The following is a 123,046-nucleotide window of genomic DNA, read 5'->3' on the forward strand; positions in this document are numbered from 1 at the left end:
ACAATGACCAAAGACATAATAAATCTTCAACTTGGCACAGAAAAAATTGGCTTATTTAACATCCGATCAGAGTAGCCAATGGCAGGCTTTTTTTAAATAACAAATGATCAAGTCTTTTACTACCATGAGCCATTTATTCTAAGCCCAACTACAAAATCATTTGCATTGTATGTCATGCTCAATGGCTTTTATATGTTATCAGTTATCATTTTTCTTGTTTCCTGAATTACTTTTAATCAGCAATCCTTTGGGCAATGTTTGCTTTTGTTAAAGGTTAAAGTTCAGCCAATTCCATGTGCAGCCATCTGAAATATTTGGTTTTAAGGTTTGTGCTTTAATATTGAATGATGTCCAGATATGAAGGACCTATGATAATTTAATAAGAGAATGAATAATCATTTCTGGCCATTGTTAAGATTTTGTATATAAGGAGCAACTGTCCATTAGCTAAAGTAGGCAACCAGAGAAGCAGAATCTTGTTTCTGAGGGCACTGTAAGTACTTTTGATGATCAAAATTAATTGAAATTTTAGTCCTTTTTTTCTTTATTTCACCTATCATGAGTTAAATGTGTTCATTTAATTTATGTACTATCCTTCTAGAGCTTGGCTTATATTTTTCTTTATTGTCTGTAAATGAAATTCTTATTTACTGATAGGTGAATGTGCCTATAAATGTCATAAATATCTACTGTGAAGTTTTGTCTTTTCAGGTTATAATTTTGACAAACTATAGACCAGCCCTTTCACATCATAGAAATCATTATTATTGATATTGGGTAACATAACACTATCCACTAATTGGTATTGAATTAACAATTACCAGTAACATTGCTCAACAGGCTACTAATATAGCTCTTCAAATTAAAACAAAGGAAACAAAAGTTTGAATTCTTTGGGAAAGTTGTCTCCAATTCATTTCTTATATATCCTGCCTAAGGTCATTCCAATGAAACATTACAGTAGAAGGGAAGATAATCCTTAGAAACAGCCAGTACGATTTTGGCTTGGGTGTTTTCTATATACTTGTTGGGTCTTGTTTTATTCATCTGCAAAGTAAGGAGCATAATGCCAAAGACTTAATCATTTAAACTAAATGTAGTAATACCAATAATACTTACTTATAATAACAGCAATAATACTTATATTAACATAATTATACTGTTTGTATCAATGAGGAATATACTCTTGTTTGTCCTATTTTACAGAAAAGGAAAAGATTGTGAAAATAACTCAAATTACATGTGTGAGCACACTATTGGGCAATAGTTGGTTACTGATATTATCCTGGAATTTGATATCATATGTTTTAAGGAATTTAATCACGTCCCAAGTATTTTAGAGCCTTTCTTGTTGACTTTTGTTATTGGAATATCTAGTACCTCAAACCATATGTCGAAGAGCCTCACTTTATAAAGGCAAATTACTTGCTTAACACAAGAAATGCTTTAAAGGAACTGTCAATTTTTTTAATAATCTGACAACTATTTGGTTTGGATGTTAAAATCGTGGCTAGTCTTTATAAACTGGTTTATCCCTTCCTGAATTTCCATTATACAGAGAAGTTTTAGTTAAATCCATTTCCAGGGACACCATGATATCCAATTTCAAAACTAATTGGCTACATCCCAATATCAGAGGATTGGATTTAGGTCTTGGAGTTTCTAGTTCAGCTCCACAGAAGTCAAGAACTTTACACAGTGTACGATATTAATGAAGAACCATACAGTGTTTGCTGAAATAGTGGTAGCAACTGAAACTTCATCCTTTTCCAAGGAACACCATTTGAAACAAATGATCCAAATTTGATGAATTGTTCACCACACACAATTAAAGTATAGTTTATTCATTGCTCTTTGTTTGTTTGTTTTGATTTTTGAGACAGGGTTACTCTGTGGAACCCTTGCTGTCCTGGAACTCTCTTTGTAAAGTTGGCTTGCTCACAGAGATCCTCCTGCCTCTGCTTCCCGAAGGCATGGTCCATGTATAAAATATTTTTTATTTGTGATTTCCAAATTTACTTCTAATGCACCCTACTCACAATAAAAACTATGTTTCAGATACACTAACATAATTTTACTTTAAACAATCTTCAACAAGGCCTCTCTTCAAACGTGAGAAAAAATATTTCTCACTTGAATATTTTTATTAAACTTAATAAAGGAATATTCTAAAATTCATAGTTGGTGCTTACATTATCTAAGTAAGTTTCAATAGTATAAGTATAATCTCATGTATTAGTTATACTAAAGAATAAATGGCAATAACAACCACATGGTAAAAAAGAATGTGTAATCTCTCTATACAAAATCAAAGCTTATAATTTGAAATGACAATCAAAATATAAAAACACAAGTAGCTAGAATTTATTCCAGTTTTATCGGTGATTAGCTATAGCATGATATTTACAATCTAAGATTTTCATTCATTTATCATAAGCCTGAACTGTGTTATAACTACATATAGGATATGATTTTGAAAATGTTATGTGAAAGATGGATCATTTAAGTAAGAACATAGATTGAATCCTTTTTCCCATTTTTTACAATGATTGTTTTCTAAAACATAGATTTTTAGAGTATAAATATGAGCGAATTCAACTAGTAAAGCCCTTATGTATTTTACAAGTAATAAATACTCAATTCTCTTTTTGCAGTTAAATATACTTCTGAGGAAAGTATACAGCTACATAGTGCACTGGTCATAAGCAATATGACTTACCCAAGTAATTTCAAAGAGATAATATCTTAGTAGGAAATTGAAAGAGCAACACTTTCTTAAAATTATATTTATGCATATTCTTGGTGATATCAGCTTTCAAATTCATGCAATGATTTCAAATCAGCTAATAGTTATAAACTAGCTGTTATTAATTATTTTAGCACAGCAATAGTTCTAGTTATTTCAGGGCAGATATGACTGAGACAGAGAACATGTGAATGGCAGAGACAGCCTTTGGGAGGGAGTTCTGAGGGACAAATGCAGGTCATCGGGCTTGCTTTTATCAAGTGGGTCGCCTTTCAATTCCATGATGATAATTTTAAATGCACATTAAGTTAAAATTGATTTGAAGTCATCAAATACCCACTTACCCTTCAGTCCAAATCTTCTCACAAATCAAGTTTGATGCAAGTCTTAAACATACAGAATAATAAATCTTTGTTTCACCTAATAGACGGAAAGCTATTTGATGATTAAAATTCTATGTATAAGGATGAAAATCTAAGTTGAAAATGCTTTTCAAGAGAAAAAAATCAGGACTGAGAATATGATTCAATTAGTAAAGTACTTGCCATGCATGGTTAAGGACCCAATTTCCAGTCCCAGAACCAATAAAATAACTGAGAACAGTGATGTGTGCTAGTAATCCCAGAGATGGGAGATTTGAGACAGGTGGGTTCTTAGCTCTTTCTGACCAATGACCCAGCCTATTCAGAAATCTCCAGTGAAAGACCCTGATTCCTAAGGAAGGGCAGCTGAGGTTACCCTCTGCTCTCCTACATATACACACACACATGCACACATGCCTATGCATATACAAACATACAAATGATCACATATGTGCACACAGACAGAAAAAGAAGAAACAATCGCAGTGAAAACATTTTAAACAGTAAGATTAATTTACCTATATATTACCCAGGTTTGTTGCTCAACAGAATGTAATCAAGCCCAATCATCCCTGTACTTCTCTTAGAGGCAAAATCACCAAAACATTGAATGTTATAGAACCATAACACAGCTTATGCCTTTGTTTCAGAGCAGTACAAGATGTGGCTGTTATTAATAACAAGTGTGATATCAACATTCGGAGGTGCACATGGCCTATTTGGAAAACTGGGTCCTGGAAACCCTGAAGCAAATATGAATATTGTGAGTAACATACGGGTATTACTAGGATTAGATTCAGGATGGGTCTGAACAGTTAAAATTTATTAGAAATATCTGTTAGATGCATTTTCAAACTAATTAATACTTAAAAGATTTTCTTTTTTTAATTTTCCTCCTCAGAGTCAGATGATAACTTACTGGGGATATCCATGTCAAGAATATGAAGTTGTTACTGAAGATGGCTACATTCTGGGGGTCTACAGAATTCCTCATGGGAAGAATAATTCTGAAAATATAGGTACAAACTCCTTCGATCCCTTCATTTCTCTCTCCTTTACCTTCTTTCTTTTTCCTCTCCTATCTCTCTACCCTCCCCTCTTTGCTCTCCCCCCATTTAATTTTCCTCTAAGGATGAAATAAGTGTAGCTCACTCTACAACACAAGATTTCATTTCCAATCATCAGTAAATAGCAATCAAGTCAATGAGACGGAAAGATGACCAAGTGATCTTGATAAATTGTAGTCCTACTGTTATTTACAGACTATTCAAGTCCTCTAACCAGATGAGGAATCGGGGACAGCTTCTTTTACTATAGTGACTGAGCTGAACCAAGCACAGGAAGTTAGCCAGGTACTATTGTAGAGGGGAAAATTGGGAGACAGCCAGAGATCTATTTCCAATATAGATAAAGGTCATTTTATTTTGATGTTATTGTTAAATTTTCATAGTTTTTCATTATAGAAAAATTGTGCAGCATAATGTTATTACATACAGCCTACATTTATATAGTACTTAATTTCCTTAGACCATCATTTGAATATCTTTATTTACACACAACTGGCATATAATACAGTAAACACATTCAGCATGTACAATATGAGATGAGGATATAACTCAGTGGTGCATTTGCCTAGCATATGCAAGGGCCTGTGTTAATAAAACAAATGCAATGAATGAAAATAAAATGTATGTACCAAACAAATCACATTGTAGTTAAAAGCCACTCATATAGGTCTTGGATTCAATCCTCAGTACTCACGCGCTGGCTGCCCATAACTGCCTATAATCTCAGTTCTAGAAGATTGGGTGTCCTCTTCTGGCTTCCAAGGGCTCCTGCACATATGTGGTTCACATAAGCATGTACAGGCTTGCATAAATACACATAAACATAAATTATAAATCCTTGAAAATAAATAAAATGTACTATTTCATCAATTTTGGCATGAGACATATTTGGGAAAAGGTAATTAAGATATCAAATGCAACAACAAAGTGAACATATCGTGTCTACCCTCTATAAAGAATAAGTTTATAACATTTGAGTAATCTTCTTCCCTAGGCAAGAGACCTGTGGTGTATTTGCAGCATGGTTTGATCGCATCAGCCACAAACTGGATTGCAAATCTACCAAACAACAGCCTGGCCTTTATGCTAGCAGACGCTGGCTATGATGTGTGGCTGGGGAACAGTCGAGGAAATACATGGTCCAGGAAAAATGTATACTACTCACCAGACTCAGTTGAATTCTGGGCTTTCAGGTAAGGGAAGAGAAGAATTCAAAGTGGACATGCATTTGGGATCCACAAGTGTAGCCGTTCTCTTACTCATCACAGCCAACTGCCCTCTAGGCAGGAGGTGAAGGAAGCTGTATCATTTATTCCAACCCTTGAGTCTTCTATACGCCTCATTCCAAGGGAAGTGTTTCCTTCAAGCTTGCTGTAACCTCCATACCAAAGATCAAGAGATGCCTAAAACTGCTTTTCCAAATAAAACCAACAGCACAGCTAAAGTTAGGATGCAAGGCACTTCGCTGTTCTTAGAAAGTTGCAAAGGGAGAAGCGAATAGACTAGAGAGGCATCAGAATTGGGGCAAGGGGGAACAGCAGTCTTCATTAACATCAAAAGCTCAAATGTTGGGTACAGAAAAGTTACCAAAGGTTCCCAATACCTTCTCAAGCCCTAGGAATATAACTTGGAAATGACTGAGAAAGATAGTTGACAGAGAGGATCAGCTGACCTTGTTGAGGTGCAAGGGAGTTCTGATGGTTGTGGAAGCTGGTAGGAAGCCCATGTGTATCTGGTCTAGTGAGAAAGAGAGAGAGAGAACACAGTAGAACACTAGCATGTTGATAGGAACCAGATCTAGTGAGTGTGTTGCAGTTCATTCTGTACACAATGAGAAGCCACTACAGAGATGGGACTCATAGTAAATAAAAATGGAATGTAAACTACAAGTGCTTATTAAACCTCATTTTCCATTTCAGAAATAAAAATAATGCCCATCCATAGATACACATCTTGGTTATATTTAGATTACAGCCATTATACATGTTTGAAAATAATGACCTTTGTTTACAAGTAACTACCCCCCCCAAATACCTGGCGTTTGCTAGGGGTTTATATATAACTGGCAATAATTAAAGTATCTAGTTTTCTATTCCTCAAGTAGAAATAGAGGTTTCTCTATAAATATGATTTTTGGCTTAGATATAGTTTATTTGTGAATGGGGGCCTGAGAACCATGGTAGAGGGTGAAGGGCTTGAGTTTTACAATTATAAAATGAAAATATATTTTTGTTTGATTTATTTTTTTCTTACAGCTTTGATGAAATGGCTAAATATGACCTTCCCGCCACAATAAACTTCATTGTACAGAAAACTGGACAAGAGAAGATACACTATGTTGGTCATTCTCAGGGCACCACTATTGGTAAGTAAAATGCTGAAACTGAGCAGTTTCTATATCTACCCTGCACCATTGCCACCGCTGTAGAACTTTATAAAATGCCACAGGCCATTGCAACCCAGTGACATAAGGACAATTGATCCTCCTACCCTAGAGATGGATAAACCAGACAATAGAACAAATAAGTCAAGCAAGTGGTATCATGTCCATCAAGAAATAGGCTAATAGCGTGTCTCAGACACCAGCGCCGGCCTGGCATTCTAGGGAGGGAAAACAGCAAGTGTAACGAATGCAACGATGGAACACGTGTTCAGGGAAGTGGTGGTGCTGTTCATCATGGGGATGAGTCAGAGTAAGAGACGGGCAGAAAGAATCAGTGTGAGACGGCATTGTGGCTGCTGAAAAGAACACAGTATTCAGGGTTCCTTGGATATTGCACGGGCATATAAGTAAAGAGGAAATCACGAAGGGATTTTTAATAGAGGAGTTACATGATCCATTATATGCTCCTTCTAATTGCTGAAGGGTAGTAATGGCAGGAACTCAGAAGCAGCTGGAGAACACATACTGTAACTCATGCCAAGGATTCTGGTGAGCTGGATTACTGAGGGGTGAGGAGAGATGTGAGAATAAAGATACCCAATCAAGCAGTATAAATGTGTACACATACAGACAGACAGTCAGACAGACAGACAAACATGCCTAGATACATATGTACATGTATATGTGTGCAAATGAGATACTACCAACAAACTTTACTAAAATGTTGGATCTATGGTATATGAGGCAAAAATAGGAGTAAAGACAATGCCAGAGTTGGTGGCTTGAGCTCCTAGAACAATGAAGATTCCTTTACCCCAAGTGAGGAAGGAAGAGGTAAGAAGAGCTGTTATGTAAAGACATTAGGAGTTCAACTTGGGAAGATTGTAAGTCATCTATTAAAGAGGCAAGTAAAGATGGAGTCAGTCATAAACAGTATGCAGGTCAAGGAAGGATATTAGACTGACGCTACTCAATAGGAGTCAGTGAGCTTGCATTTAACATTCCATGAAGTCAGCTCGGACAGCCAAGAGGAGAGGTCTTAGGACAAGCCCGACTTATTCCTGTATTTAGAGCATGAGAGTTCAGTGGTTGAGAAAACAAATTCAGAGGTGATGTGCAAGGGCAGCTAGCATTCTGGAATTCAAAGACAGGAAGTGGTTACTTGTGTTTGAAAAGCTGAGTGAAATGCAGCCTCAGAGGATAGTTGTTGAAATTGCCTGGAAGTCATAGGCTTCTCTGTTGCAGCAGTTGGTGGTGGATTTTTGAAACAAGGCTGTCCTGCTAGTTTAGATTGGCTTCACTCCAGATCCTTGTGACTCAGCCTGCAGGGTACTAATAACAGCCAGTAACTGTGCTTGGCTACAAGGGGCTGTCATAACCTCAGTGACACATTTAATATAACTTAGTGGGATGTCTGTAGCCCAAGGCTATTAAATTGAGGTGCAGTTGCAATGGTCTCCCTAGAACTTACCAAGGTGAGGAAAATTGCATGGCTTGACAGCGAATTTCTCCACTCTGCTTCCCTCTTGGGTTACCATAGACTGAATATATCAATTCTTTTTCCACTAATGAAATATCTTTAAATGCTATTACCGTGCTTTTATGTATCTCAACAAACCATTGGGCCAACTTCTCAGCGTGCTTAACATGGCATCTCTAAGCAAGTCCAAGATAATCTCACACTTCCGAAAACAGAAAACCACACACATTCACACACCTTCTTCATCGATGGTCTGTTCTATTTCAGGTTTCATTGCCTTTTCTACCAATCCTACACTGGCCAAAAAAATCAAGACGTTTTATGCATTAGCTCCAGTTGCTACCGTGAAGTATACACAAAGTCCCTTGAAAAAGATTTCATTTATTCCTACATTTCTTTTCAAGGTATGTGACTAAGGTACCCAATTGTCACTGAACTTCAGACAGATCAACGTAAACAAATGTACCTTACACATTCATATCCTCAAGCTAAATTGCATATGTTTGTGCTGTCTCTCTTACTGTATTAACATAGGCGGATCCCCTCTTGCCTCTGAAATTACCGTTTACTCCTTTGGTTTTGGTTAGCTTACAGTGGGTTGTCAATGCCAGTAAGTGTTTTGCTTTTAATCAAGGATGTTTCACTGACCAAGCACTCCACACACCTGTGTCGAGGTAACAGTTCTACTCCTGCAACAGGGAATGGAGTGTTAAAAGCAGAGAAAAATAGTCAAATAAGAATCTCAGGTAGGACCAGAGGGATATTGAAGCCTTCTGTGACAACCCATCCACTACCCATCAGCCAAAAAACAAAAAAGGGAAGAGAAAAGAAAAGGAGAGAAAGAAAAGAAACAGCCCAGACAGGAAGCTATTGAAGAGAATCTTTTAAAATTGTATTAAAAATTCTGAAGTGTAGATCTTCACAGTCAATGGCAAGGGTGTGGCTGAGCGCAAAGGACTCGGTTTACTCCAAGGGGCTGGCCACTGAGAGCTTGATCATGTTCAGAGGAAAAAAAATATATATATATATCACAAGTTGGAGTTGGTAGAGGTTTTTTGTTTTTGTTTTTGTTTTTTGTGTTTGGTTCTTGTTGTTTTTGTTTGTTTTGTTTTGTTGTTGGTGGTGGTAGTGGTGGTGGTTTCGGATATTTTGGTGGAGGAGTGGATAGACCTGGGAGGAGTAGGAAGTGAATGTGATCCAGCAGCATTGTGTGAAACTTCCAGATATTTAATGAAACTATTATGTTGAGGGAAGAAAAGAAACCTGGAAGAGGAGGGGGAAAAGAAATTAGGAAAGGAGAAAAATAAAGAGAGCAGTGCCTGAGCACAGTAAACACCGTCAGACTTCGAGGTCAGTGCTCTTGGGCTGCCTAAGAGTTCTTATCCTGAGAAATGGAAATTGCATAGGACAGTAGTGTGGATTTCAACAGACCATGATATTTAGTGCATTATTGAACACACATGGGAATGAATCGATAGCACTTACGTGTTCAAATGCTTAATGCCCTGCTTCTATTTCACTCAAGCCAACCCGTGTAGACAGGCCTGCACATTTGCCCAGCCTCTTTCAGCAGAGTAGTTTAGCCTGAGGCTCCAAGTACAGTAACCTCTCTTTTCCTTCTGTATTGTCTTGTCCATTTACTTGCACTCATAATTAGCACGCACATCTAAAGCCTGGCACTGGCTGCAATCAAATGTATTTATAGAACTTTTCTGCAAAATCTAAGGCTTTAACATGACTGTGACCATTTCCTCCTGCTCTGAGTCTCTCACTTCCCACTTATTCTCAGATTTTCAGATAGCAAGAGCAGAGGAGTTGAAAGACAGAGGCATCTAGACGTTGAGTCACAGGCATGAATCAGAACTGCAGATACAACCTAGTCCTAATTAGCCTGAAACACTGATATTTCCTAACCATTCTTCCTTGAGTATAAAACTGATAAAGCAAAATTACCCAATGCTCAGTACAACTGAAGCAAACATCTAAAGATTTTCCTAGCGATATCCTTCTGAGTTCCCATTTACTCCTCCTTGTCTCAAAATTTATTATTCAGATCTCATCTGTTGCTAAGTAATTACAACACTATGCCATGTTATCTCATGATTTGGCCATAATCTTTATTAGTCCAGCTGGATCATAATTCACTGTGTCTTCAACTTCCTCTGAGAGGCAATACAGTTCTCAATTCAATAATACACCCTTTCTAGTTACAACTTCATTGAGAAAAAGAGGGGCCAAACTAGTTCAATGGGTCCAGGAGATTGCTGCCAAGTCTAACAACCTAAGTTCAATCACAGGGCACATGGAAGGAGAGAACAAAGGACCCCACAAGTTGTCCTCTGATCTCCACACAACTTCTTTGGCTCATATATTAACCCACACATGCACATAATAAATATTTTTAGATTATAATAGCATTATAAAATCATATTATAATATCATTCTCACTTTCCCTTTCCTCCTCCCAAGGAGGGATATCCCTCCTTGATCTCTTAAATTTATGGCTTCTTTTTTTCACTACTTGCTGCTACATGCACGGATGCATAATTCTATGCACATATATTCCTAGGCATAACCTACTGAGGCTGGATAATGGTACTGTATGTATATTTTCAGAGCGGACCATTCGGTATTGATAAATAATTAATGCGTGCTTTCCTGGGGAAGAGCACCTTTTGTTTTCTCAGCTTTTCTTAGTTACCCATAGTCCCTCGAGTAGGTTTGAGGTCGCATGCTCTTTCCTCTGTGCACATTAGCATGTTTATTGGTGTCATCCTTGGTCAGCTCATGTAAGGCCTGTCACATCGGTGAGACATTTTAGATGTTACTTCTGGCATTACGAGGGTACACGTCACTGCAAACTCTCAGACAAGCTGGCTTTTATAGTCACCCTCTTCCACAATGGTCCCCTGCACCTTATGTGTGGGTGTGTATTGTAGATGTATCACTTGGGACTGGGCGCTACAACTCTGCCCTCTGATTGGTTGTGGTAATAATCTCTTGTCTGTTGCAAATGGCAACTTCCTTTAAGAAGGGTAAGGGCTATATTATCTCTGGGTATAAAGGCAAAAATATTTAGAAAGTAGTTAAGAATTATGTTGGTTTAGTAAAGTGATGGTTGTAGGATCTCCTCCATGATTCATAACGTCACTCTCCCTGGGTAGCTGGATAGGCTTTCTGTATTAGAAGTGCATTCCTCTTATTGAGTAGGTCTCAAGTCCTTAATAGAGAGCAATTGGTTATCCTCAATTGTGTGCAATTTCTGCACTCTTCAGGCATCTTGCCAGGCTAATCATTGTTGTGGTTCATAGCTGTACTAGCTGGTTAGAACTGACAGTTGCTGCCTCTTTTGGAAGTTTGAATGGATTAGGCTTTCGAGTCAGTTCCAACTCAGAGGTCACTGGCTCCTTTGTCTGAATTTGCAGGTGTCTTCAGTAGCAGTGTCTGATTTTTCAATGGCGAGGGCAACCAAGGGCAATAGCAATAGTTTGCAATGTTTTGGAAGTCTCTTAAATAACCGTGATCAACAGCTTCAACAACTCAAATGAGAGATTCTCATGCCTGGTGTTGGTTTGTCAAGGGTGCTATCAATCCAGGTGAAAAATCCAAACTCATTTATTTAATTTAAACTCATTTAAATTCATTTAAACTACATATGTATATTAATACAAAAATGTACGTGTATTGTGTGGTTTTATTTTTATTTAGGTAGTTCACAATAAAATGCCTTATGACTTTTCCAGACATCCTTAATGTTATATTACCCTCCTCCTTTTTTTCTGTAATTATCCCCGCCCCTTTCTTAATTAGAGCCCCTCCTTCATCCGATAGCTTCCATCAGATCACTTGTACCCTGATAGTCCACTCTCAACTCTCCTACCCTGCCAATGGTCTATTTTTACTTTTCTGGTTTTGTAGTTACTCCAAGATATATACTCACATATCTAAATATTTAGAACTAGCTGCCTCAGAGACAGAACTTGATATATTTGTCTTTCTGGGTTTGGGTTACCTTACTCAATGGTCTATTCTAGATACAGTGACCTGGAAAGTTCATGATTTCATTTCTCTTTACAGCTCAACAGTGTTTCAAAGTGTCTATGGCCTGCATTTCCATTATCTATTTGTCAGTTGAAGGCCATTTAGATGGTTCCCATTTCCTAGCTACTGTGGAGAGAGCAGCAGTGACCAGGGCTGAGCGAGTGTTTGTGGAGTAGGACATAGAGTCCTTTGGACATGTGAATTGAGTGGTACAACCGAGTTGATTCATTTTTAGCTTGTTGAGAATTCTCCACACTGACTTCCTGAGTGGCTTCTCATGTTTGCAACCCTTTCAACTGTGTGAGGAACTCCCCTTTCACTACATTCCTCCCCAACAATTTTTTGTGTTGCTCTGTTGATCTATGCCATTCTGACTGGGGTAAGATGAAATATCAAAGCTGTTTAGATTTGCATTTTCCTAGTTGTTAGAGACAATGAACAATTTTTTTGAGATTTTTTTTTAGCCACGTTGTTGTTGTTGTTGTTTGGTTTGATGTTTGTTTGCTTTGATTATCCTTTCCTTTTTCTTCTTTGAGAGCTCTTTGTCCAGATTCTGGGCCCAGTATTTGAGTGAGTTGTGCGCTGGTGTCATTTGTTTGTTTGTTTGTTTTTAAATAATTTATATGTTATGGATATTAATTCTTTGCTAGAGGTATAACTAACAGAGATAAATTCCTATTCTGTGGCCTCCTGCTTTGCCCAGTCCGTTGCTTCTTTACCTATGCAGAAGCTTCTTAGTTTATGAGGTTCCACCTCCAAGAGTTGGCCTTAAATCTTGAACAAACAGAGCCCCACTCAGGATGTCCCTTCCTATATCTATATCAAACATGGTACTGCCTGCGCTTCCTCCTAGAAGTTTCAGTGTTTGGGGCTTCATACTTATGTGTCTGATCATTCAGCATTGATTCTTTACATGGTAATGGGCCTGAAGGATAGGGAGCTTCTAAAACAATTTACAGAACTAAGAAGTGAGCCTGCAGTTCACATCTGCAGAAGTTGCTTCAGCAGCTAGGCTGCCGCCATGTTCTGATGATGCTTCTATTTTTCAGCTTATGTTTGGCAAGAAAATGTTCCTGCCCCACACCTACTTTGATGACTTTCTTGGTACCGAAGTGTGCTCACGGGAGGTTCTAGATCTTCTCTGCAGCAACACTTTATTCATCTTCTGTGGATTTGACAAGAAAAACTTAAATGTGGTGTGTATGCATTGTGGTCTCCACTCAAGAGGTTTCCCCCAAACACCTTTGTGTTAACAGCATCCCTTAGAAAGGATACTTCAGGAGAACTAAGACGCACCTGACAAGTGTGCCCAGAGCATTGTGGTAGGCCCCAGAGAAATTATAAGCCACCCTTCATTCCAATTTCATCTCCTGCTCTCATTCAAAACTATGATTGGCCTGTGACGGCCTAGATGCCTGGCATGGTGTTTACGTTCTGTGACAGAAGGGAATGAACCTTATTGGGAAGACTCTTCTGAGGAATGATGCATAGTTGTCAAATAAATGTTGTAAATGCTTTTAATCATGCTGGCCCTTCCCATTAATTTTCTAAAACACACTTTAGAGAAGCAGTGTAACAGCTTGTCCATATCTTGATCTGCATTTTTGCTCCCTGAGTTGAAGTTTTAAGGCATATATAAGAAAGCCCAATATTATAAGGTACATTAACATATGGATTTATGTCAGCCTAATTTAAATCCTACCTTTGGAACTGATTTGAGCTCCTGTATTTATTTCTTCACGCACAAACTATCCTATTTTTATGCTGTATATTATACTATATAAACATACCTCTGCTCTTTTCTTTTCTTTTGTCTTTTTGTAGTTCTGTGGATGGAACCTAGGAATTTTAGGACTGTGCTCTACCAGTGGTATATATTTTTAATATTTTTAAATGATGTTTATTGTGAGACAGTGCCTCGTTAAATTGCCCAGCCACCTAATCTATAGCCAATGCAGGGCTTTAACCAGAAATTTTCATAATTCAGCCTTCCAAGTAACTGGAATTATAGAGCCATTCTTTCATTCCTGACTCTCATTTAATACATTTAAAGGCCTTAGAAAAATGAATTCTATTGTTTAAAATGTACAGCATTCTATTATTTAAGATAATATAGTAATTCCCGTAGTACTCACTGGGAACATAGCAGTGAAATCACAGTTGCTGTTTCTATGGAGAACAGTTTCAATTGTCTTTCTCAGCCTGGATGATCCACACTCTAGCTGAATAAATACATCGACATTTGCTCATCTCTGTCCTTTAGTTTCCATTTATGGTGGTAAGGGTCCCTTTTTCTTCTCAATTTGAGGCTGTTTCTCATTATGTGTGAGGAGTGGAGCAGAGCAGCCCATCCTTACTATACCAATAAACATTGATTCTTATCTATTATCAATAAGAGTTTTCAGAGAAAGATAATAGAAATCTGAAGATGCAGAGAATGAACAAGATTAGAGTGCTTGTCTCCTGCGTGCTGCCTACATGGAGACGTTAGCCCCTTTGATAACCTTGAGTTCATTTGACTTTGTCACATTCTAAGACCCACTACTCAACTGCCCCATGCGATCTGGAAATGGAACTAAAGGGTTTGAGCAAGGTAATCTAGGAACCAGATAGAATACCATAGCTACATGTAAGCAGTGGTTATCATATAAACATACATACCTGAGTGTATGTATAATTAGTCAAGGCATTAAAATTAGGAAACACAGCGAATCCGCATTAATGTTTAATCTCTTGCATGCTGACATTAAATGGAAAGTTGAGGATTTAGCTTCAGAAGCTACGTAAAACTTTCCAGCCTCAGACTGCTTGCCACTGATTTGTGTGAATCTGGCATTTGTCTAAATTTCTTTGTGTTTCAAACTCTTCTTTGAAAAAACTACGGAGTTAGTAAGCCGTCCACATTGCTGATCGTAGTTAAAACACGTGGTGTGCTTTTTAGATTCTGAGGTGGCATTTAACGGCACTATTTGCCCTGCCATTGAAGGTTACCCTGAAACACTGGATTGAAATCAGAAAACATGGCCCCAATTGTTTTTCAGAAACCAACTATGTCTAAGCCTATGTGTATGTGTGTGTGCTTGATTTCTAGAGTCGTTTTGATGTGTATCTAGGGCATAATCCAGCAGGGACATCTGTTCAAGACTTTCTCCACTGGGCACAGGTATCATTTCAATGTTGTTAGCATCATTTTGTGGTAATGAACTTTTACACTTAACCTAAAGTACATTATTAAGATGTTGCTGTAAGGCAATGTTTCTATATATGACAACCTACAAAAATAACCATTAACTCATGTACATAAAATATTATGAGAACACATGATTTCAGTAACAAAGAAATAATTATTTTTATGATTTTCTAGGGAAAAACAAAATATTTAAAACCAACGCTAAGTTTTTTTTTTACCACATATGTCCTAGACGGTTAGTTATTATTTCAAATAAGAAAATGTGTTTTCAATAATTATAAAAATTAAAAATGAGCTATTTGGAGAAGATTAAATTACTTTTTATGTGGTTATGAGAATATTTAGCTAATTAATTTTAATTACGCCTTACTAAATTTTTATTTCCTTTTGTACCTCTAAATTTTTATTAGCTTGTTAGATCTGGGAAATTTCAAGCCTTCAACTGGGGAAGCCCATCCCAGAACATGTTACACTACAACCAGGTATGTTTTTTTGAGCTTGAAATGGCTCATAATTTAAATGACAAAAGAGTTTGAAAAGAAGAATAGTATGACTGAGTATTCATTTTTTTAAATAATGCTAATGTCCAGTTTCTACTTATCCCACTACTGTGCTCTGGAAACATACTCTCAGAGTAATGCTGGGTCCCAAGCAAAGACTTTCTGTAAATTAACAGTATATGATCTTTCCACAGCGCTGCTGTATAATCCAGTCTCCACACAACACTCTGTTCTCCTTGAAGTATAACTGGCTGAATCAAGTCGCCAGTTATATCCATGCATAAGATTAAGCAGTTTTCTCACACATTACTCTCTCTGGACAGGCAGGCAAATGATTTCATGGGAACACTGTTCCATGTGGAAGAAAAGGTGGTATGTTTCCAGGTCAAAATTAGAAATATTTCTGAGCACCAAGGTGCCTTGTAATCCCCACATTTACTATGCTGCAAATAACTCAGATGTGGAGTTGATCTAACTGGTGCTAAATGCAAATTTGCACAATAATTCATGGACTAGGAAATTATTGACAAGCTATAAAAGGATAATATCCATAACCACATGCACAGGGCAAACTCTTGGAGTATGAGTGATTAATTGCAAGCAAGGCTTAGAGTAGTTTGTGAGCCACTCTTTTCATTAAACACCTCCAATTTTTCTTCCACTTAGTAGCTGAATAACTCTGATTTTCCTTAGTTCCTCTGGCTCAAATCTTAGAAGGATGTTTTCAGACAAGATTCTACATATAGAGAAAATCCACACACTGTGGATTTTACTAATTTGATGATTTTAAGGGCTTTTTCTTTTCAGGATACTATAAGGTCAACTCACAAAATACAGAGTTGCTTTGAATTTACTTTTCTACTGGGCTCTCATTCTGATAACCAAAGAAATAAATCCTAGATTTCCAGAGTACCAATCATCCAGTCTACCCTTCTTCCAGTCAAGTGAATAACACTTCTGAGTAATTGTTGAAATCAGTGATGTTAATTTAACAGGGATAACATCTAGGAGGCTGTTTCCTTAGTGGTATGGAAGTAAAATAAAGTGTGTTTATTATAGATATTCTTTATACTTTAACCCATGTGTGAGGGAATGTACAAAAAACCATAAATTACTGGGACAATAATATAATAAATTGTAGACTGTAAGTTGGCTCTTTCCCAAACTTCAAGGCTGTTAGATTAGTATCCTTGAAGTATTAACCTATTGAACAAAAGCACCTAATAAAATTTTGTCTAAAATACGGAAATCAAGGAGATGACCCTCTTGCTCTTTTTTCTGCCTTGTGAATCTTTATAAACCATATGTGTTAATAATGGTTTTCTTAAAAAAAAAAAAAACCTATGCCAATACTTTTTTCTCAGAATTTGAAGCAATATATAGGAAAATTACGTGAGTATACAACAGACCCATATTCTCACCTGAAATACTGTCCTGGTCACTAACCATGCTATATGGACAGCTGTTTTGTACAGTCCAGAGAATGATTTATGAAAGCTGTGCCTTCAGGTTTGAGTAAATGAGGTTATTAATGATATTGCAGAAAATCTTAAAAAGAATAAATAGAACAATGCAAGTAGAGAAAATCAGTAGAGATATAGCAAAAAACATTACCAAATCAGGTACCCAAAACATGTAGTAGTATGCGTGAGGCAGTCTGAATGAGAGGTCAACCAAGATATAACGTCATCAAGTTCGAGACTGAGAATCATCTAGCGGAAACTGATGGGAGACGGCCTATTGGAATAGCCCACTGAAGTTCTGAATCAAGAGCCTTTGTAGAGTAAAGAACCTCCTCAAGTGAGACGTTGAAGTGGAGGAGTGGGATGTGAGAAGCAGAGAGACAGATCAAATCAAGAACTTACAGCATCCCGCCGAAATGCCTGGGACAGCTCTACTCAAAGAGCCACACTCAGGTCCCTAACTGAGAGATGTCTAGGCAGAGCAGCTTGTCAGTGAGGTGAAAGAGCGTACAAAAGTTTACCAGCATAATACACACTGTGGGAATCAACGCAAAACAAGTGACTCGGAACCCAGGATTCTTTGAGGAAATCATGATTCAGAGTGGTAGAGACAATCTGCCCCAGTCAAGATCTAATCAAAACCTAGCTAAGGGGATGGGTCAGTGGTAAGAGTTTGCTATGTAAGCACCATTATCTGTAAGTTCAGTGTGTTCTATTCGGAGATGGGAGGCAGAGACAGAGCAACCAAAAGCTTGTTAGACAGCTAGCTTGGCATATCTGCTAGTGAAAGGAAGAGAGCCTGCCTGATAGACAGCAAGGACCAGCATGAAGGTTATACTCTACCATCCACATAAACATTGTGTTTTGCATGTACCCATCCCATCCACCCACGAGAATCTAGTGAAATCTCCTTCCTTCATCTGAACTGAAACATAGCTTAGAACCAACAATATTTCATCCCCTGTGAATGTGTGTTCCCTGACTTTCCTGTTTGATCTGCTGAGTCAGTCTGCATTGTAACAGAGTCCTAACGAATTGACACACCTATTAGAGATTGAGAAGCATTGGACCCAAACTAGGCTGTGCTCACTTTGCTCTATGAGTAAGGTTGACTTTGTTGACATGATCATTAGACTTTGTTTCGAACTAGCACACACTAGACAATGGTTGGAATTGTGGTTGCCTAAACTCCATTTCTTTCACCTGTCATATTTCAGAAAACGCCTCCTGAATATGATGTGTCAGCCATGACTGTGCCAGTTGCAGTGTGGAACGGTGGCAATGACATCCTGGCTGATCCCCAAGATGTCGCCATGCTGCTTCCCAAACTCTCCAACCTCCTGTTCCATAAGGAGATTCTTGCCTACAATCACCTGGACTTCATCTGGGCAATGGATGCCCCTCAAGAGGTTTACAATGAGATGATTTCCATGATGGCAGAAGACTAAAAGAATCAATTATCCACATCCATTCCAAAATCTTTTCCCCTTTCATACAGTTTTTCCAGTGTTTAAAAATGTAATACATATTACTGTAATTTTGACTTTAGAAATATATTGGCATCAGCAAAGTTCTCATGTGTCATTTGAATTTTTTGATTGAAAGAAATCTAATATTTTTATTTGGAAGCCTATATTAGAAACACTTGAGAGAATACATTTCTGAGGCAAGTAAAATTTCTCTTTGGATCATCCCAAAACTGTTTTCTAAACTCAATTTGGATTAGGAGCATGGGTCATTAAGAGTCCTGGAGCTGAATGGTGACTTTGGTTATGTGTGTCTGACAGTGATCGGATTGTTTCTGACCACTATTCACGACCACTGCCAGATCTACATGCAGAAAGAGTCACTTCCTCCTTGTGATCTCCATGAGAAATCCACCTGTTCTGAGCATGAGTCGGGAAGCAAGAGACAGCCCCGGTGTAAGTTCAGGAAGACTGGAAGGTCTGCTCTTGACATCATAACTACAGACCTAACCTGCTGTTGAGTCATCATCTAACAAAAATATTTTTAAAGTTGCTGTGTTCTGGTAACTACGAGATATACAATTCCTCCAACTGACCAAACTAAGAACTGCCATAGGTTGATGAAAATGTTTTAAAAGCCTAAAACTTAAAAAAAAAACTTCCAAAAACACATCCCAATTAGGGAGTTTGATGAACACATTCTCAACGTGGGTATGACTTCTTGTTCTAAGTAACTAACAATTTGATTTCTATTTTAATAGTAGGGTTAAATGCATGAAATATGAAATAAGCTGCTGCAGTAGGATTAAAAAAGCAGCGGAACCAGCTCCTGCTCGTTCTCACTCAGCACGGAGCTCCAGCTGTTTCTCCACCAGTTGCTTTCACACACTGTCCTCTTGGTGGGTAAAATCCAAGTTCCCGAAACTTGTAATTTAGCAATTAGATTCATATGTTAAATACTCAATCCACAATACATCCACACAATAAATTCACTGCCAGTTAATAAAGATTTAAACCACCCACCTAGACAAGATGACATTGACCTAGTCTACCTGGATCTGGATCATCCTGCTCCATTGTCTCCATCTCGATTTCTCTCACTCCTCCTCTCTCCTTTCTAGACTTTTCCAACCCCGCCTACTCTTCCTTCTCATCTAATGATTGGCTTCGCCTTATCCTGGACGTGCCTTGCTGCATAATGACATCATCTTACATCACACTTTCTGTTTAGTAAAAAAAAAAACAAACTTTTTTTCATCACATATAAGCTATGCACAACTATTACCATTAAAAATCATCTAGATGACTATATTTTCTCAAAGTTAATTAGCTGGGGTAGACTATGAGACTAAATTAGTCCTCAACTCCATCAGAAATCTGAGGATGACTAGTATTAACTAAAATGTTGAGAAGCACAAAGCATAACTTCTAAAACTTAGCCAATTTATAGAGACCGCTGGTCACCTGTACAGTCCCTCATTCCTCAAAATGTTAGAGCATCAGTCTTCAGCTTCTGGCCCAAGGTCATCTGACAGACCTTCGTAATGCAGAATTTTGAAGGGCTGAAAATTCTGGCTCAGCAAAGATTATCACCCACCTAGTCTGCATGTGTCCCTTTCTGGGCAGTACTTGTAGATGAATTGAAGCAATTCTTGCCCAGTGGCTGTCTTGCCACAATTGGAGCAACTCCATAGATGCTCAGTTTCTTCTTAGAATCCAAGAAGGGGTCCTGTCAGGAGCATACAGGTCTCTAGTCAAATTATCTTTAATAAGGAAATGTACATAAACATCATATTCTGTAGATTTCTGACGCCTTTGAAGACTATCTATGCAAAGCATTTCTGAACTGTTAGGCCTCGACTACTCTTGATCATTTCTAATTGATCTATCTCAAAAGTACCCTTTTAATTACTCAGAACCATGAGTTTCTTATCTGGCTCCTAACTTGCATTGCTAATCGTCTAAAAACAGTTTATAATCATAGTTACGGGACTGGGTCTAAGCCTTGTACTTTTAAATTTTTTTGTAACAAGTAAGTTCCATACCAAAATATAGATATGACTTTAGCTTAGTTACCAAATGAGATTATGGCTGTACAAATCAATCTAGCTAATTCCTCCTTGTTAAGTTATGACCATTTCTAAATTCCTCATAAAACAACCTTAGGATAACCACCTTTAGCCCTCTAAAGTCCAGAGAATTGGGGCGATGACTCTTCAATGGCTTCTTCAAGCTGTACGTGGGCATTGAGCTAACCTCTGGGGGGTGTTAGGGAAAAATTAAACAAATGTTGTAGCCTGATGTGTCTGCCTTGGCTGACCCAGCTGAATGTCCTTGAGATCAGGAATGCAAGCAGGTCCATTCTGCAAAATATAATTCTCAAGACAAAAGTTTAGAATCAAGATATCTTTTTGTTTGAGTCTCTTGAATTTAGTTCTTCAGGTGGTCTCCGTTCATCAAATCTGATCTATATAACTCTGGAAGCTGTCCAGGAGCCTAATAGCCCCTCTTAAAAAACACAAAGACAAAACCTTTCTCCCCAAATATCATGTTCTTTAGTCTATAACCAGAAAAACTTGTATCTTGTACTTTCTCCCAGAGGAATGATATAACAAGACTCAAAATCACACCCAGTATGAAAATTAAAACAATTTTTTAAAAGAAGTAAGCTAAATAATAGTGTAGTAGCCTGTTTAGACTTTTCTAATCTGTCATAGCAGGAAACTAACCCAAAAATTCGCATAGAGCCCATGTTAAGAGAACCTGTGTTTCCTGTTGTGGTAAATATCAAAAATAACCACAAACCCTCGCTAGCTGGCATCATCAAGCCATATATCCTTTAGTGGAGTAATTCATAAAACAAATTAAACACCTTCTATCAATTCCAATACCAATAAGAAGTAAATAACTTATCAAACCAGGACTTTAGCCCAAAATATATCAATCTGTCAAGCTCTCTACCTGGAGTGTCAAACTTTTATTTATTAATAACTCCCATAATATATGTCTGTATTCACTCTGCCTGCTGTATAGACTTCTATTTTTAATGACCTTATTAACTTGCAAATATCACCACTCTCTACTTGGAGTCAGTGACAATTTTCCCCTATTTAAGTTCTAAAACATGGGTGAAAATCTCCACATGATTCAGATAAATTCTGTACTCTCTCCTTTTAACTATAAAAACAAATTTAGTAACATTTCTATTCATACCTGTCATTAAGAAGCAGGCAACTTGTCAAACCAGGATTTTAGCCCAAAATTCCTGTGGAGCCCATGTAGAAAGAATATGAGTATCCTGTAAGACTTATTAGAGCATTAACTTTCTACTATATTTAAAGCAATTAAACCAAAGCTAAATTAAATTATTATCCAACCATTTTTTAAAGAAGCAAGCAGCTTCTAATCTCTAACTCGTATCACAGCAGGGGACCTACAGCCTGCAAACCTAGGATGCTTCTGTGTTTCTTTTGTTTAAGGTTCCTGAGCTTGAGACATCATGTGACTCAACATGGCGTTGGCCCCCTCCTACTTAGAAAATAAATCTTTCTTTCTAACTCTTAGGCCAATAATCTTAACTTTCTAGTGGTCTCTTGCCTAACACACTGGTTCTCCACCTGTTGTGGTAGGATTAAAAAAGCGGTGAAACTGGCTCCCACATGGTCTGTGGGAGCTGCTTCTCTGCCAGCCGATTTCACACAGTGTCCCCTTGGTGGGTAAAATCAAAGTTCCTGAAACTTGTAATTTAGCAACTAGATTTATATGTTAAATACTCAACCCATAATACACCCAACAATAAATTCACTGCCAATTAATAAAGATTTAAACTGCCCACTTAGACAAGATAAAATTGACCTAGTCCACCTAGATCTGGATCATCCCGCTCCTTTGTCTCCATCTTGATTTCTCTCACTCCTCCTCTTCCTCTCTCCTTCCTAGACTTTTTCTTCCTGTCTACTCTTCCTTCTCATCCAATGATAAAGCCTATCATTGATAAGGCCTCATCTTGGGCCTGCCTTTCTGCATAATGACATCATCCTACAGTAAGCAAGCCTTATTTGTTGACAGCATAATGAACAAAAGACAGAACACATTTCGCCAAAATGTTAAATTTTATTGCCTTACCATGTCCCACATCTCTGGCTAGGAATAGTGACGCTTTCTTGCGTTCAGTATGCTTCCCCCTTCTTCTTTGTTAAGGAAGATACTTGTCAGAGAGGGTCACATAGAAGCCTTTAAAATTTCAGTGAAAATCGTAGGGCCCCACCATGAAAGTGGCAGGAGGCTCTTGGTGAATAGCTAGTGACAGATATTGGGTGGTCCAATCAGTGAGGGACAAACTATGTCATCTACACCTACCAGAGAAAAGCATCCTTAGAGCCTGTGTCATTTTCTCCTCTAGCTGCCTTTTAGTCTATGTCTGCAGATATGGACACTTGTCCTTGTTCTCTGAAGACAGGTAATGGTGCTGGAGTTGCTTCCTCAACAGCCCAGCTTCAGTCTCTCATTGGCTACTCTGAATTGTGGACACACATGGCAGTGTTTGAGGGATTATTCACATAGGATTCTTTTACCCATGCCCTAGACAACATCTCGTCACGTAAAGCTCATCTGTGCCAAGCCAACATACCTCAGTCTCTGAGCCAACATAATTCAAACAAATAAAGTGTTTCTAGGTACGTGGGGACACGACTTTGGAGTCAACTTTGTACCTCTTTTGTTCCCCTAAGTGTGCAAAAGTTTAAATCTATTCAGATTTAGTACACTTTGATGATTTTCTTTATTATTTTAGTTCTCTCAGTCAATCCTGTTCTACCAGTGACTCCAGCCTCAGGATAGGTTTTTTCAAATGATATTGTCTCTTTTCCACAAAATGATACCATTATTCTGCCAAACCCCCCTTAAAGCTGCAAATCCAGTCAGAGCTCAAATGTCAACTCATTTTATCAATATTGAACTGCTTGAAATAAAATCCAAGCAAGACCTACACATATGTTTATGATCTTTATTCATAATTGTGTGCATTCCCTGAGTATTATTAACAGTTTATTCTACCTACTAGATGCTAATAGCACTCACACACCCCAAGTCATAATAACGAGTATGTGCCAAGACATTGCTAAATATTTAATAAATGCCTTGTGGTTATATCGGCATAACTGAAAGTCTAACAGAATTTTGATTCTAAGAATCAACATTTAACTTTACAGAGTAAGTTAGCTCCATAAGTGGGTAGACATAAATAATAACACTGTGACAAAAACAGTTACTTAAAATAGCATTTTCCCTTTCCCAACCCTTTTCTTCTCCAACAAGGACCTACTTCTTAATTTTTTTTTGTTGAAATGTAATAAGATTGTTTTCTGCCTTCTTTTTTGTCTCTTCAATCATTTTCCTTTGTAACTCTTCCTTGCTCGCTCTCAAATTCATGGCCTCTTTTTTTAATCGTTGTTTTACACAAACACACACACACACAAACACACACACACATACACACCTATTATATATTAGAATATAATATACTTGTATACATATATTTATGAATACCAGCTCAGTCCATATAACATTACTTGAATGTGTATGATTTCAAGACTATTTAAGGCAGGAAAAATGTCTCAGAAACAACCCTGTATGCATTTCACCACTAGAGGGCAAGGTGGATTTAGTGGTTGTGATTTTTCTCTGCAGGGGTGCAGTTACTCTGATTGACCCCATATCTTAACCTTCTTATTAAAACTTATGGAATCCACTCGATAGTTTGCTGTTGTGTGGTGTTGGAGAGATCCAAGCCTGGGAGGGGAAGAAGTCTGTTTCCTCAGCTCTGTACCTCTAATGTAGAACTCAGTTCTCTGCTTCCCCCACTCTTGTGTACTCTGGCCATACCTCTCAGCTTGGACAATGGGTGCGTGTGGGTGTGAGACTGGAAGAGCAGGTGTTTTTGGAGCGAGTAGGAATCTGCCTGGATCCACAGGACACAGAGGTCATTCGGGTCAGAAAAGGATTTCAGTACACAAAGGAAGTAACTGAGTGAGTACAGCCTGGTGTCTACAATAAACAAGTCCCGGACAAAAACCAACCTACACAGAGTGGAAAGAGAAAGAAACTATATTCGACTATAATAGATTGTGTATGTGACCCGATACCAAAAGAACATGATCACATGGTATTCTAAGCATCCTTTTTTTAAGAGTTCACAACAAGTTCAAATATAAATTCAAATCATACATTGAACAAGAAGTAACAACTAAGGTGTTTGCATGTGTTTCCATTAAGTAAACATTCATTTTCTGCCACGAGTTCCACGGGTTCATTGAGAGTCTAAAACTATAATTCTTAGGTCCAAGTTAGCAGGGTATGTCAAAAAGCAAATCTGTCTCATTAGTATTGAAGCTTTGTGTACATAAACCTACTCAATATTTTATCTTCTGTCCTTGCACCTACAATAAATCATTTGTTTCCTTTTACAATATTTCATCAATGGATTTATGGCCTAGCTTTTTAAGTTGTAAATCTGTATCATGCCTGCTTGCTATCTTACCTAAATTAACTTGTGACACATAAAGACTGGAAGGATTCCTAATTGCAGTTTTCATATTACAGAGGGCCCTGATTATACCCCTTTTTACAAAGACCTCAATAATAACTAGTATAAATTTAGAAGTTCTTATAGAATCATCATTAAGAATTAAGAAAATGTCTATTTGTCTATATAGCATCACCATAAGACACTATATCTTTGCCAATCTGCAGAAAATCTACCCAGTAGGATGGGCTAATCTGCCCAGGGCTTGTTATATCAATTTAATAATGACAGCAAGGGCATATCAATAGCAAGAATCAGTCCTGCAACAAAGACCCTTGTCTCTTTTCTCCAACACTCATTCATCCTAGTCCACCATAGACCATCTCCGAAAAATCACCTGCTAACCTTTAGCTTTCCCTAGATGGCTTCTGACAGTAGACAGAAGATCCATGCATCTCCACCATCCTGGAGCTTACGTCTAACTTAGCCTCCGTCTTGATACTATGGCCTTATGGGCCTTCTTTGAATGAGCTATAATGGGTATATACTGTCTGGATTCACAGCTTTCTGGAACCTTTGTATAAGCCTCCATGACCCTGTAACTTTTGCATTTTTTTCTTTCCTACAGTTTTATTTTATTCAGGATTCTATTGCTGTGCAAAAGACCATGACCAAAAGCAAACTGGGAAGGAAAGGGTTATTATACCTTATAAATCTCAATCACAACATATGATGAATGAAGTCAAGGCAGGAACCTGGAGGCAGAAAGAGAATCAGGGGCAAAGAGGAATGCTGCCTACTGTCTTGCTCCCCATGGCTTGCTCGGTTACCATATTAGTATAAACCAGGAAAACCTGTCTATGGATGACACTGCCCACAGTGGGCTGGGCTTACACACACCAATTATTAATGAAGAAAAAAATGACCCATTGGCTTGGCTATAGACAAATATTATGGAGGCAATTCCTCGAGTGGCATTCCACTTCCCAGATGACTCTAGCTTGCGTCAAGTTGACAACAACAACAGCAACAACAACAGAAAACAAACAAAAACACTTACAAGACTACCATCATGTAGATAGGATCCGCGAGTTTTTCTAACTCAAGATATAGTCTGGTCCCCTTGTAGCAAAACTGCGGTGGCCTCTGTGCATTTTTGGTCATGAATCAATCACAGGGTTTAAGATAAGTATTAATAAGTACAAAAACAGTCAACACAATTTCAGGTATATTATTATGTTATAATGGAAAAAGAGTAGGCAGCAATAACAAGAGAAACTACAGATATATGAATATGGAGGTTCAGTGATAGTTATAAATGATCTGTGGGTCCTCGAAAAATAAGATAGGGTAATTAGGACAATTAGGGATGAGTATGATTAAATTAATATACATATGTGCAAAAATATTGTGACGATGGTCTCAAAAGGCTTTTCATCAGTTATGAGTACTTGTTGCTCTTATAGAGACCCAAAGGACAATCCCAGCACCCACATAGCTGTCAATAAACTCTGTAACTCCAGTTCTGGGAGGTCTGATGCTGTCTTCTGGCTTTCATGGGTACTGCACATATGATGCAAGACACATGCAGGCAAGTGAAACACACATACATATAAAATAAAATAAATATATCACAATTAACCTTATTATTTTCTACAACTAATATATACTAATAAAATCACTGTATTTTAAAATATTGTTATGATGAAAATATTGAATAAGTAAAAAAAACACAAATCAATTAACTCTGAGAAGACCATATGGGATTTAATAAAATCTAGGTCTCTGCGAAGAGTTTGGCGTATGGGTTAATAGTACCCAAAAAATACTACAAAATTGAACATTTTGCTAAGATTTTAAAAATGAATTAGCAGTAGAATCAGGATTTGAATTCAATTTTACCTGATCCTGAATTCCAGTTTATTTAGTGTTCTGCCCTTAGACTAAATCAAAGCTTTAGTGCAAATGCATATCTCATATTACAGTATACCTCAGTATATTTCCTTTCTTTGCAACCAGTCTCAGCCATATGAAATGTTTACATTGCTGTTTTTGCTTCTGGTTGTGTAAAGAATCTATGAATTCATGGATCCTATTTTGCTTAGATTTCCTCTCTGCTAGATACAAACACACATGAACACTTTTATTCAACTTGAAGTACTCCATTATGTGTCTACAAAGCTGAATTTTGAATAACTCAGTAAATTACTGTTTTCTGGCCTGTGGACAAATTGCTTTTGTCAATGTGGTAGATTCTCTTAGAGAATAGAGTTAGGTAGCAAATACTTTTTAATTGATTTACACATCACAAATTATGCCCTAAATGTAATGCAATTACTTAATAATCATTTTAATAATTATTTGCGTTGTGAGTTTCTACTGTGATTTTCAAACACATGACATCTAGAAATCAGTATGAGCCCTAAATATTTGTCTTATGCCCCAAATAATTAATACATGATCGCCTTTGCTTTGTTTACATCTCACCTAAACTAGCAACAAATTACCTTAAAGAAAATCTCCAGACACAAATTGTTTCACCCAGGAATAATTCTTTATATAGATAAAATACAGGTATTTCAAAAGCAATCCCAGTAGTGATATGAACATTAAAACAAGGTATAAAACAATTCTTTAATTTGACCAATCAACCTCAAATCTCTCTAATTGTTGTCTAAGTGTGCTTTTTGCATTAGTTTTTTGTTTTGTTGTTGTTTTGTTTTTGTTTTTCGGAATCAGGACATAACACAACCTTATACCACACTGGTTTATGAGTATCTTAAGACTATATTCTTGTTTGTATTCTTTTCCTGGCTCTTACTGACTGACTTTCTCCCTCAATTTGGAGAGTGTAATCTGTCCTTGAGAATACTTCAGAGGGATCTCATTTTCTCTCTTAGCAATTCCTCTACTCCAAGAGCATCTATTCTATTAAGTTTATGCCTATATTTTCAACTCAAGAGATTTTTCTCAAAATGGCTTTGGATCAATTACTTTTACATTATTGTATCTAAAATATGTTTTAAAGGAAAGATTAATTCTGCCCATGTTTCAAATGTTTCAGTCCACAGCCACTTGGCCCCATGCACCTGAGTAGAACATCACTGCAGTGGGAGGGTGCGGCAAGGAAGCTTTGTCATCTCTGTGAGGACAGAAGCCAGAGGAGGACAGAAAAGGTCAAAGATGAGACTTGACTCTGGACCTGTTCCCACCCTCCTTCCTTTGCCAGCCAGTTCCCACCTCACAAAGTCTCCATGACCTTCTAAAATCACATCAATACCTGAAGATCAAATGCTAATAGTTAAGCCTATCAGGAAGACGGTTTATATGTAATCATGAAGAATGTATTCAATGTACCTGTGTAAGTACTAAATCCCCAATAACATGCCATGCCCCATTTCCTCCTCCCATCAACCCCATAAGAGTTGACTCAACTGCATAGATGAGAGCTAGAATGCCTGCACTAGTTTGTCACAGCATCTCCCCTGGTCAGTGTCAACAAACGAGGCTATTACATGGATTACAGGGGACTAAATTACTAAAGTAGAACTGAGTTTACCTTTCTTTTGAAAAATCTTCATAAATTGTGCTAGGATAGGATTTTACCACTAATAACTTTGGCCTTCAAGGAAGGCATTATCATTTCCTCAATTCCTACCCTCCTATCAAATATCACGGTATGCCTTCAAGAGTAATTAGTGTACAGTGAAGTAAATCTTCCTAGACTTGTTTGATTACTCTGTTGCCTTTGTCAGGATTTGTTCTCATTGACACCACTCCTAACAATTAAAAGCTCTTTCTGGGATCTTTATTGTATCCCATGAATAGAAGCGTGATTGAGTCAGAAAGGCATTTTCATCCATAATGACTGATGTCCTCAAGAGCAGGGAGGTCACTGACACAGAAGCATAGCTCTCACTGCTACACTGAAGGGAAATTTGATAATTCAAAGAATTTTAGAGTCCTGGTGGCACAGCTAAAACTTTGAGGGCTCAATGAAGAAGATTCTTGTACTGTTTATCCAGAGGACAAACCCACTCTGGCACATCAAGAAAGAGCAGGACTAGGCAAATGGGCATCCTCTCACACTGAAGCCAGACAAGGCAGCCCAGCTAAGGGAAAGGGGTTCAAACGGAGGCAAAAGAGTCAGAATCACTGCTCCCCTCCACTTGTAAGGAGACCGAATGAAGACCAAGCTGCACAGCTGTTACGCATGTGTAGGGGGCCTAGGTCTGTCCCATGGGTGCTCTTTGCTTGATATTCAGTCTTTGTGAGCCCTAATGGGTCCTGGTTAGTTGACACTGTAGGTCTTCTTGTTGTGTCTTTGAGTCCTCCAGCTCCCTGAATCCTTTTTTCCACTGTTTCATAAGACTCCTCAAAGTCTGCCTGTTGTTTGACTGTAGATCTGTGCATCAGTTTCCCTCAGCGGCTGGATGAAGCCTCTCAGAGGACAGTTATGCTAGGTCCCTGCCTGCAAGCATAGCAAAATATCATTAATAGTGTCAGTAATTGGCTCTCTATAGGTCACTTTTTTATCCTTGATAAAAATTACATTTTCACTGTTTAAAAAAAAAATCAACAGAATTTTGACTAAGTCTCATTAAACCTTTCCAATAATCTTCAAAAACTGAACAATTTTCCAGGTTATTTATACTCAAAATGTTAACTGTCCTTACTTATTCATATTGTCATCTATACCTGTAAGTAATGTGCAGTTTTCCATATGTAGCTTCCCTTTTTTATTATTCCTGGTAAAGCTGTGACTATTCAAAGATGAGTTTCAAAATCACCTGTGAGCTTTTCAAAGTCTTCTCAAAATGAGCTCAGACACAGACTCCAGGAGAGAATCCCTCCCAACCCTTGCAGATGAATTCCCATGTCAAGATGAATTCCCTCAAGATGAGATGAAACAATGTAAAATAGCGCCAAAGTTAAAAAATTAATTCGATTTGATGAGTTCCAAATATTATTTGTTTTTCTTTTATATCTTCTAAATGTTTTCCTTTGACATGGAGCTATTTCCTAAAATTAAACTGAAGTATTTTATTTTAACAGGGAAAAGAAAATTGCCTCTACTTACTAGCCAACAGAGGACCTAATACATGGGTTAAAAAGTAGAGTGAACATTGATAAGTGGCTATTAGCCCAAATGCTTGAATTACCCTAGATGCATAGAACAAATGAAACTCAAGACGGATAATCGAAATGTGAATGCTTCACTCCTTCTTTAAAAGGGGAACAAGAAAACTCTTGGCAGGGAATAGAGAGGCAAAGATTAAAACAGACACAGAAGGAACACCCATTCAGAGCCTGCCCCACATGTGGCCCATACATATACAGCCATCCAATTAGACAAGATGGATGAAGCAAAGAAGTGCAGGCAGACAGGAGCCGGATGTAGATCGCTCCTGAGAGACACAGCCAGAATACAGCAAATACAGAGGCGAATGCCAGCAGCAAACCACTGAACTGAGAAATGACCCCCGTTGAAGGAATCAGAGAAAGAACTGGAAGAGCTTGAAGGGGCTCGAGACCCCATATGTACAACAATGCCAAGCAACCAGAGCTTCCAGGGACTAAGCCACTACCTAAAGACTATACATGGACTGACCCTGGACTCTGACCTCATAGGTAGCAATGAATATCCTAGTAAGAGCGCCAGTGGAAGGGGAAGCCCTGGGTCCTGCTAAGACTGAACCCCCAGTGAACGTGATTGTTGGGGGGAGGGCGGCAATGGGGGGAGGATGGGGAGGGGAACACCCATAAAGAAGGGAAGGGGAGGGATTAGGGGGATGTTTGCCCGGAAACCGGGAAAGGGAATAACATTCGAAATGTATATAAGAAATACTCAAGTTAATAAAAAAAAAAGTAGAGTGAAAGTCTGAGGAACAGGGATGCAAAATTCTGAACGTGGTCCTTGGTCAGTCAGATTCGGATAAGAACAGATACTTAATGGACTAAGCTAAGCTAAAACTGAAGTATAATGTGCACTAGAATTCGTCATTTACGTTAAGTATGACTCACCCTTCTACATTGAAAATGCAGTTGCTGCCGAAGAAGGATGTTGGGTCAGGACTAATCTTACAATCTGATTGTAAGAAAAATTTCAAATTTCATGTTCTCTTCACCTCCATAGCCTTCTCTGTCATCACAACCAAGTGTCACACTGGATGAAGATATGCAGGTACCTCGTTACACAAGACTGGGGGAGGCAGAGAGTGGTGATCTGGCGTGGTCTGCTGCTTAGAGATGGTATAAGTAGCCTTTGCTGAAGAGAGGTGCTCTTTCTCATTTTCATAAAGCCAGTGGGGCAGGCGGATAATAAGGGGTTGTCTCTAAGTGTTAACATCTAAGATGTGTATTTAGAGCTTACAACATAATTCATATGAAAATGCTGCTCTAGATTAGAACCAACCTCAGCTTATGCTATAACCTAGAGATCTTGATCAAACAAACAAACAAACAAACAAACCCAAGTTCAGAGCCTCTGACTCAGTGTGTCTGGAGTGAAGCCCATGAGACTGCACTCCAACAAGATCCTTGTTGAACCACAAACTGCTCTGAGATACCCTGGCCTATCTGATGATCTGATGGCTACATCAGTTTTCCTCTATCTATTTAGGTCATCAGACACTGACCTGTGATGTTTATGGAGTCTAATTTGGACTGTTCCAGAAAACTATAGGAAACATACTCTGCTGTAGTCCCAGGGTTGATAAGTCCAACAAAACCAAAACCAGTTCAAACTTCCTTATCAACCGTGGCACTGGGTAATTCCTGAAGGAAGGAAGGAAGGGAAGACCCAGACACTAAGGTTTAAAAAGGCTGAACTGGAGAGCTGCCTCAGCAGTTGAGAGCACTTGTTGCTCTTCCCAAGAGCCTAATTCTGCTCCAAGCATTGATATGGTGGATAACGAAAATTGCTCCAAGGATGCTAACACCTTCTGTTAAACATACAGACATGAAGGAGGCAAGACAGCGTATATAGAGAGAAAATAAAAATAATATCTAAAAATTAATTTGTAAATAAAGGATTTAGGCAATGAGTGAGGAGGAAGAGAAGGGTGTTGGGTAGAGATGGTGCTGGTGGAGAGGAAAAGCAGTACGACTGGGTTTTTGGGTTTTTTGTTTTGTTCTGGGGACCAAACCCAGGGCCTTGCGCTTGCTAGGCAAGTGCTCTACCGCTGAGCTAAATCCCCAACCCCCTGTTTTTGTTTTGATAACCAGTCTCACCACGTTCCATGGGGGAATAGTAAGAGATTGTGGCTACCAGTAACAATACCCTGCCCCTCTTATACAGATACACACACACACACACACACACACACACACACACACACACACACACACACCAGCAAATGGAGCAGACCCAGAAGAGCAGAGAAATGGAAGCTTAAGGACACAGGCTCCCCAAAGTGACATCTTTCCCAATTCTTGTAAATTTCTAAAGTTATCTTTTCTGACTGTAGCTAAATATGTAATATTGACTCCATATAGAGAGAAAGGAGTATTAATTAATTACATCAAGTGCTGCTCTCAGCACATTGCACGCACCACCACCTTTACTGTTAGAGAAGATAGCCCACTGTAGAAAAAGCTAAACACAGTTCTTACCATCCCATGAATGGGTAGCTTGACTTTTCCAGTCACAGAATGGTCATTTGAAAAAGAGGACAGTCATTGCAACTGGGAGCATGATGTCCTTTTCAAGACATGCTCTGTTATTATTATCCAGCTCCTCCACTGATAGAGGAGGTTGGAGGATATATATATCACATATATATATATATGTGTGTGTGTGTGTGTGTGTTTATGTGTATATGTGTATACCTGTATACCTGTATATGTGTATATCTGTATATGTATATGTATACATGTGTGTATGTGTAACACATATAACATCTATATCCAAGGACCAACATGGTGGGAGAGAGAATCAAGTTCCTTTGTTTTCTGACCTCCACATGCTCATCTTTGAACATGCATGCCCATATACATAAAAACATTCATTCATACATACATATGGATACACATTTTGAAAAATAATTATTTTTATACTCTTTAATAGCCATGAGACTTGATATAACTAAAATCTGAACCTCCTTTAAGTATAATTAGATTCTCATATTTTATTCATATTCTTTTACTGCCTTTTATGTCTTTCTCAAATATATTCATGTGTTCTTTCCATGTTTATATTTCACAATAAAGTTTTCTATTATCAAGAAGCATCTAGACAGATAATATTCCCAAAGGATCTCTGAAAACAAAGTCAAATTTATTTGAAACACTTTTGTTTATGAGTGTATTGTTCCTGTGGGTCCAAAACAACCTTTATATGGCAAAGGAAGTCTCAGACTCTGAGGGTCATGAAACCTTTTGATGCAAAACTAAGCATGAAGTGAGTTAAAATAAATTCCAAATCAAGCATGTGACTGATGAAAGGTCTTCTGGTGGTGCTGACCCATGCTGCACTGCAGACTCTCACTGCAGCTTTGGTTCTGAATGCACATGTGCATTCCATACTGTGCGTGCTGCTAACCATGAGCCACCAATGAATGCACTTTGAACCACCTTAGCTCCGATCCTGAGACCACTGTACACTGTGAACTACTGTGGTTTTAATATACGTGCAAAGCTTTCCCCTCTTACAATACTGGTTTAATCAGAGAAAAAAATCATTTTCCTACTCTCAGTCTTCAGCATATAAATATCTACAAAATGTATCTTTGGCTTGTGTTGTATTAGAATGCCTGACTATTTAAAAATTTGATCTTTAGTTACTGATATGAGATCTAATTTAAATTCATATAATAAATTTTAGAATTACGACAAATTTTTCAATGACTTCTAAAGTTACACTAAATATACTTCTGTCAACATGTACATTGCATTTATATGAAGCAGTGCTGTCAGCACTGACAACTGTAAAAGAAAGTATTTATCAATTATGAATAATGTTGAAGATACTATATCCTGAAGAATCAAAGATACCATTAAGGTTTGGTTATTTATGTAGGAAGGAACAAGGGATCCATAGAATAAACCAGTGGTTTAGCAATAGCGTTTGATTTAGGTACCTTTTTTTTATTTACTTACATATGCGGGACAAGTCAAAATTTCTTCATAAAAGTGGTGTCAAATTACATAGTTTAAGAAAGCACTTTTATGGCATCTTTCCCAGGACTGCTGTTCTATCATAACACTATATCACTGCTGCTGCAACGTCTTGAACTACCCTCTGAATTTTGTCTTAAAATTATGTCTTTACAAAAAATTAATTTCCCAGTACGTTGGTTTGTCTCTACGTTATTATCTTCACATTTAGATCAGGTGACAATTAGAGATAATGGGTTGTCTGTCTCAGTATCATCTTCTTAACAGTTGTGGTTTCTTAAAGCCCTTAGAAACCTAAAGAATTATAATCCTTAAGTCGAGAACATTAGGTGTCTTCACTGCATAAAATCTAAAGCATGGGAGTGTTTAGCCAACATATGAATCTGAATCATAAAACACTCTCATATAATTAGATTTATTGTCCTACCATTGTAACACTGTATTTTACTGACTTAAAATTACACATTAAAAATATACTTATGACTTCATACTCCAAGTCCTTTATATAATAATTGGTGATATCTTAAAAATGGAATTGATTTTTCTTTTCTAGTCATGCAATACATAATGAAATATTTTATAAACATAAACACCTTGAAATCAATAAAATATCACATATTTAAGAAAGATGACCAAAATGCGAATGCTTCACTCCTTCTTTAAAAGGGGAAAAAGAATACCCTTGAGAGGGAATAGGGAGGCAAAGTTTAGAACAGAGGCAGAAGGAACACCCATTCAGAGCCTGCCCCACATGTGGCCCATACATATACAGCCACCAAACTAGATAAGATGGATGACGCAAAGAAGTGCAGGCTGACAGGAACCAGATATAGATCTCTCCTGAGAGACACAGCCAGAATACAGCAAATATAGAGGCGAATGCCAGCAGCAAACCACTGAACTGAGAATAGGTCCCCTATTGAAGGAATCAGAGAAAGAACTGGAAGAGCTTGAAGGGGCTCGAGACCCCAAAAGTACAACAATGCCAAGCAACCAGAGCTTCCAGGGACTAAGCCACTACCTAAAGACTATACATGGACTGACCCTGGACTCTGACCCCATAGGTAGCAATGAGTATCCTAGTAAGAGCACCAGTGGAAGGGGAAGCCCTGGGTCCTGCCAAGACTGAACCCCCAGTGAACTAGATTGTTGGGGGGAGGGTGGTAATAGGGGGAGGATTGGCAGAAGAACACCCATATATAAGGGGAGGGGTAGGGTTTAGGGGGATGTTGGCCTGGAAACCGGAAAGGGAATAACAATTGAAATGTAAATAAGAAATACCCAAGTTAATAAAGATGGAGAAAAAAAAAAAGACTAGTCTAAGAAAATCCCCATAGATGAGATGTTACATTTATTAACACAGGGAATAAGCTAAGTTAGTTATGAATTTTGCTTCCTTCTCAACCACAATCTTCAGCAGAACATCTTTAAAACAACAGATACATCCGTGCACCTGCATTTTCAAAAGGTATTCAACACAGAGATCTCTCCTACAACTCAGAAATATACACTTCATGGGAGGGTACACTAAGCCAATTAATCAAACCAGGATAGTTCATCAAGCATCAAATTTCTGACTCATAACTATAGATACATTGTAAGTCTCTCTCTCTCTCTCTCTCTCTCTCTCTCTCTCTCTCTCTCTCTCTCTCTGTGTGTGTGTGTGTGTGTGTGTGTGTGTGTGTGTGTGTGTGTAAAACAAGGGACCTAGATGTAAGCCATTCTAAAGGATATGTATCTTGTTTTTTTTTTCTCTCTTTTCTTTTTTTAATCCGTCTTTATTAAATTGGGTATTTCTTATTTTCATTTCAAATGTTATCCCTTTCCCTGTTTCCAGACCAGCATCCCCTTAACCCCTTCCCCTTCCCTTCTATGTGGGTGTTCCCCTCCCCACCCTCCCCCCATTACCACCCACCCCCCCCCAACAATACCAGTGAACTGGGGGTTCAGATCTTTTAATACATCTCAACACCCTGAGCACAAGCAGTTGAATAATGACTCTGACCACACTGTCTTAGCAGTATAAGCAAAGTAGAGCTTGTTCTGCTAACTTTCCGTTGCTCTAGTCAAATGCCTAAGTGATCCTTAAGACCCTTGAGAAAACATCTATCCCTCTAGTATGTTAAGGAATGGAGGAGAATTAAATTAAATATAGACCCTCCAATTTCATTTAGTATAAAAGGGAAACATGAAAACAGAGATGACTGTTCAATGAAGTAAATGATAAATGAAATGATTAGGAAAAAAAAGACAAATTGTGAGGGATATTTGCATATCACAGGTATTTCTGCACACACAAAAATGGGTTCTCTTGGCACGTTGATGGAAGCAAACTGCATATTCTACAACAATATGGCAGAAGACAGTTGAAGTTAGCATCTATGTGATCTATGGTGAACCCATCTTGTGTCTGAATTTGTATCATGAAGAAATTCTAACAGAATTCACTAATGATGTTAATCATGGTGTGTAATTGCATAGAATGAAATGACCAGAGGACAAAATACTGGAAAAGTTCAAAATGTATAATTCCTTGAGAAGTGACTACGTTACAAGCCTTGTGAGCATGTTGAAACTCCCTGTGTTCTCAGGGATGGGGCTATGGTGCTGTATTTAGAAAAACTTAACATGGTTCATTTACACAGTGGAATACTACTCAGCTATGAAGAACGAGGATATCATAAGTTTTGGAGGCAAATGGATGGAACTAGGAAAACATCATCCTGAGTGAGGAAACTCAGATCCAAAAGGACATGCATGATATGGACTCATTAATAAGTGGACATTAGCCAAAAAGTACAGAATATCCAGGATACAATCTACAGAACTCAAGAAGGTTAACAAACCAAAAGGTCCAAGTGAGGATGGCCCAGTCCCACTTGGTTGGGAGAAGAAAGCAATTGTGGGGGGAGGGGCAGAGGGAGGAGGAACCTGGATAGGAGAGGGGAAGGAAAAAGGAAACATGTTCAGGTATTGTTCAGGAAATATGTTCAGGCGTGGGACGGGGGTGAGAGGACTGAAGCCCTGAGGGCCAGCAGAAAGAATGGAAACAGGCAAGTTTGGGAAGTAGGAGGTGGGGAGAACCCTCTAGAATGTACCAAAGGCCACATACTCTCAAGATTCAAAGGGAGTGCCCTTAGATGAAATGTGCAACATTGGGGAGCAGGAACTTGTAGCATCCACCTCCAGTAGAAAGACAGTGCATCAAGTGGAGGGTTGGTGTTACCATCCCACAGTCAGAAACACTGACCAAGAAATGTTCCTGCCTAACAGAACAGCAGAGACAAAAATGGAGAAGAGCCTGAGGGAAAGGAGGTCCAGTGACTGGCCCAAATTGGGATCCAGCTCAAGGGGAGGTTCCAAGGCCTGGCAATATTATTGATGCTATGGCGTGCTTACAGACAGGAGCCTAGCATAGCTGCCCTCCTAGAGGCCCAACAAGCAGCTGAAAGAGTCAGATGCAAAACACTCAACCAATGGGCAGAAGCCAGGGACACCTGTGGTCGAATTAGGGAAAAGCTGGAAGAAACTGAGAAGGGGGGTGACCCTGTAGGAAGACCAGCAGTCTCAACAAACCTGGGCCCCCGAGATCTCTCAGACACTGAGCCACCCATCAGGCAGCATACACCAGCTGAGATGAGGGCCCTGACACACATACAGCAGCGGACTGTCTGGTCTGGTCTCAGTGAGAGAAGATGCACCTAACCGTTGAGAGACTTGAGGTCCCAGGGAATGGGGCAGTCTGGTAGGGTGGGGGTTGAAGGGTGGGACATCCTCTGGGAGCCTGGGGAGGAAGTATGGGCTGAGGAACAGTCAGAGGGCAGACAAAGAGGGGGATAATGACACAACTGTTAAAAAAATTAAAGAATATTTTTTAAAAGGGGTGGGGGTTGAGGAAACTCCCCTGTTACCATTGAGAAGTTTTAAATAATTCTCACCAAGGAGCTCCAGGAACAACAAAGCCAAGTCCTATTTGAGTAAGAAGAGTTGGCCACAAGGTCACATTTGTCAAATGACATAAAAAGTAGACATGCTTCATACATTTCAGGAAAGTGTTCATATTTCAAGATATTAAGTACAATTTGGGTTTAGGAACAAAAGTTAAGATTAAACTAAGAGAAAAAAAAACAGACAGCAAAGAACCCTTTTGCAGAAGCATTGCTCTGTTGATATAAAGGTGCTGCTGGCTACAGTGTATGTGTTTTCAAGGTATGTGATGAAGACAACCATTGGCAATAGAGTTCAAGACCAACTATAGAACACTCTCCTTATTCTTTCACTTACTTTGCCTAAGAAACTCTGTATCTCCTGGAGTGAGTTAGATGTTAGCTACTAACAAACTCCATCACTGCAGGTGACTGTGGGGACGGGTACTGCTCAGTTGCTAAAATAGGAGCTCTTTCCACTTACTTCATTTCCAGAGATTTGAAATTCAGGAGGAATCTCCTAATTGAGCTTGTAAATTTTTATCATAGTTCAGACATGTCTACATACAAGATTCATATAAACAATACATAACTGGGAGGGGGGGCTGGAGAGGTGGTTCAGGGGTTAAGAGTGTGTACTGCTCTTGCAGAGGACCAGGGTTTACTCCCTTATTCTCAAAACATGAGGCTGCCAACCACTGTATCTCTAGTTCCAGAAGCTCTACCCACCCCCTCTGGCCTCTGCGAGCACATCAAGACTTTCAAGAATGTAAAATTGATGATGATGATGATGATGATGATGATGATAGATGGATGGATAGATAGATAGATAGATAGATAGATAGATAGATAGATAGATAGATAGATGATATAGATATAAGTATAGATACATAGATATAGACACACAAACACACAAATACACATATACCACATACACACACACACATTTTTTTCAACCCACCTAGACCTGTATAATTGTAACTTTTCAAAATATTTTCTGCTGAAAATAAAAATCTACACAGCACAAAAACTCCTAATGGGATCTATAGCACCAAGACTCTGCCTAGTACAGACACACAAGTAGTATATGGGTCAAGGAAGAGGCAAATTGCAGCTTGCTAAAGATCTTGAATCATGCACTATCTCTTGAAGGGGTGGTAAAAAAAACACAAACAAACCTTGGACACCATATTGTCTGCATTTCTTGACACTTCTAATACTCAAGGTAGGAAAAACAAAATACTTGGGAAGCTTATAGTTTTAGAAGTTCTGCAAACAGAAGGCCAGGAGGATTAGGCCTGTGATGGAGATATTTATATGGCTAAAAGCACAGTAGCCTTTCTTGAGTGAAAAGTATTTTCAGGATGAGGAGTGTGCATTCTGCTGAGAGACTGCCTGCCCACTTCTTCCTTGAGGCCCAGCACTTAAGTTCTGGCTTGGCAAGAGCACCATCTTCGTTCTAGTGCATCACTTAGAACTCACCCAGCAAGATTGTCCCGGCAGTATCCGTCATAGTTGAAGCCATAATTAACCTGCCTCTGCTTGGAAAATTTCTGATTGCAACATCTTCCGAATTGTTCAGAGCAGAACATGTTTCACTGATAGGAAACTGCGGAGGGAGCTGGAATCAATCTGTTGCTCTCTCACAACTTGAAGACTGACACTCAGAAGAGCTGAGATCTGGTAATAGGTGTTTGAAGGGACTGGGTGATGGTATGTCAGTGAGAAATGGGAGGTCTTAGAGGGACGTAAATTTGTGTGGGTGAGGAATAATGTGTTTGAGTCTTTCAGATTAAGCGAGATATAGAAGATGACTATGAAAACATAGCAGGGTAACCCATTTCCGTGTGTGCTAATAGAAGTCATTAATTCCTGAAAGGAAAAACCAGATGTGAAGAGAGAGGAGAGAGAGAACTACTTCAGAAGGAGAGAGGAGACCCAGCAACTCTCCTCAGAGAAAGGTATTAGTAACTATTTTAGTGGTGTTTTCTTCAGAGTTGTACATGTAGAGATTAGAAAATGGTGTTTAAGTAATATTGCCTGTTTTGTATTTAAAAATTCTGTATTGCCAATTTCAATGGCTTTGAGCATGAATATTACTGGAATCATCTACAGGGGAATGTGGGTCCCACTGATGGGTGAAGGTCTGCTTGTCTCATTTTTGTAAAAATTGTGAATGTTCTCCTGTCATTTATGAAGGGTACAGCAGTCTTTTCAGTTTCTTGCAATAGTCTTACTGGCTGGGGAGTGTGAAAAAGATCATGATACCTGCCATTGAGAGGTGTTACACTCTACTGAGACTTGCACTTACAGACCCTTTGGGGATAAGAACAGAATATAAAACAGACTAATAGTCCCCTTGCATTCTAATAAGTGGCACATAAACATCTGGAAAACTCAAACATTTGTACTGATGCCAAAAATTTTAAAATAAACATATGAATACTATCAGAAAATACTGAAGTGAGTTATTGCAGGGTCAAAGTGCTAGACTTCGTGGACTCCAATTTATAAGAAATAGAGGATACACACACACACACACACACACACAGAGTTACATACACAGTCACAAATTCACAAGCTCAGGTGCACACACCTGCACATACATACACGCATGGATATGTATGCACTCATATACACATATGTTCAAGTACACCCACATACACATGTGCGTGTGCATGCACACACACACACACAGTCTCAGGCACATATGTACCCACACATGTTCATGCACATACATGGAGAATTTCAGAGGTCTTTGGTTTAAAGTAAATATGTTTTTACATTGACATCCAATTATTTTAAACTGCATTTTACTTTTAAAGTAACTCAAACTAATAAAGTCATTAAGAAATATACAATCTATGATTAAATTGATGAAAGAAGAAAGACCATTATATTCAATAGCCAAATAAAATTATCATCATTTAGAGTGATTACTCTAATCTTTTTGAAAATCTTACCTTTTTATTTGCCTTTGACATTTAAAATAATAAAATTTTGTTAATATTTGCAAGAGCTTCTTAAAATTTGCTTTTGTTATTTAATCTGTAAATTTTCAAGTTTAGTCTAGTTTTAGGATGACATAACACCTTTATTATAATTTTAAATAGCAGCTACGGGTAGATATTATAGTACATTGTACAGTAATTTAAAATTAAATCATTGCAGTAATTAGGTACCTCATATCTTCTACTGAAAACATCTCAGTATTTAATAGGATGAAATTTTAATAGAAGTTTTAGACCTGCCACTTTTCTCAATAAAACTCTTCATCACTCTTTTCCACTTTCAGAACGTACATAAGTGGTGCAAAGCTATGCTCAGAGGTAGCCATTTACTTTCTAGAACTCTGTCTCAAGCTGTGTTATTAATCGCATAGCAATGCATCAAGAAAAGTACTTTTATGCTGGGTTTAGTGGTGAGTTTGAGACCAGCCTGGGTTATAGAGAAAGACAAAAAAGAGGGACAGGGAGGGAGAGAGAGAAGAAGACAGAAAGATGATGATATGCCTGCTAACTAGTCAAGAACATCTTCTTCCAGCTTTTCTGTTGAAGAAGCGGAAACTGATTTGCAGAGCAATTACCACTGGGAAATAGTAAGTATTATACTGAAGTCTTCTCTTTTCCCAAAGTCAACTCTGAGAGTTGTTTTATTTTTCAGAGTGTCTCAGATGGTTTTGCAGCTCAGAGTACGTGATAACAGTTTGGTAAGAAAAAGAGTGGCACACGCAAACAGACTCCCATCTGGTAAATGCCGTGAACTTACTACGTACTGGCTTTAACATCAGTTATTCTTCATCAGATATAGAGGGCCCTATGCCTGTAATTTTGCCCCATGGTTCTCCTCTTTGGGACATCCTGTGAGCCTCCCAGCATGGATAGTGGTGGGGGCACAGGGTAGGACACTGATGTGGCTGTAAGGTCTGAGGGTCTCCGGACATTCTAGCTCTATAACTATACTGAAATGCTGATGGTAACTTCTAAAAACTCCTAAAAACTTTCTTGTTCTTTCTGAGGGCAAAAGGTTTCTGTTTAGGCGCTTGACATCTGTAGCCTAACAGATGTGTGTGTGGGGGGGGGTGTGGGGTGTGGGGTGTGTGTGTGTGTGTGTGTGTGTGTGGTGTGGTGTGTGTGTGGTGTGGTGTGTGTGTGTGTGTGTGTGTGTGTGTACGTACGCGAGTGTGCGCGTGCGCGTGTATGTGGTGGGGTCGGGTTAAGCAATGTGGCTTTTGTTCTATCTCAGCAGAAACTGTGCAGCCCTAACTTTCAGCCTGCTAGTCTGAAGTTGCAGGAAGAAAAAGGGACACTTTAGAAAGTGATTATAGAGTTGATTGCTAAGTTGTAAAAAAGTTTCCTATGAAAGCTATTTAAGGGGAAAAGCAGAAAGATCCTAAGTGGGGGAAGGGAAAATTCTAAGTGGGGAAAGGGAAAAAGTTTCTAACTCTAAGCCGGGAAAGGCAAAAATGTCTCCTAAGGGGAAAAAGTTTCTCTTTGTCTTTAGTACTTACTTATACATCTTTCAGAATACATGATCACATGTTACAAAGTTCATCATAAGTTCACACAAAATATCAAATGATAAATTGAAATGGAAGTTTACAACAGAGAATGTTTACCTGCATATCCATTAGGAGTAATTACCTGGCTAAACATCCATCACTTATCACAACTCCACAGGGTCACTGAAGGTTCAAAACCATAACTAAGTTATTAGTGAAATTTTGATAGATAAATACAGCTGATATTTTTTCATCTTCTGTCCTAGTACCTATAATAAATCATTAGTTCCCTTTTTATGACTTTTGATTGTTTTCCAACCTCTTGAAACGTGCTCTGAGTAGGAGAAAGTCTGGTTACCATCTAAAAGCAATTAACTGGTGACACTTGGGAGACTGGCAGAGTTCTCATTGCAGTTTTGATATCAGAAGAGAACCTAATAGCAGTCCTACTATGAAAGAGCTTAATAATCATGGATATAATTTTAGGAATTCTTGTAGGATCATCATTAAAACTTAGGAAGTCATCTATTTGTCTGTATAGCATCACTACAAGACAGTACATCTTCGTAGATCTGCTCCAAAGGGGTTGCTTTTACTGAGTGATTGTTATATATGTTTAATGATAATAGGAAAAGCATATTAATAGCAGGAATCGTTCCTAAAATGAATTCTCCTACGGCCTTGCTCTATCAGAATAAACCTGTTGCAGACTACATGATAATATGAAGCAGGCCATCTCAGGAAGATCACCTGCTAGTTATTAGCTTGTCCCATTATGGCTCCTGACAGGGACACATATCAGAAAACAGAGAAAATAAAAGGAAAATAACAAATGTCTCTGGTACAAAATTTACAAAATTAATCAGAACACCAAAATATCTTGGTTCTATACCAAAAATGTCATCAAGGTAGTCACAAGCCAGAAACTAATTCACACAATAATTTTCTTTTGGTTGTGTTTATCTGGGGAGAAGTAGACAAAGGAAAGTTACCTGCATTTCTTGATGAAGCACTGCAGGCAGAGCCAAGACTTTGGTTTGGAAAAACAAGAAAAGCAAAGTAAAACTCTGTCTTCCTCTTGGACTTTGCCATTTGCCTCACAATCTCATCTACAAACTCTAAACCAGTCATGTGCTCCTAACACTTTAAGTTGCAACATCAAAACTTTAGGGACTAGAAAGGTCTATCACTGTGCCTCAGCCTTCATACAGGTGTTGGACCTTATAATAAAGGACAAGTTGACAAGAGAAAGGTATACGGATTTATTTCATCAATCTTTTGTGTGACCGAAATGAATATCCCTAAAGCCACTGAGATGGTTCTGAGGTAGACGGACTTCTTTCCAAGTCAGGTTACCTCGGCTCAATCCCTACACCCTACATGGTGCCAAGAAAGAATGATTCACATACGCTCCCCTCTGACTTCCAGGCATACAGCTTGTTCCATACAAATGAGTACGAAAATTTGATTTACTAGAGAAATATGAAGGGTTCTGTACCCAGGAAAAACTCTATTTATAAGCCTGAATTTTAGGGTAAATGGGTATCTGTGTAGAAAGGTGTTTTTTGACACAGGGCATGATGTAATGATGACAGACTGAAAAGGGGGAAACCCCAGCAAAGCCTAGAGGACATTCCTCTTGGCCTCTCAGAGTCATTCCTTCCTACATGGGAGGGCTTCTCTGGAATAATCATCAACAAAGGAGGCAGATAGACAAAGAGGCCTTTCTTTCCCTTAGTGCCTTATTTCTCAGAGGTCTTCTAATTTCTATGACTTGCCATAGGCAAGAATTTTGGTTTCTGTGCTTTGGTTCAGTGTAGGACAGAGGTAAGACACTGCAAAGCAGATGACTTTAGTTTTGTCAGACTTCATGACTTCCATAGGTCTATTATTAGATGCCTGTGTATAGGTTTTCTTTGTCCTGGTGATGAACTCACTATTGTCTTCCATTTATAGACTAACATTATGACATATCTCTAACAACACCCAAGTGTAGAAGCCTGCTTTGTCTGATGTAAATACCCCTGCTTTCTTAGGGTTACTGTTTATGTGGTATATGTACTTCCTTTGACTTTCAACCCATTTTCCCTTGTGTTTAAACTGTATTGCTTATTTAAAGCAGGCTGGTGGGCTTTGCTTTTAACACAGTTTAAGTATTTTTATAATCTTTGATTATTATTTTTCTTTCTAGAGGCTAATATCTTATTGTGGTTCTGTAAGATTATGCTAAATTCTTGGTTAGTTTATGCTCTCTATTATATGAAGTTCTGAATATGATGATGCAGTTTAATCTGCTGAAAATGTGACCATGTGTTTTTTCTAACATCTCCTGAAAAATGCATAGATGTAAATAATTCAAGCGTCTTTTGTGTCTAATGGGGACACATTTTCCAAGCGCTAAACCATCCTTTCTCTGTGTGTATGTGTCTGTCTCTCTCTTTGTGTCTATCTTCAAATTACTCTTTCTTCATAGGGAGAGGGATTTCTCATCTTTATAGCTCTTAACTCACTAATCAAGAAAATATCAATCAAGTATAATCACACCTGTTGCAGTCCAAACAGTTAGAGTCAGTAAAATCTCAAGTTCGAGTCTAGGCTGCTCTACATAGTGAGTTTTAGGGTGGTCAAAAGGGGAAAAACAAAGAGAAGGGGGAGGAAAGGAATGGAGTGAAGGAGGGAAAAAGGAAATGGCATGTAACTTGTCAATGACTAGGAAGATCTAATTATTGTTTCCTTTTGCATACATAGCAGTTTTTCAACTTTGTTGAACTATGGAGATGTCATACATACATTTGACTCGAGTTTGTGCATCTTCACAATGATTTTTTTATAATGATCAACATACAGAGAATGCTTTCATATCTTCGAGCCTTGTATCTTTCAGTTTTGTCACTGATAATTTTATGCTCAAACCCGTTATGACAATCTTGGTCCTCTGTTTTCATTATCTAATGTGTTGCACTATATTCAATCTAACACCAGTTAATATCTTGAGAATAAATTTATAAGTAAGACTCAGTGAAAACAAAATGGACTAATCCTATCTGAATGCTAAGTTGACATTTATTAGAATAAATAATAATTATGACTTAGCTCAGTCCATACATAATTATGGTTAAATATGCAAGATTCTTTATATAATCAAAATAAAATTATTGTTAGAAGTGATAAGAACATAGAGATTCCTCATTCTCCTCATAATCCTGTTGGGAAGTAAGCATGGTTCAGAATGAGCATTCAGTTACAGTTTACAATTCAGTTGAAAGAATTGCACAATACCCAGTTTGAGGGGTTTTGCGTTTTGTTGTTGTTTTTAAGACTTGTTTATTGATTATTTATCTGAATATACTGTGGCTGTCTTCAGACATACCAGAAATGGGTATCGGACCCCATTACAGGTGGCTACGAGCCACCATGTGGTTGCTGGGAATTGAACTCAGGACCTCTGGAAGAACAGTCAGTGCTCTTAACCACTGAGTCATCTCCCCAGCCCTTTGTTTTGGTTTTTAAGGAAGAAGAGTTGGAGCTTTTGGTGTCAGAGCATGATTGTCAGTGCTGGGATCGTGGCAGCAAGACAGCACACATGGCATTGGAGCAGTAGCTGAGAGCTTGCATTTTAAGATACAACCATGAGGAAGGGGAGGGAAAGGGAGAGAGAGAGACAGAGACAGAGACAGAGACAGACAGAGAGAGACAGAGACAGACAGAGAGACAGACAGAGACACACAGAGACAGAGACAGAGACACACAGAGAGAGAGAGAGAGAGAGAGAGAGAGAGAGAGAGAGAGAGAGAGGGAGATTGGGGATGGCACTAGCTTTTCAAAGCTTTAAAACCCACCCCCCAGTGTCACAACTATGTTAAGGGTATAGACTACATTTTTATACCTCCCAGAACCTCCTGGCAAGGGGTACACTACCACTGTCCCAAAGAGCTGGTCCCTTCCTATATCAATCATTAATCAAAACTTATAAAATTGCTTATGAAAAATCTGATGAAGATACTTTCTAAATTGAGGTTCCTCCTCCAAGGTGATTTTAGTTTGTACTTTATACAAAAACTTTGTGCTTTGACAAAAAGCTAACCAAGACAGCATGTCTATAAGGGATTGCTTTTATTGCTAATTGGTGTAAGAAAATCCAGCCCACTGTGGATAGTACTATTCTCTGAGAAGGTAGTTCTGGGCTGCAAAGGAAAGGAAAGGAAGGAAGGAAGAAGGAAGGAAGGAGGGATGGAGAGAGAGAGAGAGAGAGAGAGAGAGAGACAGACAGAGAGACAGAGAGACAGAGAGAGACAGAGAGAGACAGAGACAGAGAGACAGAGAGACAGAGAGACAGAGAGACAGAGAGACAGAGAGACAGAGAGACAGAGAGAGAGAGCAAGTAGACCGAGTGAACCATTAAGAAACATCTTCCTTTGGTTTCTTTCTTAAACTCCTGCTTGAATGTGACCAGGAACTATAAAACAAGTAAATATTTTCTTCCCTTAATTCGCTTTTAATCTTGTTGTTTGTCACAGCAAGAGAAAAGAAAACTATACTGGTGTGAAAGGTAATACTTCCTTAAGAAGCCAGTGAAGTAGCTGAAGAGCCAAGATACACACATCTGAAAGAGTCACTGAGTAACGAAACAATAGGGACCACTTGTTGAGAGCCAAGCATTGTTCAATGCTTTTCAGATACTATCTTTCATCTGTGTATTACAACAGGATGCATTATCTTAAGTTAAATCTACATGTAGGTGTTAGTTATGATCCTGATGACACAGACAAGGGAGTTAAATGGACTATAAGAGTAACATAACTAATAATAGAGAAAAACAAGACATCCTATCTTGGGCATGTAACTGGTGTGAGCACAGGGATGGGCTGGGAGCCCAGGAGTCATGTCTAATGGTCATTGTTGCTCTCTGAAGTTGAAGTCTGAGATCTAAAACTTGTAAACTGCCATGGCTGTTGAAAAAAAAAAAAACAGAGCCAGACATTTAACTCAAGACTTGTGTAAAATTCATCATTAGCTTCCTTTGCCACTGAGAAAGCAGATTGATCACAGCCCCATATGTACACATCAATCTTTGTGTGCTTTCCAAAGTAAGATCATTCTGCAGGATTCGGTCCCCGCATATTTTCTGCCACTTCTGTCTTGACTTCTGAGCACTTTAAGAGTTCCCTTAAGGGGAATTAGGGCATGAATTAATCAAGGACAGTATCCAAGTTCCTCATAAGTCCTGGTTAATAAGCCCAACAGTTCTGGTCATGGAGCAATCTGAGTCTCTGTTGCTTCTGATAATTCTTTCTTAAGTGAATGCCCTCAATCCCATCATCTCTGTATATCTCTGTCAGTACTAAATGTTTTGTTATGAGAACTGCCAGCAGTTATCTAAAATACTTAACAGTGTGAAAACAAAAAAGTCAGGAGGCAGTGATTCTTCTGTAAGTTTCTCCATTCTCTGGTTATAACAGATAAAGAAAAAAACAAATAACCTTTAGTAGTAAAGGGATATCTTTGGGTGGGAGAGTCTTACACTGTTAGATAATATTAGTCTTGACTTGTTTTGTCCAGTCAGATTCAAGCACAACAATTGCAGTGGCCTCCATAATGATGAGAGTCTCTAATTAAAGCAACCTGTGAAAGATGAAGCTCTGATTTGGCAATCCATACTTCACTTTATCTTTTCCTTCCCTACACGGGCCTTTTTTTTTTTAAAGAAAATGAATTGATAAAGAAATACTAAGCCAGCTTTTCCCCATTTGTATTCTTTATAAAATTAGTTATACTATGATTAAGTGGAATAATTCAGATAATAAAATGTTAAAGACAAATAAATAGGTTAAACAAACTTAGATAGTATATTGATTATGAATATTGCCTAGCTTTAACACTGTAAATTATGATTATCAAGAAAATCAGGCTTGTGGTATGCACATGTCAACAAATTACATAGTTACATATAACTCTCTATATATCAAGTTATATAGGTCTAATCAAGTTATATAGCTGTATACAACTATATATATATATCATCTATGTATATGTATATTTTGTAGAACACTGCTATCCAACATGGCCTGGCCATTATTTTTTTCAAATTAGAGCAGCTTTGGATCCCACAAGAGACCCTCATAACACTGGGCCACTAATGTCCCATTGTGAAAGGGAAAAAAAAGGCAAAATTCAGGGGGTGGCGCTTGGGGGTTCATGAAGGGCTTAGAGGGTGGCACACAAGGAGTTAAAGAAAGCCCAGGATGCTCTGCTTAAGTCACAGGGTCTCAAGAGATGACATACAAGGAACTCATGAGCAGAAATGTATAGAGGTGCATAAGAGGGTCACCAGTAGCTCAGGAGCCAGTAGACAAGATGCAGAGAGCTTCCACCCGACCCTAAGAGCAGGTGGTTAATGATCGCTGGGGAGAGACATGTTTGGTGGTATAGCTGCTTAGAAACAGCATTTGCTTCTTAGGCAGCCTCCATCTACACACCTGTAAGAACCACAGGAATGAACTTAGGTCATCAAGCTTGGTACTAAGCCATCTCACTGGCCCCCTATGGTGTCCGAGTTTCAGGTTTTTAAGGAATCTCTGGATGAATCTCACAGTGGCTGCGTTAATGGACAGTCCTACTGAGTGCATCTTTCTCCTCGATCCTTACCAACATTTGCCTTCACATGTTTCCTCAATGATAGCCATTTTGGCTCAGCAGGCAGGGAGCCCAGATGTCATTTTGATTTTTATTTCCCTAATAGCTAAGGATATTGAACATCTGTCTATAAATTTATTGGTTTCTTTTAGAGAATTGTCTAAAAATCTTACTTGTTCCATTTACTGAATTATTTTGGAAAGGTTTGTGTCTAGTTTTTTAGTTCTTTATGTATTCTGGATACTGGTCCCTTGTTGGATGTACAGCAGACAGAAGTGTCCTCCCATTGTGTGGGCTGCCTTTCTGCTCTATTTCCTTGATGGTTTAGAAACTTTTTAGTTTCATGTAATCTCATTTCTGCAAATTTCCTGGGAATTGAAGTTTCTCTTTTTTCAGAAAGTTCTTGCCAATTCCTATATCTTGAAGTATTTGTTTCTAGCAGTTTCAAAGTTCAGAACTTACATTAATGTCTTTGGTCAATGTGAAGATTACTTTTAAACATATATTTATAGCTAAATAATGTGCTCCTTCATTAATAATGAATTTTGATAATTTTATATTTTGTAAAATTATAACATGTTGGATACATCATAAAGAATATTATATGCATGGAACATTTATGCCTTACCTTTTCTTTAGTTCTATCTTTTGTAAATAAAATTACTGAGTATAATAAATTACACTGATAGGGCCAGAGTTATAGCTCAGTAGTAGAAATGCATATCACGTGGCTCCATGAGAAGGTAACTTATATAATTCTTAGAAATAGTCAATGTTCTATGAGCAGCACATTCGTCAATACATTTTTTCAGCAATTATCCATCATTTCTTTTCCCTAATTACCTACTGAAGACTCAGTTTTTCTTGTATCTTTTACCTTCCTTCCCACATTTGCTCCCTACTTCACTCTTTTCTTATCTAATATCACATTTAAGATTTTCATGGAATGAATCCTTAATAACTCAGTATATTGCTTAAAATACAGCCTAAATGTTTGTGATCCTACTCACTTCCTCACCAGTGTCATTAAAAAAAAATCACACCAATTTTCCTTCTGCGAGATTTCTCCTTGATGATGTTGCATTGATATTTCCTTTCCCAGGCAGACTCCAAATGTGGTGGCTTTTAGCAACATGTTGTATGTTTCTTCCTGGACCCATATATGGCCATATGCAAGAGAGCATCACAAATCCTGAAGCCAATATGAACATTGTAAGTCATTCATTGAGGAAAAAAATAAGATAAGAAATTATTAATTGGTCACATTTTAGGTATAATTTGTGTATCAAGAATTTCTCTAATGATTAAGTCTAGACTTCCTCCTTTGCTCCTTCCCAAAACTAACTAAATTTTAGGACTAAAAGCTCAGACTCACATTGGAGCAACAGTTCTTGTGGTCTGAGCTCATATCTAGCTGTGGCTTTCTGAAGAGAAGGTTCAAGATTTATTTTTGGTAATTCCTCTGCTGCGTATCCTTGAATTCTTTCTGGGGCTTTGTGTAATCCACCTTCATGACTTTGTGAGCTATAGAAGTGTTCTTTGAGGGTTTAATAAGCCAGGTTTGGTTTATGTCCAATAATTTCATACCATCAGTGAACTTTTTTCTATGTTAGAAAGGCAGATGGCACATGTCAACTCTGTGCATTTGTGATAGTGGATTAATAACTAGAACAGCAGATGCACACCATGTCATACAGTCTGTCTTGAGAGTCTAGGCTCTTAACACTATACTCAGTAACAGTATAACCCAAGCATGCACTGTGTGCCTCACAGGAGCAAACATGTAGCCTTGTGGTAATGGTATAGACTGTGCAGCTAACCTTATTGTCTCATTAATAAATCATTTACCCCTTCCTAATGTATTGTCTTGGATAAATTACTAACTTTGCTGGCCTTCAATATTCTCAATTCTAAAACATTTACAATTCTATCACAAAGACTCCTTCACAGAATTGATGAAAAAGACCAAGCTTATATCCTGCAACATTTGTTTCTGCTTCCATGAGTGTCTGTGGACAGGGAAGTTTCTGATGGCCTTCCAACTCATCTTGTACTTCTTTACGCTTTTCTTTTTGTTCCATCCAAAATGCTGACCTATAAGGACTATATCTAAAACTCTGTCAGATGTTATAGATAGATAGATAGATAGATAGATAGATAGATAGATAGATAGATAGATAGATAGATGATAGACAGAGAAGAGTGAGATAAAAGGGTTTTAGATTATTTGCTTTTGTTTTGCACTTTTTCTTGTTCTATTCTGGAGAAGTTAACTTAGTCATCTGTCTTCCTTTCCTTTCCTGGATTCTAATAACCACTTCCTTTTATATCCCTTTGGAGCCAAATTTGTAGGAGCTCACTTATCTTTAGCTGCAATATACTTTCCAATCTCTTGTGGTTTCCCTCATTAGCCAAGCATGTCTATTTCTTGTTGCCAAAACATCTTAAGAATGGACTACTGTGGTTGGTAACACTAAGCCCACAGGCATATTTAGACACTACCCTGAAGATGCTAAGTCATCCCAACCATATGTTACCACTTTGTGCTCAGTCCCTTCATCATATATTTCCCAAGTTGGTATAATTTTTCCTGCTACATGTTGTTGCCTAATGCATAGTTAGTAAAAGAACTATATTACAGTGTACACACACACAAAGCAAAGTGAATTACAGGTATGTATTTTTCAGAGTGAAATTATTTCTTACTGGGGCTACCCTTATGAAAGGCATGATGTTGTAACAGAGGATGGTTATATCCTTGGAACTTACCGAATTCCTCATGGGAAAGGATGCTCAAGGAAAGCAGGTATGATTTTCTTTGCTTTGAAATCAAAATGTCTAAAATGGAAATGTCTAGCCATCCTGGCAGCAGCAGGACACCTTTGTTCAAGATAGGTCATGGTCCTTTTATCAGAGAAGAAAAAAAATCTTTTTCCAGTATATATATATATATATATATATATATATATATATATATATATATATATATACTATTTAGATGTTCCTTTTCTCCATGTCTTTGTCCCTCCAACAAAAACAAAATACTGAAATAAAAGGAAATAAGCCCTCATCATGATAGTACCTCCATAGTTTAGAAACCCAAGCGTCACCCTTGTCATGGTCTTCTCACTGGCATCCTAAATGTGGTCAGTCCTCAAAATCTTTCAGTTTGCCTTCTAAATCTGTCAACCCAGAAAAATTTTCCTAGCTTTAATGATATTCAAATTCAAATAAATTAGGTTGATTTATTTTCATTTAATTTTTATATATGAATATTTACCTGCATATATGTCCATGTACCATGTGTCTCTGCTACTTCTAGAGGCCAGAAGATGGTGTCAGATCCCTGGTCCTAGTGTTGCACACGTTTGTGGTCTGCCTTTGTACCCGCTGGGAATCCAACCCTGGGTCCTCTGCAAAAGCAACCAGTGCTCTAAATCTGAAACATCTCTGCAGCCTCCAACAAGATGCTCCTTAAGAAATAAAATAATGTGAATGAAAATAGTAGTAGAGTTAACATTTTACTGTGAAGTCTTTTTTTTTCTTTTTTTTTTTTTTTTTCCGGAGCTGGGGACCGAACCCAGGGCCTTGCGCTTCCTAGGCAAGCGCTCTACCACTGAGCTAAATCGCCAACCCTACTGTGAAGTCTTTTACATGTTTTATTTTTAATTGAATTCTTAAACCTTCCCTGTGAGAGAGCACTTGCAATTATTTACCACTATGTAAATAACAGGAAGCACATATATACGAACATAGCAAGATAGATTTTTGAACCAGAAAAATCTGGCTCTAATAAACCCGTATGTGACATGATATACTATACATAATCTTCACTTTATAAATGAAGAAAGTGGGGCATAATTATGTGCCCCGGGGAAAGAGTCTCTAAAAAAAGACTGGATCCCTAAGAGACTAGGCTTACCTGGGGCAAAATGTCATCTCTTAATTTTGCTTATGTGGGAATATGTCAGAAAGCAGAGTTTGCAGGAAGGCTGAGGGCATCGGGGAGGAAACCCTTGCTGTCTGTTTTTTCCAGTTCCGAAGGCAGTTGTGTATCTGCAGCATGGCTTAATTGCATCCGCCAGTAACTGGATTTGCAACCTGCCCAACAACAGCTTGGCTTTTCTTCTGGCCGATAGTGGTTATGACGTGTGGTTGGGGAACAGTCGAGGAAACACCTGGTCCAGAAAACACCTGCGACTGTCACCTAAGTCACCGGAATACTGGGCCTTCAGGTAAGAGAAGCCTGTTCCTGATTCATTTACAAGCATCAATTCTTCCTGGTTTCCCTTCTCTGTCCAAATGCACCCGATACAATCTGCAAGAAGCAAACTAGAATTTCCTCTTTCCTGCATCTCAGAATAAACTCTCTAGTTAATTGCTTGTTCTAAAAGCCTTGTTTCCTTCCTGGTGTGACTGACTGGGGTGAGGTGGGGTGGGGTCGGGGGTTGTGTTGCTCTGTCCCGATCAAAATGTGACTATAAGTAGCAGGGAGTTGTTCCTGAAGCCTGACAAGCTTAGTCACAGGGGCGAGGTTTGCTCTTCCTCTGAACTAAGAACCACGCCACTGAGATCACCATTGGCTTCATGGCCTCGTTTCTGTGTTCTTTCGGAAACTCAAGTAATATTTCCTAAATCTCTGCGATAAATGGAACATGACTGAGCCTCGCAGAAAAATTATCAGTAGGCATTCCATCAGATCTTTTATTCCAGTTTCCTGACAGTGAAGATGGAAATGTGGGAAGCTGTTCTCACACACTGTGTTGTCACTCTCCCTCACGAAAAGACAAACCTGGGGTTGGGGATTTAGCTCGAGGTACAACGCTTGCCTAGCAAGCGCAAGGCCCTGGCCTGGGTTCTGGGTTCAGTCCTCAGCTCTGGGAGTCAGAGGAGGGTGTCGGGGGGAGGGGGCTGGGGACGCGGGGGGCGGGGGACAAAATAACATAAATCCAAATCTGAGTATCAACGTCTGCAAGTACTGTTTGCAAACACTGCAGGTCTAACAACCACAGATCCTCGTTTCTAATTTCATCTTTCCTTGTTGGCAGTTTGGATGAGATGGCTAAATACGATCTTCCAGCTACAATCAATCTGATCTTAGAGAAAAGTGGACAGAAGCAACTCTTCTATGTGGGCCACTCGCAGGGCACCACCATAGGTGTGTTTGGACTGGGCGAAATCGAACAATATTAAGTATTTTCTTCTGAGTTTCTGGAAAGGATCAGGTGGTTGGTTGGTTGGTTGGTTTGTTGGTTGGTTGGTTGGTTGGTTGGTTGGTTCATTGGTTCGTTGGTTTTCTGTATAGTCTTTAGTTTCATGACTCTGAAAAGCCATTTCCTTTAGGTAGGTTCTGAAGAGTAAATAAAGCAAGAACGACCGTGAGAAATTTATCCCAACACTGAATTTGGAGGTTGATAGAACTTAATTTGTGTTCTCAGCAGACATTAAGACCCCAGGTTGTATTCTGTGGAAACAAAGATAAACATTTTCCCTTTGAATTTCTCACAGTCAAGCTAGAGAGATGGCTCAGCAGTTAAGAGCACTGGCTGCTCTTCCAGAGGTCCTGAGTTCAATCCTCAGAAATCACATGGTGGCTCACAACCATCTATAATGAAATCTGGTGCCCTCTTCTGGTATGCAGGCATACATGTATATGGGATACTATATACCAATAAATAAATCTTTTTAAAAAAGAGAGAGGACACTGAGGCCAAAACATATATATATGATGGATGTATATGTGAAACTATGTATACATCCCTGCATAGTTCTCACATACACATAGAATAGTTATGACCGGTAGGTTGCTATCATCAGATATTTAAGAAACTCTGATTCTTAAAAGGAGGCTATTGAGTTAGAAGTCAAGATGATAGGTTGGCTTTATATTAAAGCCAGTATGGTCCCTTGCGTTTAATATCTATGCTCCACAGAATGTCACTGGACCTCTCCCCCAAGAACACAAGAGAGATCCAGTTGTACCCTTGAGAGATTTAAAAATTCTTCCCCATAAAGAGCACTCATGGTTCGTTTTGCTTTGTTTTCGATATAGCTACCTTTACAAGGGTTTGCAGCGACGGGATGATCGGACGTTTGTGTGAGCTAATGGCTTCTTTCTCTGCAGCGTTCATAGCATTCTCTACGAACCCAGAGCTGGCTAAAAAGATCAGAATGTTTTTCGCGCTAGCTCCAGTGGTCACAGTAAAATACACTCAAAGCCCAATGAAAAAATTAACCACCCTTTCCAGGAAAGCTGTCAAGGTATGTGAATTCCTCCAAAGTGTGAGGACCTGTAAATCTCCCTGTTTCACAGATACCACAAGAAGACATGTGGCATTTTTCAGACAGTTAGTGATGTAAATGGTGATCAAGGTTCCATGGAAGTTAGCTGGTGACCTGCCTTATCAGGGAGCTCAGGGAACTTGTCCTGATGCCTCCTGTTCTAGGGCCTTTATCTCTGTCTCCAGAACATTTCTTCAGCATCAACTCCCAATCACAGCTAAACTGAGACCTGACTTGATATTTCTGAGGAATCCTCTTCCAGTTCCAACTTCAGTTCCCTTTCCTCACATCGTCAGTACCTGTCGTCTGCAGCCCTTTTGATAAATGGGTTTTCTAACTGGAGTGAAGTAACTCCCCATGGTCTTGAGATGTGTTTTGATGCTCATGGCTCACTATTTCTTTTACACACACTTGAAGATTGACTCTACATCTTCTTTTAAGAAACATCTATTTAATTCTATCTCCCATTTAATCGCATTTTTATGTCACTAAGCTGAATTCCTGGCATATTTTGAATGTCAACCACATCAGATATATAATTTTCAAATATTTTTCCCTTTCCATGTGGTCATTTGTTGTTCTTGTTGTTGTTTTGTGTTTTTGTTTTTGTTTTTGTTTTTTGTTTTTCTATTCAGAAGTCTCCTAATTTTATAAAATCCTATCTGACTACTTTTGGGCTTATTTCTGTATTAGTCAGAGGTTTACTGCTCTGAGCAGACACCAGGACCAAGACAATCATGGCTTACAGGTTTGGAGGTTCAGTCCATTATCATTTAAGGCAGGAGCATGGTACCATCCAGGCAAATGTGGGGCTAGAGGGTCTGAGGGTTCTATATCCCCATCCAGAGGCAGACAGAAGAAGATGGCTTCCAGGCAGTTAGGACAAGGGTCTTAAAGCCCATGCCCACAATGACACACTTCCTCCAACAAGGCCGCACCTCCAAATAATGCCACTCCCTGGGCCAAGCATATTTAAACCACCACAGTTACCAATGATGTGGGAATCTTATTTTTAAATCCCTTGATAATTCCAACTCCCCCAAACACTTTTCCTACCCTTTCTTCTGAGAGTTTCAGACTTCTCCTGCAAACTTTATATGTTTTCAGTTTATTTTCTGTGCAGTAAGAGAACTAGCTTCAATTTCCTGCACATGCACATCCAGTCTTTGCAGTATGACATATTGAAAAGACTGTTCTTTCCCAGTGAGTGTTCCTAGGCCACATGGCTGTCACAGGTGGTGTTTTTTTCTAGTCTCTCAAGATTCTCTTCCATTGGCCTATGTATTTGCTATGTCAATGCCATGACATTGTGTTGTAAAATTATAAAAAATAAAATGCTGTCTTTTACCCCGCTAGGTCTGGCACTGTAGTGCCTCAAAATATCTTCTGGATATCTTGCCAGAAGTACACATTCCAATTCTGTGGCAGCCCAGACTAGCCATCCCACACTCCCTTACACTTAAATCTGCACATGAAAGAACACACAACACAATAATCTTTGATCCAATTGATGAGATATAATTGCCCACCTAAACATACAAAGCCCAGTACCATCCATTCCTTAAGAACATTAATAACAACCTGTAAATACACAGAGCGGAATCTTAACGTCACCTGCCATGTTGTCTACTGGCTACTCTGTCTCTCCCCCTCTTCTGTTCCGGTCTCCTTGTCTCCTCCTCTTCCTTCAAACTCTTCTCCCGCCCATTCTTCCTTCTCATCCAATGACAGGCCTCCTTCTATCCTGTTCCTGCCCTCACCTGTACTTTACAATTTAAATAGGGAGAAGTTTCTGGTGAAGTCACTTGAGTCCTGAGTACTCACTAGGCAGCCTTGGGGCAGTGGAGTTAGGATCAAAACTAATAACTCCAGGGCAAACCACAACAACATTTCTACCAATGTAGCTTTGTGTTACATCACAAAATCAGGTAGTATGTCTGCAATGCTTTTCTTTCTCAATAGTGTTCTAGCTGTGTAATTGTTCGGGTTTCCATATGAATTTTAGATGCTTTTCTTATTGTATGAAAATCGGATAGTTATTTTGACTTGAATCACACTTCAATCATTTTATAGAGTCCTTTAATATGTGCAAATGGCATGTCTAGTTTTTATGTCCGCCCTGATTGTGTTTATCCATTTTACACTTCTCTTGTAGAAAGTTTTTCCTGCTAGTTAGTTTATTCTATTTCTTTTTTATTCTTATAGGTATCCTAAATGAGAATGCTTTGTTTCCTTTTTGGAATAATTTTCTGTTGGATTGTAGAAAGTCTACTGATGTCTACACATTGCTTTTATGTCCTATAATTTTGTCAGATTCATTTATTAGTTCTAGCAGCTATGGGGTAGTCTGCAGGGCTTTCTATATGTATGACCATACTATATGCAAGTGATGAAAAGTTGAATTTCATTGAAAATTGTAGAAAATATCAGGTGTGATAACATGTCTATAACCCCAGAAGTCAGGAGTGTGAGGCAGGGGCATAGTAAGTTTAAGGCTAACCTTGACTACAGAATGAATTTGAGTTCAGGTTCATCTATGTATCGAAGAACTTTCTCAATAAGTAGAGATGGATAGTAAGTAGATAGATGATGCCCTTTATTTCTTTGCCATGCCTTATTGCTCTTAAACTCCTAGTTTGTATATTGGGGTGAAAGTGGACAATCTTGTTTCAGATCCTAGAGAGCTTTCAAATTTCCTCATTTGTGATGATTATGCTAGCTATGGGATTATTATGTATTGATGTAATTATGTTAGAAATACATCCCTCTCATGCTAACTTGTTCATAGTTTTTAATCATGAAAGAATATTCAGGTATATCACCCAAAGTGATTGGATCTATAGAGGTGATAACATGCTTTTGTAATTTATTATTGGAAGGGGATATATGACATGAACTGTATATGGGTTGGTTTGTGGACAATTTTGTGGAGTTTGTTCTCTTTTTACAACATGACATGTGTTCCAGGAATCAAATTCAGAACACCAGGCTTAAACAATACCCTTACCTGCTAAGATATCTCACTAGACCAATAATACGTTTGTTTGGTGTTTTTCCCCCTCTTGTTGTTGCTGCTGCTGCTGCTGCTGCTGGCTTTCATCCTGTTGGCCTATCATAATCGTGCTTTTTCATCTGCATATTTTGACTCTTGCTAATTTAGGTGAATTCCAGTTGATTGGAATAATTTATCTTTTCCATGTATTGTATTTGGTTTGCTAAGTTTTGCACTAAGCATATTTCCACATTTTCATCAGGCATATTTATCTATAATTTGCTGATTTTGCTGTTTCCTTGTGGGGGTATCATGATAATAGTGGCTTCATAGAATAAATTTGGAAGAGTTTCTTCCTTTTCAATTTGGATGCTTTTAGACATTTTGATATAAACTTTAACTCTTCTATAGATGCTTGGGAGAATTCAACAATGACATCACTGGCCATGAGCTTTTCTTTGATGAAAGACTCTTCTTCATCAGCTCATTATTATTAGCTTTTATTAACCAATTCAGATGTCTATTTATTATTCTGTACTGGCTAGGCACGTGCATCAATGAACTCACTCATTTCTTCTAGGTCATCTAGTTATTTGCATTTGTTGCTGCTGGGAAACAAACTTGGCTGCCTTACAAGAGCAGTATGAGCTCAGAAGCACTGAGCCATCTCTCCAGACCCTGATTTTTAACTTTTAAAGATTTGTAGAGGTTGAAGTTGTACTTACCACATGATCTGTTCTGGAAAAAAAATCCGGCAACTGACTCCTCATTGTCAGCACTTGCTCTTGGTCTTGCTCCATTGTCCTTATTAAATTTAGTTCAATCCCCTCGAGGACAGGTCTAAGGACTAGAGTCATATAGAATTAGACTCTTGTTGTGTATCTGTCACATGCATTTATGGCTGTGGGAAAGCTATTCACTCCTCCTAAATTGTGTTTTTCAAACTTATATAGAATTTGCCAAACTTTGATACTCATTGAGATAATATGGGTAAGCATCATTCCTGGTCAATAACACGCACAACACGCATTGCGTAAGTTTGTTTATGTATCAGCCAAGCTCAGTTTAGAGTTCAGTGCAGAGCACTCAGCATTTATTTATGGTTGCTTTGTTCCACTTCCCACCCTGCCTCTGGGCATTTACTTCTTTGTATCGTTGTCTCTCTACTTTCTTTGTTATTTATTTATTTTCGTGTTTATTTTTGTATTTTAATTTTTAATGGGATATTTCATGCATTTACATTTCAAATGTTATCTCCCACCCGGCATCCCCCCTCATCCTGCTTCTGTGAAGATGCTCCCACTCCTACCCATCCATTCCCACCTCACTGCCCTGGCATTCCCCTACACTGAGGAAACAAGCCTTCACAGAACCAAGGGCTTCCCTTCCTATTAATGCCAGACAGTGCCATTCTCTGCTACATATGCAGCTGGAGTCATGGTTCCCTCCATGTGTACTCACTCATTGGTTGGTGGTTTAGTCCCTGGGAGCTCTGGGGGGGAAGGGGTGTCTGGTTCATTGATATTGTTGTTCTTCCTATGGGGTTGCAAACCCCTTCAGCTCCTTCAGTCCTTTCTCTAATTCCTCCATGGGGTTCTCATGTTCAGTCCAGTGGTTAACTAGAAGCATCCTCATCTGTATCAATAAGGCTCTGGCAGAGCCTTTCAGGAGACATCCATATTAGGTTCCTGTCAGGAAGCACTTCTTAACATCAGCAATAGTGACTGTGTTTGGTGGCTGCATATGGGATGGATTCCCAGGTGGGGAAGTCTCTGGATGACCTTTTCTTCAGTCCCTGCTCCACTCTTTGTCCCTGTCTTTCCTCCTGTGAGTATTTTGTCCCACCCTTCTAAGAAGAACTGAAGCTTCTATATTTTGATCTTTTTTCTTCTTGAGCTTCATGTGGTCTGTGAATTTTATCTTGGGTATTCCAAGCTTTTGGGTTAATAGCCATTTATCAGTGAGTGCATACCATGTGTGCTCTTTTGTGACTGGGCTATCTCACTACTTTCTTTTTAACTTGCCATTTACACTGAACCTTTTCTCTTTTAACTTCCTCTGCTTTACTCAATTGTTATTTTGTTTCTTAAAAATAAAAGCTTCGGACTCAGAGAAGCAGAGCAACCTTTCACACATCATTCAGTGAACGGGTGCCAGAGCTAAATCTCAGTATTATTATTATTATTGGGCAATTAAAAAGAATGATGATTTTGATTATATGCAATCGTTTCTCTGCTGTGTGGATGGTAGTGGTGCTTTGTTTGGGCCTGCCTGACTTCAAACTTGCTATACAAATCAGGCATCTGATTTGTGGCAATCCTCCTGCCTCTGCCTCCCAGGTGCAGGGATCATAGATATACTTTATCAAATGTAGCTTCATAACTTTTTCAAGGTCGGTCAGAAAAACCCAGGCCTAGATACTTGCCCAGCTGAGTAGAGCATTGAAGTATTACAACCAATGTTCTGTTTGGTAAGCCATATGTTCATATTAACATAGTGTGTAGCATTTGTCAAGCTGGTATAGTCATTGAAATGACATATAGAAGCAGCATATCTGTTTTTCCCACAGCCACAACATGCAATGACGTCTTCTTTTTTCAACAAACAAAAATGGCTCAATTATCACAAAGGTGCAAAGATTCTTGCAGGGACCTATATGCCTCTTACCATGTGACCAACATGCCCTCTCCAGGATCAAGTTGATAGCTTGTGCACAGTGATGTGTCCCTCTTTAAATGAGCCTTCTGCAATGCTATACTACACTCTCCTTTAGGTCAGGATGAAGGGGTAATTCTTTGTCCTTGGGTAATGCATAGTGAATGCTATAGGAATGGAGTAAAACTGAGACTCCCATGCTGCTTCCCCCTGCATTTGGGAAGGAACAGGGCCTATGAGATAGACATGGCCTCTTCCTTCATGTATTTTTGTAGCTGACTATATGAACATACTGGCTACTTCATGTCATTTTTCCCATGTATGGACAGAGATAGTATTGATAAACGGAGAATAAAAGCATGCAGTCTATCAGATGAGATGTGCTCTGTAGTTGAATTACTTTTTCCTGAAGGAATCCAGGTCTTCACACATAGAACACTGAATAGGTGTCAGCGTTCTTTTTAAAACATAAATTCACAATGTGGCTGCATGCCGCCACGATTACTAAATCACAATGGGGACAGTCACACAGTTACAGTTTGGTGAGTGGAGTAATTGCTAGGACTGTGTAGTAATTAGCACACAATGAAGAACAGAACAGAATGAATTAGGTGACTTTTGCAATGGCCTGTTATAGCATTATGACCTACAGAATTGAGAAGCTTGAACTTAATTGAATGCCATTCTTCCCCTGCATTACCTTCTTTCTCTTCTTCCTACTCCTTCCCCGATCTTGTTACACTTTCTCTCTCCTCTCCCCCCTCTCCCTCCTAATTCTCTCCTCTTTCTCCTTTCCTCTGTTTTCTGTCTTTAATAGAAAAACTATATTCATTAAATCATGGTGATATATATACATATGCATATATATATGTACATATATATGTATATATATACATATATATGTATATATATATAGAGAGAGAGAGAGAGATCATAGACTAGTAAATGTTTTACTAAATGGTAATTCCTTTCAATTCCATAATACAAAACATTTTCAAACTCAGAATGGAATTAAGTTACGCCATGTAAGAATTTACTGGCTCTAGTTTACCAAAGAAAAGGTAAAAACCTACAGTGAATTATTGCAACGAAAATTAATGTGCATTATTCTTTTTCAGTTGCTGTTGTAATAGTCAGTTAGTAAAGGATTTCAGAAGGAATCTGTGACAGTTTTTATAGTGAATGGTTGTTTCTATTGCTCTTAAGAAATAAAATTGATCTTTCACCTCCCCTATAACTTATTACCCTAATAATATAAAATTCACCCTGGTGAAAGAAAAGCAAGATTTGACCAACGTACATGAGGATTCAATATTTTCTTGCACTGTGATGCGATAGGCTTTTAGACTTCAAAGGGTGTATTCAACATACTCGCACCCTTGCCTGATATTTCATCAGTGGAGATGCAGTACTTACAGTGAGGGTTTTGTTTCTGGGAACGTGTTAAAGGATCGAGAGAGGAAAACCTGGTTGCTTGTTTCAGATACGACTTAGGACAAACTTACTGTTCTGAAACTCTTTGCTAGGTTCTAAGAGCTTCATTAGATAGTCTTCAAACGGGAGCCATCACCTTCACGATGATTCTGCTTAGGAGGTGCCCCAAAAGTTCAGGCAAACAGGAATTAGGTTCTTCTCACGTTATAAGAAGAATCTAGATCCATGTAGAAATGTTTTACCAATCTCTGTGCAGGCTATATTCCAAGGGAACATGCCCAAAAGATCCACGAATGAATCTTTTGAAAAGTTTTAGGGTAGTTAGGAGTATTACAAAGATAAGATTTCACCAGCCTTGTGGTTTCACACAGGACCAATACTGTTACTGCCCTTGCAGTCCTTGCCTGGATGGACAAACATTCTCTGCTCCTGTTCTCTATGACAGTTAGTGATGTTCTACGCCCATCTTTCAGATATTATTTGGTGACAAAATGTTCTCCACACACACGTGGCTCGAACAATTCATTGCTACCAAAGTGTGCAACCGGAAGTTATTCCGTCAGCTATGCAGCAACTTCCTGTTTTCTCTAAGTGGATTTGATCCCCAAAACTTAAACATGGTAGGTATAAGTAATCACTTCCTGAAAAACAAAGATTTTGTTGCAAAGGGGTTGAGAGTTTGGATTTTATGTAAGTCATATTAGATAGCTTATGTTTTGTCTTTTGAAAGACTCCACTCAGGGTTGAGAGTTGACTATCACTTATAAAAATGACTGGAGAAAATGGCTTGCCCACATAGCTTCGAATTCTTGCTGTGGCTAAAACTACACCAATAAAAAAATCTCATTATTTTCATTAGAATTATGATTATTTCAGACCTACTAAAGTGGACTCAGGGAATGATTTTAGAATCTACATTTTGTATTGATTTTTAAATAAATCTTCTACATTGTTGTGTTTATAAAAAGATACGGGAAGAAGAAATATGTTTTGGTGAATGTGTAGTCAGGTGTGGGGAAGGGGGTGCCTCCCAGGGCCCATGCTCAGGTATCCCTTCCCCCTGAGGGACCAGCCACACAACGGCATAGTATAGAATAGAGTTTATTCAGAGCATGGGGAGGAGTGTTGAAAGCATAGGAGAGAGAGAGAGAGAGAGAGAGAGAGAGAGAGAGAGAGAGAGAGAGAGAGGAGATTAGAGGCTGTCCATGAGCATGTGGAGAGGGGAGAGGGGAATGGGTAGAGAAAGGGAAGGGACAAAAGGACAGAGAGGGAACAAGAAGGCAAAAGAAAGTCAAGAGGGTGAGGACCCCATTTTATGGTGAGTCAAGCACACCTGGCAGTTGCCAGATAATGGTGGGGCAGCTTAGACAAAATGCTAACATACATCCATTAACAATTTGGAAATTCTTATCTTGTGAATCACCCCTCCAGTAAATGAAAGACATAAATTTGTCTTTCCATTAAGCTATAAACGTAGCATTAAGGGTACTGACTTGGATGGTTACTCTTCCTTTCTTCTAGCACTGGTCTCCTTTCCATTCAAATTATAAGTAGCTAACTTGAAGTACAAAGAAGGGAAAGTTCAGAACTTATTCTTCACATCCCAGCTAGACATGGACTATGTTTGAAACCAGAGGTATCACACAGTTGAAGATGGTCTCCATCTCAGAGTCTTTTGTCAAGAGCCTGCTCTCCCTCTATTGTGTAGATAGGAGGTACTCTCTAAGTTGTTCAGGCTGGCCTTGAACTCACCATATAGCCCAGATGAGCCTTGAATTCATGATACTCCTGTATCAGACTCCTGAGTACTCTGGATTACAGAGCTGATGGTGAGATTCAAAGATTTTTATAAAAGGCTTGCTTTGTGCAAAGCAGGCCTGAACTGTTCTCAAGTCAATTCTCCAGTGAAACTGTGCTTGTTAATCATGGGGATGTAAGAATGTCACGAAGATGAAAATATGTCACATAGGCTAAGCTAAGCAAGTTGGTTCAAGGGTCTGATATATATTAATAAAGCAATACCCTTGACTATAGAGGCCCTCTTTGGCCAAATTCTTTTTTGACTGTCAGCTAAGAACTAGATTATGGATATTATAACATCAGGAAGAAGAGAGAGACACATAACCAGCAGTGAAGCTTTTGTGGAACTTTGAAATAATAATGATTGCTAATAATACCAATGCTCTGAACTCAATTTATGATTTTGGCTTGTTTTCAGCAGTTTTGAATTAATCATAAATAGATATATTTTTAAAAACTGTTCAAATGTTTTGATATGTTGATAAAAAATAGTCCTTATATTTAAAAATTGACTCAAAGTGTGAAAGAAAATATTCTATCCAAAATAAATTTAACTACATTAAAGGACTTTCATCCTACATACATTCAAAGGCTTCACAGAATATTTGACACATTTTTTAAAATCTGGTAATGACTTAAAACATGTAGATCTGTGCCAAAACTTTTTGTGAGCAAAGCTTTCACTTCAATTTATTTTTTTCATATTTATTTATTTTTATTTTATGTATATGTTTGGTACTACGTGCATGCTGTGCTTACAGAGGTCAGAAGAAGGCATCAAGTCCCCTAGGACTGGCATTACACACACACACACACACACACACACACATATACACAGAGTTGTGAGCTGTCATTTGAGTGCTGGGGATTGAACCTATGTCCTCTGCAAGAGCAGTCAGTACTCTTAACCACTAAGCCATCTCTCCAACCCCTCAAAGTTTTATTTCAGTGTTCTTTTATATATACAAAGTAAAGAAGAGGCAAGAAGAGGCCCATTTAAGTTTTTACCACCTCGTCTGTGGGAGATGAGCACAAAGAGAAAAGTTGCACAGCCTTCTGCGTTCAACCAGTTAGATGCCCTCTGTGGGCTGAAGGACATCATTACCCAGGACAGAACAAGCCATGGAGGAAAGTTTGCTTAATGATGAGCTTTTTTGGTTACTATTTCCAGAGAGATACAGAATATGTTTTCCTAAAGATAATAAGTGTAATTATAAACAGGAAGCTGAAGTGGTCTTCAAATGTCTATGCATGTGTTAAGAGTAGCCTTGAGATGAGAAATGCTTTCTTTACAGAGTCGCTTGGATGTTTATATGGCACAGAGTCCTGCAGGAACATCTGTTCAGAACATGTTGCACTGGGCCCAGGTACATCTCTCTCTCTCTCTCTCTCTCTCTCTCTCTCTCTCTCTCTCTCTCTCTCTCTCTCAGGGGCATACCCAAATATCTACAATCTCCTTGAGGTGCAGTTCCAGAGAGTTCCATGCAGGTTGTGCATGCACCTACCTAGCATGGTGTTGCTTCTAGAATCAACGCTCACTTCCTTTTATGATTACCGTTGCTCTCATCTATTCTTGTCTTCGGTGCCTGGGCTTAGAGGCTGATGACCACATATTCTGACTGAGTTCCTGTCCATAAGTTCCTCCCTTAGCCTGTTTGGAAAAGGCTTTTATTTCTTCTTCTGGGAAATCATTAGGTTTGACAACTTTATGTAAAACAATACAACCTATTCGAGAAAGGCCTGTTCGTCTTACGATTAGCCCATGGGGCATTTCAGAGTGCAGAAAGAGTGATTTGTTCCAAACAAAGGAAACTCTAGGGAGGAATTAAAATAGATGAATGGTTTTTGGGTTTGCTCACAGTTACAATTTCACTTGATAAGCTTATTCAATATCAGGTAAGCTCAAGATAAATTTGGTTCAATTAATTGCATAACTTTCTGAGCCAAGATGTGTATAAGTTTATATTAATTCTTTGTCAGCAACTTTTATTCTTTATCAATAATTTCAGCCCCATCTTTTTAAAGAATTCAACGAAATTAGCATAATCCCATCAATCTGTGTACAAGAGGAAATTCGAGAGTAATTCACATTTTTAGCATACATACTAATATCTTATGACTCACTTTAAAGGAGAAAATGGGAATCAGTTACAGACAGTATATAAAACACTGGAGACTAGTGCAAAGTGTTTGGAGATAGACTTTGTGCTCCTATGAGTGAAGGCTGGTCTAAACATGGAACCTGATACTAGTGAGGACGTGGGTTCCTCCCAGGAAATGCAAACCCAAGTTCACAGTTCATAAGCACTTACTACATGGTCGCCTTCCTCTTTCTATATGATTTCCTGCATCTTGCTGGATACTTATGAAAATGTTTCCATTATGGCAGTTACAGCCCATTCTGCAAATATTGCAGCTGATGCCTTTTGCATCTACAGAGACTCTTGCCTTTTGCAAAAATAAGGGATGACCGGGATACAGCATTTGCTTCAAATGTATCCAGACGGCTAAAGCAAGGGTGATGTTGCTCATCTGTCTATAGCACTGACTGAATATCTCTAATCCATCACTTACACTGAAAAATTTAAATTCTGGAGCAGGTTGAATTGGGGGTTTTCAGATTAGGCATGCTCAATTAATAAAATCCATGCAAATATACAAAATTTGAAAATGTGAACTTTTAAAACCTCTGAAGTCAAGAACACAGCTGGTCTCAAGCATTTCAAACAAAACATACTTGCTTTGTAGTGAGTCAGTGAAAGACACTCTGTTGCACACTGCCAGGGACTGAGTGGCTTATACACATCTTCCTAGTTAATCTAACAGACCAGGCAGATGCTGCCGTCATTCACACTGCAGATGTTTGTCCTGCATATGAGATTGGGTCATCATTCAAGCCTGGGTATAAAACCATCTTATCAGACAATAGACTCCAGATTCTAAAAAGAACACTCTGTTTCCTCACACTGTATAAAATGCATGGAATTGGTTGGGATTTTTTTTTTTTTGTTTTTTGAGACAGTTTTATAGCACACACATGTAAAATATAATTATATATACATATATCTATATATCTTCTATAACTACATACATTACATTTATAGCAATGTATGCATTTATAGTAATATACATATAAATATGTATATGCACATACATAAATAATATTATAGAAGTAAAAAAATAAAGTAAAAGGGTTAAAACTATAAGGGAGAGAAATTCTTCTGAAGATAATTAAGCCCTTCATATAAATCTGGATTTATCTGCCTCCTTATCTGGATACTTCCACTCAAATGTCTGAAATCTGAATACCAAGGTGTAAAGGTAGCTATTCCCACTGCTGCCAAAGCTTAGCCCATAGAGCTCGCTCACAGCACGACACATGGCCTGGTCCTGCTCAGAAGCCTCAAGCAGTCCACAGTTGCTGAATATTCTCCAATAGTGACAAAGACATTTAATAACAGGGGAGACATTCAAAACAGCATAAGGACACTTGCTGATAGACAGAAAAGTGGCAAGTTGTTTAATATCAGACATACTCATTTTTAGTGTTGGAAATTATGGACAAAATTCCTATTAATATATACAGATATAAATTCTTGAAATCCAATGTAGCATATATATATATGTATATATATATATGTGTATATATATATATATATATATATATATATATATATATATATATAGGTTCTGTAGGTTCCATGAAGCAGTATCCACCTTTATTGTTTGATTAATGTTCTAATGCGTGGGCATAATATCAACGTTCTCCGTGTATTTCTTTCTCACTAATTGTAAATGTGCATTGTCTTCTTATATCATTTTAATGTGGTTTTTTTTAATTTTTGTTTTATCTTAGGCTGTCAATTCCGGTCAACTCCAAGCTTTTGACTGGGGCAATCCTGACCAGAACATGATGCACTTCAACCAGGTAAATAGTAGCGAGAACAGCCTCATTCGAATATTTATGTGCTGCTTCCCATTTGTTTTGATGAGCAGCTCATGGCTGCTAGCACGTGGTGCTTCCCGGGTTTTACCCTGAGCTGAGTCATTGTTTCTAATCCTCGCATTAGTCACTTAAGGGGAACCTCATTGCCCTTGTTTTCCTAGAGGCTTAAGGAAGTACATTGCCAAATAACTAGACAATGGCCCATGGATTTCTGGATCTCAGATGTATTTCTCCATTTTCTTTTCACTGCTCATTTCTTTACAGGAAAACAAAACAAGTACTCTTAATACTTAATTAGCACTGTTTTAAAGACAGAATTTAGAAACATGGACCCCATTTCTAATAACGCTAGCATTGTTCTAACAGTTCCTCATGACGTCCTTCGTTACTTTTTAAAAACCCAATACATGGATTTTAAGATGAGTCAGTGAGGAAAAAGCCATCCTTAAGGAGAACTGCCTCTACCAAATGGATAATATAACATTAAAATATTTCTTGGCATCATCTATGAAAATGATGAATTTAGTGAGTATCTTACACTAAAAACTGTACATTCTCTCTTGGTTACTGTTAGTTTTTTCTAACTATGTTGGGCAACATAATCATTGTTCTGACTGCCTAATGGCAGTCAAAATTGCAAAAATAGCACAAATAGAGAAATTAATATTTTCAATGTTTTGAAAAAATTGGCTGTTCTCTCAAACTGCTGTAGTGGAATCTACATGGGCTTGAGGGAGGAGCAGATATCAAACACATACCTGGCAGACGGTGATGTGTCTCTCTGTTAATGACTGCCTCCCTTGCTCCACCAAGTTCATGGTTTCTTTAGGAAGAGCATTTTAGATGCTGACCTCATCTTATGAGTTAGGAGTCTTAGATGAAAGTGGGGTCAGAGCTGTCAAGTTCATCTTTGTATTTACAAATGGAAGGAAAATCATGCATGCATGGTGAGCGAGATTCAGATATGGTTCCTTGCTTGGAACTTCTAAGGGAAACTCAAACAGAAGATGAACTCTGCATATTTAAAAGGCAGTAGCCTTAGTTACAACTACACTTAAGGACACCATAAATTATATTGGTTTAATTACCGACATAAATCACTGGGGATTCTACATTGCTAAGGAAGCGTGATGTCTAAATAATTTATGATTTCTCTCTCACTGTCAACTTAAATATAAACTAAGAAGTCCTAGAAAAAGTTAACCAGATACCACTTAAAGCCAAATTTTAATATTTATTTTTGATTTTCCTTCTTCTCCTCAATGCCTAAGTTCTTAGCAGAATAATAGTGTCACTGGAGTAATGGAATTCTTGCTTTAGGGACATTAGACCGAGTCTGATCCTGAAAGCTTACCTGTGTCTGTTGATGCTCACTTTGCCTTGGTTTTCCTCAGTCTTTGTTGAACTCTATTTTGGCAGCTAAGTATTTGTCCTTCATATGTTGCTACTAAGAAAATCACAATTAGAAAAACCAAATCTCAGACTTCTGCATATGAGAGAGACGTTTATTTCGAAATGTGCACACTCTCAGGTCAAGTTCTACCAGAAAGAGAAACCCCTGATTTTTCAGAGAAACGTTCTTCCTCAAGTATCTGCCCCAAAGTGCAAGTCGGGAGCGTAATGGTAGTTCTTTATTTTCATAATGCATTATCGCAGTAACATGATTTCTTTGATTCCTGGCTATATCATGATGGCAGAGGCTCTCCTCTTCTGGATGCTTCTGTCAAGGTCCATTGCCTTATAACCGGCCTAAAAGCAAGCAAGACATACAAACAAATATTGCACTCTCTGAAAGAGTAAGAACATGTCTTTCTTATTGCTAGGAGTTATTCTAAGATACCTTTTCACAGCAGTGGAGAACTCACTATACAATGTTTCTGTGTTCATATGTCATTAACTGAATCCCAATTCAACAGATTAGAATCTGGAAAAAAAAAATAGCTCACTATCTAATGTTGTTCTCCCTTTCCTGCCCGCTCTGCCTTCCTTTCTCTCCCACTTCCTTTAGCTTACCCCACCTGTGTATAACATCAGTAAGATGCGAGTCCCAACAGCAATGTGGAGTGGGGGACGCGATGTTGTGGCAGATGAGAAGGACACTAAGAACCTGCTCCCTAAAGTTGCCAACCTTATCTACTACAAGGAGATCCCACACTACAACCACATGGACTTTTACCTCGGACAGGACGCCCCCCAGGAAGTTTACCGAGACCTAATTACAATGATGGAAGAGTCTTTGCAAAATTAATGGCGCTCTATTTTTATAAGCAGGTGTGTGTCTTGTGGTAATAATAAGACAGACGCTCCAATGACACCTCAGTCATTCTCAACTTGTATTGTCTCTTCTTTTCTGTGAGGAAGAGAACCGGAGCGAGGGTTCTTTGTAGTCAACAGCATTTGCAAAGTTGACAGAGGCCATACCCCCTGGCTAGGTGATTCTATTTGGCAAAGGTGAAGGAATGCAATTACTTCCTTCATTAGAAAACACAGCATTACGTTTAAGAATTCTAAAGCAAGAGCTACTTTTTTTACAAACAGATGTAATGAGGATGTTCACATTGCAAGGAACAGCGAATGGTTTCTCAGATCTGAGAATGATCTCTGGCCAATAACCAGCAAAGATCACTTCAACCACTCTACCACTGTGCTTGAGTGCAGACCCCCATTATTTTGTACTCAAGCTTCCCACTGGGAAAGCAGCCTGGATTGCAACCTGTGAAACCCAGGGCAGAGTCCTCCATGTATAACATGCCTACATTCTTGAACTCCAAAACACTGGTATCATAAATATGCTTGATTTCAAATTGTCAACTTTATTCTAATCTGTTGTCATCAATAATAAGATGCCAAACCTTAAGATATAGCAAGTATATAATAAATGTAATACTTGATCCTATTAACTATATAGTGACATTAATACCACAATTGAAAGCATATAATCTTATAATTATGTAACACTGTATTACATGTAACAATGTATTTATTGCAGTATATTATATGTTGTTATTTAATTGGTTGAAAACTTGATATAACCTCATCTTGATTTCACCTAGTAACCTTTGATGTAATTCTCTTCCTTGACCATTCAGTTGTAGGTTATTAATGACTGAATTATTCAGCATGTATTTAGTTGAAAAGGTCTTTCTGCTTTTGTTTCTAGAAGAATTTATTTCCTTAGAATGGAATTTGCATTCCCATGTTTGAATTATGTCATTGTTTTTCAGTCTTCTTTTTACTTTTATTCTGCTTTCATGATTAAATCCCCACCAGTTTCCCCTCCCTCCACTCCTCCCAGTCTTTCCCCACTTCTCCTTTACCCCAGATCAACTCCTCCTTTGGGGTGTGTGTGTGTGTCTGTGTGTCTGTGTCTGTGTGTGTGTGTGTGTGTCTGTGTCTGTGTCTGTGTGTGTCTGTGTGTCTGTGTGTCTGTGTGTGTGTCTGTGTGTCTGTGTGTGTGTCTGTGTGTGTGTGTGTGTGTGTGAGAGAGAGAGAGAGAGAGAGAGAGAGAGAGAGAGAGAGAGACTTTTCTCCAGATATTCATCAAATATGACCTAACAAAATACAATTTAAGAATGAGCACCAACCCTCATAACATGACTGGATGTGGCAACCCAGTAGGAAGAAAAGAATCCCAAGAGCAAGCAAAAGTCAGCGACATCCCCAACACCCATCACTGGGAGTTCTGCAAGAATTCCTAACTATACAACCTTAAAGTATACGCAGAGCACCCAGGTCTTGTTTGCACATTCAAGTTTTGTGAGCCTCTATGAGCCCTGCTTATTTGTGATGGGTCCTGTTCTTGTGGTGTCCTCAATGTCTCTGGCTCCTGAACTTCTTCCCCCAATTTCTCCTGGGTTCACATGCATCTGCTCCCATCAGTTGTTGAATGACTCCTCTCTGATGACAATTGGGCTAGGCATCGATCTATGAGTATAGCAGAATACCACTAAGAATCATTTCATTGCCTTTTTCTGTTTTGCCAGTTGTGTTTGGTTCAGTCCGAGGTCTCTGGGCTGCCCTATCTCTGGTTCCTATTCTTCCAGGCAGTGTCAGGCACAGGCTCCCTCTTGTGGTGTGGACTTCAAGTTGGACCAGTTATGGGCTGGCCACTCTGCCAAGTTCTGTGCCCAGCAAGTTTTGTTAGCAGGACAGATGGTAGGTCAAAGGTATGGTGGCTGGGTTGATGTCCCAGTCCCACTGCTACGAGCCTTGCCTGGTTATAGAATGTGGCCAGTTCAGGCTCTATACCACCTATGCATAGGAGACTTTGCTATGGCCACTCTTTTACTGTCCAGGGAGTTTCCACTGCACTAGGTTTCTATGTCATGCCCTAAATGTGCCCCCCCCCAATTCCATTTGTCTTTCCTAGTAGTCTCTCTTTCCATCTCTCTCAGCCCCTGACTGATCCCTCCTATTCTCCTCCCCACCGACTTCTAGTTGCTAGCAAGATCTATTTTATTTTCCCTTCCCAGGGAGATCCATGTGTGCCCCCTTGAGCATTTCTAGTTACTTAGCCTCTGTAGATCTGTGGATTATGGCGTGCTTATTCTTTAATTAACAGCTAATGTCCTTTTACAAGTGACTACACACTCTGCTTGCCTCTCTGAGTCTGGGTTATCTTACTCAGGGTCATCTTTTCTAGTTCCTTCTGTTGCCTGCAAATTTCATGATGTCATGAACTACTTATCGGATGATTAATACTCTGTTGTATAAATGTGCCGCATTTTCTTTATCTAGTTTTCAGTTGAGGAACAACTAAGTTGTTTTCCAGTTCCTGGCTATTATAAATAAAGCTGCTATGAATATCGCTGAGCAAGTGTTCTCTTTGTAGGATGGTTCATCCTTTGTTACCAAAGGATGTACTGCCATACTGGCCCACACAGGCTGTACAAGTGCGCACTCCAGCAGCAGTGCAGGAGTGGTCCACTTGCTCTACAGCTTCATCTGCATGAGCTGTCACTTCTGTTGCTGGCCTTAGCCATTCTGACAGGCATAAGACGGAATCTCATAGTAGTTTTGATTTGCATTTCCCTGATTGGCTAAGGATGTTGGTTTGTCTTTACGTGTTTCTCAGCTGTTTGAGATTCCCCTGTTGAGAATTGTTTTACATCTGTTCAGGAATTGGTCTCAAGTGCCAATAAATTTAAGGCTATTTCCCACTTTGGTGCTAGAACGGGAAGGGCATCTGTCCTTGTCTTATTTCTTAGAGGAAATCCTTTTAGTTTTCTCCTCATTCCTATGATGTCGACGATAATATTTATTACGTTAGGGTATGATCCTGCCCCTGTCTTCTGAGTGCTAGGATTACAGGTGTACCACACTGAGGTACTTGGGTCATATGATGGGGATCAAACCCGGGGCTTTGTGCATGCTAAGCCTCTTTTAATTGGAAGATGACATTAGGAGTCATCATGGAACAATATGTATTGTTTCCTGTCATTTTGTTGAGTTTTTCTAATTATTTTGAATGTACTTTTCTCTTTCCTTTCATCCCCTCACATTCATCTTTATAGTTTGATGGTTAACTATAGCAATAGTATTTATTTTCTGTATTTCATTCAAACATCCACTCTTCTTATATTTTTTCTTTCCCTTGTTTTTATGGCAGCTGTTATCCTTCTTCTGTTTCTTGATTTATGGCTCCTTCATGACCAGTCAAGTAGGAGCCAATTACCTTAGTGTTGCTGTACTTGGAGTGTCTTTACTTCACTTCAAAGGGATAACCTCATTGACCATGGTATTGCCGGCTGATAGTTATGTTCTCAAGGACTTTACCATGTACCATCTCATACCTTCATGCCTTTATGGTTTCTGATGTGGTCAGATGGGTTTCCTTTTCAATTTGAGTCGGCACTTGTCTTTCATAGGTTTTAAAATTCTTTCTATATTATGTACTCTTGATAGTTGACTATATTTCATTCTGGAATTCATTCTGGATATGTCTATTTGGGGTTCTAAATTCCTTCTACCCATGAGTGATCATTTTTCTCCATCAAGATCTGAGGAATTTTCTTCTTTTTTTTTTTCATTCAGTAGTCATTATGTGTTCTTGGCTTTTATGTCTTCTGATAGTACATTTTGATCTTTAAATGGTGTCTCAAAGACATAAAGTGATTCCTACATCCACTCCTGCTTGTTTTCTGTATCACTGACTGAATGACATAGTTTAAGAGACCTGTTTTCACGGTCTAGCATGCGTTCTGCTTAATAAAATTCAGGCTTTCAACTGACTGCCGTTGTTGTTATTGATGCTCTTGTCTTTTCTATTAGGCTAGGGTTTCGGCCTGGCTTCAAATTTGCAATCTTCCTGCTTCAGCAACCCCAGTGCTGGGAGTACAGGCATTAGCCACTATACCCAACTCAACTGATTCTTTTTATTTATTTTAAACTTGATGTCTTGATTTCCCATATTTCTCATTGTTTTTTTTTCCCTCAAATTTCTATCCTTTTAACTGAAGTTCTCATGCATACCATTTGTTGCCTTTCTTCTTTAATTTCATTGTTTAACCATAATCCCTTGGAGATTTTTAACCCATAATACATTGAGGTTTTTAACAAATCATCACTTTTAGTTCTTTTTTGAGCAGTTCATGTACTTTGATATCTATAGGATCTATTATTTCAAATGCCTGGATTTTAAGACATGTCAAAGTTTTTTCCCACATTCTTCCCACATCCATGTTGATCTCTGCATGTGTGTTATGGTGAATATCTCTATTGTTTTGTGGAAAGTGGCTTTCTTCTGGTGCTCTGCCTTGGATAGTCAATTTGTTGTACAACATTGAGTATTTTCGGCAGCACAGTGTTAATGCTCCTTGAACTGTATTGGTTGTGATGAATGATTTTGGACGTCATGAGTACGGTCCCATTGTTAGAGAGACCCACTGACTCTGCAGTTCTCACAGAACTGGGACAATAGCAATGTAAGTCAGTGTGCTATAGACAGCAGAGCTCAGGAACACCTTCTATGCTTACTCATGAAATGAGAGTGTTGGCTGCTACCCAGTAATGAAGGTTTCCACAGGCATGACTAATTGGCTTTGTTACTTAAGAAGGTTTCTGTTACTGACTGTTCCAGTCATGGGACAGGCCTGAAATATTTGCTATCTGGTTAGACAATAGTTTCAGATGCTTAACAGAGAGAGGTGGCAGCCAAAATGACAGACCTAGCCTAGCCTATCCCCTGACTTCACTCTCAGGCTTGTCAGTGTTATACGTTAACACAGGGGGTGGTAACAGAAAAGGAAATGTGCTATTTTCCTCTGCTGCTACTCTATGCACGTGCGTGCAAACATGTGTGTGTGTATGTATATGTGTGTGTACATGCACATGTGTGGGAATGTGTGTATGCACACTCATGTGTATATATGCATTGTGTGCATGTGAGTGTATATGCGAGTGTATGTGTGTCTGTGTGTGTATATATGTATATGTCTATGTGCATACATGTGTGATATGTGTGGTGTATCTCTCTCTCTCTCTCTCTCTCTCTCTCTCTGTGTGTGTGTGTGTGTGTGTGTGTGTGTGTGTTCCTTATCTGTCTGTCTGTTTGTCAATCTATCTGTCTAGAGGCAAGACTTTAGATTCCCTGAGCCCTGATGTTAACATTCATGTTAGATCAATACCTGGACTCTTTCCTTTCCCAAATATTTAAACTTAAAAGATCTGTGTAGGTTTGGAGTTGGTTTTGCTACAACAGGAATAGGGGTTTAGCTCAATGGAGAATACCCATTCAAGTGTGTGAGGTCCCTACATCCCTATGTCACACAGACCAGTAATAAAAACACTAATAACAGGAAAAAATCAAAACAACAAAGCAACAAAAAATAACAGAAAACATAAAATCTAAGATAAATGCTTTAACTGATGTGCCTATGTCGTCTAAGTCAAGCACAGTTACTCTTTCTATGTTATGTTGTTATGCACTCAGAGGCAGGAGGATGTCTGAACATTCCTTCTCTGTGATCTCACTGAGTTTTGAGAAAGATCAGTCACTTTAGATTATTAAATTGTTCCCAACTGGACTACTTACTAAAAGAAATAAGCTGAAGGAGCACAGGCAGCACCAATGGACCTATTACCTAGAAAATCTTAGTTTGAACATCCCCGATGTGGGGCAAAACTTGTTCAAGAGGTTTGCTCGAGACCTTCACAAAATACCCCAAAGAAATTACTATAGCCACAAAGTTCTACACTTGGAAAAGGACAACAGGAACTCCATGATCCATGGACCTCAGTCATGGTGCCCTTAGCCCTATCAATCAAGCAAGATCAAATGTGGCTGGCCACACCCTCTGCTCTGCCACAGTAAACAAGCTCCCTAAGTCCATACAGATGCTATCTTCTCTCATCAATAGGCATCTACTACTGTATACCATGTAGCACTGTCACCAAATTTGTGTCAAAGTAACTCCACAAAGACAGGTAAGCAGCATCAGTCATATGGACAGGTGTCTCACTGAAACAGTTCAGTGAAGGATTCCAAAACATGGGGCTATTCAAGGGCTTCTGGACCTCCATAATAGTTTTTTCCAATTAATTATTTTATTTATTCTCTTTATATTCAAATCACACACATGCCCTCCTCCCAGGCCTTATATCACATCACCCCCATCTCTCTCTCCTCTTCACTTCTGAGAAGTGACCTCAGGTCACCTCTTCCACTGAAGTCAGCCAAGAAAGCCCAGTAGAGGGACAGGATCCACAGGCAGGCAACAGAGTCAGGGACAGCACCTGCTCCGGTTATTGGGGAACACACATGAAGACCAAGCTGCATATCTGCTACATATGTGCAGGGGGCACAGGTCTAGTTCCTGTATGCTCTTTGGCCAGTGTTCAGTCTCTGAACTCTGAACTCTGAAGTGTCCAGGTTAATTGATGCTGTTGGTCTTCTTGTGGAGTCCCTATCCTATTCTGGTTCCTCAATCCTTCCCCATCTGTTCCAAAAACCTTCCTGAGCTCCAACTAGTGTTTGGCTGTGGGTCTCTTTATCTAATTGGGTCAGCTGCTGGGTGGAGCCTCTCATAGGACACTTATGCTAGGCTCCTGTCTGCAAGCATAACAGCTTATCATTAATAGTGTCAGGGATAGACTCTTGCTCATGGGATAGAACTCAAGATGGGCTAGTCATTGGTTGGCCATTCTCCCAGTCTCTGAGACATCTTAATTCACACAATAGGTCCCTTCACAATGTAGCTTTCAGCCATTGCATCCTGGGAATGAGCTGGGAGGTGCAAATGAGTTCTTTAAAGTCTTATCTCAGACCTCTTACCTATTTAGATACAACCTGGACCTTTTCCAGATTCATACCAACAGTTTGTTGTGATTCTCAACTTTATTTCCACATAGGAGGAACAATGCCTCTAGCTGTGGAAATAGGCTGTTATTGCTAGGTGGTTTTTTTTCCCCTCTGATCTCTTTTCTCAAGTCTGTGAATCTTATCACCTTTCTACATTCATTTTACTTGGAATGAAATTCTTTTACCAGCATGTGTTGATTGTCCAGACAAAGGTGGGTCACATGGAAAGGTACAAGCATATAGAGCATTCTCTTGAACTCATCCCCATAGAGTCCTCATTATTACTCTTCCACCCCACTAATTTCCATTGTACCTCCACACAATTTGGTTTATACTTTAATGAAACAATATATATGTTAGGTGCCCACATAAAATCTAGAATCCACAAGGGAAGGAATTTTTGTAACATTTGTCTTTCTAATTCTGTCTTACTTCACTTAATGTTATGAACCCCAACTGTATCCATCTTCTTTCAGAAAATTTCTTTATTTTTCATGACTGAATAAAACCCTATTGTGCACATGTTAAATTGTCTTTTTGCCTATCATCTCTCTAAGGACATCCGAGCTGACTCTATAATCTGGCTACTGTAGGCAGTGCTATAAGCAATACAGATGTGTAAGTATCTGTGATTTGTATTAAAGTCCTTCATATTTACCCAGGAATGTTTTATCTGAATCTTATGATACTTTTTTACTTTCCTGAGGAGCTTCCATACTTCCGTCCACATTTTCTAGACTAATTTGTATTAGTAACGACAAAGGGTAAAGATTACATTTTCTCCATATCATGCCAGAACTTACTGCTATTTGTTTTTGTTTTATTTTATTTTTTAATAACAGCCATTCTGACTCAGGTGACATAGAATCTCAATTTAGTTTTAATTTATGTTTCCTTGGTTTATTTCTTGAATGAATGTTTGCTTTACATGGTTTTGAGTCCACTCGTCTTTTGAAAACTTTCTGTTCATTTCTTTGGTGACTTTATTGATTAGACTGTTTGTTTTTTTTTTTTTTTGCTGTTCAGTATTTTGAGCTCTCCACATATCTAGCAGTTAAGACTTTACTCCATGTTTATCTAGCAAATCTTTTTTCTCCATTCTTTAGTCAATTTATTTCTTTACTAATGGTCTCTTCCATTACGCAGAAGCTTGTTAAATTTCACACAGTCCATTTGTCGATTCTTGGAGTCCTTTTCAAAAAGTATTTTTGTATGTTTGTATTTGAAATCTTTTCCCTATGTTTTCCTCTGAACATTTAAGTTTTATATCTTAATGAAGAACTCCCACAAAATTGATGTTTGTATAGGTTGAAACATAGAAATCTAGCTTTATTCTTCTATATATGTATACCCAGTTTTCTCAGCATTTGTTCAAGAGGCCTTTTTTCTCCAATGGATATTTTGTCATCTTTGTCAAAATCAACTGACTACAACTGGTTCCTATTTTCCTTTTAATTATGTTTAAAATAATCAAACATCTCTGTTTTGGTGCCAGTACCATTCTGCTTTTGTTAGTATGGCTCTGTAGAATAACTTGAAATCAGTGAAAACTCCAACATTACTATCCGTCCTCCCTTTCAGAATTGTATTGGCTCTTCTGAGTATTTTGAATTTCTCATATGAATTTTGAATTTTTTCCATTTATGTAAACAATATCATTGGATGAAGATTGTAGAGTTTAGGTAACACAGACACTTTTAGAATGTAACTTTTGCTTAACCATGTGCTTGGGAGGAATTTTCCATCTGCCATTGTCTTATTCTATTTCCTTTTTCAGTGTAAAATCTTCATTGCAGAAGTCTTTTTCTTTTTGGTTGGACTTAGTTTTGTTTTGTTTTGTTTTGGGGGCTATCATAAATGGGTTCCCCACCTCCTATGTCTTTATCAAAATTGTCATTACTGCTATTTTAGAAAGGCATTGATTAGTGCACAATGTTTTGTATACATTGTATTATATGATGATGCTATTGTGTGGTCAATTTATTTTATTGCTAAAAGTGTTCACCAATTCTAAATTTTCTAGGAACATCTTTAGAATTGTTTAGGAATAGGATCATTTTGACTGAACATAAGGATCTCTTCCCTTTCTATTTTGGTTCCTAAAATTCCTTCTCTTTATTTCCCTAGCTGTAACTTAAAGCACTATTCTGAATAAGAGTACAAATATTGAACACTTTCACCTCATGGTTGATTTTAGTGGAAATCGTTTCAGTTTCTCTCACAATACAATGTTGACTATGGGTTTGTTGTATTAGGTCTTTATTATGTTAAGGTATTTAGTTTATATGAAGTTGTTATCAAGAAAGGTTATAAGACTTTGCCAAGGTCCCTTTCATTATCTAATGAATAATAATAAGAATATTTATATCATGTATGAAATCTATTGATTCACAGAACCATTTTTGCTTCCTCAATCTCAGGCATGAAACCAATTTAATCACAATGAATATTCATACATTGTCATTTGTTCAAATTCTGTTTCTTTATTTTATTAGTATTGCCACCTGTGGCAAAAAAAGAAGCTTCTCAGTTAAAGATTGAGAAATGCACTAATCAATCAGTATAATCATAAATTATTAGGAGACAGTTTAATTCCATGTCCATTTAGCAGAGTAATAATAATAGGCTTTCTCCTATGATTAATCTAGCCACATGTTTTTGGCCTAACAATGGTATGTGGTGTGGGTTTCATCTTGTGATGCAGGATTTAAATCAAATCAGATACTTCTTGTTTGTCCCTATGATATTTGCATCGCTATTGCACAAATTGGCACATTCTGTCAGTTTAGTTTTTAGGTAGCTCATGGCTTTACACCTGGGGAAATCTCATGATTGTTTTTCCTCCTCTATTAGTATATGTAGCATCTTCTGGCACCATGAAAGCTATACCATGGAGACAAAGTTTCCAGATCAACACCAACATGATTTCTCCATATTCAAGTGTGTTCTATATTTAGTAGTAGGGGCTCATCATCAAGTTATGGATAGTAACCAAGAACAATAGCAATAGTCTGTAATGTTTGGAAGTCTTCAGGACCCCACTGATCCACAACTCCAAAATAAGTAACCCACCACTAGAACTCGGTTTCTTATTTTATGCTCTATGGTGTCTTAGAAGAGCATCATTTCCTTATTATTTGGTTAGTTCATTTAAATTAGTTATATGTGTATTATATACTTTAGGGAGATTCTATAGTTTTCCACGTGACATTCTCAATGGTAATTACCTCTCTCCCATGTTCCTTCCTGTACCCTGCCATTCTTCCTCCCATCCTCCCAAGTCATTCCTGTTTCTCCATTTCCTCTTCCTCCTTCCTATTACTTGTATATCACCCCCCTCCCTTGAAATCCCCCACCCATTGCTCCCTGCCAGTTTCCCGATCTCCGTGGGTGCTCAAATTGAAATACACAGATCCAGAGTTTCAGAGCTAGCATCTACATATGAGAGAGAGCATGCACCATTTATCTTTCTGTCCCTGTATGTCTCACTCAGGATTGATAGTTTCCAGCTCTATCCATGATCTGAGATTTTCATAATTAGGCTTTTCCGAGCAAGTGACTCACATTCTCTTGTGGAGGAGTACCACGTTTGCATTCTCCACTCATCCGTTGGGTAGGCATCTAGGTGGTTTTTATTTCTGAAGTAAGACATGGAGAACTTTGGTAATACATCCAAGAATGGTATAGCTGGATATGTAGATCTCTTTCTAGATGTATGAAGCATCTCCAAACTTATTTCCATAGTCACTAAGCCAGTTTTCACTCCGACCAACAATGAATAAGTGTTTCTCTTTCCCAACATCCACACCACTGTTTTTGCTTTGGATTTTGTTTTAGTTTTGTTTGTTTGTTTGTTTGTTTGTTTGTTTTGGGGGGTTGGGCTTGAGGGGGTTGTTTGGTTGGGTTGGGTTGGTTTTTTGGAGAGGTTGTTTTTGCTTTGGGTTTTTGGAATTGGGGGTGACGGTGTCTTCCTTTTAATATTAGTCATTCTGACTGAGTGAAATGAAATCTTAAAGCAATTTAATTTGCATTTCCCTAATGGTTAAGGATGCTAAATATGGCAATTTGTACTTCTTTCTAAAGAACTCTGTTTAGTTCCAATTTTTAATCACTTTTTAAAAAACTCTGTTCTTTAGTTCTATTTTCTAGATACCAACACTCTGTTAAGTACTTTCTCCCTATTCCTAGGCTGCCTCTTTATTTAAATCATTTGCTATATAACACTTTTGTTCTGTTTTTTATTTCATAACGTCCCATTCATTTGTCATTTGTTTGCTTGTGGGTTTTAATGCCTAGCTAAAAAGATTCTGTTCAGTCTTTTCCTGTGCTAGTAAGTTAAAGCACATACCTTTTTCTCCATCAGATTCAGAGGGTTACTAAATCTTACGTTGAAATCCTTGATCCTTTTGAGGTTGAGTTTTAAGCACGGTCAAGAATATGGCCCTAGTTTGTCCTTGTACATGTAGATATTCAGTTTGACAGGCACGATTGGCAGTCCAATGTGTGTTTTTGGCCTTCTCAAATTTTGAGTGCAGTTGGAGAATGGACTTACATCTAAGTTCTCAATTCTATTTAATTAAGATAATATGTCGGTTTTTAATGTCAGTACCATGTTGTTATCACTGGAGCTTTGTAATATAACTTGAACCTGGGATGATCTTGCCTCCAGCTCTGTTTTTATTGTTCAGGGTGTTTTTCTATCCTGAGTCTTTCATGTTTCTAAATGAAACTTAAGCCAAGAGTTACTTCTTGGAATGCATTTTGAGGACATAGCATTTTGAGGAGTGACAGATGAGGTGGTAGCCCGCATTTCAGAGCCCCTGTTTGGAAGAGGGCTCCTTCATTCTTTGTTGTGGTTATTTTATGATGTGTGTGTGTGTGTGTGTGTGTGTGTGTGTGTGTGTGTGTGCATTTGTGCTTGGTACCATCAAAGGTTGAAGAAAGCAGCAGTTTCCCCAAAACTGGAGTTACAGATAGCTGTGAAATAACCTGGGGGTGCTGGGAATTTAAGCTGGGTCTGCTACAGACCATCAAGCACTGTTTACTGCTGATTCAACTCTAGAACCCCATTCTATTTTTTAATGTGTTCCTTTTTATTTCTTTTCTCACACACTACAACCTGATCACAGCCTTCCCTTCCTCCATTCCTCCCAGCTTCCTCCCCTACCTCTCCTCTCCCCTGAGATCCTCTTCTCTCTAGCCATTCAGAAAAGGGCACCTCTCCCAGGTGTATCACTGGAACATAATGTAACGAGATGCAGTAAGGATAGACACAAAAGCCCGTATCAAGTCTGGATAAAGCAACCCACAGGAGGAAGAGGGTGCCAAGAGCAAGCAGGGGTCAGAGACACCTACATCCCCACTGTTAGAAGCCTCACAAAACCCCCAGGCTAAACCAGTACAGCATGTTTGCAAAAAGGCCTAGCGCATACCCATGTAGGCTCCATGATTTCTGCTTCAGGTGCTGTGAGCCCCTGTGAGTCCTGCTTAGTTGATTCCATGAGCCATGTCCTCCTGATGTCCTCGGTCCCTCTGGCTTCTACAATCATTCCTCTTCCTCTTCTGTGGGGTTACTTTTCCATTTTGTAAATTTCTCCCTGATCTACCCTTGTACTTTAGAAGTCTAAAGTCCTGCCATAGGCATCCACGTCAATGTGTAGTCCCATCCCTGTGCCGTTACTGTTATACCACGGAGGAAGGGACAAGAGCTGGGTTCCTTTACTCTGGCATCCTGACCTCTTTCTCAAGCAGCTTTGTAGTCTTAAATCGTTCCACCTAAGCTCCTCATCCTATCCAGGGATTTGCCCACGGTGTACTTTAAGCCAAATGGACTCTAACTAAATAAATCATGATACCCTTATCAACCGTGTGGGATTGTTTGAATTTGTTTTTATTTCTGTGTATATGAGTGTGAGAGAGTTCATGCCGCATGTATGTGAGTGAGCGAAGGCTCTGGGAGAAGGTGACTGATATCCTGGAGCTGGAATTTTAGGCCATAATTACCTAGCTTATGTGGGTACTGGGAACTGAACCTGGAGCTTCTGGAAGGGCAGCAAACATCCTTAACCATAGAACCATCTCTCTCCAGTGCCTCACATATAATTTTATTTCTATTGCTATATCTTCAGAATTGATTGCCAAGCCTGCATTGGTAGCACATGCCTGCAATCTCAACATTTGAGAGACTGAGCCCAACCTAGGGCATGTGGTGAATTGAAGCCAGCTGGGGCCACATGGTAAAATTGTATTTTGAAAAAAAAAAACAACAAAAATAGTTTCAATTGGAGTTCCACAGTAGATTATCATCACTGTCACCAATTACTTTGAATTATATGTTCAGGTATATACTATCTAGCAGCTTGTGAGAGAGGAAAATTTTACCGTCTGACCAGTTTTTAATGTTACCACGGCTTTACTTTGTGAATGGCTCAAGGAGTCAGAAACCTCCTGGGTGATGCTATAACTTTAGAATCTCAGTCAAGGAACTGACACAACTCCTGAAAGCTATTCATTAACTTTTTAAATTAACATGACGCCTTAGTGTGTCACTGGCTGGAGATACAGAGTGAAATAGGTAAATGAGGTTTGCCTTTAGGATTTGCATTGACTCCCAAAGCTGGCTGAGAGTTCAAGGGGTCATAAGAAAACTCATATTGCTTAACACATATGGTTCAAATACAAGATTCTATCACTTCCAATGAATATTTAAGAATTGGCATCAAATCTAGTTCTGGAACTGAAACTTAAATCCAAACCCCAGGTTCTTGATGCTTCCTTGCATTATCTCTCCACATGAGGAAGCCAAAAAACACTGTCCTAAGTAGGGAAGCTCAGAGCACTTGGTTGTTAGAAAACCTCAGAGAAGCAATGCAGTGAGTAAGAGCAGAAAGTGGAATAGATTCAAGGTGAATCTAGACACTCCAAACAAATGTCCCAAGAAGTAGGAAGAAAGGGAGTGGCCCAACTGAAAGCAGGCTGAGAATGGAATGGGTACTGTCAAGACAGACATACACAAACACATGTACATGCACATGTAATGCAAGATACCCAAATTCTGAGTCAAGCCAAGTTGGCTGAGAGCACTTCTAGGTCTTCCAGCTTGGTCAGTATTTATTTGACAGATCTGTCAGCAGGGAAATCATGACAGTTCTTCTGTAGCCACAACACCTAAGATAAAAGCAGTCATCTGCTTGCTGCTACCCAGTGTGTGTCCCCTCAGTGAGGCTGTGCTCTACATCATTGGAAAAGAGTCTAAACATCAAGGGACCACTCCCTCACTTGAATGCAGAGTAGAATCTATAATTTTCAAGGATCATATCCTGTATGATAAATCTGATGCCTTACCCTCATACCTAATGCTCAATATCAACTGTGCCTAAATATCTCAAACCCTTTGAAATCCTGTTTTGTACAATTCCATTGTTTTAGTTTCTGTTTTATCATATTATATTGACTTATATTAAATAATTATAATTATGTAGTCCCTTAGAAACCTGCCCATTGTCTAATGAGAGACAAAAAATTAATGGATCTGGATGGAAAGGCAGGAGAGGGTGACTGGGAGGAACAGAGGGAGGAGAAACCATAATATATGAAAAGGAAAATTATTTTCAGTAAAATAAAAAAAACACGAAGAGGTTACAAACTGGGAGTATAAATTTTGATGGGATTTAAATTTTAAAACATTTATTTAGTAATTTTCCAGACATGGTGAATGCTTTAATTACTATAAAGAAGAAAAAAAGAAAGAAATCCTTCCCCAGTTGAACCCTTTCAATATTGGTTGCAGCTCTTATAGCCACCACCAATATGACATCAATCAGACAAATTTAGATCAACACACTGAGCTAGATCATTATGGTGTCCTCTTCTTGATGACATGATAGATTCTACAAATAATGGTGGGGATTATACAGTAGGGCAAAGTTCTTATTTCTATTATATCTTCTTACCCTTTCAAAGTTATTTCATAGGCATTATTACTTTTTAAATTTTATTAGCTACAAAGTAAGGAAATCATTATACATGTTTGAATCTAAACAATGGGAGCCTCAGAGTTGGTGTTATGTTTTATTATTGTGACCCTAGAAAATCAATGTTTAACACACATGGTATGCACTCACTGACAAGTGGATATTAGCCCCAAAGCTCGAATTACCCAAGATACAATCCATAGACCACATGAAGCTGAAGAAGAAGGATGACCAAAGTACGGGTGCTTCACTCCTTCTTAAAAGGGAGAACAAAAATATTCATAGGAAGGAATATGGAGGCAAAAGTTTGGAGCAGAAACTGAAGGAACAGCTATTCAGAGCCTGCCCCACATGTGGCCTATGTATATACAGTCACCAAAACTAGGTAAGATTGATGAAGCTAGAAAGTGCATGCTGACAGGAACCGGATATAGAAGTCACCTGAGAGACACAGCCAGAGCATGTCAAATACAGAGGTGAATGCTAGCAGCAAACCATTGAACTGAGAACGGGACCCCTGTTGGAGGAGTTAGAGAAAGGATTGAAAGAGCTAAAGGGGCTTGCAATCCCATAAGAACAACAATGCCAAACAACCAGAGCTCCCAGGGACTAAACCACTACCCAAACACTCCACTACCCACGGCTCCAGTTGCATATGTAGCAGAGGATGGCCTTGTTGGGCACCAATGGAAAGAGAAGCCCTTGGTCCTGCCAAGCTTGGACCCCCAGTGTAGGGTAATGTCAGGGGGAGGCACGGGGGGGTGGATGGGGAGGGGAACACCAGTATAGAAGAAGGGGAGGGGGGTGGGATAGTGGGCTTATGTCCGGGAAACTGGAAAAGGGAATAACATTTGAAATATAAATTTTAAAAAATCCAATAAAAGAAAAAAAGAAAGTCAATGTTCTTTTTTACACAATAATTACACCCACTTCTGACACCCATGAGCTATTGTAAGAATTAAAGTGAATATGAAGTCTATGTATATAGCATAACTCTTAACTATGAGCTCTAGAGTAAAATAAGGTTGAGTTCTGGCACCACTATATTTACATCCATAAATAAACTATTTAAACATTCTAATTAACATTTTTCATTCTGTTAAGCTAAATAAAATATTAATGGACTATTATAGGATAATACAGTAGAAGAATTTACTATAATACTAATTACATGGAAAGAGGTCTACAGATATTATTACTTAAAATGTTATGTAAAAAATAATATCTTAGTATACAATTTCCATTGTAACCACAATCCTACATAAAAAGGGGGATTCTTATCTAATACTGGAGCAAAATAGACCATAGTATAACTGGAAAACATTAACCCATTAACATAAAATGTGTTCTCTTACCTTCATGGGACTTAGACATGTTTTCTCTTATAATAATAGAAATTATTTCTACTATGGCTAAGCACTAAAAATGTGTCATCAGAAGGAAATAGTTTGACTAGCATAAGTGAAATTCAACCCACAGCACCTCTAAATAAATTTTAAAAATAGTAGCAACAATCAAACATTTAAGAGATACCATGGGAAGTATGTCTATGCATTGGCTCATTTGATTCTTGTACTCCTGAAGACATAGTACTTCCCATATGTTACATATGAAGAGGTTGAGTATGCATGAACGTATAATTCAACCAATTATTCCCTTTCTAAATAATGGACTCTAGTATTTTATCCATGGGCTGTTTTATCTCTTGGAGGAAGAGGGAGGAAAGCTACACCGTGATGTGAATAGAAATAAGACATTAGTATTTATAAAGTTGCAACTATGTGACAAATTCCATACAAGACACATATCCTCACATTTGGTTCTTGCCAAAGTTTACGAGTTAGGTATTCATAACTCACATAGGGGAAATCTAAATTCCAAAATATATAAGGTAATCAAAATCAAAGTACAACTGACATGTTCATTGTTCTAGTTACCTAAAGACTTGAACATGTTCCTAAGGTTAACATCTGGGTCCGGACATAATCATATTCATGTAAAAGTAACAGGATTACAATATACACTAACAATAAACAGACTGTATGTGAGTGTCTATACAAGTATTGTGACTTCTCAGTTCAATCAAAGTGAGAAAAGAGCATGGAAGGCTGAAGGATCCAAGAAGATATTCCAGAGAAAATAAAAGATGATCTGTGTTGTATAGGAAGCATTGCAGTGTCCACTAAGAAACATAAAAATAAACATAAATATAAGAAAAAAAGGAGCAGAGAGGGTAAAGGTTTTCTACTTCCTAATGAACTTGGGTAGAAACCCTACTTCTTGACAGACAATACCAAATATATCTTATCACTCAATCACATTCTCTACCACCTAGGTTTAGACTCCATAAATAATAGCAACTGATAAGTAATTAAGGTAGAGTGTGTCCTACTGTTATGAAGTGGTTCGCCGAGTTCCATGGAAGTTCGGTAATTTTATGATGTGTAATTAATACATCTTTGGCAAATACTCATTTACCAAGAATTTTTTGACATAAGTAAGGGAGCTATAAATGTGCCCTCATATTTAGATAGGATCTTGGCAGGAGAAGGCTGGCTGGTCAGGCACCAAAATCATCACAGGGAGGCTCCTCTTACAGTATACATCTTTATCAAATGAACATATCCTGATACCAGCTGTGCTACTGTCCCAGAAATGACATATATGTTCACATGCTGAGTCACATGACTACATTCATAAGAACCACAGAGCATATGCTAAAAGACACCTTTATCATTTGGGAAAATAAAACTATGAAAAATAAGTATACCAATCTTTTTCCCATATGAGCATCAATCCATGATCTGTGTCCTAGTAGTCATGAGTTACAAGGATAATTTGGTGGTGAGAGGCAGAAATGAATGCTATCAAGTTGTAGTCTTTCACTGTAGTAGTAATCAGTGGTGTTGATTTAAAATAAGATTTATTTTGTTAAAGCATAGAATGTGATTGGTTTGTTTTGACTACACATCTCCCCTCTATGGTTAAATACTAGATAATGTTAAGAAAATCTTTCACTGAAGTGTTTAAAAGCAAGAAGATTCAGTATTCGTGGCCAAGTTGGCAATAGTATCAAAGTAAGATGCCTGACTCATAGTAATACTCAATAAATCATCATCTATATTTAGTGATAGTCATTAAGCTTACTTTTCCGGCTCATCTATTCATTCCCTTACTCAACAGAATTTTGATAATGCTGGTGTGTGGGGAGGGATAAAATAGGTAATCTGACACTAAATATGATTATTTCCGGGGACGCTAAGGACCACTGAAGGTGGTCTCTCCATAATTTTACAGAATAAAATATGATCTTATAAAAGATAGAAATATATAACAAAGAAACTAGTGTCATCTTTCTGCATATGTCATTACAATTTATTCAACACTGAAAGGGGGGAAAGACTGTGAACAAAATTCCTGACTAAGTATTCTGTGTGCTTGGATTCCAGTGGGGGGACCTGCATTTGAATACACCTCCTACAAGAATTCAAATGTAAATTCAGTGCTGTAGTGAATGTCATACATAAATTGAATGCATTAAGCAAGTAGGCAGGTGAACCTGCTTGGAGGTGGAGAAGAATAGTCCTTCCTTTCACAAAGCTTTGACCTTTACCATGGGCACATGCTGAGCCTATACTAAGTCATGAATGTTACCAAGGCATGCTATCAGCACTTTTGGCCCTAACTCTCTTTAAATGTGAGGTTTTCCCTGGCAGCATTTATACGGAGATGGATATGTGTTCTGCTTGATTATGCTACAGTCTCCTCAAAAAGCTTTAACATTTTTATTATTTATGATTAATCTGTCCTCTTGGATTTCTTTCTTCTCTCTCTTTATCATTGCTGCATTATTTTTGAAGATGTGTGTAATTTAGTAGTGGAAAAACAGATTCATTGTCACTAACATTTTTGAAAGTGTCATTTTGTTAGGACGTCTCAAGATAATCCTTTATTTTATAAATCATGAGTATTATCAATTTTGCTTTATATGAAGGATGGAGAAATAAAATTCTAACATGTAATTTAAAATATTCTTCCACTAACCTAAGTGTGCTACTTAAGCATCTATGTGCATACACATTCACATTTATGTATATCTATGCTACTATTGAGCCGATCTGACTTTTAGGATACAAATAAATTAGGTATATTAACCAAATCCAACTCCACAAAATAGATTTCTTACTCTAGAGAAAATTTATCTCAAAAGCATTGTATTTTATTTTTCAAAATTCCCATTACTTTCTATTGTGTTATGCAAATGAGAAATCAGATTTTAACCTTGAATTATAATTATAAAAATATCATTTTGAACCACCGACACAAAGTAATATATTTTTTAGGAAAGTTTTGAGCCAGGCTCAAGGAATTTGATGCTAACAAGATTCTCCACTCAAAAAGGCGAAAAGAAACAAAGGCTTTGTTGTCAAAAAAGCAATCAAACAAAAAAAGAGGCAAACCCACTCAAAGCAAATGTTATTTTGGTCCAAGATATATTGTTTTCACCAATTTTGACCAATGAATGGGTGGTCCTCCTAAACAATTTTCTGATCTGTGATAGGATTCTTTGATGGAGATATCAGAAATATTTCTTCCTAAATATTGCCTCTTAATTTACATTTTCACATATAATCACTTTACAGCTCTAATATCATCTAACTTTACAGAATAAAAAGAAATAACTGAACTTCTAAAGACCAGAAGCTAGCTACTATTTTATATTTCATAGGAAATGAAGATGTTTCAATTCAGTTCATTTAAATCAAGATTAATATGATTGAAATATTGAACTGTATTTAATATTACATTACACAGTACTCCAAAAATATCATAAACACTACTACAAAGCACATACAACATTAAATTGATTATATATTGAATGCTTATAAAAAATAGCAAGCTTATATAAGAAGCAAGCTATTACCAAAAAGATCATCTGAATTCATTTGGCATAATATCATTTCTCTACAAGCAAAATAAAAACCAAGAATTTTTAGATTACTAAAATATAAGTCAAAGTGGAAAATATTTTGAAGACTAGTTCAAATTTTTATGGAAAATTTTGCGAGTTCTAGAAAGGTCAATGTTGTTGTTATGAGTGTTGCTTTGTTGTACGAAGTCATGACAACAAAGCAACAGTAAAACAACAAAATTGTGCACACTAGAACTTTCCAAAGAGTCCACAAAAGTTTGTCAAAGGTATTGGTTTACAGTCCAAAGCTCTGAGCCATTTCACACAAGTACACCTATCTATGCCATCATGCTGTTAATCAGACCAAAACATGTTTGAATCTTTCAACAAAGTCTAAATTAATGTGGAGCAGTGATTAAGTTCTTCTTGTTCCAACAGGCTGAGACTCACCTTTCGTTTCACATTTTGTGTAATCAGGAAATGTCTTATTCCACCAAAACGGATCCTAGGGTTTGGACAAATATAGATAATAGTTTCATTTTTGAAATGACTTCGGGGTAAAGAGCAGAAATGCCTGTGTGGTGCTGGCAGCTTCGCTTCTGTAGATTTACGGAAAGAACAGAAGGATGCAGCACACATCCCTCCACTTTGTGTCGCTCACGTGGAATTAGAGCTTAAGTGTCCTCAGCTTTGTAGGCATTGATCTCTACCTTCTTTAAGGACAAAGTTAAATGGTTTCTGGATCCACAATCAAATTTGTTGTTGCCAGAATTTACTGGAGGTCAACATCCTTTGACATCTACCACCCTCCCCCTGCTCTAATGTCAAGAATTGGATTGCACCTGGACTGACTCACAGTCACGTGCTTCCCAGCACACCACACCAATACTTTCATACATTGTTTCTGTGGGTTCTCATTGTGACGCTGTCGGTTTGGGATAGGAGATACTGTTATCTCTGATGTTTGTCCAATGGGATGCTGAACACATTCTGCTTCCCCCATTTGGAGCACTCGTATGAAAATGTCGCTGATTCCTCTCAACAGGGACAGACAGGAGCTGCAAACATCAGTGAGTCAGCCAAACTGATTGCCTGGCATCATGTAGACCACTGTTTCCCAACCTACAAGTGCATCATGCATTTGGTGTGCTAGGGAGACGCCTTGGGCGTGTCATTTTCCAAGGTTTCCTCATTTCCACCAGCTTCCTGTTTGTCACTTCTCTAGCTTCTAACTGTCACTGAAGCCATAGCTCACTCTTCAGCCTGATGTCAAAAGCAAAAGTTCGGAAATCCTCTGGGCAGGTGGCGCTCACCTAACTAGGTAAGAATGGAGATTCATCCCAACCAGGAGGCAGACGAGAGTGGCCATCGGGTGCTAGGGTTCTACAGTGGGGCTGTCTGCATGCCCATCCTAGACCTGTCGTCACCTGTTGGTTCTGTGACCTTGGACAGATTGTAAGTGTCTTGAAGCCTTCGCTCTGCTACTTGTAAGTGAGGATACTATTAGTAACAAATTTATGAAGTTTTTCTATATTTAAGTAATGTAACTTAGACATTGAAATCTGTGTCTTAGATGTCTTCAATAGATACTATTATTATTTCCAGTTTTTAAATGATATATAACATCCACAGAAAGGATGTTAGAGTAGATGTAGCATGTATGCAAACTTATATGCATGAGCAGAAAAATGTGCTTTTGAAATTTAGGCATTAATTGGATATAGTAATGGAATGCTGATAGCAGCAAGGAAAATAACAGATGCCTTTCTAAGAAATTTACATTGTAGTATTATGTCTGTTGTGTCCCTTCATCCTCAAGGTCACATTGTGAGAAAAGTCATAATGGTCTTCTCTTTCTACTACTAAGGAAGAACTAAGACACAAAGGGATTAGTATCCTTACCCAGTCAGGAAGCGAGTTTGTGGAGAGGTGGAAATATACAAACTGGCTGACATTAGCAGCAGCCAGGGGTTGAGTGTGATTGCTCAGATGGCAGTGGCCTGCCTTTGATGATGTCATCTTTGAAACCATAGCAACCGAGTGTGGCTGCATGTGGACACTTTGGGAAGTGTGCACAGGAAAGGGTCACATCCCTAGAAACGGACAGCGTGATGACTTAGTGGAAACTCCATCTGTTCGTCGTCTCTGCTTGCTCTCTGGGATGAACAGCGGGGATACAGACAACTGTACTGTATAATCTGTCTCGATGTCAAAACTTGTCTTCTAAACTAACAGCTGAACACAGACAAGGTCATCAAAAAACTTAAGTAAAATACAGCCTGAAAGGGCCAAGTTCAATGGGATAGATCACTAAGACTCCAAGTAACTTCCCCTGTATTTGATTCTTCCATAGAGCGCCAGCCTTCCCTGCCCTGCTGTCACTCCCCTTTCCTATTTTGATTCTAGTCATCAACATAGATGGAAAAGATTAATCCACAAACATTAACTGTTTTGTGCCAGGCATGCCTGTGATGTGGCTATTTTTAACAACAGCTTGTTTGATACGTGGAACTTTAAGCGCTGGTGGATTCTTTGAAAATACAGTGAATCCCGAAGTGTGGATGAATGCTGTAAGTCTCCTACAAAGTACTTTGAAGAAAATGGATTAGTGGGTGGTACGATTTTAAAAGGCCCAGCCCTGCTGTGGCAAAACTCTTAAATAGAGAAACAGTTTGTGTCAAGCTGGTAAATTGGCTTCTTTGACTGAATGACTATTCTCGGTAACTGTAAAAGGCAGAACGTGTTAAGTCATATATATGTATGTGTGTACGTGTATATATACACATATATGTATATTTTTTAAACTCATACTTTTAAAGCCATTTGGATATTTCATGACAGCATTCTATTGGCATGGAATTTTTCCAGTTCTAAAGTCTAGAGGAGATTCAAATGACAAGTAGCATGGAAACATAACCTTGTCAAAAAAATCAATGCTAAATACCCACCCCAGTATTTTAATAAATACCTTCCAGCATTTATTTTTACAATGGCTTATGTAATAAATTTAATTTTACAACTACCTACAGCTATAGATTTTATATAATCTACTTCCATTAACTTGTTTGTCACTTTGTCTAGTTTTGTTCTGGTGTCCCCTGAGAGGCAAATAACTCTATGTCCACTACAGAGTGAAATAATCACGTACAATGGCTACCCAAGTGAAGAGTATGATGTCACCACTGCAGACGGGTACATTCTTGCCATCAACAGGATCCCCCATGGGAGAGGACAGACTGGGCACGCAGGTACAGGAGAAGACATGTCTTTTGTAGGGGAAAGATACATGACTGAAATTTAAAGCTAGCTATTCACCAGGAGAGAGACAGGGTTGTCCAAATCAGTTTAAGTTACCACAGTAGCCTTTTAATGACTAACGAGGAAGCTAATTCTTTTCCCTCCACTTCTCTAAAGACTCAAAGGACCGGACATTTTCTGAGGAAAATCATGCTTGATTCTTAGGTGTGAACGCCAAAAGTGAAGACTACTTTTATTAACCCATTAATGACTCCTCGGCAAAAACAAGTCTCCTCACTATTAGAAGGAGGCTTGCTGAATGGAATGAAGTTGACTCCAGTGGAATACCCAAAAGGTGCCTCCTCTGATTCCTGTAGAATCACGGGGTCTCTTCTATTACCAGAGAGTCAGATGATAGGGTATATCAGGCAGCCATCCTCGAAGGGGCAGTTTGTGAAATGAAAGAGTGTGGTGTTGAAAAGGTCCGGATTCTAGAAGGAGGAGTCAAACATGCAAAAGCATGGAAATTACACTCTAAAAGGAAAAGCTAACTATACCCAGTCTAAGCTGAGGGTCACATAAGTGTAAACAAAAGATTTGTTAAGGATTCTGGGTAGCCTGTTCATTGGCTTACCCTGTTTACCATGTTGGTCCTGCAGCCTCTTTCCTACCAAGCATATTCAGGGGTAGCCCAACCACCAAAAGCACAGCGTGCTACATTCTACCCCTCTAAAAAAAAGACATACTTGAATCATGGGCTTCCAAATAAAAAATTCAGAATGGTGGATGGACAAAATATAGCTTTTCAAGTTAGATTTAAATGTCAAGTAACCAACATATTGCAATGGAATAATGGACTATCTGTTCTAAGAGACGGTTATACTAAATATAATCCACTGTTACCTTCGTTTCAAATTAGAAGAGCATCCTGGATCTTGTCTGTTTTGTTTGTTTGTTTGTTTCTTTGTTTGTTTGATTGATTGATTGATTGACTGACTGACTGAATATTGACTGATTTTAGTTTTGTCTTTATTAAATCAGGCAACAAACTTAAGGGAGAATAATCTACAGAGAGAAGAATTTTATAGAAAAAACTTTAAGGAGAGAAAATTATGGAAAGATATGAAGTTCAAAACCACTTGTTAGCTGTGTCACTATGCACATTTTTAATCACTTAAAGCTCCCAGCAGCACTGACCATCTTCATTTAAAGATGACCAGACTGGGCAGCTTCTGAAACACAGAGTCACTTAAACAACAGGGGACAAAAACAGAATTTAAATGTGGGCTGCCTGAGTAGCCTGGACTGGACTTTTAGTCATTAAATTGCTGTTCTTTTTTCATTGTGTTTTAATCAACAGCCTTACTTCCTCCCATTCCACAGAGCATTCTCTCCCCCAGGAACTTGAAACTAGGCAGAAGGATGGCGAGTTTATTCTGTTTTCATAGTTTGCAAATGCTCTCCCTTGAGCAAAAGCTGAGGAACAGGGTGAGAAAACAAGCAAGACCTACTTACGTGTACCTCCTCTTTCTCCTTAAATCTAATAACTGTATTTACCATCAAAAACAATTGCATCATTGCATGCCTCTTCCAAGACACTCATGCAATGTGTGGTTATGCAGATGCAGAACCCGATTATGCACTAATAAATCCAATGTAAAGTAGAAATACCAGGAAAAATATTTAATGCCCCTAACTAACTAAATATAGTTCAAAACCACAGAGCACTGTAGGGCTGTGCTTTTGTGATTGCATTGCTGTCTAGGAGGGGAAGCTAGTCTGCCCTGTGCAGCACTTAGAAAGAGTACCATATCTCTCTGGCTAGCCGGAGGAAAAAAAAATGACAATCACAGTTGAAGTATGGTTTATATTGAACACATATTGATTTTTACTTATGGGATGGCTGCGAGCCACGCCATCATAAAGTGATACCTGTTAAATGCATGCACAGAGAAGAACAGTCACCGGTGTGGGCTTGGACTTGTGACACGATCAGGCTTGTTTCTGCTCTGAAACTTGTCACCAAGGAAACCATTTAGAAAAGTTACTTGATTGTTTAAAGCTTGGTTTGCACAAAATCTGTAAAACGTTCCCCAAAATGGAAGCTATTTTAAATTTCCCTAAGAAATCAAGAAGCAGGTGCACGAACAAGGAGTCAGCTCAGCACCATGATATATATAACATGTACTCTGGCAGGGGTGATGTACATACAATACTCTACACTAATGTACTAGTGACGAGAGGGGAAGAAGTGGTGTGTGTGTGTGTGTGTGTGTGTGTGTGTGTGTGTGTGTGTCTATACTGTTTCTGGATATAAATGTCTCTTACTTTCTCTCTTCACACCCAGGTCCCCGGCCAGTTGTTTATATGCAGCATGCCTTGTTTGCAGACAATGCCTACTGGCTCGAGAATTTCCCCAATGGAAGCCTCGGGTTCCTTCTAGCAGATGCAGGTTATGATGTGTGGATGGGAAACAGTCGGGGGAACACTTGGTCAAGAAGACACAAAACTCTCTCAGTAAATGAAGAGAAATTCTGGGCCTTTAGGTAAATTGCATCTAAGTAAATTTTCTGGAAAATTGGAGGAGGTTTCTTTAAATATAAACTTGTGGCCAATGCATAATGTTTCAGGTCATAAAATCACCATGACTTCTAATATTTCCAAAAGTAGAAAGAAAAATTAATTCTATTGGTATCTTTTTTAAAATCTTGTCTCTTAGACTATCCATTTGGACAAATGGTGTGCACGTTATATTTATTTTTAAAAATTATAGGGGCTGGGGATTTAGCTCAGTGGTAGAGCGCTTACCTAGGAAGCGCAAGGCCCTGGGTTCGGTCCCCAGCTCCGAAAAAAAGAACCAAAAAATTATATTCCATGCTGGCAGGTGTGGTAGCTCACACTTTTAATGCTAGTACTGGGGAGGAAGGAGGAGTCCCATGAGTTAGAGGCTAGCCTGGGTTATACTGTGAATTTGACACCAGCCATAGTTAGGTCTTTGTTAAAGTGACATGACTGTACACCAAATAACGAATAAATAGACAGCAGCAAGAATAAAAGAAACCCTCAGAAGGAAAAAGAGAAAGATTACATAGCATACCTTTTTAAGAAAAACTCTAATAGGATGTTTTAAAAATGTTAATGAATAGTAAATAAGATCTTTTTGGTGTTTTGACAATTTTTTAGTAAAATTGTTTTCTGCTGTCACTAGAGGACAGGTTGTTCTTTCTTAGGCTTCCCTTCCAAAGGACCTAAAGACTATGTCGACTTGCATCCTGCCTAGGATAGAGATCACATCCTTTTTGTACCAATTAAGACTCATCATGCCCTGAATAGGGCTGGCAGAGTAAAGGAAAGGAACACATAGTTTTCCAGTTTGTGGAGAACGGGCACGATTAGGGAAACATTCTGTATCTCTAATCTTTGGCAAGAAGCTTGGGGCTATTTCCCTGGGAGGTACCACTACAATTCTCTCACCCTTCATTGGATCAATTTATTGATCTCCTCCTGTGTGAATTTTACAAGCTCAGGGGTGCTTCATCCTACTGAATCTGATACGGTCCTCTTTGTTCTCCATGGATGCTGATGAACGTGGGATTTTGCTATTGGTATTACAGGATATTGAATACACACACACACACACACACACACACACAGAGAGAGAGAGAGAGAGAGAGAGAGAGAGAGAGAGAGAGAGAGAGAGAACGAGAACACACATCAGGTTAAGTAATTTCTTCCATACAATCTAAGCCACATTGCAGTTCATTTCTCAAATGGACATTTAAACAACTTCTCTGTTACTCAGCTAGCAAATGACAGGATCATAAATGACAACGGTGATGGGTGTTAAATAACAGTCACCAATACCATAGGGGATTCAAGCGCAAAATAGAAAATGATAACGAGAAAGGGGAACAGGGAGGAGTGTGAAGAGGGAGAAGGCCCACCCGAGAGAAGATGCTTAGTCCTGAGGCCTTTCCTGCTGTCAGAAAAGTAAACAGAATAAATGCATACAAGGCTGCAATCATCTACATTTAACTGAGTGCTTAATGAGATAAACCCGGAATAAGTAGATGGCTCTGAGTTACTACGTGCAAAAGAATCAAGCAAGTGCCTGAGTTTTAAAACTCGAATTGTATGTGTTTATACATTGTTTCATTTTGCAGCTTTGATGAAATGGCCAAATATGACCTCCCAGGGATAATAGACTTCATTGTGAATAAAACAGGTCAGGAGAAGTTGTACTTCATTGGACATTCACTGGGCACTACAATAGGTATGTTTACAAGAATTGATGTTGTCAGACTTTTAAATTGGATGGAAATAATTGCTTACTATTTACAATGAATGCCCTCCATTTTCTGTCCTGTGCTGAGAAAAACCTTCCTGTTCTTCCTATTCTGTGTATCTGGGAGCCTATAGTACAGGGTCTATGAGTATGAAGGACCAACCCAACCCTCCTTTTGGGTCATAGTCACACACAAGTCATGGTGACTGACACAAGTTTCCAGAATCAGTTTTTGTCCAAAGTTCAGTGAGATAATTCTAAAGATAAAGTTTTCAGGTGCCCTTTTAAGCTGAGAGGACAAAGCCTAAGGCAAGAGGACAAATCAGAAAAAGCTTAGACTCCCTATCAATCACACCTGCCTCACAACCCGGGTGCAATTTAAATAAATTAAAAGGGAGAGGCTCATATGTAAACTGAGCAATTGGAAACCAATTGGTCACGTTTGTTTGTGAATCGAAACACCCAAACTGGCTCTAAGAAGTCAACCAACCTTCGGATCTGATTTAACACTTACCAAGTAGCTTTTAGGTAAGTAAAAATTAAAATAGTTTAGCTTGTTGTCTATTTTCAAGTGTAGATACGATTTCCTAGACACTTGGTTGCTTTTTATCTGTAACACTGGGCCCAGATCCCAGGGACTCAGACGTCACTCCAGCCAAGGGCTCAGCGGTACCGGAGTCGCACACCTGCCCCAGGCTTTCCACAGACATTTTGAAAAGAAGGCAAAGCTCTTGTTCCAAACAAAGGCGTGAAGAGAATAAATACAGATCAAGTAAATGAAGACAGAGTTTTGAATTTGCTACCCATCTTCCAGTAAAGTGTCTTTAGGAGACTTAGTCATGTGACGTTGTGACATTTTAGGTTGGGTAACAGCAAGGAAATAAATGAGCCTTATAATATTTCCATATTGCATAAGTACATCAATTACTGCCATTACTATTAATCACCAAAAAGAGATGCTGGCCTGTTCTGTGTGCTTATAGGTATTTTACAAGTCTGGGAGATAAAGCGAGCAGAAGAGAACACAGATAAAAGAATTATCAAAATACCAAAAGGAGAGCCAAAGGAAGCCAGATAATCACATCATAATTATATCAGATCCAGTACTTTCTGAACATTTGATCTGTTTAGGGATCTGTGTTCCGTATGTCTCCTCCCTTGATCTCCCAAACAACCTGACTGACACAGAACATAGATTCAGAGCAGATTGGTTAGACCCCACCAATGGAATGCAGAGACACTAAGGAGACCATATAAAGGGAGAAAGAAGTGACTTGTAACTGTGAAAGTGGACAGGACTTACATGCTTACTGATCTTCAAAGAAAATGAAGTAGATGAGACCATCATACCCTATTACAACTTGTTACTTTTGGGCATGAACACGCTTAGTTAAAGACTTCTTACCTTTATAGCAGAAACTTTTTTTTACATGGGGGAAGGATCCATTGTTCTGAGGTTGTTTACTAACCCTGACTCTAGCACATACAAGTCCATAAAGTGCACTGTTGTGACAACCAGAGAACTCATTCCCACACATTCCCAAACATCCTCGGAAGGCGAGCTGTCTACCTGGTGGCGTCAGTGGCTCAGCTAATTTCCTTGATCTAAGCAGTGTTAACAGTTTGGTATTTCCATGTGTGTTTGTGAGTATGTCTCCAGCAGAGACCAGACAATGCATCTTGGGAAAGTAAAGTACCCAGACACGCCACTATAGCTTCCTCAGATGCAATACTTATCCCTACCCTTTTCCTCAAGGATATAAATAGGTAACATGCTACTGCTGGGAAAAAAAGGAGAGCAAATGGAGACACCTAAGCCTGTCTGGTATTACAGTGGATCCAAAGAGAACAACTTCCCTTTGGGAAGCTAGAAACAATGTGGGTAGGGTCTGAACATCCAAGAAGGCACCAAGGGAAAGAACAATGAAATATTACTCTATAATAGACCAGAAAACTTGTGGAATACTTGCAAACAGGGGTAGAAAGGACTGCTTTATTTGTGTCTTGTGAACTGTTTACTTCTAGAAGCTTAGTGACTCGCCAGGCATCTTAAAATTGTGGGTGACCCGCATGCTCGCACGCTCAGGAATGAAGGTTTCTATAGTTCACCAAGCAAGTGACTGCTCTACCAGATCATTCCTCACCCGGCAGCTACCACCATTTCCTCTAAATGAATTAAGTTGTCTAGCAATAGAATTAGAGAAAATTATCGACTCTCAACTCGCTAGAACTTGATTATCTTAGTAGAATATATCAGAGAAACTTTCCAATTTATCCCCTCGATCCCTGAAGTAGGAAATTGAAATAGATGCAGCAATCCATTCGCTCTAATTGACTAAAATCTTGCATACGTATTTTTACAAGATTGTCTTGTTTCCCATTTTCCCAGGGTTTATAGCCTTTTCCACCATGCCTGAACTGGCACAGAGAATCAAAATGAATTTTGCCTTGGGCCCTGTGATCTCATTCAAATATCCCACAAGCATCTTTACCAGTTTTTTTCTACTTCCAAGATCCATGATCAAGGTAGGCTTCTTGTTTTGCCAAATTTTATCTCAGGGTCTCATCTTGTGCTATAGATTCTCATTGTTTTTTTAATCTGTATAAAATAGAAATAGGAACTTTAGATAAAATCCATAGAATGTGTGCATGGTGTTTATCTGTGTCATAGCATCTGGAGGTAGCATGTGCAACTTATTAAATCCAGTCACTTACACACAGGCAAGTGTAGACATGAGCTGAGGTGAGCTCTACACCAGTTTGTTATTTCCTTATGAATTTTAATGGTCTCTTTAGTTGGACAAGTCAGTTAATTCACTAGACGTCCTTCAAATTACATGTGATTGTGGATGTCTTCGCTCCACATTAGAAAACCCTCACTAACTTACATTTTATCCATATGAGAGTTTACTCTATTAAAGTACCTAGAATTATTCCAATACCTCAGCATCTAATAGTCCAAGTATTCATCTAAATATTATTTATCACTTCATTATTTATCACAATCATGTGTTTGGAACTCTTGTATTCACCCAAGAGTTTTGGTTTTATCTTCCATTGGTTTCAGTTTCTTGTAGCCGCAAATAGCATATCTTGAAGCATAACATGAATAACTTGTTAATATTGTCTTATGAGTTTGTAGTGATAGTAAAAAATGAATTTGTGCAAAAATGAAACTAGAAAGCCAACTAGACAGTTAAAATAATTCTTATACAAAGACAAGGCCCTGTTTTGTGATAGAGTTGTGGGAATGAAGGGAAATATTAGTGAGCCACACAAAGAAGATATTTTCCTACAGCCAAATGACAGGTTACACACTGGTCTCATTGCCTTGTTTACTTTGAGCAGAGATAAGGTAACAACTATCAATTTCTCAAAATATGTTGTCATCAATTAGCTTTGACATCTACTACATGTGGTCATGGTTGATTGAATTAATTTGTTTTGTTTTGGTTTTTTTTTTTTTTGTCTGTTCATCTGCCTGCCTGCCTTCTCTCCTTCCTTCCTTCCTTCCTTCCTTCTTTCTTTCTTTCCTTTGTTCTTTCTTTCTTCTTCTTTCTCATGGTCTTTTGAGACCCCACTAAATTAACACTACAATCATTACACCTACAGCAATCACGCTGTTTCTAATCCCTCTGCCACCACACTCAGCTGAGCAAATTACTTTCTGAAACAAAATGTGAAATAGACACATCCATCTATAACCAATGTTAGTTTTGTGAAATGAATTGCTCTTCTTTCAAATACCAGATGTGAGCCTGATCATGCTTCATCCCATCACTGTGTACATTCCTTCCTGCCAGAAGTGTCCTGCCTCTTTAAGACCTAACTCCCTAATTCACTCAACACTGGCTTTCTTTACAGTTCCTGGACTTCAGGGGTGAACTGCCCAAGATTATGCTCACAAGCCCTAGATATTTTAGCCTGCTGTCCTTGTGGCTTCATAGTGGATTTTCTTAAAAACTTTTTTTAGAGATTTATTTATTTATTTTGTGTATACGACTATACAGTCACTCTCTTCAGACACACCAGAAGAGGGCATCAGATCCCATGACAGATGGTTGTGTGCTTGCTGGGAATTGAACTCAGGACTCTGGAAGAGCAGTCAGTGCTCTTAACTGCTGAGCCATCTCTCCAGCCACTTCTTCATCATGGACTTGATGTCCAGGGCTAACTTCTCTTTGGTATTTCATTATCTACTTTTGGCTGTGAAGACTGGCTAATTTGGGACAGAAATACACAACCACTGTGTACATGAGAAATACAGCTAAAACCCATGTGTCCTTTCTGTGCAGTGCAGCATTTCATCTTAAAGTGAAAACGTCCTTCATCTTTCTTACTGCAGAGTGAGAACATGGCATTCTCTGTTTAGACAGATTACGTCTCCATAGTGGAGCCCCCTGTAATCTGGAGGAACACTTGGGGCTACAATATTTGACCTTCTGCATTTGGAAACAGATGCCTACTGGACCCCAACTAAGAAAAAGAAATGCAAATATTAATAGATTCCCAAACTGGCTCACTCTTACAATGAAGGAAATGCAAGGTACTTAAGGAGACATCTTAAAACATTATATTTTTTCTGTATTTTTACAGCTTATGTTTGGTACCAAAGGTTTCTTTTTAGAAGATAAGAATGCAAAGATGTCTTATGTCACAGTCTGCAACAAAAAGCTGCTCCGACCAATGTGTAGTGAATTTATGTCCTTGTGGGCTGGATTCAACAAAAAAAATATGAATATGGTGTGTATAATAATTATATCTACACTTGATGCTTGAAGAATTTCCAGCTTTCCTTTGATTTATGCTTATCTCTTATACTATATAAATATAATATATAGTATATATAAATGCTTAAGTGTTGCAAGCCTTTAAAAAGCCTTTAAAGGCCGAAATTTGATATGCATGAAGGATTGGGTATCTCAACAGATCACAGTCATCAGAACTGGGAAAGGAAAGGCTCCATCCTCTGTTGAAGTTAGGAGACTGAACGTTTCCTAATGAGTGTCAAGTTAATTCTCACATGTTTGCAAGCAGCTACAACTTATAGCAATTTCAGTTTACTTCATTCTGGGATATTAATTTAAAAATAAAATTCTAGGAAAGGAGACGTTTGAGTAAGCAATGCATTTACTACATATTCAGTCATTAATGTGTGCATCTGAATTTGAAGAAAATCCGTGGCTTAATATGGAAAGATTAGTACAGAATGGAAAGAAATGGAATCTCTTACTTAGGAAGATGTTAAACTTCTGTTTTATTAGGAAGTTTCCTGATGAGAATCCAAGAAGGAGAAGAAACCTGCAGTTGGGGAGTAGTATGGTTGCATAGCCCTCCCTGCTATATTCCTGTAAAAATTTAACAATTACGAATTAGAAAGAATACATGACAGTTGAAAGGAACCCATTTCCAAAGGAGCTACTCACCACCCCATCTCTTCCCCAGTGCTTTTTGAGGCTACACCCATGAAGATCAACTGATCAAGAGGTTAACTTGATCAGAAGTCAAGATTTCAATGGGTTCCCTTCACATGGGCCATTATGATCTAAAGTACAAATATGGGTATTATTTGACCCCCATTATTCTTACCCCATGATCTGCATGAAGATTAAAATAATCTTCCAAACAGATTTCCCATTTTAGTCTTACATTCTTACAGTATGTTATCTTGCCACAAGAACCTAACAGTTGAGAGCATGAGTTATAATGGATTTACTGACTTATTTTTATGGTTTTCTGAAACATAGTCTTACACTGTAGTGTAGATTGACCTTGAACTCAGAATTCCTTTGCCTTTGATCCTATCCCTACTACCCAGTGCTAGGATTAAAGGTGTACCCTGCCACATCTACTAGACTAATATATTTTGTAGATAAAAAAATATAAACCTCAAATATGTTTTTAAAAATTTGAGCAAAGTCCTAAAGATGGTAAATAACAACACACAGACCTGAAATCAAGGAATCGTAGTCTCTCTTTGGCAGCCTACATGTCTGCTTTGCACACACCAACCCTGTGCCTGTATATGCAACCCCTGTGTTTGCACATAGCCCTTCTGCTGGTTGTTTTTCTCTGCACCAAGATTCAGACTTAGTGTAGGTTCTTTCCCTCAGGAAAAACATCACCAAATTGCCCAAGTCTACTCACAGTCCAATGTCTCACATACACACATATTCCTAGAGAAGGTTTTGCTGTCTTTTTCAAAGGAACAGTATTTGTTATGCACTCTTAGTTGCTTTCTGTCTCTGAGAGATGTAGTTCATTCCCTTAGATGACTGCTTTTAACTTCCTAGAGTCGACTGGATGTGTACATGTCCCATGCTCCCACTGGATCATCAATCCAGAACATTCTGCATATAAAACAGGTAACACCTATGTCACAGAAAATCAGCCCTGTACTTGTTTCAATGAATGCAAAAGTTCACAATCTGCCCTCTCAACAAGCTTGTCAAGAGCAGATAAGCATATCATCTCCTCTTTGTCCCTGATGCTTCTTCCTACTTCGATTTTCCTGGACTTCAAGAGAAAGAGTTTTGTGGTAGACAATTGTGTGACACAAATCAATCCCATTTTAAGTAAGAGCTGATAAAATATGCCCTCAGCTTAAGTAAAGGGTACACTGAAGCTTCCTCCAAGGAGAGGTGTCTGGAATTTGACTTTCCCTTTTAGTATTTTTTTTATTTTTCTTTTATTAGATATTTTTTATTTACTTTTCAAATGTTATTCCCTTTTCCGGTTTCCCGGACATAAGCCCCCTACCCCATCCCCCTCTCCCTCTTCTATAAGGATGTTCCCCTCTGCATCCACCCCCTTTCTCCCCACCCAACATTACCCTACACTGAGGATACAACCTTGGCAGGGCCAAGGGCTTCTCCTTCCATTGGTGCCCAGCAAGGCCATCCTCTGCTAGATATGCAGCCAGAGCCATGGGTCAGTCCATGTGTACTCTTTGGGTAGTGGTTTAGTCCCTGGGAGCTCTGATTGATTGGCATTGTTGTTCTTATGGGGTTGCAAGGTCCTTCAGCTCTTTCAATCCTTTCTCTAATTCCTCCAATGGGGGTCCTGTTCTCAATTCAATGGTTCCCTGCTAGCATTCGCCTCTGTATTTGACATGCTCTGGCTGAGCCTCTCAGGAGGCAGCTATATCTGGTTCCTGTCAGCATGCACTTCTTAGCTTCATCAATATTACCTAGTTTTAGTGGCTGTACATATATGTGGGCCACTTGTGGGGTAGGTTCTGAACGACCATTCCTTCAGTCTCTGCTCCAAAGTTTGCCTCCATATACCCTCCTATAAATATTTTTGTTCCCCCTTTTAAGAAGGAGTGAAGCAGCTGCATTTTGGTCATCCTTCTTGAGTTTCATGTGGTCTGTGGATTGTATCTTGGGAAATCCGAGCTTTTGGGCTAATATTCACTTATCAGTGAGTGCATACCATGTGTGTTTTCTGTGATTGGGTTACCTCATTCAGGATATTTTCTAGTTCAATCCATTTGTCTATGAATGTCATGAAGTCATTGTTTTTGATAACAGAGTAGTACTCCACTGTATAGATATACCACATTTTCTGTATCCATTCCTCTGTTGAAGGGCATCTGGGTTCTTTTCAGCTTCTGGCTATTATAAATAAGGCTGCTATGAACACAGTGGAGCATGTGTCTTTGTTGTATGTTGGAGCATCTTTTCGGTATAGACCAAGGAGAGGTATAGCTAGGTCCTCAGGTAGTACAATGTCCAATTTTCTGAGGAACCTCCAGACTGAATTTGACTTTCTAATGGGGCTGTGAGGTTCTTCCTTCAAATCAATAAAAACCATCTTCATTTCTCTGTGTTGGACAGCATTCTCCATACTGATGAGACATTTATTTCCATCTGGGAACCCAGCACCTTTTTCCGTCCCCACCTGATATTTCCTCTAAAATTTTCTGTCATTCTCACAATTCCTATGCTGAATATTCTCTCTCTAAAACATTCATTTCAGCTTTACCAATCTGATGAATTCAGGGCTTACGACTGGGGAAGTGAGGCTGAAAATATGAATCACTACAACCAGGTGAGCCACTCAGAAACCAATCACAGCATAGGATTTTGAGAAATTTTGATGAGAAATTATTTGAGTGAAAACAGTCCTATCTGATAACTTCTGACATTTGTACTGATAGTTTTTTATTATTATTATGAATCTGAGGACTTTTGTAATTCACAGACTTTTTCGAAATGAAGGACCAGACAAAAAGGAAAGTAAACCTCTTGCATTCACTCTACCTAGAAGTATTAGATATTAGATTATATAAATATTTGTCTCAATTTTTAGCATGTATATTAGCTTTACATAACCATTACTCCTGCTTCTTTATTTAAAATTACAGTAAGAAATAACCAATGATACAAAAAATTTAAAGAAACTTTTGTTAAAAACAGGTTGAATAATGATGGAAATTGTTTCACAACAATCTTTACTCACATCCTGGTTAAATATGTTTGTCTGAGGGAGACAAACATAGAGTTGTACACTCATTTAGCACTGGCTTTTACTATGCCTTTAGTCACTTTTCTCTTCTTCTTTGGGTTGGAACTGGACGTGTAAATGTTAAATAATCACATTGAAGTTAAATTTTGAATTGACTTTTTCTACAGTGTGAGCCACTGTTTCTACAGTGTGAGTTTTTCTTTCATTTTTAAATGTGATGACCTCCAGTTTTCCCAGCACCATTTGTTGCAAAGCTTGTCTTTTCTCCAGTGCATGGTTTTTACACCTTTGTGACTGTGTCATTAATTTCTGGGTCTTATGTTGTATTCAGATGATCTACCTGTCTATGTTTTCTTTTAACTTTCTAAAATATTTTATTGTAATGAAACAAGGAAAATGCAATCAAACATGCATATTGAATCACACATTTAGTACTTGATAAATGGGTGATAATATTGACAAAATTATTCTCTTACATGATGTTTTAAAGATTTATTTATCTTTGTTTTACATATATATTTTGCTGGCATGATATGTATACCATGTTATGTAACTTCTAACAGTGGAGGTCAGTATAGGATAGTTGGTTCCTTAGAACTGAATTACAAACAGTTGGAAGTTGCCATCTGGTTGCTGTGAACCCAGGTCCTTTGTAAAAGTAGCAAGAGCTTTTGTAAAAAAAAATAATAATTTATTATATTATTTTATCTATTCAGTACATTTCAACTGTAGCCTCCTCTCCCTTCCCTCTTTCTATTCACCCTTCCTGCCCTCCCCAGATCCACTGCTCCTTCATTTCCCTTCAGAAAAGAATAGGCCTCCCATTGATATCACCATGAGAAGCTACAGTAAAGCTAAGCATATATCTTCATATCAAGGCTGGCTGAGGCCACCCAGTAGGAGGGAAAAGGTCCCACTCTAACTGTAGTACATTTGAAATCAGAAATTCTGATATCTCTAGCATGTTTTTGCTTAGAATTGGTTTGGTTATTTATGTCCTATTTTGTTTCCATACCAGTTTTTTGACATTTTCATTCATCTATAAAGACAATTATTAGAATTTTGATGGGGTTGCTTTGAATCTGTAAAGTGCTTTTGGTACCAGCCACTGTTACTACCTTACAAGAGCCCCCATCCTTTACAAAATATAACCAAATAAACCTTCCTTCAATCCATTGGCATTTTGAAATCCTCATTCTGTCACTATTTCTTCCAATGCTTTTAAAGACATAAGTAGAAAAGACGTACCTCCCCTCCGTTCTTTCCTCACCTTCGGGAGAATCTATTTGGGATCTTTTCCTGTTATGCAGCACTCTACTTACAGCTGCTCGTAGGCTTTAATTAGAAATTTTACTTTTCTCTTCTCCCCTTTGTATCAATTTGGAACAATTACCCTTGTCCTGAATTTCTATAATCTAGTGCTCTGGACTCCTCCCTTCCCATGCCCTTACATTAGCTACTCATCTTCCCAATCCTCTTATACTATTGGCACTCCCCTAAGATCCCTCACCGATTCCTCTTATTATTTGGGGGTAATTTAATCATCCCTGGAGCTTTTAATTTAGAGAATCCGCACTGTTTGCTCTGAGTTTGGTGGATCAGTCTTCAACTTATGCCTCTCTAGTCCTCCCATAGCTCATCCATTATCTGTATTAACAAGAGATCTGAAAAATCCCCCTGCTTTGTTTCAAAATTCCTAACAAGTTCTGGATTCCTTAGCTTGGTACATTGGTAAGTTTTTTGCTCCTGGTTATGGTCCACTTACTGGCCCTTCCCTGGAAGGCCCTCCAACGTACAGTTTTACCTGTTTTCTTCATTACTTTTCTGATGGTATGATATAACACCAGGACCACAGTAACATATAAAGAACGGGTTTTATTTGGGGCTCATGGTTTCATAGGGTTAGAGTCTAGGGAACATGGCAGCAGACAGGCAAGCATGGCACTGGAACAGTAGTAGAGAGGTCCAATCTTGAGGCAAAACCACGAGGCAGAAAGAGACACTGGGCATGGTATGGATATTGAAATCTCAAATCCCACTTCCAGTGACACACCTCCTCCAACAAATTCACACTTTTGCAATTCTTTGAACGGTTCCATCATCTAGAGACCATGTTTTCAAATATATGAGCTTATGGGGATCATTCTCATTCAAACCACCACACCAGTCAAAACCCACCCCACCCTTCAAAGTCTGAATTCAATGCCTTGTTAGCCATCTTTCCTTGAGTGTACATCTTTTACAAACTCCCTGAAGGTAGGGATCATACATTGCATGGGAAATCAACCCCCTTCTTTGTCTGACAGCTATGCTCACAGCAGATACTCATTTGCAGCCTTCCCATTCATTTGAATTTGCATGTTGCTAATGAAGGTGTCTTTTCATGATTACGTTTTGTCTCTCTCACAGAGTCGCCCTCCCTTGTATGACCTGACTGCCATGAAGGTGCCCACTGCCATCTGGGCTGGTGGACATGATGTGCTTGTCACTCCTCAAGATGTAGCCAGGATACTTCCCCAAATTACAAATCTACGCTACTTCAAGCAATTTCCAGAATGGAACCATTTTGATTTTGTCTGGGGCCTGGATGCCCCTCAAAGACTATACAGTAAAATCATAGGTTTGATGAAAGAGTATCGCTAAATACAATCTATCTATTTTTCAGTCAAAATTTGCTTCCAGGCCCATGAGAGGCTTTAGGAAAACCTGTGGAGAATGCAGAGCTTTCTTCCAGCATTCACTTACTATTGCTAAAGTGGTGCTGGGACTCAGTGCTCCACCCAGGAGAGAGTTGACTTGTCCTGCTCTTGTCTCAAAGGGAAGTCTAAATCTGAAGGGTCAGGGTGTTACCCTCCTGATGAGAATCAGGAGCAGGCCTTCTTTTCAACCCAAGATGATCTAGTGAACACTTCTCTACTACCTGCACAATTGAGAGAATTCTTAGGAGAGGATTTTCACGAAGGCGGAGGATGGCGCTCTGGTAGGTAGGATGCACAAAATCATGGATTTGAACTTCATATATACACTCTCTTGGGTTTTTTTCTTTTTCAAAGAATTGACCCTAAGCATGGGAATGTGGCCTACAGAGAAAGGCTCTGTCAAGGTAATCATTTGGATACACATGTGTGGCTCTGACTACCTGCATTCACAATTTGGCCAGAAGGCATTATAAATAAGAGACAAAAGAAATCTTAGCTCCCATCAACAAGCATAAAAGAAAATAGTAGTGTGGAATACAACTGAAAATTGTCTTCCAGAAGCTTATTGTATTACTACAAACCGGCAAGGGGACAGAGACACAACATTTGGAAAAATGAACTAGAGATAAATTGTCTGTTACTAAAATTGTCTACTCTAGGACAAGGACTAAACGAATGATAAGTTAAAAAGACTAACTATAGCAGTGTATTAGAGCCAGCTACGAAAAAGCAAGAGTCTTGGGTTATAATAGTTGTATTCATGTGACATTTAAAGCTGCTTCTGGAAAGCCTAATTTAGAACTAGGAAATGAAATGCAAAGAAAAAGGAAGAGAGGAAGGAAGGAAGGAAGGAAGGAAGGAAGGAAGGAAGGAAGGAAAGAAGGAAGGAAGGAAGGAAAGAGAAAAGAAGGAAGGAAGCTAGCTAGCTAGCTAGCAAGCTGTGTTTGGGCTAAGACAGCTCCATGGGTAAGAACACTTGCTGTGTAAGCATGTCGACTTGAATTCAAATAAAAGTCTGAGTGTACCTTTATCTATCTGTAACCCCAGAATTGTGTGGGAAACAGACAGGAGGGTGACTGGGCTTGCTGGCCTCCAACCTAGCTCCTGGTTTACTGAGAGACCCTGTTTCAAGGGAGTAAATTAAGGGGTGCTAAAATAGGACACCTGATGTAATCCTCTGACCTTTGTACCTACTCATACACACACCACAATTTACAAACACACACGCATACACATACACACACATACACACACAAACATATACAAGTGTGGGACATACCTACACACCATGCACTTTCACACATACATGTAAATGAATATAGGCAAACAGACAGAAGGACAGTAAGATAGAAAACAGACAGACAAAAATAGCTCTGGTATCATCTTTAAAAGATGCTGGACCTTGATTCTATAACTAGTAGAGATCAAAGAGTAACCTGAAGTTTTATCATCAGCTCTTCTATTGCTGGATGGTGTGAAATTAGAGTCCTTTAACTTGTAGGATGATGTAATTAAAGAAAAGCTGCTAGTGGTTCTCATAGAATAATAAAAAGATGATGACAGTTTATTTTGACTTAAAATAGGGAAGTTAGAACATTAGTATTTTCATCCAATACCACAACTCTCAGAAGCTACCTAGCTATCATCTAACCACTCCGATAAATATCCATAATGTATTATTATTGTTAATTGTAGTGTTTATAAAATGTGATGACAATTTTAAAAACATTTGAGAATTCAGTTTAAGTACATATCCTTTGAGAGTATGTTATTTTTTTATTTTTGAATATAATTAACTAGATGACAATTTTAGGGACTTTATTGAGCTTTCCGAAGACTACAATGTAGTTTTCATGCATGCAATGAATATGTATGTGCCCTAGTCATCAAATTACCCCAAATAAATGAAATGATTCAACTGCCCAATAAGTATAACAGCACACAATGTGCTTGAGAAGCTTTAAAAACATATGACTTAACTAGCAGGAATGACGAAGTATGGTTGTAGAAACAAGTGTGCTAACAGCCACTGACCATGATGGGCCCGTACAAGACAAAAGAAACAGGGTCCTCTTTGTGGATTCTTAATCTCAATAAGAGCTTAAGAGTAGACTGGATGGAAGCACCAGGACAGTTTTATAAAGTTTAGAAGAAAAACTGTGGAGCAGACCAGCTATAATATCTTAGCTCCTTCCAGAGGAAAATAAAGGAAAAGGGGAAACGCATGGAGGTCAGACACATGGCCAATAGGCAACCATTTGAGCAAAGGGAGAGGGTTTAGAGAGTAAGGAAGCTAAATGGAGGTGAGGGAAGTCAGAGTGCTAAGGAAAGCATGCTTTTAAAAGAGAGAGAAGAAAATATAAATGTGATGCTTTTCTGAACTATTTAGATAAGCAAATGGGCAGAACTATATGAGCCTATATGGCTTTGACCCTTAAGTTTCTCCTCTAGGATTGGAGATACTGGGGAAGGAAAAGCCCAACATCTTGCTGAAGAACTAATTATTCTGTCTATCTCTTTATCATAACATAAGGTGAGCCTTCCTTGCCATCATGACTGACCCAACACTACTGGAATGTTAGATCTTCACTGTGCCAGAGACCTTCGTCTCTTGACCAGGAGGATCTTCCACCTAACAGAGGCACTAAAGCATCAGTTAACATGTTTTATAGGAATACAGGATGGCAAAATTAAGACAGAAGTCTGATTAAAGAGAAATTAGGAGAATTCCTATTAAAGCAGTACAGTGTAACAAGCAAACACGAATAGTAACTCAGGGGCTTGAAGCCACGGAGTTCTTCTTCATGTTTAACAGTCCATAGCTTGTCTCCTTCTGGATGAAATCACTTATGTTTTGACTCAAAGCAGTAGGGTAGGTTCAAGCTTTTTCCACACGTTCTTCCCTCACTCCTGACCCCTCCTTGTTAGGAACAACTCTTAGGATTCTTCTTTTTATAACAGATCCCAGAAAATCTGCACCAGCATATTTAAGCCTCTGCCTCCTTTATATGAACTAACATTACGTTAGTTGGAGATAGGAACAGAGGTCCAATTCTGTTTAAAGAGTGTGCGTGCATGCGTGATGCGTGCGTGCGTGCGTGATGCATGTGTGCGTGATGCGTGCGTGCGTGCGTGATGCGTGCGTGCATGCGTGCAAAGTGTTTTCTTCCTTTGCTGGCTAACCTGAAACTCATTCAGTAGACCAAGCTGACCTTGAAATTGGAGGTCTGCCTGCCCTGGAACGTTGGGATTAAAGGCATGCACCACTACTTCCCGGCTTAAGAGAAGGCACTAAAGAGTGCTTTCCAAAGGGAACCTATTCGTTGTACTGCTTTCAAAAGATCACTCCGGTGATGCACAGAAAGTGAATAAAATGGACCAGTAACAGATCGCGAGCAAACATATAAAACTGAGAAAGGCCATCTCTCCCTGCCTCACTCTCCAAAGAACCATTTTCTGGAGAAGCCAGAATCAGTTCCATGATATGCTGGCGAGTCCACAAGCCGCTAGCTGCTGCAGGCACTCTTCCCTCCAAGCCATCGTTCCAGTTACACTTTCATGAGTACTGAAGGGTGATAGTGATTGCCATGGAAATCTCATGATGACATGGAACAATGCATTTTATATGATGAGCACAATGAGATTGTATTATTGTAATAGGTAAGTTTTAAAATATGATTTGATAAAATTTATACAACAGAAATTGAAGCATTATTAAAATAAAATTCAGTGATCCATGATAATAAATGGTATCTAATATATTTTATATTTTATAGACAAGGTACAGTCATTCCAACAGAAGGTGAATCAAATGCTCATTTTTAAGCATTCACATGAAACCAAATGTAACACATGGGTTTTCTTAACTAAATTGTACATGCAGATTGTGTTCGATATTGAAGTTTCATCATTATGCTCAGACACAAGTGTACTTACCCTCCAAGCCCTCTTGTTGGCACAAGAACAACAAAAGTAAAAAAAAAACCAAAAAAACAAAAAAAGCAAAAATAAAACCCAAGATCTTATATATGTTACTGTATCCGGGAAATACTGCTATCTGACTTCCTGAAAGTCTTGTTTTACAATTAAAAGGCTATCCTGTAATCTGATTTTTTTATTAATAAATCATTTTTTTCTCTCTAAAAGGATGTCCCCACCCCCTAACACCCCTCCACATCCTGCCAAGGTTCCCCACACCCTGGGGCCTCAAGTCTCTCAAGGGTTAGGCACATCTTCTCTCACTGAGACCAAACCAAGCAGTCCTCTGTGTATATGTGTGAGAGGCCTGGGACCAGCTAGTGTTGCTGCCTGGTTGGTGGCTCAGTGCCTGAGAGATCTCGGGGATCCAAGTTAGTTGAGACTGCTGGTTTTCGTATGGGGTCACCCTCCTCCAACTTCAGTCCATTGGTTGGTTCTAAGTATCCGCATCTGTCTCTCAGTCAGCTGCTTGTTGGGCCTCTTGGAGGGGAGCCAGGCTAGACCTTGTCTGTAAGTACGCCATAGCATCAATCTGATTTTAAAAAAAAAAATCACAAAATAATAGCAACTGGTGATTAAAAGTTGTTGATTTTTTCAGACACATGCAGGTCTTGTCTGTTGGCCCTGGGATCTGAGGACCTGAAAGAATGGGCAGAGTAGAGTCTCATGCTGTAGACAGACTTATTTCAGTTTCAGTGTACTTTTACTCATGGATGTAATGAAGGAAACAGTAATCTAAGGAAGGTAGGTTGAGTTCAGAAGAACATGATCAGAAAACCGTGAATAAACATCAGTAAGCACAGTCTAAATATTAACAGAGCTGCCCTTCCCCAGCTCTTTCTCAGGGCAGACCAATTTAAATACAATTGCCTGGCACTTGCTGTAGGTTCTATGTGGAAAAGCACGAAAGTGAGTCAGAGGGCCAGTCTGGGTACACTGAGGACAGCAGATTGGGTTTTATAGCTTTGTTCTCACATCCAGCAAGAACAAACACGCCGTATACATTGGATGTAAATGTTTGTCACAGGAGGTGCAAAATCGTGTCCAAGAATAGTCCGGGGAACAACGTGTGCACATGAGGTAAAAGATCCTCTGCCTTTCCTCCTGAAGCCTCTCTCAGTGTTTCCCAAGACATCAGCCACCAAGGCTTCATTGTTCCAACCGTTCTGACAAGAGTTAAATGTGTCCTGTGGTTCAGAGAAGAGGTCAGTGCTCCGCCCATGAAATGTTGCCTCGGACAGTAGATTTCTCTGTTATTAAAGGTTGTATATGTTCTTCGTCTCGGGCCATGCACAAAAATTTAAATTTTAAGTCTCAATTTGAATATTAAATCAGCACTTTAAAATACCATATAAAAATTATTTTTATAACTTGGTAATAAGAAAACTGTCTTTTGACTAAAGATTGATTAATTTAATTCCCCTGGATCTGGATATCACCTTCCACCTTGCTTTCATGCTTCCTCAGACGTAATCTGTATGGTCAGGCATTGTGTCAAGCATTCACCTTGCTTTCATGCTTCCTCAGACGTAATCTGTATGGTCAGGCATTGTGTCAAGCATTTGACTATCTGTGTGTCTGCTTTCTGTTTCTGTCCTTGGATCTAATATGGTCAAGGAAAATCAGTTCCCTACTTAGTTTTCTGAGCCTGTCATTTCCTCTGCCATTGTGTTCTCTCTATGGTTTGGTGGTCACATGACTTCTGGTGATGCTGACGTGCTGCTATGCAGTCGTGTGATTGTTAGCTTGTTAGTGTGCGTTCTCAGCTTTCCTGTGTATTTCATCTTATTCATTCCCTTTCTCCTCCATGCAATGACCTTTTTATTACCATAAAACAATTCAAACCTACAAAACAGTGTAGAGAACCCTATAACAAACACCTTCTCTAATTATCCTGGTAAATGACATCAGAGTGTTATGAATTGAATTTCTGCCTCTTTCAGTTTTGAAATACCCTTCTACATCATTTCCTTTGAATCTCTGTACCTTTCTTTGGTGAATGTTCAATCACAAATGTATATGCACATCATATATGAAGGTGCATATTGTGTTTACATGTAAAGTATTACATGAAAGGTACCTTTTTAATAGTTAGGGGTCTTGAGGTGGTGGGCTCACCCTATTTTGGTTATGTTGGGTTGGGTTGGGGTAGGGTTTGAGGTTACATTGGCACAGTATAAATCACAGGAACCTTAAGAGATGGAGTCAAGAACATCAGAGTCAGAAACTGAAAGTTACAATAGAATGAGGGGTTGGATTTGTGGGCTAGGAGCCAGGCAAAGAAAGCTGGTTCCTAAGAGAGGAAACTGGAAAGGGGGAGAAAGTAGCTTCTCCCTTAAAGCCACCACACTCCTCTGACATGTTGATCTTGGAATCACCACCTCCACCATGTAGTTGTATGCAAATTGAAGTGACGCTTGTGGTAATTTGTTATAATAGGAAGAAGAAAGTACAACTGCAGAGAAGAATTGTTAGGCCATACGATTGGTGCTGTCTAATACCATGCCCATTGTTCCAGTTTAGATCCTGAATGTCCATTGACATTCTGAATGTCCCTATGCTAAAGGCTTAGCTACCAGCATGTGGCAGTATTGGGGAAGATCCTTTAAGAGTGGAACCTGATGGTAAGAAGTTAAGTCACAGGAGCTGTGCCTCTGAAGGGCATACTAGATAGATAGATAGCACCTTCCTCTCTGTTCCCCAGACACATGAGTTAAGAGAATCCTTTACACATCCCTACCATGATAGTATATTCCACAATAGTACCAGAAGCCATGAGGTCAACCAATGGCTGGAACTTCTGAAAACGGAGCTTTTTCCTTTTTGAAAGTTGATTATCTCAGGCATTGAGAGCTGAGTAACGAATTTAGATATCAGCTAAAATCCTGTGTAGTCTCAATGGTGAACACCCTACACATGAAAATTAAACGCTGCTGAGTGAGCCTTCTTGGCAACCACAAATAATGGTACCCATCATAAATCAAAGCACGTGGATAGGCATTTCAGCTTGAGGGAGTGAAGCTACGGTATGGATGATTTAAAGGAAGCTCTGCAACCCAATGTCTGGCTTCCTCTTTTCCTCTCCTTCCTCTCTAGACCACGCCATTCCTGAGCCAGGCCTTCAGGAGCAGAGGGCCTCAGTATCAAGGTAGATTGAGCCTGTACCACTTCCTGCTCCTAGATTGTACGGTGTAACCATTTCATTCAATTTGGCTATTCGGAAAGGTTTTCTCAGTTTCTCGCCGTTTTCCTTTGAAAGTTTTCTGCTAACCATAATGGCTTCTAAAAAATATGTTTCTTGACTACAAACATGGAAATTTGGGGAGCATATCCCCAAATTATCCATCACTGTATAAAACTATATTGCAGTGGATATTTTTAATATAAATGAATTGCATATATAAGTGGACGATGCAGTAAAGAAATGGTTGCCTGTTTTAGAGAACAAGAAAAACTGTTTAACTTTTACGATGTGAGATAGGTAGGAAAATCTGCCCATCTTCATCTTGGACTGACTGTGCATCAGAGGGAGAAGGAAGGAATCAGGCTTTTGAGCTGGCAAAAATTCCTTAAGGGGCTTCAAGAGTGATGAGCCTTTCTTCTAGGGATGTCTACATCCATTCAAGGAATTCTATCATCAAAATGTTCTGGGCTGAGAAAGCTGTATTGGGTAGACAGTTCTCGGCACAGCAAAATACATCAGGTCTCTTCGAAAACCTTTGCCTTTTCAGAAAGCTGTGTTGGAACACAGCCAGCACTGGACTGGGTGATTTCATCAACACATACAAGTGATCTGAGAAGCCAGCCTTAGCCGTCCACATGGATTTTTCAAAGTGGAGAAATTAGATGCTTGATAGACCTGACAGCTTAACACCTAGATTAGCAAATACAACTACTTCAGACCACGTTCTGCTGCTGGGGTCACCTGACCAGGCATTTTATCACAGCTGATCTGAAATATAAGGTAGACTTTTGAGGAAGCAGCTTTGCCTTTAGTCCTTTTTACCCCGAAGCCCACAAGCTGACGTTTCTCCTAATGATAATAATAACAACGAATGGTAATGTAGTAACCAGCTTCTGTGAGCCAGTAACTATGCAATACAACCCATACACATATTTTACAATCATGCTGTAAAGTTGTTGTTATTACCAGTTTATGGGTAAGCAAACTGAAAATTAATATTTTCCAAGGAGCCAGAGCTAGAGGAAGGCATTTGAACCCAGGTTTATTAAATCTCACTGTCCTCTGCTGTTTCTTCTAGGCAGTTTCTTTGATGGAGAATTCTGTGGCTTTAGGCCTCAGTCAGTATTAATATTCCATCACAAACATACACATGCCCCTGTACTTATCCTCATAATGGCCATTTGGTTTCCTTTTAAAGAAACCCAGTGCTGAGGTTAGAGCAATAACTCAGTTGGTAAAGTACTTGTTGTATAACTACGAAGATTTGAGTTTGAGACCTGGCATCCTCATAAAATTCCAGTGATTATAATCCTGGGGGATATTGGGACAGGTGAAATCTATGGGACATGCTGGTCACCCAAATCAGTAAGTTCCAGGCCAAAGAGAGATCTTGTGTCCAAGAAGAAAAAATGAGGAGGGGAAGGAGGCAGAGGAAGAAGAGGAGGTGGGATAAGAGGAGAGAGAAGAAGAAGTGCAGGCTGACAGGAGCTGAATGTAGATCTCTCCTGAAAGACACAGCCACAATACAGCAAATACAGAGGTGAATGCCAGCAGCAAACCACTGAACTGAGAACAGGAACCCCGTTGAAGGAATCAGAGAAAGAACTGGAAGAGCTTGAAGGGGCTTGAGACCCCATATGAACAACAATGCCAAGCAACCAGAGCTTCCAGGGACTAAGCCACTACCTAAAGACTATACATGGACTGATCCTGCGCTCCAACCTCATAGGTAGCAATGAATATTCTAGTAAGATCACCAGTGAAGGGGAAGCCCTTGGTCCTGCTAAGACTGAACCCCCAGTGAATGTGATTGTTGGGGGGAGGGCGGCAATGGGGGGAGGATGGGGAGGGGAACACCCATAAAGAAGGGGAGGGGGAGGGGTTAAGGGGATGTTGGCCCAGAAACCGGGAAAGGGAATAACACTCAAAATGTAAATAAGAAATACTCAAGTTAATTAAAAAAAAAAAAGAGGAAAGAGAAAGATTAGTCCAAGCATTGAGCTCCCGATTTAGTTTCCCTTTGGAAAAGTCAACCTATCAATCAATAAACACAAAGAACCTTTTAAAAAAAAAAGAGGAGAGAGAAGGAGGAGGAACATCTGGTGGTAAATGACTCCTGAGGAACGATACCAAAGTTGACCTGGTCTTGTCTGCACATGCACACAAGAAAGAAAGAAAGAAAGAAAGAGAGAGAGAGAGAGAGAGAGAGAGAGAGGGAGGGAGGGAGGGAGGGAGGGAGGGAGGGAGGGAGGGAGGGAAGGAAGGAAGGAAAGAAAGAAAGAAGGAAAGAAAGAAAGGGAGGAAGGGAGGAAGGGAGGAAGGGAGGAAGGGATGGGAAGAATAGAAGAAGAGAGACAGACAGAGAGACAGATCTAGTAACATGTAGCATCTGCTCCTCTTTCTGGTCCCAGTTGCACTATCCCTCCTTTGCTATCACCAGAAGGTTGAAAGAGCAATGAGAGGGAAAGGAGAAACTTGCTTTCTCCTTCCGATCTTTGAGATCACTGATTTATTGTTATTAAAGTTTGTGGGGGAGGGGGTTGTATGGTTTGTTTTATTTTGCCTGGTATGTTAATTTGATTAAGAATTTGCAGCATTGTGTGTAAAAACCTATCAGCCATATCCCAGACCGTAAAGCACCCAGGACAGAACCCTGTGGAAAGAGATTCCGGGAATGCTGTTTGTGATGCTAGTGGTAGGGTAAGGTAGGCAACCTGCCGATGTGTTCTAGAAATGGGCACACCAGGACATCAGCACAAAAGGCAGAGCACACAGAAGAAGGGGCATTCTCTGAAGATACATACATTTCTTAGGGCTCTCGGCATGAGAAATTGGGCTTCATTTAGGAGTCTCTGAACCCTACTGAGACGAAAGAACCTCTACTTGCTTCCTATCCCTCCTTCTCCTCTTTCTTTCCCTCCTCCCCTTTGCTCACCTCAGTTTTTTGGAAGCTGAAGCTCATCTAAAATATTTGGGCAAATTATTTCCCTTTTCTTTGCCCAAGGCTCCTCACCCGTAAAATAGACGAACTGTCTTCCAGGTCTTTACCAGCCCCCAGCATTACTCAGTCCTATAAGTTTATCTCTTGCAAAATCAGAGCATGGTGAAGGCAGAGCTGAACAACAGGCTCTTCTTCTGCCAGCCAGGAAGATTACCGTGCCTGGCACTTTAACAATCCCCCCAACGCCCCCAGCACTTGGCCCACTTCATAAGAGTTTGTGGTGCCCTGCTCTCAGAGTGCTTCTAGGTAGTAACTTTGGATGCCACCTGAGGCTGGCGCTCCTCCCATGACTCCAGGAGTAAAATAATTCCCAAACATTTGATTCCCTGCCTCAAAATGTCCAAACGAGAAAAGTGCCACAAAGAAACCAATGTTTTCTAACTTATTAAAGCACTTAAATATATCAGAGAAGAGGATTATAGAAAACACATTTCCCATGCTAAACATTTTACAAAGCAACTTTTTCAGATAAAAATTATTTCACCTCTTCCAGCATACATAGGACAAATGAGTTGAAAGCAGCTAGTATACATAAATGTACCATATGATATTCAAATGCATAATAGCTGCACATTAGGAACTGTAGTGATGGAAATGAGCCCATTTTAGTGATCCCCAGAATTAGAGGTGGGGTTACAAATGACAACATGCTGTTGTAAATCACTGGACATAGATATTAATGTTTCACTTTGTCTGATATGACACCATCTGCACATAAGTAGTTGTAGTCACAGCTGTTATTTTTTTAACATTTATTTTACTTTCAACTTGTGGCATGGGTTGAGCATGTGAGTCTGCTTGCAAAGAGTAGCCAGCTTCAGGTCCCTAGAAGCTAGAGTGAGAAGTATTTGTGAGCTGCCTAACATGGGTTCTGTGAGAACAGCAAACTAACCTAACCACCAAGCCACTGCTCCAGTCTGTCATGGGTCACAGTAATTTTTACACAATTAAAATCTTCAAACAACTTCAGTTTTACAAGGTAACAGGACAAGCATTACTCTAAGGTTCTTGAAGTTAACAAATTCTTGATTGAATTTTTGTTTGCAGTTTGATTGTGTGTGTGTGTGTGTGTGTGTGTATGTGTGTGTGTGTGTGTGTGTGTGTGTGTGTGTGTGTGTGTGTGTGTGTGTGTGTTCAGGTCATGTGTGAAGCATTCTCCTGTAGGTAAATGACATTGGATAACAAATAGCACCTTCCATTTGATGACCCAAAAACCTAGTTTATATGATCTGATTTCTTAGGTTCTTATATGAGAATTTGTCAAGTATGAACTTTTCTGACATCTACGGGCACAAACCATGGCCAAAACTAAAAAATATGTTAAATATTTTTCTTACCTGGAAAATGAACAGTAGATCCCAATGACAATTTTAGGAAGATTTATCAACAAATATCACTACCGATGACAGAACATTAACTGAAAAAATCTTTAAGTATAATTTTTAAGTAAGATTGTATGTTCTTTGTAGATCTTTATACACAGAATGTCATGTCTCTGTGATTTCTTAACTTGTTTGACTAAATTGACATATGGGGGTGAGGGTGGACATACTTGCTGTGTATTTTAAGGTGTTTAGTGGCATCTCTGTTCTCTGCCACTAGATGCCAGTAACACTTAGCAATGCAGTCAGAATTTTACAGACCTTGCTAAACATCCTCCTTCTGGATAGCAAACAGCTCCAGTTGAGAAACACTGCTCAAGGAACTGAGATATCTCTCTCCAGAACTGCCTATCTCTGGTACAGATGATGGGGACACCCAAGTGACTTCCATCCCAGAGAAATCAATAAAAGCTTAGAATGTGATCTCCTTAAAATTAATGCCCAGTTAGAAAAATAAAATTTAGATTCAATAATATTCTGTATTGGAAAACAAATCTCAATTGGTCTAGATTCAGATTTAAAAATTCCATCAAAACATTTAAAAAAATCAAGAATATAACTCAACCTACAGATGAAAAAGGTAAGTGTGACTGAAACAGAGAACCCTAGAAGGGAGAACTTCAAATCACTTAACTATGAAAGATCTATAATAAAACTCTTATGAAATAGATATGCAGCATATGCCAAAGTTTGAAAAGAAAAGGCAAATGTATTAACTAACGTGTAGCAATGAGGGGACTGATAGCCACGATAAAGGAAAGATTCAAGTTGATCATTCTTTGAAACATTTAGATGAAAAAGGCTAGGAACTCAAGGGCAAAAGTTAAAATATATTAAAAAATCATGGTCAGACTGTAACTTCATGAAAATGAAAGCAAAATCATATATATATATATATATATATATATATATATATATAGCCAGCCTTGTGACTTTTCCTAAATTACATAATTTCATATTATATATAAATAAAGAAATAAAGGAGGAGGCTGAAGGAAACAGCTTCTGAAACCTGTGGCTTTACTTCTAAAATATTGTGACTTTAGTCTATAAATAAATTTGGGAAGGTGACTCACCGCCTGTATCTCCCCATTATAGGTTCTTTTAAGGAAAAAAGTAGGAAGAGTAAGCTCTAATTACAGTGCTGCAGAAGTTGAGAAAAGAAAATCAGTAGTTCAAGGTCAACCCAATCCACACGAGAACCCGTCTCACTGTCAGATGCTCTTTGTTTGGCTATGAAAGGTTGACCAGTAGTCTGAACAAGATCACCAAACCTAAGAAACAGGTCTGGTGGGGTGGGGGGACAGAAATCACAATTTAATCAATGCATGGGGAAAATGTGATTGCTATTCTCTTCATCAGAGCTGTGCTAGTGTTCCAAGCGGGTGGAGAAATACTGTTTTATCTTAGAAACATTGAAATAGACAGTGAGAAAGCAACCACCTGGTGACACAAGTCTTAAAAGCTGCATGAAGCAAAACAATGGTTCTGTATCAGGCTCTGCACTGCTGTCTGATGTACCCATCACTGCAGCCCTAGCTGACAGTACTGTTACTGTCACATCTTGCAAATATGGACACTGAGGCTCAGGGATTATAGGAACATGTCCCAAAGCCACATAAGTAGTAAGCAATGACATTTGTTATATGACTTCATAACCTGTCTTAATTACTATATGCTCAACAGCATTTAAATAATAGTGTTTTTTTAAAAGCTGGCCTCTGTGAAGAAAAAGCTAAACTAAGGTGTTAGGTATTGAAGTGACTCCAAGATAATACTAGGAGGCAGAGGTTAAGCTGCCTGCTTCCTGGCATGTGAAATGGTTTCTAATCCTTCATCACTAGAACAAAGTCTATGAAGAATGATGGCATGCTAGTTGATACAGCTGAGAGGAGAATGGAGTCTCTTTGGAAGCCATGCCTGTGCAAGCATGTCTGACAAAACAGGAGACAGGAAGGCTGTGCCTATTTGCCTGAATGCCCCCAGAGTCGCCTATGAAGTGTCCCATGTTAAAAGGTTGTGAGTTTGAATCAACACAAACATCTTAGTCATTTGATCCTAAAGTCATTCTTATTCAGGTGATACAAGAACACTGACCATGTGTCATTCAAATTCTTTCCA

The 123,046-nt window shown here is 38.7% G+C and overlaps 3 protein-coding genes across 10 annotated transcripts; all 3 read left to right on the top strand.

Moving 5' to 3' along the window:
• The first annotated feature begins 457 nt into the window (after window positions 1–457).
• On the top strand, window positions 458–18,805 carry Lipf (lipase F, gastric type). 4 transcript variants are annotated; one of them, NM_017341.2, is made up of 10 exons: window positions 458–493; window positions 3,759–3,871; window positions 4,010–4,127; window positions 5,170–5,368; window positions 6,431–6,540; window positions 8,306–8,442; window positions 13,129–13,275; window positions 15,171–15,242; window positions 15,680–15,751; window positions 18,450–18,805. In NM_017341.2, the coding sequence occupies exons 2-10, from the start codon at window positions 3,770–3,772 to the stop codon at window positions 18,678–18,680; spliced, it is 1,188 nt and encodes a 395-aa protein (NP_059037.1). In that variant the 5' UTR covers window positions 458–493; window positions 3,759–3,769; the 3' UTR covers window positions 18,681–18,805. The 4 variants fall into 4 exon arrangements, with proteins under 4 accessions (NP_059037.1, XP_063128000.1, XP_063128002.1 ...); XM_063271930.1 differs by lacking the exon at window positions 458–493 and having other exon boundaries at window positions 3,770–3,871; window positions 5,269–5,368; XM_063271932.1 differs by lacking the exon at window positions 458–493 and having other exon boundaries at window positions 3,854–3,886.
• Window positions 18,806–39,852: 21,047 nt separating this feature from the next.
• On the top strand, window positions 39,853–71,713 carry Lipk (lipase, family member K). 2 transcript variants are annotated; one of them, XM_063287436.1, is made up of 12 exons: window positions 39,860–39,947; window positions 40,144–40,225; window positions 41,808–41,862; window positions 50,501–50,610; window positions 52,087–52,204; window positions 53,435–53,633; window positions 54,447–54,556; window positions 55,523–55,659; window positions 63,235–63,381; window positions 65,857–65,928; window positions 68,418–68,489; window positions 70,516–71,713. In XM_063287436.1, the coding sequence occupies exons 4-12, from the start codon at window positions 50,512–50,514 to the stop codon at window positions 70,753–70,755; spliced, it is 1,194 nt and encodes a 397-aa protein (XP_063143506.1). In that variant the 5' UTR covers window positions 39,860–39,947; window positions 40,144–40,225; window positions 41,808–41,862; window positions 50,501–50,511; the 3' UTR covers window positions 70,756–71,713. The 2 variants fall into 2 exon arrangements, with proteins under 2 accessions (NP_001099844.1, XP_063143506.1); NM_001106374.1 differs by lacking the exons at window positions 40,144–40,225; window positions 41,808–41,862 and having other exon boundaries at window positions 39,853–39,947; window positions 70,516–71,525.
• Window positions 71,714–91,905: 20,192 nt separating this feature from the next.
• On the top strand, window positions 91,906–110,410 carry Lipn (lipase, family member N). Of its 4 annotated transcripts, none has more exons than NM_001191955.2 (10): window positions 91,906–92,145; window positions 93,151–93,260; window positions 93,821–93,938; window positions 96,275–96,473; window positions 98,091–98,200; window positions 100,602–100,738; window positions 102,809–102,955; window positions 104,506–104,577; window positions 106,193–106,264; window positions 109,091–110,410. In NM_001191955.2, the coding sequence occupies exons 2-10, from the start codon at window positions 93,153–93,155 to the stop codon at window positions 109,322–109,324; spliced, it is 1,197 nt and encodes a 398-aa protein (NP_001178884.1). In that variant the 5' UTR covers window positions 91,906–92,145; window positions 93,151–93,152; the 3' UTR covers window positions 109,325–110,410. The 4 variants fall into 4 exon arrangements, with proteins under 4 accessions (NP_001178884.1, XP_063127801.1, XP_063127799.1 ...); XM_063271731.1 differs by having other exon boundaries at window positions 91,906–92,011; window positions 109,091–110,409; XM_063271729.1 differs by having other exon boundaries at window positions 92,016–92,177; window positions 109,091–110,403.
• Window positions 110,411–123,046: the final 12,636 nt, after the last annotated feature.

Source organism: Rattus norvegicus, chromosome 1, assembly GCF_036323735.1.
Source record: "Rattus norvegicus strain BN/NHsdMcwi chromosome 1, GRCr8, whole genome shotgun sequence".
NCBI classification, from domain to species: Eukaryota; Metazoa; Chordata; class Mammalia; order Rodentia; family Muridae; genus Rattus; species Rattus norvegicus.

Coding starts and splice junctions, on each gene's coding strand:
- Lipn (NM_001191955.2), top strand. CDS start 93,153: ATGCCTGTGATGTGGCTATTTTTAACAACAGCTTGTTTGATACGTGGA. Junction 102,956..104,505: donor ACAAAAAAAATATGAATATG/GTGTGTATAATA, acceptor TTAACTTCCTAG/AGTCGACTGGATGTGTACAT. Junction 104,578..106,192: donor ACATTCTGCATATAAAACAG/GTAACACCTATG, acceptor CATTCATTTCAG/CTTTACCAATCTGATGAATT.
- Lipf (NM_017341.2), top strand. CDS start 3,770: ATGTGGCTGTTATTAATAACAAGTGTGATATCAACATTCGGAGGTGCA. Junction 15,243..15,679: donor ACTTTCTCCACTGGGCACAG/GTATCATTTCAA, acceptor AATTTTTATTAG/CTTGTTAGATCTGGGAAATT. Junction 15,752..18,449: donor ACATGTTACACTACAACCAG/GTATGTTTTTTT, acceptor GTCATATTTCAG/AAAACGCCTCCTGAATATGA.
- Lipk (NM_001106374.1), top strand. CDS start 50,512: ATGTGGTGGCTTTTAGCAACATGTTGTATGTTTCTTCCTGGACCCATA. Junction 52,205..53,434: donor AGGATGCTCAAGGAAAGCAG/GTATGATTTTCT, acceptor TGTTTTTTCCAG/TTCCGAAGGCAGTTGTGTAT. Junction 54,557..55,522: donor CTCGCAGGGCACCACCATAG/GTGTGTTTGGAC, acceptor CTTTCTCTGCAG/CGTTCATAGCATTCTCTACG.